At 41.6% G+C, this 117996-nt stretch overlaps 1 protein-coding gene across 1 annotated transcript; it reads left to right on the plus strand.

Moving 5' to 3' along the window:
* The first annotated feature begins 892 nt into the window (after positions 1-892).
* On the plus strand, positions 893-100110 carry lamc3 (laminin, gamma 3). Its single transcript, XM_034602709.1, has 28 exons — positions 893-1510; positions 9746-10050; positions 24135-24265; positions 26356-26522; positions 38954-39142; positions 40131-40248; positions 44839-44937; positions 45786-45922; positions 46766-46885; positions 56670-56868; positions 65860-65963; positions 68541-68768; positions 80590-80778; positions 81056-81301; positions 82588-82741; positions 82832-82974; positions 83151-83329; positions 86127-86307; positions 87646-87878; positions 89447-89523; positions 89867-90001; positions 94466-94685; positions 95165-95311; positions 96570-96672; positions 97159-97361; positions 98061-98201; positions 98301-98400; positions 98951-100110. The coding sequence occupies exons 1-28, from the start codon at positions 1123-1125 to the stop codon at positions 99211-99213; spliced, it is 4899 nt and encodes a 1632-aa protein (XP_034458600.1). The 5' UTR covers positions 893-1122; the 3' UTR covers positions 99214-100110.
* The last annotated feature ends 17886 nt before the right edge of the window (positions 100111-117996 follow it).

A 117996-nucleotide genomic window follows, 5' to 3' on the forward strand; every position in this document is an offset into this window, starting at 1 on the left:
GTGTGAAAATATGATTCTAACAAAAAAGTCAGTTTTGCTGAGACCCAAATCCACTTTGACTTACAATTATTTGTCATAGTCATTTATAAATATGTCAACATGTATTCAATAAAAACATAAGTGCAATACCCAGGCACACTTCCACTTTTAAATATTCATTAGTCTCCTATGTATTGGTTGTGTATGAATTGGTTTGTGTCTTTTGTCAGAGTTTAAAATAGTTTTTTCAGAAGTAGCACTTCAAATTACATTGTACTGCCGTCTTTTGTAACACGACTTCAAAGGCTTTCTATTCTAATCTATTCAATATGCCACCTTTAAATCATTGATAGGTATAATCAAACACATAAAACCACAAGCACTCTGCGAGAATTAAAGAGCCAAGCAGACCTTTTCTAAATAAATGGTCCCTTTAGGTCAAAAACCCTCCCTATAGATGACATCTCTTTCTGTTATTATCCTGCTGAACTATTCTACCTCTCATCTCCACTGGGAATCACCACAGTCAGCATCTACCTGAATGTCCCACTGTGGGGCCAACTGCCAAGTACATTTACCACCATATCCATGATATTCTGTGAATAGTGTTCTTATAAACTGCGAAGGCAGGTGCTTTGGCATTCGCTACCTGAATGCCCCAGAGGTGTAACGGCCTGACGACTGCATAGTTTAAAAGGTGTTAAACTGTGTTACACTGTGTGTTTCTCCTCGTCAAATGAGATTACTTCACCCACGTCTGCTTTACATCCAAAGCTGGTGCGGTGCTTGGGTTGACCAGCAGGTGGAGAAGTTTTGGAGTTTTTTTCATTTTTTTGGGACCCTCCAAACCAACCAACCCCCGCCCCTCCCAGTCCCGCCTCTGTCTCATGTCATGCTGCTCCTGGTGAGTTCCTGCACCAACTTCATTCCAGTGCACATAGGGAGAACACATGTTGGACACTTAACAAGAGGCAGGACGTGCAGGCAGAGTAGAGGAACAAAGCTCTCTGCAGACTGGACTTATTCTCTCTGTCGTTGGAGTATTTCTATCAAATCTGGGCCTTTATGTCTCCACATCTCTGTGTCAAAGTGCGTGAGAGTGTCTGTGTGAAGTGTGAATGGGATTTTTAAGTGTTCACAGACATGGATACATCCTCTGCTGCGAGACCTCTTCTCCCGGCCCTCCTGCTCTCCCTTCACCTACACTGCCACCTCCTTGTCTGGGCCGCAATGGACTCCTGCTACGATGAGGACGGCCTGCCCAGCCGCTGCCTGCCCAAGTTCGAGAACGTCGCCTTCAATCACACCGTGGAGGCGTCCAACGTGTGCGGCTCCCCACCTGAGGACTACTGCATGCAGACCGGCTCGACGCGCTCCTGCCACCGCTGCGACGCATCGGACCCGGAGCTGAGCCACAACTCCAGCCTCCTGACGGACTTCCACAGGAACGAGGAGCCTACGTGGTGGCAGAGCCAGTCCATGTTCTATGGGATCCAGCACCCACATTCTGTCAACCTCACCCTCCACCTGGGTAAGAGCATCCCTCGCTTGGTCTGACCCCCCCCCCCCCCAGAAACCTCAACTTGCACTTTAGATCGATGTGTATCTCGCACTAATATGTTTTTGCTCAGGGTTCCATGGTGGTTTCTTTATATAATATAACATATAATGTCCTGCTTTATTTCAAAGTGCCTGGGAGCGTTTGATGTGCACATCACTTTCTGTGTCCAGGAATAGAATATTAATGTCGACTCAAAGCAAACGGTTTCCAAGGTAGCTGCATTTGAGTGTCATCAGTTTTTCATTTTTATTTGCCGTGTGTCGGACTTCATTGTTTCATGCACTGCAGGAGTATTGATGGGGAAACCTTTAATACAAAGCAGATGTCCTTAACAACACATTATGGGTATTATTCAATCGCAGCTCTGAGCTGTCTTCATAAAAGAAAAAAGAAAAAAGAAATCTCCCTGGCCCAGACAAGGATTATGTGTGCGTGCATAGCCACAAGGGCATGTCTGAGAATGTATATAGATTTAAAGTGGATAAAGAAGAAACACTGAGTGAAGGCCCACGTTTAATTTCATTCAGCCCAAATAGAGTATTGATGATGAAACCATCCAAATCTGTCTGGAAAATACAATTTAATCTCAAGAGGCTTTTTTAAAAGGTACGATTTGGGCCCTAACGTGACTGGAATAAAGTCACCACACAGAAACCTTTTGCGAATAGGCCGCGGCCATAAATTCAACCTATACCTCATCATTTTAGCTTGAAATCAACATCTCACATCATATCACAGTACAGATTCCACACTAATCTTTTACTACAAGCTCAATTCATTGTTCTCATTTCATGAATCATAAGGTTTTACTACATCTGCCTGAGAAAGAAACAGGAGCCGCTAAATATCTCCGGTCGTAAACAGATGATAACCTGCAGGGATTAGTCATTGCAAAGAGAAAAGAGGCTCCAACTGTTTGTCACAAATTTGGAATTCAAAAACTACAATTGCTTTTCAGGGTGGTGAATTTAATTTTTGTTTTCGTAAAGCCAGGAATTGGAAAGCAGGTCGGCTCTCACTTGAAATCATGCTCATGTTCCATTCACTTCAATGAAAGTTGTCACAGAACTTTTACACACATTACATTTCAAGCTAAATTCAGTGTTTGGAGCTTTTAAAATGTAGTCAATCATCTGTAGTTATTACAGCTCATGCCAAAGTCAATTGTAACCAAAAGAGAAAAAAGTACAGCTACAGAGAAATAGCCCTTGAAAAGCTTGAACAAGTCAAATATATGCAAGTAAAACATTTGCATCAACTCTTCCATGTTAAAGCTGTTAAGATCCGTCCATTTATCTATGCAGCTTATCCTTTAAGGGTTTCAAGGGTGGCTGTAGCCAATCACAGCTGCAGAAAAAACCTAAGCAGACACGAGCAATACAGAATACCAATAATATAAGCCGATATGAGCTTTTTACAGATATATAAGTATCGGCGTTTATGTTTGCTGATATGTGCCGATAACAAAACTTTTATTTTACTGAACAAACAATGCAGAAAAGACGCATTTACTATTATATTTTATCTGAAAAATTGTTTAGGTTCAATATATATCTATCAATGTTACTAAGTTCATGGATAAACTGTAAAATATAAAACTTAAATTACATAAAGCGTCTTACGAATTGTAGCAGTTTTGAATATATCGGCCGATATAGCAAGAATCTTTTGCTATCCAATATCGCTATCAGCATCAGCCCGCAAACATCACCCCCGTGCCGCCTGGCTCTTAAGATCACACAAGGTAAATGTTTGGATGTTTGGTTTATTTGTGGTAAAATGAGAAACCTACCAGCTCAAACACTTGAACTTCACTTGACAGCCAGTATATAACCATGCATCCCTTTTTATAACACTGCATTATTTGGATGCCAGCGCAACAACCTTAAGGATTTCCTCCTTCACCCACTCTTTTCCTTTGAGGAAATGCATTCGCCTCACTTTTTTGTGCACTGCACACATATTTGCATTTGAAGACATTGCTCATTTTTTACAAATTTTTATGAGCGCAGCCTGAGCCATTAGCATCATTATCCCATTACCATGCTGCGGAAAACTGCTGAAATAAGTAACAGAGCACATTTGTCACTTTAACTAAATTAAATTGTGGCGATTAATGTTACAAAGAATTAATACAAATCTTTCTATGAAATTACCTTTCCCACTTCCATTTATTTCCTCAGCTGTGTTTTGGTGCATATGTTTCAATGTGTGTGTGTGTGTGTTTGTAACAGAGGGTTTTATATCGACGAGGCTATTCACACCAATTTGGGGCCCTGTAATAAAACAATTGCTCTCGCCCCTCCTTTATTATCGAACTGAATTTAATTAATAGTTTTTGGAAAAAGTACATTTTAATAAATTGAATTTGTTCTCGGTCTGTATACGGAGGCCTGGAAAAAGCAATCCCCTTGCTGTTTACCCTGTCTTGTGTTTGCTTATATTCACAGAGCTCCGATCTGGTTCTGCAAGCAACACATAGGAGAATGTATGAAAACCAAGTGTGTGTGTGTGTGTGTGTGTGTGTGTGTGTGTGTGTGTGTGTGTGTGTGTGTGTGTGTGTGTGTGTCTGAGGCAGATTGTTTCCAATCAAGCAAACTCACAACACATGAACCTACACAGGCAACAAGTGCTGCTCGACTTTGTCTTTTTCAAAGATTAAAGTACAGTGATCATGTTAACGTGTGAAAATCTACTTGTTAGAGCAGAGCTAATCCATCCCAGCTGATCAGTTGATAGTGGTCTATTCACCCCGATCACTAATGCATTGATAAATTGATCTTATTTTCACCCCACCTGAACATTTTGTCAACATGGAGAACTTGTTAGCAAACACTCACCTGTGATCACTGGTGTTACGAACTACGTCACTATTCGTGTCTTCTGACAGATGTAAGTTGGAGCTGCGTGTTGCTCTGTTCAGTCTCCACCAGCTCTTGAAGGGGGACAGCTCTGTTTATGCTGCTAAACGATGCTACATGCTGCTCAACGATGCTACATGCTAAAAGCAGTGTGTTATTGTAAAAAATATCGATTATTGCCAATTTTTTTGTTGTTGTTAAGGTGGCGTGCATAAATCTTCCTACTCATGAACTTTTTTAATGATTCTGACCCTATGTGAATGCATCAGGACTCCACAGTGTGGAGGGTTTACAGGTCTGTGGGGACCAGACCATCCTTCGCAGGCCTCATTGTTCTTGTCGTCAGTAAAGATTGTTCTCCATTGCTGCTTTCACACATGCACTGAACTCGGGACATCTAACTGAAATGTTCTGGAGGGGCTGTATGTGAGAACGCAAATATCAGTTGCTCTGGACATTTTGCCGGCCCCATAGTAAAAACTCTAAGGTATCCATGTGGGAAGACTGTAGGACAATGTCCGGAGAATTCACAGTGAGCGAGTGGGAGTGTCATATAGAATACAAATATCTCAGTATGAAAGAGAAGTGCCATACACGCAGGAGATGTCGACTTGGAAAGACGACGAGATTCAAGAGCTTTGGGGCCAAGATGGGTGTTGATGTGCTGTAAACAAACTTGCATGATGATGCAGCAGAATTGAATGTTTTGCCTCCTTCATGCTCTGTGGACCCCCCCCCCGAATGCTCCAGACATTGTCCTGTTGTTGTTAACGCGTCTGACTCGGATGACCTCCTGAAAGGCAAAGTCAGGAGGATATTCTGACCCAATTGTCCAGAGTTCACATCTGAATACATTTACGACTCTGATTTTGTGTTTCTGTGTTTGTGTTTCTGTGTTTGTGTTTCATGCCACAGAATGAATCTGTGGTGATCAGCTTTTTTTTCCCTTTTAACTGACACCGGGTGCTTGCTCGTGGTGGAAATGATTGCTCATATTGTTAGATCTTAGCCTTACTCTTCAAAGCACATTCAGATAATGTGCATTATGAGTCACAGTATAATTAAACTGAACTGAATGTCCTGATGGTGGTGCAACCATTTCAACAGCTTTAGTACCTAAAACCTTTGCTCAGTACTGTACCTGTGTGTGTGTGTGTGTGTGTGTGTGTGTGTGTGTGTGTGTGTGTGTGTGTGTGTGTGTGTGTGTGTGTGTGTGTGTGTGTGTGTGTGTGTGTGAAGGCAGCTCTTGCTCAAAACTAGAAATTTTCTTGACAGGTCAGATCTCCTCCCTCCCCCTCTCAGTAGGTGGAGAGTGGGCGCTCCCCATCAAAAAGCTCTGCTTCAAAGCAACGAGAGACAGGGACAAAATGACGACAGAAGCTGGAAATGTCAGAGCTTTGAACGTTGACGGACTGTTGTGTCACGTGCTCTGGAAGCAGGAAGTGCTGCTGTCAAACGCAGAATATCGATTTCCAATAGCGACCTGATGTCTGGCAGTGTTTCTGAGGCTCTGTTGTTCATAATCTTTGGCCACAGCTCTTTTTCTCCAGGAGAAAGTTGCGAGTGGCGCCGCCGCAGAGGAGTTTTTTTCTTCTTTTTCTTGCATCGTCTGGAGGGTTTGTTGTTCTTCAGAAATACCAAACACCCACAAGTCAGTCTCACTCAGACTGAATTGACCTTTGCCCTTTTCCGCACTTCCTCCCCAGACATGTTTTTCTATTCCTCTGGATTATCCTACCTGCGCTCGGCATTCTAAAAATAAGGATGATTATGTTTTCATAACCTACGATTTTATGTAACCGAAAAACCCCTAAATGTTGTATGTGTGGCGTCTTTGTGGTCCACTCGAAAGCTCTCTGATCCATCTGGGTTGTCGGTGGGGGGGGGCATTAATGTTTTCCTTTGCCTCTCCAAACACAACAAAGTCCCTGTGAAGGGGGAGACAGGCAAATCCTGGGATGATAAACACAGCACTAGGATGCGGGGACACATATTGCAGCCAGGTCAGCGTGGGTCTGTGGAAGAGGAGAAACAAGACGGGGAGTCGGGGCTTCTTCGAGGGGAGTAAACAAAACATAATGAGGAAGAAGGAGCGAAGGGAGGGGGGGGGGAAGAAATGCAGGGTGGTTTGCTGGTGAGGAATTGGGGTCAGGGTTTTCCCACAAAGACTTGGTGAGAGATAAAACACACACACACACACACACATTCAACCAGCGCACATTGATGTCTACAGCTGGTTCTCATTGAGCGCCGTCAAAGAGAAGCAACATCCTGTCTCCGATGTAAAACAATGATAAAAGTCCTGCCACAGTCGGCGTGCCGCGCTCACAGTCCGATCACTGGTGTGCGTACGAGACACACGGCTCTTTGAGGGAGAATTCATTTTTTAAAACTTTGAGACGTTGCGAGGTTAGAGAGGATAAATCCACTCATCTGTGTATTTGCTGATCACAAAACAAAAATAATTCCCAGCTCGAAGTAAACACATTGTAAATATTGAGTCTACAGTACTTGTAGCAAGTTTATTCTAAGCCTGCCTCGGCATGGGAAGAGGAGAGCAGCTGTGTCGAGCTGACACGAGTGACTCAGAAACAGGCCAGACGCTGTTCTCCGGCAACCCCCGACTCTTAAAGTGTTCTACGTCCAAACAGTCCTTCAATTACTGTGTCTGGGCACTAACCAACGGCTTTGGATTGACATGTGAGGTCACAAAGTTCTGGCTCAGCCCTGTAAAGTCACACGAGGCTGTTTTTACTGGGTTTCCTAACTTGTCTTACATTTTTCAGTCCTCCAAGACCTCAAGCTTGGTCTCCGGGTCAAAGTGAGATGTCCAAACTGAGGGGAGAATAGTTTGCAGTGCCCGTTCTCAACATGCCTGTTAGTAACGGGCCGTTTGCTTGGCCCGTGGAAATGCTGGTTGCAGCAGTTTGATTTCCGAAAACTGTAAAAGTGACCTGCAGTAAAGACCGACTGCTGCACACAGAGCTATTCACCGGCTTCTTCAAAATTCACTGAAGCTTCCCTCAGGATGCAGAATCCTAAACTGGAGAATCAGTTGTTGAATTCATGGAATATTAGTGTTTTCCATTGATTATCTAGACTGCCATATTTGTCCCGTCAGTTTCATAATGAACCAAACATTTTTCACACTTCTCATAATAACACAAGTTGGAGACTTCAGCTCTATTTGCTGCGTTACTTGTCACATGCTCTCTCGCGTTGTTGCTATAGCGAGCTACTGCGTGTTAGCACAATGGCCCATAAAGTCTGTACCATCCACACAGACAGTCAGACCTCATATTCTTAGCTGCAGTTGTGGCATGCAATGCAGTTCTGAACTCACCTTTCACTCTTTAGTTTGTGTACATTGACTGGAATTTAACAAATTCTGTGAGAAATACTGAATAGTGAACAGAGCACATGTCCAAATGGATTTCTGCAATCAGTTACTTTTGCTTTGTTAAAATCTAACAGCTAAGAAACCTGTCTGCCGTGCCCATATAATCCGTATCACTCCTGAAAGACACTGGATCACGGTTCATTTACAATTGTGCATAAAGAAACATACAAATATCCTTTGCAATTAGTCTGCAGCTCATCACAGGGGGATATTCAACAAATGTTTCATCTTCTGTCTCTTTTATGTTTCTTTTGCTTCCGTCTCAGCGGGGCTGAGCTCACCTCACGCAGGGAGTAAATGAAAGCTAAATGATCTTTGGGCTCTTATAAGGGAGGATACCATTAGAGTTTGCTGCAGAGACGAGAGACAGAGTCGACCGTTTCTGACTTGGCAGGGGGAAAGCAACAGATGTCATTACGGCTGTACCCGAGGATGTCATCCCTGCATGGAAATGCACAGTGACTGAGACTTAGTATCTAATGATGTAGAGAGAAATCCCCAAGAGTGCAGCGAAGAAGACGCCTGTTAGGAGAGTTTCTGCATGTTACCTCTGACTCTGGTCTCAATATGGCTTCAGTTCGTGTCTGCTCACTTAATCCCCTCCTCGAGTTGCACAACACTTGGCAAATTCAGAATGCGTGTGTTTGCGCTCGGGAAGTGTAACTGCGAGTGGGGGAGGAAGAATATGTCAATGTTCTTTCAAAACCAAAATAGGGACTCTCACATTTGGAAGCATTTTAAAGACAAAAAAAAACAAACACATCCCATTAATTCAAGTCCTCTGACTGTGAAATATGCAAAAATGCATTTCCCCTCTCATTTAAATTAAAATGTACCTGGACAATCCTGTCTAGAATTACAATTACATTAAAACTCAGCAAAGGAATTGTAATTTAATGACTGGGTTACTATTCACTTAGATTGTCAATTCCCTTCATTTGGTTGTTAATAAATCTATTCATTCATTCAAAAAATACATAATCCAGCCAATAATGACAATTCCTGCAAAATATAGTTGTTGCATTTAAGTTGTACAGAAATATCATTTTCATGACACAGGGTCGACCTGAGAGACACGTGCCTCCACCTTAAAAAAGTACTTTGCAGATTTTTTCTTCTGTTACAATGCAACACCAATTACAGAGCAACGCAGTCTGATCTGCTGAATCCCTTATCACAGGCCCAAATGGAAATCCGGGTATATCTCCTCATTTGGTCGAGATCCCTCCAAACGAACGGACCCATTTTGAAAGTGAAACCAATTTTCCCCTTTTCACAGATTAAAGTCAAATCACCATTTTAAGGGGGAAATGCAGATCTATGAAACAGTCTTGCTTCTCTTCTTCTAAGATTCTCCTTGTGCCTGTGAACTGCCAACACCTGAGCTGTATCATTCAGTCAAGGACATATTCAACCCTCCTGGCTGTCAGCATTTTGCATTTTTGAATAACCAATTTTCTGTTGATCACATCGGCTGCTTTCGTATCACACCTCAAATGTTGCATCAGGCCGTGTCCCAACGATTCGGCGCTTTTTCCCTTTGGGATTTTGCACTCATTGGCCTTTTATATGTTCCCGCTAATATAAGACAAAGTACTTTTTTGTTTCTTTCCCTTTGACCTATGTTTCACTTCTGTGGTTCATTATGATCTGGATAATAAGAAAATAATCCTGGGGATTCTGCGACTCCTACAGGAATGACATTATTTTACCCTGCTCCGAGGCATGGGAAATTAAGCCTGTCCCCCATTGTTTTCCTTGGTTCTATAATGCAATTATGTCTGTTTTTTTTCCCCGTTTGCTCCAGGGCCTTAAACTATCACCCTACAGAATTAGTCTCTTACATAACCAGCCTTGATCTAACTGGAGACTACAATGAATGTATTTTATACAGTTATTCTTTCGGCGACTCCATTCAAATCTTATCGTGTGTGTTCTCCACAGGCAAGTCCTTTGAGATAACCTACTTGCGATTGAAATTCTACACCAGTCGGCCGGAGAGCTTCGCCATCTACAAGCGCACGGAGGAGAACGGGCCCTGGCTGCCTTACCAATACTACAGCGGATCCTGTGCGAAGACCTACCGGAAGGACGCCAAGGGCTTCATTCGCCCAGGAGATGACGAGAGGACCGCTTTATGCACGGACGAGTTCAGCGACATCTCCCCGCTCAGTGGAGGAAACGTGGCTTTCTCCACCCTGGAGGGACGACCCAGCGCGTACAACTTTGACCAAAGCGTGGTGTTACAGGTGAGGCAGCATCTTCCTATGTATTTGAGAAAACATGATTTTCTTTCCACATATATTAATCAACACCACTCCATTGATTTTGCAGAAAGAACTAACTTACAATCTGTCGTACAAATTGAAAATATAATTGCTTAAAATAAAGACATATATAGATAGAACCTGGACAAAAATAACTTCTTTTGTTTGTGTTATAATTCAAACTCTCTCTGTGTTTTCCCCTCAACTTGTGGGTGAATGTGTCTCAGTTTGACATGTGTGAACAAGTTTTATCTAAAGGAATAGTTATTATTAATCTCTAGACTTAGGGGCTGATCTCGTCACAAACATTAATTGCACATTATTTCACTGCTGTATAACCTAAGGTAATAACTGCCTATAATGCTCCTGGTCAAAAAGCTTGCGTGTGGCTCATGGAACCCCCCCTCCTCTCCACTCCCCAGCATTTTGACACAAACAAACATAATGTTGCCGCACAGATATGCATGCCTCTGAGCCTTTTTTTCAAGGCGGCTGAATCTAATGTTATGTTTAGCTCTGATTAACATTGATGAAGTCTTGAGAGGGCTGTGCCGAATTAATGGCAGCCTCTCGAGGGCGAGTCTGGGAGGGACGGGCGCAGTAAAGCAAGACTAAAAATGTAAATAAAGCCCTTAATGCAGCCACTCCTTTTCCTTTGACAGGGCTCTGAGTGTGCATGCATGCATTTGTCCACGGATGTGCTCCTCATCTGCTGAAAAATCTTTGGCGACTCCTTATTAATTATTGAGCATCGCACTGCCCTGTGTGTGTGTGTGTGTTTGTGTGTGTATATATACAGTATCTGCCATGAGGGAAAAATATGTATTTCCAGGTTGCCTCATTGCTTGCAGCGACTTGTAATGGACCAAATGTACAGTAAATGGAACCTTGTCGTGACAAATTAAATAAGTGAGGGTATTAGAGCAGGGATCCCACAGATCCATCCACTGCAGGAAGATACATCATGTTGCTGAATGAATTAATCATAAGAAATATCCCCATTTCTGAGCAGAAGAAACGTGTGCATATCTTTGCAGAAATAGCGGATCAGGATATAAATTTATGATCGTGCAAAGGGACGTCTGGTTTCCTCTGGTTTTCAGTCTCAAGCCAAAATATATACCAATCATTTGGCCATTGCTGATGTCGCATTTTCTTAGGATCTGCCAAAGCTGTAGGAGAATGATTGTGTGTTAATTCTACTAATTTGTTTTGCCAAGTATAATGAGTGGAAAATGTAGTGGCAATCAGGGCTATGTTTGGAGTTTCCGTACCACACAAACCCTGCAGTGGTTAGGGTAATATGGTGCTCATACAAAGCACAGGGCTGTAACACAAGAGATTATATAATATATAGGTACAACATAATCAATCAAAAATGCCGTCAATCACAGATGAGCTAAAGGCAATAATAATACAAGTCTGTGACCCCACATAAATGACCCCTGCATGGAGTGACCTGATGAACAAACCTCATTCAGAATTGTATCCATCATTTCATAGTCGCGCAACTTCCTCCACCACAGGATGTGGGCAACCAGCAACAACAAAAACTCCTACATTACATCTTTTACAGTAATCTCCCATTATATCAGAGGGAGGTTTGTGTTGTGTTGATCCGTCCACAGTCATGCCCGAGTCCTGCCATGAGCTAAACGCTCCTTAAGACAATAATAATGATAACACCTTCCTCTAGCTGACCTTTCTCCTCACATGTATTGTAGAGGTATGTCTGGAAATGCAAGAGTGCCACCTCTATAAGGGAAGCTGTCCTCCTCCACATCATTAAATACGAAGCGTAAGGATGTCTTTTGGAGGATGTGTGGAGGATTTGCAGTGCAAGCCTGCATAACCGTAACCAGCTCCCAGCCCTATAGGAAAAAAAGACATCTTTCTTCACTATAAGAATGAGGGAATTTTTTGGAGAATGTTCATCGCTCAGCCTCCCAGTGTATTTCCTGTTTATTGAATAAGACTGTTATAAATCAATTTAAAGACAATTTGTGTATAGAAAACGCATAATACCGATATTTCTCCTCCCCAGCTCTCTCCTGAAACTGGTCTGTGAAACACGTCGTGTCTCAAATCTCTGAAAAAGAGAAACTGCTGAAGCCTGACTCTAGCAGAGAATTGGCTTTTTTGTTCACCAACGCTGCTGCTTTCCAGTAATGTTTCATCCGTTCCCCCAAAAATATATTTAATTTGTAAATAAAAGCAGCTATATTTAGGTAAGATTAAAAAACGTGAAGTTATATTATAATAAATGGAGGTTAAATCTTCAAACATTTACTTTATATTTGTAGGCATAAAGCGTATATCAGCTGATTCTAACCGCTTGTAAAAGATGAGGATATATTGTGACACCCTCATCATGTTATTCACACTATTAAAGCTCCTTTTAATTATTGTTTTAAAGGGTAAACAGTGTGATGCAGCTGACAAGTCCTTGAGGCTACATATGGTATCTCTGTCTGCACAAATGCCTTAACCCCTCCCACCCTTACACACACACACACACATGCCTGGTGTGCCGGATGTTGTCTCGTCATAACCCCCCCCCACACACACACACACACACACACACACCTCTCACTCACCAGGCACGGCGCTGAGAGTGGGTGACATATCTTCAACCTCCGACAGAGTAGAACGAGGCAGCCATCCTCAAGAGCGATCCCATTTTTAAACAGGGGAAGGATGGAGGGAAGACAGAAGTGGTGAAGCCACATCAGCTCTCAAGCATATGCTAAGCCGCGCTGAGCAGCAGGATAAAGACATTTCCTCCTCGTCTCTGCTATACGCGCGGTCCCCGTGCATCTGCAGCATGTGAAAATAGAAATAAAGTGCACTATTGGATTAGCTTCAGCGCCGCTATGGGCTGGGCACATTGTGTGGCAGGCTGCTGTCAGTAAGACGACATGCAGCCGCATGAAAGAGGAATCTGCGCGCTGGACTGGATTTGCCTCCTGAGCTTCAAGTCCAGAGATTCTGCTCTATCTGTCTTGCAAGGACAACAAAGAGAGTGAATTAAAATAAGTGTGAATTAAAGGGAAAAAAATATATATTTCTGTGGCTTAGCAATAGCCACTCACACACACACACACTCTCTGAAAGTTTCCACTTGGATCTTCTCTCATCCACCCCATTATTCCCTGATTCATCCCTTTTCTTCCTGCTCAGTGTGTATTACTTTGCTTCACCTCCTGCTCTGCTAGTTCTACATTTTACTTTTTGCTTGAGAGCAGTTTTAAAGTGCTTACAGGAAAAAGTTCTAACTGCGGAGCTTTTCTCCCGTTTAGAGATTATTAAACTGTTCTTTTCTGATTAATCCCTTCACACTCGCCCTCTGCCACTGTGCCACTCCGTCCCCTCTATCTCTCTGTTATATAAATGTGGAATCTGGCAGGCTGGGACAATGGCAAGCAGAAGTCTCGGGTTTGTCACGACGTACTGGATCGACCCCTGGTTCTGCTGGAGTTTTGCGAAGTGAGCAGTGTTTTGTAGTCGGAAACACATGCTCCCTGGGTTTACAGAGCAGTTTTTTTCTCACTACAGAAAGATTATGTGGGATTAAGGAATTAAGGAAATTTTGTTAGGGGAGGCATGGCGAGAAGCAGGTTGAGTCAATAGCGTGATAAGAAGAAGAGCAGACTTCAGGGTGGACACTTGCCTTAATCTCTAATGACATGGATCCTCTTGCAAATCATGGAAGGAAAAAAACCCGAAAAAAGATATTGTTTGAGCAAAATTAACCTTAACTTGAGGTTTAACCAAAGTTATCTCACTGCTTATATTCACTTGTCTTGTTGATTTGAGCCACAAGAGAAGGCTATTTTTAGTTGTATGCGTCTTGATCTGTTAATTAAACGGTGTTATCTAAAAATCCATTCCGTGTTAAGTGAATTCGTACAAAAAAAGCACCTCGTTGATGTGTGAACATGCCATGAAACGATCATGACACTGATTTAGTGTCTATTTTTAACCACGCAGTCGTTCTGCAGATGGCAAATGTCGTCACACTGTTGCCACCACTTTGGAATATGTCATCAACAATTGGAGAGACATCCAGACATTCATGGTTCACACAGGATGCAGCCAAAGACTTTTAGTAATCTGCACTTGACATTTTTAATTTAAAATATGTAAACACCTGATCAATAAATAAGCCCTGTTTAAAATGAAAAATGGGCCTTGGAGGGATACACTCTGAGCCATTAAATAAACCCGGATTTGTATTTGGATCAATACCAAGTAGTACACACTCATCAGTCCATTAAATATGCCCGGTTTTTTGTGAAAGAAAGTGATCAATAGCTTTACATAGCTGCACCAAAATTTATTGGTTCTTCCTTGACCCATGTCCCATCCACCAAGTACTAAGGAAATAGATTTAGTAGTTTCTTTCTGAGTGAAAGGGCAATTAAAACATATCCTCCTTGGTGGAAGTAAAAGAAAAAAGTTTTAAATAAATGCCTTCAAACATTTTTGTGCAAAGCGGCCTCATGAGTGGTGGCATCCTCCCATGCTGAATGTCCAGATATCGTCCAGCTCAATCGGCAGATCTTTCGATTTTAAACATCCCTAAATACCCAGGAATATTGTAACGTCTCACAAAGTCTGTCTATGGACGTGTGACTGGCCTTAGTTACATTAAAAGCAGGCTACTAATGGCGCTCCTGGCTGTATTTCAGTATGCTTTGGATGTCATCGACCCAGTGATTATGAAGCTGCGGGGATCAATATAAGCCAAGAATACATAGATTGGGCTGCAAATCTCTCAACAGACCTGCCAAACACCCTCTCTCCCTCACTCCACCGCTCCCTCTCAGCCTTCCTCTTAAACAACGAGATGAGAAGGCCCATAATTGACTGTGATCTGTTCTCCCATTAGAATAAAAAGGTGGATCAATTTCACCATTTCTTTCGATTCATTAAATCTCTCATCCCCCTTCTGTTTGTAAGGGCGATGGGGCAGCTGGGTATCGCGCACAAAGACAAACACACATGAGCCATTCTCCTGATGCAAAAGCAGTGCGAGTAGAATGCAAAAGAACATTATTCTTTTCTCTTTTTTTTCTCCCACATAGTGAATCATAAAAATAATGTTGAGGCATACTCCCGCTTGAGCTGCAAATACTACAACAACAAGAGGAAAACAGGAAACTCAATACAAAGGGGCGGGGATGGGAGTAGTCAAAAATATCATTCCCACAACAGCACTACTTATTGAATATAAGATGAAAGGTGTAAAACAGATGGAGGAGAGGGGGAAAGGGAGGGAAGAACATGATGAGCTATTTGTTTTAGACAGTAAATGCACCGTACACAAATCCAAAAAGGCACTTTCCCTTTGTACTGTAAATGATGAATAGTTTTACTTTGTTTTACCAGGATAATCCCATAGAAACGCTAATTTTCAAGGAATCCTCCCGGGTAAATACTATATATGCCAAATAATAAGACATGTTAATCTTATTAATGATTAACATTGATGATTTACATGTTCTGTTGTCCAGATCTTAATTTCTATGGGAAATCCTGGTGACTAGGGTTGGGTATCATTTGGGGTTTTGTTCAGATACCAGTACTAAATCGATACTTAATAAATGGTGCTTTCCAGACCTTTTTTTGCCAATGTGTGACCATTAGTGCTGGTGGTAGAAGCCCCCCCCCCTGCACGGTTCCGTCTATCCAGGTGTGGGAGGCAGTTTGATGCAGTGATCTGTAAAGGACACTGTCTGTGAACTTTGTCAGGGTTTGTACACTGTGGCTTATCTTCAGACGAGAATCTCTGTTGATCACTCACTGAACCTGGTCTAACTCTTAGGAAGGTGGAGGGGATTGTATACAGGCAGGATGAGGATGTGGAGGGGGACTTTCCTGTGAACCTTTACTGTATTGCATCCAAACCTGCAACTACATGTTTAATGACCATGGTCTTATCTAGCTTCCACTGTTGGCAAGGATCAGACCTGAGCATGTAAACAAGAAGCCCACAGATGTTAATCCCATGACGAATTGTTGAGGCTTCTCTGGTGCTTCAAAGTTCCTAAAAAGTTAAAAGAGCATATATAAAGTCTGGTTTTTGAGGTTTAGACATTTCATTAACTACAAACCTGCAGTGTCCACATCCTGTGCTTGCACTTGCTGACATCTGTCTGTCATTTTTGCTGAGTAGTAGAGAACGGTATCAGCAGCATACATATGGAGTCTGTACTTTGTCAGCTGTGTTGGAGGGTCACTTAATGCAAAGTATATGCAGATCTGGAAGGGTTCAAGCACAAGTCCCTGTGGCATGTTGTGGCTGCAGTGGCTCAAGGTAAAACTGAACAAACTGACTTCTTTCTTGTACAAGGAATTCAAAACCTTTCAATGTAAGACACAGGCAAAGCTGAGCTATTGTAGCTTCCTGATTTTGTGCTCTATCCGACGTCAGGTAATGATGCAGAAGTGAATTCCTTTCTCTTTGAGGCTGATTTAATGTCTTAAATAATTTAAGCACCAAAAGCCTTTGTGTGAAATGTGTTTTTTGAATAACATAACTCCAAGAAAAGACATCATGATACTTTAATCATGTCTCAGTCTCAAAAGAGCTTTGTGAATCCCATTCTGTTCGTCCACATATCAAATGCACATCTGCTGTCATCTCGAGATGGGTCTGGCAATTTTGCTAAATAGCACTTTGGCAGCACTCACACTCCCTGAAGAAGTCAGTCATCTTCACATACCTCTTCATTAAGCCAAACCTCGTCTGTATGAATATGATTATATCGCAATATGCATTTGATATTGTCTGACTGGGAGGTTTTTGTATGGCTTATATGGGATGAGGGTAATAAATGGAGCACACGTGTCACATTTTATCACCTTTATGACTTTTCTACTTTCAGTGCGCCACACGCCTCACGATGGCCACATGACACGTGCTCATACATTGCCATTGTTACGAGCTGACCTTTTCTCATGTGGAACTGAGGTAAAGGAGCTGGAGAACTCTAATACCCCGCAGTAAGAGGACTTGGATTGAACTCTTTTCATTCCTCAGAAAGCAAACCTACGAGAGCTCTCGCACAATGGCGGAGAAGCCGAAACATTTTCAGTGAAGTAACAGTGATCAGGGATGCTCCTCTATGAAAACACATCAATAAAACAGGCTTTAATCTCTGAATTTGAGAAAAAAAACATTGCTGAGCCGGAATGTGTTTTTCATAAAGTTGATGTAATCAGAGTAAACACCCCAAGCTCTTTCTCCTGGTTGTTTTTTTCCTTTCAATTGTCTGTAATAATATTACATTTCTATGAGCACTGATCCAGCTAATGCAGTAAAACCAAGCCTGGAGGTACATACGAGGCTGTAGCCGAACATATTTAGACTATCTGACTGTCGGTGTGGGTTTTATTTTGACCTGTTTAGAGGACCATAGACAAGGAAGGCATTTTAAATTCAACATCAGCACCAATGAATAGTTTTGATGTCTAGTTGCACATACAGTACATTATGTAAAAAAAATGCCCCTCCTCTAAGAAACACATGTTTTCAAATTGCTTTAGTGACAGATAATAATGCGGACGGATCACAGAAGGAATATTTTATCCTCTGAATTCACATTTCAGTTGGCTTTTCCTTGCTGGGAGGCAAAGATTGGGCATTTGTGTCAGGGGTTAAAAGCCTACTCTTTACATACAGATTGTCAACAGAGCATAAAATGATCCCTGTTCCCTCTCTGTGGCATGTCAGTGTGCCATTTCCTCTGCATATGGCTCATACCGAGCTATGCATATTTCATGAGGCTTAAAACAGGAATTGCATCCTGCCTGTTTTATTAGCATTTTAATCCCTTTGCAGATTTGCCGCTTGTGCCTCAGTCGGAGGAGTGCGTCGTTTCAATATAGAGACTTCACGCGCATGATCCGCTGCTTTTAAAATATATCTCCTTGTCATTTTGAGAGGTCAAAGCAAAATTGCGCTGAAAAAAGACAAAAAAAAGACAACGGGTGACACTTAAATCTGCAGGTGAGTCTGTCTGTCATGTGTGCTGTAAATCATCTGCACAAAGGGGTCTGTGTTACACTAGTAATCTTATGTGTCGTGTTTTCATTGGTAAATGATTTGATTTGGAATAAACAATCTCGTAAGGTGGCATTTAGATGTTCTCACCGAAGTAATGGCTTACTTCAAAGGGAGGTCTGTTGTCAAGTTTGTAAAGCTTTCTCTCTTTTTTTTTTTCAATAATCAGGAAGGAGATGAAAGCTGCTGTATGAATTCAAATTTAATTTGCTCAGCCATCCATTAAAACAGTTTGTCTGTCTCCCCTGCCACCAGTCCATCCTCTCCCTCCCTCCCTCTCTCTTTCACACACACTCTCTCTCTCTCTCTCTCTCTCTCTCTCTAGAAATCTGTGTGGCAAATTGGAGCTCCAGCATTGAATGACAATGAGTAAAAGGGGGGAAAATATATATTGAGGGCACAGTGAACTTAAGCAATTATATTAAAAAGTTATTAACTTTGGAATGAGGCACATGGCTCTCTTTCCTGTCACCGCCCGCAGCCAGGGGCTTCAGAGTTCAGGAAAACACAGTGAGACGGAGAGGGGAGAGGGGAAGGAGCCAGGCAGGGGGAGCGAGAGACAAGATAGATTTTAAAGGTGAGGGTGAAGGTTTACAACGGCCCGGAGCAGAGGTGACCTCTAAAACACCGTTTGAGTCCTCCAAAACGTTGCTGCGCGCGAGGTGACGTATACGTGTGAAGCTGCCAATTTGCTCGTGAGACCGTTCTTGTCTTCGGCGAAGGACTGGCTCACTGCCACCCTCAACGCCTCAGCCTATACCTAAGTCAGCATCATTGTAGGATTGTGAGCCCAAATTCCAAGGGAGCGAGAATCAAAGTTAATTAAGCTTTTGCTGCGGTTTGCACAAATAATAAGTAATGGGCTGACTACTAATTAACCCTAAGAAACTGCTTCCTTTCAGTGGAGTAAGTGATATTTGGAACTATGTCTGCTTTTCCTTACACAATTAGCACTGCTCTCCCAAGCATAACTAATAACTCTTCCATACGATAATGGTCTCATACTCTTATGATAAATGGAAGAGAGTATTTCCTTTAATGGCGTGGACGAATCCTGAAATGCTAACAATGCATTTAAATCATTTCATCATCTATGAGTGTGTTAAGGCATGAAAGCTGAGCCGTTGGAAACAATAGCGATGCACCACCAGCGTCCAGAATGTCCCCTCATTAGTACAGAGGCGTGAAACGCATGCATTTACACTGTGATCATCACTATATGCTAATCATTTATTTAATAATTTAACAAAAGGGCAGGTCATGTCCACTATGCCCTTTACTTGTTATAAATTGGTGCAATAAGTTGAGGCTTGATCACATTTCCGAAATGGAATAAAGGAAGTTTGTCTAGCTAAGCAAAAGACCTAAGAGCACATAAAAGCAACAATTAATAAAAAAGAGGAGCGGTACACAGATTCACTAATTGTTACACAAATGAAAATGTTTTCATTAGTGGATCTAATCCAACACTTTAATAAATATGACCTTAAAAGAGTAGAGACACAGTTCTCTTGTTGTAAATTGTTTGTCCCAGAGTCTGTCTGTCATCAAAACCAGAAAGGCACCTTTGTGAATACCAACGATTTGCATAAAGCCATTCCACTTGGACAGTCCAAAAATTGACAGTGTTGACTTTTGGCATATTCGACTTTCTTCTTTATTTGTTTTTTCAAAGGCTATGTCTGCTTGTATTTCTTAACCACTAGCTAGCAGCGAGGCTCTTGAGACATCAATGTCATTCTGTCAATCCATTATTTTGGCCCCGACTAAAATCTCCCTACAACTTTTGGGTCAATTACTGTGAAATTTATTCAGACAAGAGTCTTATTGATCTTTGTGATCACTTGACTTTTGGTTTCGGCTCAAGGTGAAACGTCTCAACATGTACTCAATTGGTTGCCAAGAATCTTGTTGCAGACTTTTGTCTCCCACTTACACCAAGGACCAAGGCGATTCTGAGTTTTCATCGAGTGCTGTCATCATCTGGTCATGGTTTAGGACCAACTCAGATGGCAACAATAGGTTTTATACGCTGCTATACATTGAATCCAAATTATTTCAGTTTAATTCGATTTTATTTGTAAAGCACCAAACCACAACATACATTCATCTTAAGGAACTTTACATAGTTAGGTTGAAACCAATAGTTCTCATAATCAGCAAGTGTTTAGTGACAGTAGAGAAAAAAAAACAGGAACTTCCTCTTTAACAGGAATTAACCTGAAACAGAACGAGACTCAGGGTGGGCGGCCATCTGCCTCTGGTTGGGTTAGAAGGACAGAAATGGGGGAGAGAGGGAGAAAATGGGGGGGTCAGGATGTTTGAATTTAGCCCAAAGCGCTGCTGTGCAAGTACAACCTCAAAGAGGTTGGCTGTTTAACTAAACAGAAAGGATTCCAGCATCAATTATGTCTTGTTAACATTCAATGTGTTGTCGGTCGACCCTCTATTCACACAGGAGCCGTACCTCATCATACTTTCACCACAGCGTTTTAGTCTTTAGTTAGCTCCTCTTTGCGCTTTAGGGGCAAACTTTAGTCATGAATAATATCTATTACTTGACATAGACAAAATTGAACATGCTTTAACTGGGTACTACACAATTTATACTGTATAAAACCAGTCCACATCACTGTCCTCTTCCCCATTGTCTTCCACAATATGGATGTGGCAGAGGTTAAAAATGTAGCAAGCTAGCATTTGCGTAAGGTGATGTAGGAAATACAAAGGCCTAAGATAATGATGAGGCTTTTGGGAATATTATTATTTTCCTTATATGTACTACTGAATTACAAAGACGAAGTCTCAAGCAAACACGTCACATCTCAAAGTTTTTAGACAATTCAGAGGTGCGAGGTTGTGAATACTACACTCAGAGGGCGTTCATATGGACTCTATTTGTGGACACAATAAACAAAACCCCTTTGAAGGCAGCGATTATTCTCATCTCACTGAATTTCAGGAGAGATATATTAGATGTAGAAATGTCGAAGTATGGATAGTGAGCATTTTGCTGTTGAGTAATTTCTTGTGCTTTCTCTTTCTTTGTTCTGACCACTTTCCTCACCGGGAAGCTAAAGCATAATTTGTTTTTCAATTTTGTCAAACTTGCTGCCCCTCATTTTTACTTTGCTTCACATCTCAAACTGCACAGCCCCTCTCATAAACCATGGGAGAAACTCTTGTCATGTCCAGGTAGCGTAACACAAAATGAAGAATGAGCATCTGTTTTCCCTGGCAACAGCAGTGCATCAGGGTCCTTCACTGTTGTCCAAACCCCATTAGCCAGTGGAGCCATGTCAAGCAGGGGCAAAGTCGATAAGCAAGAGCCGGAACAACAGCGCGCCAGCCAACTGCACTCAATTCTGCAACACTGTAGTTACGGTTACCACAAAATAGCAGCTCTATAGCTTTGAATGGGCTGCCAAGGCACACGACTGTCTGGAAATCCTGAAGTGCACTTCAGCCAGAGGGAGAGCGTAAGGCTGGCAAAGGGAGAGAGAAGAAAATAAAGATGAGGTAAAGTGAAGGGGCAATTTCAAGAAAAAAAAAGGTGGGATGGCTTACAGCAGCAAAACTGGCAAAGTTTTTGTTGAAAGATAGACACAAGTTTACCTTGTAAAAGAAAAACATCTTATCTCCAAACAAAGACCTAGGACATGTTCAATTTAGAAATGTTTTGCACCATTTTGCCACAGTTTCCAGGTTTAATAACACTGCTTGCTTGCAACGGTGACCAACAGGCTTCAAGGTACGTTTTCTTTCATTCAGTGGCTATGATCCATTCAGCAGCGACATGTACATGTATATAAGTGCTGCCATATTTAAAAGACCGTGCACACAATGGATTCTAATGTTCTGTACAAGTGTGGCAGCCACTGCTTGGAAGGTATTTAATATAATAAGCTAATAGTTATTTAATCTTAACTTATTTTATATATTTCCACATTCTCATCTTATTTGAAGCATTTCAACATTGTAATGCAGGCCTTGTCTATATAATTACCATGTGCTATGTGTTGCAACACTTATTTAAATGCATGTCTTCTACCAACCTTGTGTATCACGACAGCGTCCTCAACTGCTTGTTGAGGACTGTTTACAATTAAATAGACATTTTGCCACATTTTCATCAGGTCTGAACGCAGCCCTACTTATTTATATTTTCCATTTTTAAAAATTCTTCCTATAACCTCTTACGAAAAGTATAACCTGCAGGTGGCACCGAATTCCAGTAGCCTTTCTGCCACCGTCCATGTGAGGGTTAACCTAATCAGGAAGACATGCGTAACAGATTGACACCAGATGTTCCAATAAGGGGCTGTGACCTCTTGATGCCACAGCAGTATATCTCTTGCAGGCACACAGACCACACAGGTGGTCTGAATCCCAAGAACCTCTCGTTGGAAAAGGGAAGGAAAGAAGGCCCCAAGAAGCACCTCTTTTCAAGATAACTCCGCTCTAAACTTTACTGCACTGCTGCTAAAGCTATTTTAAGCAGTGAGAGATCATGGTGGGTACCTATGAAGAGAGCCTCAGAGGGCTCAGCGGTGTCATCTTTTTCTTGCGACCGACCAATTAAGCCATATGCCTTACTTGCTGAATAAAGGGTAAAACCGAATTATTTTACACGGTTGTCGTTGTGACACAAATGAATGAAAATGTCATTACATTTGATCCGTGGTCCCCAGGGACCATACAGATTATGATAGGGCATTTGAGTATATCAGTTATTTCCGTGCTTTTTGGTCTATTAACAATAAATACTGTGAATTCAACTGGTTTTCGATGCACTTCATATTTTCTAGACAGCCACCGTTTTCTGTTCCATTCTCTGCTGTATAGAAATCAATGTACAGAGATGGATAATCTATGAAAGTTTCTTGGTGTTTTTTAATTGCATAAGTCCATGGATGCATGGATTCCGTGGTCTAGAGCTAAGCCTTGATATAGTGTGCAATAAGTGTAACACTTTCCAAAAGATGACAATGTTTATATATGGATTGGCTAATATAGGCAAAAGCCAGTCCTACCTGACAGGTGTTATATGATAGGCTTAAGCACTACCACAGACAAAGTGTGGCTCCTGAGAAAAAACATGAATGAATGAACTCATCACACATGTTTTTAGTCTGAGGCCCATCCGCTTAGATCGCCTTCTCTCCCCATTGCCACACTTCAAAGGCACCTCTGGGAGACGCTTCAAAACGTACAGCATTACACGCTTTTTCAGACCTGCCACAGAGTCCCAAGCCAGCCAAGAATCTGACAGAAAGTTTCTCTCCAGCTATTTGTTTTAAAGTTGCTTCACAGGTAAGAGATTCCTCATGTCATTTTCTCCCTTTACCTGGCCTCACTTTTATCTTCCACCCACTACTGCACTTCCCGTTTGCTTTTCCTCCGTTTGCGTTATCCCTCTTTACTTTCTTCTCCCACTCTTCATCCAGTCTTTACCTTTTGCAGTGGGTTCAAACAGGAGCTTGAATCATCTCGGGCAAGGGAGCTTTGCCAAGTGCTATCCATTATACTGAAGTAATGTGTTGTCTTTTTTCTCATGTTTGTTTTTCATATTTTGGCTTTTGTCTCCATTTATCCCTTCTTCTTTCTCCCGTTTTCCTGACATCAACTCCATTTACCACACCACACTCATTATCCCACCATTACATCTGCTCGCTCTCCTGCCATTACACCATAACCCCTGTCTCCTTTCCTTGATCCACCAACTCTCCATTCCAAATTATTATTTTCTTCCCTCAGCCAACGTCTCTCACACAAATCCTTTGGATCTCTGGTCTCTTTTCTCTAACGCCCAGCTTCTGTTCTTCTCGTTCCTTCTTACCGTCTGCGTCCTTGTGTCTCCAAGAGTGGCACTAGCCGATACACTGCCCCCCTCTGGTTCGCTTTCATTCCATTTTTTTTTTTTTAAGTGGACAACATCAAAAGGTGTTTCTAACATCCCTCTCACCCTCTTGGTCCTTTCTCTTTTATTTTTTCCCAGGAATGGGTGACCGCCACTGACCTGCTCATCTCTTTGGACAGGATTAACACCTTTGGAGACGAGTTCTTCAAGGACGCTAAAGTGTTACGCTCATACTTCTATGCCATCTCCGATTTCTCTGTGGGGGGCAGGTAAGAGACACTTAACAATGTGCCCTCTATGCAAAGTCATTACGCTTTATCAGCGACCTTACTGAAACTTTCAAAATGGGTCATTTAAGAGCTTAATCTTGAGACATGTCCAATGAAAGTAAGGTTTGACCAAAGACCTCAAAAGCTTTGTTGTGTCCATGTGTACTTTTTATGTTATGGTGGGTTTTTTTCTTCTGGCTTTTATGGTTTCCGATCTCAACCAGAATGCATAACCATGTTTTATCTATGTTGGGCAGATATGCTTACGAGGAAACACAACTGCTGTCCAGCATTTCCTATTTTAAATTTAGCTAAACTAAACCCCAAATCCTAGGGACATTTATAACAGTGCATGGGAGGCAGGGTGACTTTTTCATCCAGTTTTTAATACCTGTCTTTTCCCGATACATTCAGGACCTTTTTTTTTTGTCATTGTTACATTTGCTAAATATCATTCTCAGGAAAAATTGCAATTCCTTCAAAACATATTTGATAGTGTAAATTAGCTGTTAACAAATTTCTTAGAAGGAAAGCTGTTTTCAAAAAAGATCAAAAAACAACTTGCCCCCTGTCAGGTTGCCATCAGGGAGGGTAAACCAAGATAGTTCTCCACCCTCCTTCCAGTTCTTTTAGTTTATAACTCAAAGTAATGAGAGAGGACGTGGCGCCAAGGACCCGGCTGCACCTCAGTACTGCAGAAAGAAGTGGACGATTAAATAGTTGAGATGAAGCCTTCAGAAAGAATATAAACGTGATCTGACACCTGTCATAAACAGTTAGGATCACGGCAGCAGCATGACAAATTACCCATCAATGTCACAACACCTGGGGGAGAGACCCTCATGACAACATGTTAGCTTTGTGCCACTGCTTTCTGTACGTGTACACACGCCTTTACACCTCAGTGCTACACCTCAGCGATTCGACCTGTCCTACACACAGATGATGTGATTTTTTACAGAATATCAATGGAAGGACAACCAAAGTTGGACTTCTATAAAAATATGTTGTTGTGGTGACCATCCACATATATGGAAAGATGCAGTATGTGAGGACTCAGCATATTGCTCATCGCTTTTTTGCACAGCACATATGTTGCCTGTACAGTTCAGGTCACCTCCCTCATAACAAATTCAGTTAGAATTATGACTGAGCAGCTCAAGTCTGCTCCAGCAGAGAGATGTGATCTGTGGATCCTGAGCTACAAGGCTGTTGTCATCTCGACGAGCACAGAAATAAGTGGGTCTGAGCCTCAGGCGAGCGTACGTCTGGATCCCGGACAGCTGGCTAAATTTGACAGAACCTGCCACTCAGTGTCCCCGTCCCCTTTCACCGTCACTCGTCAACAACAACTCTGCAATGAAACGGTACACACAGTGCAGCATAGATGCCACTGTGGCTCAGGGGACATTATGGGCTTTCTATTAGCGGATACTTTGTATCTTGTTGTGTAATTACATGTATACAATTGAAAATATTAAAACATACATTAATGGGGTGGCAGCTCTACCGGGTGAGGTATATGCCGCCCCATGAGGCTGTACACCTCTGCAGCGGCCCGGGTTCGATTCCAGCCTGCAGCCCTTTGCTGCATGTCATCACCCATTCTCTCTGCCCCCCTTTCCCCACCAGAACTCTCTCTCTTTGTCCTATCAAATAAAGCCCATAAAAACTCCTTAAAAAAAACATGCACTTATATGGAGATGAGTGTACACAAAAGATATATTTATGTAAATATGATATATTTAATGCCCAGACTGAGCTGCTTTACATGCCCGTTGTGGTATTTTATTGCACTGGCTGCACAAATAAATAGTGCAGTGGTCAAAGAGGAGTGAAAACCCCACCTCATCTCAGGCCATGTTTGTGCCCATGAAGGATAATAGAAAGTGACAACTTACAGTGGAAATACCTTTTTACTTCACCCTCTCCTCAGCCATCTACTCCATTCTCTGTGTGTATAAGTTGAATCAGCAAAGGGAGAGAGAGAAGTGTGTGTGTGTGTGTGTGTGTGTGTGTGTGTGTGTGTGCGTGTGTGTGGGAAACTACTCGCAGCCTTTACATAACTATCTGTCTACGTTTCCCTTAAGATGTAAGTGCAACGGTCACGCCAGCGAGTGCGTTGATGGGGAACATGGTGGCCTGGTCTGTTCCTGCCAGCATCACACAGTGGGAGCCGACTGCCAGAGATGTCACCCCTTTTACCAGGACAGACCCTGGGCCAGGGCCACTGGGGACTCCGCCAACGAGTGTCTGAGTGAGTAGCCTGTTTCTGGGCCGCTGTCACAAACCCCATCGGGTGCAGCCGTCTGCAAAATCCTCAGGGCAGTGTTAAATTCAAGTGTCAAGCTCTAGTCAGGCTCTCAAAGGTCCACCAAAAAAAAATCTGTTCACCACCTCCCATCAGTCTCCAGTCTATGTTGAAATTTTGATTTCCTCACGTGCAGCTTTTATATTTGCTGCATGAGTGAGGAGATACTGCCTCACCAAAGTGATGGAGTGCAGTCTGTTCGGCAGCCAATTGTTTATTAAAGCTGAACCTTATTGATTCACATTTTTCTGCGAATTGAATTGTGTTTTATTATGTTGAACTCAGCATCACACAGCATTTAACTATTTGTCCGCCATCAAATCTTAGTAATTAGTAAACATTGCTTTATTGTAAAGCCTATATGAATATGCAGGCAAGTATTGGTAATGACGGCTCCTTGGATGATGTGTGTTAGTTTAAATGTTTGTATAAATAAGCTTTATCTGGTCTGCCTCATCACGCTGCACTTGCATGCTGTCGAGGAGTAATTGTAATTGGCTGAGGGATAAAAACCATAAAAGGAGAGTGGCTCACTTCTTTTTTTCAGGAATTCTGTTAAGTAGCAAGCTTGTTTTAATTACTCTTACTCTTGGTTCCAAGCAGATGGCATCTTAAATAGAGTACAGCACCCGACTCAATTAATAGAGTATATTAATAAATAAACATACGCCCGTATAAAAGAGACAGAATGTGAAAGCATAAAAACGAATGCTCAGTGTAATTGCAAATCTCTATCTGGCTATTTGGCACAAAATTATTTTTGCCTGCACCAAACTGTAATATTTCTGTCTTAGGCACCAGAGCAGCAATTACAATATTCCCTCTGTGTTCAGCCAGAACAAAGACATTTTTAATTTTGTCAGCAAATCTGCATCAGGGAAGTTAATTTCATGAAATATAGCTCAGTGGTAATGTACACAGTTAAATAAATAAAAACCCTGTATGTGTTTGTAAATATGTTAAACATAAAAACACCGACAGCGTATACCTCCACCAAAGCTAATGCCCTATCTCGCCATGTCAAAGCAATGTTTCCCATTAATTATCTAGACTGTGGCCGCCCACCATATTATAATTTGTCCTTCCACAGTTTCATAACTAACCAAGTAATGTTTGAACTTCTCATAATAACAAAAGAGTTCTCTTACTTGCTGCTTTTAATAGCTGTGTGCACGATATTTGCTGTGTTCTCACTCGCACTATTAAATCCGTAAAGTTGTTACCATTCATGCAGACGGTCAGCCCTCATAATTTGAGCTGCAGTTGTGCACATACGGGCCAATGAGATTCAATGCAGTTCCCTCTCTCAGGCGACAACAAATATAGACTCCCAGTCACTTCCATTCAGTGCGAGTGAGAGGGACAAGTTAAACATTCACTTCCTTTGTTGGTGAGCTTCACAGCCTCAACCAATAGCAATGACATTTGTGTGGGTGACCCCGCTTGGCTGTAGTTTTCATACAGAGCAAAGATTGAGAGCTTGATATTTGCTGTGTTGAACCAGGCTGTATTTTATAATGTGGGACATGAAAATTATAAACATAACCTCCTTGTCAGAGGGTCGGAAGTAGTTTTTGTGTTTCGAACAAAATAATAGTAGTAATGGTTTATTACACAGTCTATGCCAGTTATGGCTGGTTAGACCACACAAAGTGTGTTGATTGGTTTTACTCTAACACTAGGATCTCCTTCATCTGTTAATATAAAATACTTAAAAGTAACTTGCCTTATATGTAACAGAATAAAGATTATAAATAAGTTCAGCATTACAAAACATGATGAGGAAAAATAGGTTTCTGTGTTGGAATACAGTTTCTAAATATTACAAATTGGCTTTGTTTCGTTGTCTAAAATCTTGGTACATATATTTTGCACGGACCAAATGACTTTTATAACTTGTTTCCACATTATGTATCAAGTCTTCTGCTGCTATGTTTTTGTACCATAAAGAAAACACGTACACACACAGTTATTTTGTTACTAAAATGTGAAACAAGGTCAAGATGGTCTCGCTCCTCTACTTGCTAGTTATGGGAGCGATGTCTTCATGCTAACGAATACAGGCCGAGCTGTCAGAGGTCTCTGCTTTGAAACATCTGTGGGCTTGAGGGGGATGAGACATTAGTTGCACCAGAAATCTAAGACGGTTGAGCAGCAGCAGCATTTCCAGTGTGAGACGTTTGCTTCGGCCGTGTGAAACTTTAGACTCCCCTGCAATAAGGTAATGTGGATAAGTTGCATTTTCAGAACGTATAAATAAGCCCTAATGGAATAAAAAGAACATGATCTCTGGCTCTGCAGGAACTGAGGATTTTATATTTAGTGCAGCCATTAATGAACTCACGTTTTTTTTTAATTGCTGATATATTTGGACTGGGGACACTATACTTCTGGATACCATATAGATTACAGGCAGATACAGCACCTGGCTCAGCAGTCAGTTCTGACCTGTAAAAATCCGGGAGCCATAGAAAATAAACAGGGAACCAAGCGGGTCTCGTGTTTCACATATTTTGTGTATTTAATTAAACTGGTCCGTAACCCAAGAAAATACTGTAGTTGTATTTGCAATATGGATATGCTAATCTTCTTTCTCATGTTCACACTATGCTGCCAGTTTGTGGAAGATTAAAAATGCATAAATTTAAATAAATCAAACAAAGAAATACATTGTTACACAATGAGCACACACCTTTACTTGATTTGTTTTAATTCAGGCAATTAAAGTTGTTCACACCTGCCACGTTTCACCATGTGGGTGAGCATACTTATTTTTCCAGTCGTGCCTGCGTTCACCGTGGAACGTTTCGTTTGTAGCAAGTAATTTGCATTCATTTAGTTGCACATTGTCAACAAGTTAACACCTCCTACTCTTTTCTTCTTCATATGCAGGGCTCCATCTAATCTCAAACATCAAGAGGTGTGTGATTAGGACTTGTGCAACAAGACTGTTACAACATATGTCTGTTTCTTTTCTCGTAGCATGACCTTTTGGTATTTGTATGGCTGTGTAAGAACACTGTTATTAACACAGTGTTGAAGGGAAAATGAGTTTGACTGTGATGTTACTTAGTGCCATGTTATTTCAAAGTACATGGTCAGCATACAGAGACCTGACAGACTTTCATATTGACGTCGGAATGGCTGCGTAAAAATGAGACTTCACTTGCACTTGGCTGCAACACACACATTGTGTTGTATTCATTACCTCCACTAAGAAGGTTAAATCTTCCCTGTCTGTTCGTTTGTCGGTCGCTTAGTTTTTTTGTCAGCAAGATTACACTTAAACAAGTGAATTGATTACCAAGCATGCCGTAGGGGTCAGGGAAGAACCCATTACATTTTGGTGCGAATCCAGGATCTTTCTTTAACATTGTGAGATTGGGCATTTTTCAACATTTCCATCATTCCCTCAGGGGATAATTTACGAAACGTGATGGAAAAAAATTGGATATCTAGGAAGAAACTGTTGAGGGGAGTGTTGGGCCTTGGCAGAGGTACACTGTACACTGTACACTCTACTGAGTATTAGTACGCACAGTTTCAGCTCACATACTTTTCTGTTTGCCCTTCATCGGGTATACTGCACATATTTAGACATGGTTTAAGACAGTTAAAAATCAATAGTGTCTATTGGGTTTGTAGTGTACTTTATGAATATTTTTCGGTGTGTATTAGTACGTATTTCCCATATTTGCCCTCTCCCGTCTCTTTTTCGCTTCCTTCATCCCTATCGCTGTTCGATGTTGAGCTTTAGGTCTCTTAATGGCCAAAGAAATTCTGAAAAGTCATGCTGCCGTGTCTCTCACTGTCCAGCTGCCCCCTATATCCATCGCCCCTCTCCACTTGCATCACAGTTAGTTTTGTGGTTCTGTCAATTAGTAACAAGACTTTCATTGTGAATTATACAACCTGCCAAAGTGGTTTGAGTGAGAAATGTAGTCTTTGGACAATGTGAGGTTGGCTGTGTCCTCCTGTTTCCAGTCTTTCTTATAAACCGTTCTAACCAGGTGCTGACTGTAGCTGTATATTTAGCTGACGGATATGAAAGGGATATCATTATTTTCAACTAACCTCCTGCAAGAAGCGTTTTATCCATAATGTGGAACTTTTCCCTGACGAAATGGGCATGTCAAGTTAATCGCATACATTTACATCCTCAAGTATGTGTGTGTGGGTGTGTGTGTATATAACACATTATTCTTTCACATAAAAAAAACCAGAAATTGCAATGCATGCATTAAAGAAGCATGAAAGAAGGTTATATAAGATTTGTGTATATAATTGTTGTGAGGTTCTTTCACTTGATCAGAGTACAGCAACGACGATTGACGACACTCCAACAGCAGAAGCTGACAGGGACATTAAAGTTATGTATATGTGCACTCATGCAAATAAGCAGCAGTAATTGAATTCACTAATTCACAAACAGATCGCCGCCAATTATTGAAGCACAAAGGAGACATTTTGAAAGGTGCAGGTAAGACAAACCACATGCAGTGCAATTATACTGGCTATTTGTGATGACTGCTGTCACTGCTGATAGAAGCCGACAACTTCCAACAAATCTGCCAAGAATGTCAAGTGTCTCTCTCTCAAGCAAACACAGTTCTCCTTTAGCGGGGAGAATAAACCGCAACAGACTCGTGACCTTTGGAGGATTACGAAACCATGAAACCCAACAATTAGAAAATAATTAAGATAAAGCCTGAACTTTAGAAAATATAAACAAAGTGGTATACCCTCAATAAATAACGTATTATCGAGGCTGCTGTGGCTCAGGAGGTAGAGCGGGTTGTCGGCTCCTGGCTCCTTGGGCCCAAATACCCCTGTGTGTGTGCGTGTGCGTGTGTGTGTGTGCGTGTGCGTGTGCGTGTGCGTGTGTGTTGGATAAATACTCCATATGTAGAACAAGTACTGAATATGACCTGTAGTGCAAAACCCTTTGTGTGGTCATTAAGACTGGAGAAGCACTATAGATAAATATGGTCCATTTACCACTTATTTTCTTGCATTGGTGTCTTTATCTCTTTATCTGTGAGTCTTTTTTGTCACGCTCTTCTGGCTCTGCTCTAACTGCAAGGATTTTGAAAGTTACTGCTCAAATTTTCTCTTTCACAAAATGAACTTGCATGCAGCACCGCGTGACAACCGTTCAGCCTCAAAAGACTAATTTCAATACTCTGTGGTATTTGGTTTTTATCTCCATCTCTGCAGTATGTATTTGGAAATTTATATCTGTCCGCAACTGATATGAATCAAGCATCCATGTCCTCTACTCGGGGAGAAATAATAGTGCTGTTTTATAGGTGAAAGACAACATACATCAAGCAGAGCGTCTGAATCGGCAGTGAACAATCACGGCAGCTCACACATGTTGAAGTAACCCCACTGGTGTGACCCGTGATGGAGTGTGTCGGTTTAATGTTTTCTGTCCTTCCATATGCTGTGACTCAGTACCGACCTACTTTAAAGATACAGCAAGGTTCCATCATATTATATTACTAAACGCCATCTGACAGCCACACTGACAGATGGCGGTCCTTCCTTCCCCTTTTTTTCTTTCCCCAGATTATAAAGAAACATCACGTTCAAATGTTCTGACCTTTAAAAACAGGCACGGGTTGATTGCTATCATTTGTAATTGAAGAAGTAAATACTAGGCAGACTGTTTCAAAAGCAAAAACGTGGAGAAGCTGTGACAATCTTGTGTGATTATTACAAGTACGTTCGCTATTGTTAATGTGTGAACAGCAGTAGCAGGTGGTAAATAGAAGCCTTGGGGGGCCTTGTACTTGAGGTCACGTGAATGTTTCGGTGTTTTTATTTGTAATTTCACGATCATTTGAAGTTGTTTGTCTAAATTTGAGATTGGAATGCTGATTTTTATTTCTTGCTTTATGGTCCTACAATAGTTGTGGTGAAATATATGCAAAGGTTTGTGCAGTTTGCCTGGTGCGTGTGTGTTTGTGTGTGTAATGGGATGTCATTCTCCTCAAGATTCCCCCCCTCCGAGACTGAAATCATTTACAGCCTGAGCAGGTCCCCGCAGGTCTTCAGGATTTCCGCTGTTTGTTTGACGCTGTCGTCGGCTTAGCCCGAGGCTTTTCCAGTAGGTAGACACTTTAAACCCTTTTTTTGCCGCTGATTTAAGTTTGAAGGCTGCAGCTGTAAGTGGGAGACTGTGATCATTTTCTCAGATAGGAATATGATACTGTAGATAAACCCCAATATTTATAATCTAAGCCTCCTGAAAGTAGTAGATATAGAAGTAGATTTAAGCCAAAAAATCTACTGTATTATCTTGTATTTTTTATTTTCTTTGTGTTTGCTCTGTGGACTCTACTGTATTAAGCAATTTAGGACAAAACAAAAACATATGGTCCTCAGAACCCATAGATTTCATCGGGCAAAAGTGCACTCATAAGAAACTGTCAATACATTTGTCATCTTATACATCATCTGAACTGTTTATACTTATATACTGGTCATATATGGGGGCTGAAGCTAATCGCAGCTGACATTGGAGAGACAGGGTCCAGCCTGGACAGGTCACCAGCTGATCACAACAGAGGCAAATAACCATTCACTGTCACATACACACTGTGGCGCCCTATTTAAAACATGATTAATTGTTCATTTATTGTTATTCATTAAAGGGGAAAACTACTTAAGTATTTTAGTCAAATAATTCTGAAAATTATTTAAAGAATGTAAAGAAATAATGGTTTTGACGTTATGTGAAAGTCGTGAGTAGATATTGAACAAATTGACCTATTTATTGTGTTGTTCAGCGATATCTCCTGAAGTCAGAATGCTAATAACCTAGCACTACCCCATCATTAAGAAACAGGCCCTGTCTACATGTACAGGCTAAATTCAGATTAAATTTAGCTTTTTCTTTGCCTTTAATCCTCGTTTTAGGTCGCTAAAATCTGAGCTTTACCAAAACTCTGTTCAGGGTAAAAATGTTCATAAACAGTTTATATTGTTTTTGTGTTGACAGGAAAAACTGAGTGTCAATGTAGTCAGTCTACCCAGATCGCTTATTACTTTCTTTCAGGCTATTGTTTGGCCATCAAAACAAAAATCACATTAAAATGCTCCACATAGACTTTCGTCTTCCACTTTGATTATGTAAACATACTGTATGAGTAAATGACTTTGATACTCCCACAAACCTGTAAAATGGCAATGGAGACTGTATATGTAAACATGTAATGCTGCCAATATGGAAAAGCTTAAAACATTAAAGAGTAGAAAAATATGTAAAATTACATGCCCCAGTTTTTATATATCACTGTAGACATATTTCTTTGAGATATCATAACATGAATTATGAGAATTTTACAGAATTAAAAAAAATTTAACTTTGCAAATGCTGTTTTTGCAAGTCCTCTTAACAAAAGTGATATCTTAACCAAAATAGCAGATAAATGTGTGAGGTAGGTAGAGAATTGTCTTTAGCTCTCCACTAAAGGCCGTGTAGGTTTATACGCAGCATAGTCTCTTACAGAATGGTTCTTATCACTGCTGACGTTCTATCCTCCTGGCTGGTGTGACATCTCATTCATCTGGCAAATTAGATGTAAAAGTGAGAAATCATTGGGCCTGCAGGGGTTGAATTTTCGGTTTGCAGTGTGTTCCGCAACAGTACTGAGACACTTTTCATGTGAAGGGAAAAGACAACAAGCAGATTGGGTTGCATCACCTTTAACGGGTAGACGTAGGTTTTGTACTGAGGTCTGCTTGCTTCCTTGTGGAAACTAGTACAGCTTAAGTGGAAACTACTGATGCTACGCCGAGGTCTGCCTGCCGAGGACAGTGAAAACTTTATGGATTCTCTGAGGGTCCACCAGCTCACTGACGCAACAAGATTTCTCCCTGTGCTCCCAATGGCCAGTCCGACTATGGCCGATGAGAAAAAGAGAGAAAAAGTGAGCTGTCTGTGGTTCAGTATTTCTTGAAATCGACCTTATTTTGACTTTATTTAGCTTTAAATTCTCATGATTTTGTGTCATCTATTCTGGCCTCTAAGTTGTGTGCTATTGTGTCGATATATAGTTTTATAGTAAAGGAGGAGGAGGAGGAGGAGAGGAAGAAGAAGAACTCCAACTCCAAGCAGGTTCATACCACAGTGATGTTCTGCTGCTGTTCCATGTGAAAACAGCTTTACACAGTTTGCAGCTGCAGTCTCTGAAGGAATGTAAAGTATTCCCACACTTGAGAAAGATTTGTCTCCGCTCGGTCGAGAGCGATGTCTGCCTCTGCCTTTTTTCAAATGTTTACTCCAGAGAGGAGACGCCGTCGTGACATGAGCTAAACAAGGCACGGGATTGGCTGGTTTCCTGACCCCACCTCAGAAGATGTTGCCTTAGATAGAATATAATCGATTTAATCGATTAGTCGTCGCAGCCCTAGTGTCAATGCACATGCGTCCTGGGCTACATTGAAGGACAGCTGACTCAGCTGAGGTCTCCTGACCTACCACAGTTTTATAATTAACCAAAAATATTTGTACACTTCCCAGTGTTCCCTACATTGATTTATTTGTGTCGGCCTGGTGCAATATTTACATTGACAGCCACGTATGGATTTCAAATGGGTAGAATCCTATTTCGTTGTATAGCTGTGCACAGCACGTCGATTTGCTCAGCTCCTCATTGCCCCTCTCTCCCCCCCTCTCTCTCTGTTTCTCACACAAACATACACATTGTCAGTTGGATGTGGTAGGGACACATCTCTAATGCCAGCTGTGAACTGACGTTAGTAGAGCTGTCAAACTTGTGATCACATCACTCTGATACATGTTAATACCAAGTATGAACAGAGCTTGTCTGACGAAGCCTCAAGCAGCAATGCGAGGGAAACGTCGGCACCTAAATGGGCACGATAATGAAATGAAATGTCCTTAGAAGCCCTCAGCAAAAGTCTTAAGTGCTACAGGACCGACCTCTAGAGAGAGGTCCGTGCCACTTGCTGAGAGTCCATCCCTTTTCCTGCCGGAAGTTTTTCTCTAGCAGAGTTATACACTTAAAGTTAGGTTGGTCAGAATCTGTAGCGAAGGTTGATTTAAATATTTTAAGATGGATCCTGACCTTGATCTTCTCTCTTGTCTGTCACAGGATAATACATTTTTGACTATTCATACGATAGTGTTGTGACAGGTTATCATCCTTAACACCTACCCTGCCTCCTACATTACGAATTACCTCCACCAAAGAGGTTATATTTTGTTTATTGATTTGTTTGTATGTTTGTATCCGGAGATTATTCAAAAACAATGAATTGGATTCCTACGAAACCCTGTGTGAGGATGCAGTGTGGGTCAGCCATTCAATTTTGGTGCAGATCTGAATAAGGAGGTGTTTCCTGGATTATTTTTTTTCTTAACTTTCTTTAAAATTGCAAGATACAGTGTTTTTCAACATGTATGTATAATGCATGTATCTTAAATGTAGTTTAAGAAGACTGTTGGGCCTTGGTGGAGCTTTACCGAGTGTTTTTCTAGTTTATTTGCTTAATACTTGATAAACAGCAGCACCGTTTTGAGAGGAGGAAGTGTCGCCTTCTTGTAATACACAGAAGGTCACAGGGATGTGGTTGGAGTGGATAGAAGACGTAAAGTGCAAAAACAAACCTGAAAACTACAGTTCATCACCCACGTAACATTTAGAGGTATTTGTATTATATACCTTTATATTTCTTTGTGCTTCAGGCTTTACATCACGTTTTCCGACTACTTCTGAGAGCAGTTTTCTGCTCCTTGAAAAAGAAAACCTTCGCTGCATTATTCTGGCGATGAGGTTAGCTATACCTATGTGGTCCTGGGGTAACAGTTGGAACAGCTGATTTCGCAGTGGGAGGTGAGAGGGTATTAAATCGGCTTTTAATCAGATTTGTCCAGCTCCAGACTGACGTCACTGTGTCGCCCTGTAAAGATCCGGCGTCAGTCGTCCTATAGTCTGAAGCTAAGTCTGCCTCCTTAATTGCATGGAGCTCTCCACAGTGGCAGTGACGCACACGCTGTGTGGTCTCCAGAACAGGATTGATGGAAGCAGCATGTGGAAGTGATGGTTGTGTGTGGGCAGACCAATAAAGATGGTGAAGATGGCCAAACACGGGCGACGTAAAGCTGTGCAGTGTAGTGGTCTTTGTGTTAAACCTGTTCAAAAGCAATGAAACATGCTTATGATAATGTGTGTAATGCTTTAGTGTATTTTTGTTGAAGTACGGAGGTTGATACAGCTAATTTGATGTAAAGATCAAAATCTGGTATATATAATATTTTAATAAAATACGCACATTAAAAATACATATAAAACATATTTTAGATTGTTTTTTTTTATTACACAAAATCAAATCATATAAATAAAATACAAATAGTGAAAATAAGAATAAAAGCTTAGCGTGATCAGGAACCATATTTTTTAGTTTGTCCTAAAGCTAATAATAATAAATAATCTTCATATCTATAGCTATACAGTTACATACAAGGTGCTTCAACGTGGCATAGGATGATAAACCACCATACAAAAGTAAACTACATTTCTCCACTTCAATTCTTAAACCGATTAAATAAAATATAATTGTCGAGAATGGCGTCAGACTATCACACATTCCCCCAGAATCTATAGCAACGTACATTCCAGAATCACATTTTGAGAGATGTTGGCGGAGTCGACATGAATTTCTACCACTGAAGTGAATTCAACAGAGGCTCGGGCACTTGTTGGCAGCGCTGCTACCTGGCTAACAGCTAGCCTGACCGTCAGTGGCAGCACAACCATAGCTGCTATGATAAAGATATGAGCGGACGGGAGCTGGAAAGTAGAGTGGGCTGCTGGTATTTGTGCACTAGTTGCCTGCCAGTGCCAATCAGACCTGAGTCGTGCTGCTGCGCCTTTCTATGTGGGGTGTCAGGTTTGTCAGATTCGGTTGCCCCATGGGCAGAGGGATTGCAGATGCGATAACACGGGATTCAGCATTTGTCAAATGATGCGTGTTGTGTTCCAAACCCGACTCAGAGCAGAGCAGAGGCTGGCTCCTACAGCACCTTCTCACTTTATTCATCAGACCTACAATTTCAGGACGTATCCTTTAAGCTGCACCGATCCATATTTTTATATTAACAATAGGATGTAATGGTGTGTAATGTGTCAGGAGTTGCCTGAACCCACACAAATCTGCTGTTCTCCTCATCTCTACTGAGCTGTTTTGCATCTTTTAGCTCATGGGTTACAGCTATTATCAGTGAAAAGGGCTCTGAAAAGACAAGTTGCTTGAAAAAAATAATTCTAATTCGTTTTCACCTGTTGAAAAAGTAAGTCCATTACGGCATAAAAATAATTTATTACACAATTTGTTACACTTCTTTCTTTAATCACACATAAAATCCCAATGAATCATGAGCCAAATCTGTCACATTCTCTATTTAGCACATGTACAAAGAGTAACTAGCAATCAGCTCAGGGGTTGTAGAGGGTTGATGGTTCGATCCCCAGCTCTTGTAGTCAAAGTGTCCTTGGGTAAAATACTGAATCCTAAATTGCAGGCAGTGAGTAATAGATTGAAAATAGATTTGTAATGAATGGCTGAGTGTGGCTTGTGATCTAAAGCACTTTGAGTGGTCAATAAGATGGTTGGCAAATAAGTAGGCAAATGTTTGCCAACATGCTGGCCATAAAGGGTGTCCAATTATAATGGATGCATGTTTTAGACTTTGTAAACTCTTGTTTAATTAGAATTCAATTCTGAGCAAACTTGGTCAAAGTCAAGTGAAACCCAGAACTCGTATTTTATCTCTTTCAAGTTCTTCACTAATCCCAAGTTTGTAGATTTAGTTTTTGAAGCGACTAGTGATACTTAGTCATCGTTCAAATCAGGTGAGCCTGCTCAGACTCCTTATTAACAGGGAAGAAATAATAATTTACCGATGCCAGCTTGATTCATAATAAAATGGGCAATTTCACCTAAATCCCCCCTCAGGGTAACTGGTAAACTGAGGAGGGATTTGATGTGAGGGGTATGAGAGCTGGGACGGTGTGTTATCAGCTGAGTAATTTGCTCTTGTATAAACATGAATTACTGTTATCTAAGTGCCCCCTGACAGCCGATTGGCTCCTCATTAGGCCTGTGTGAAATGGGATTAGCAACGAGCCTCTAAATTATGATCCAATCCCAGAACACATAATCTCTCACACATATGCCCTCCCCTTGTCTCTCCCCTTTTGTCTATTTCGGGTCTTTCTACCTTGCTGCCTCCTCGCTGCCTGCTTCTTCCCCCTGTGGCTGCTCTTTCCGCGTCCTTCGCGTCTCTCCTCACTTGACTCCTTTGCTCTCGCTCCTCTCTTGCTTGTCCTTTCCCTCGCACGCAGCGTGCAACTGCAGCGGGAGATCAGAGCGGTGTGTGTTTGACATGGAGCAGTACCGCAGCACCGGCAGTGGGGGGCGATGTGCGAGCTGCAGAGACAACACCGACGGGCCCCATTGCGAGCGCTGCAGAGAGAACCACCACAGGGGATCCTCTCCAGAGCCCTGCCTTCCCTGCGACTGTGATATCGACGGTAAGCTGCAGGAACAAAAGACGTAATTGTTTCAAATAACAATGAGAGAACCCCCAATTATAATCCACGCCAACATCATTACTCACTACTGTTTTGTGTATTTTTTTCCTGGGATGAGTAAAATAATTATGGTTAAACTGGGATGCTGTGTGGGCACAATAAGGCGCCATAAATGAGATTTAGCTACAGGCAAAAAGGACAGAAAGGATTAATCATTGCAACCTTTATAGCCAAATGCTCATTAAAAACATTACTTTCATATTTAGCCCAACTCGTGGACGACTCAACCACCAAACCTTGCCTCAGAGTAGAATCCTTTCTAATTCATAATTTATGCAATCTCCTCTCATGTCTCGCTCATCCCATCAGATTTATCTCTTTAGCTTCCCAAAAAAGGACCATTAAAGAAATCCATGGCTCGACTCGGCCCCGCTGTTGTAAATTGATCCAGTCGAGTCACTGAGCGTTATCAGCGGAGAGGCCCGGTGTTCGTTAAACACAGTCTAATTTTAGGCGAAGGGGACATTAAATGTTTGTGCCCCTAATTACGCCGTCCTCGGGGTGAAGAGGGGAGAACCAGCGGGAGAGACAGAACAAATGCATTAGTTCTGGTTTCCTCTGTGTTTTTCCTGAATAGTGTAAGGTGTTTGCACGGTGCCGTTGGGGTCCATTATATTGATCAAAGGTTAAAGCGGACTCCACGCGGCTTCACTTTTCTCTCATGTTAGCGACTGTATGGTTGCAAGGTTGTATTCAGATCTCCCAAGCTCATCTCTGTGGTTTCTGAAAAAGGAATCCAATAACAGCTTTTCAGTTATCCCTGCCATGACAAATTATTAATGAATATATCGATCCATTTTATGTCAGATGGATTCTGAAGTTTTAAAATTGTTCTTCATTGCCCTCTTTTCCCCTTTGACCCCTTTCCATTCTCTTTTCTTTTTTTTTTAAATTTCTTCTTGCACTATTCATCGGCTGTCCCCTTCAGGCTCAGTGAGTCTGCAGTGTGATGTAGAAGGAAGGTGTGCGTGTCGAGTCGGCGTGACAGGGGAGAAGTGTGACACGTGTCGGGCCGGCTTTCACTCGCTCGGTCCTGGTGGCTGCAGGTGAGCAACACACATAGTCGTAAACACAGATTGCACGCACATGCTGACACACATGACACGTTTAAAAGAGGCAAATGCAATGAGAGGGAACTGAAGATGTTGCAAAGAACTAAGCTTTTAAAAGGAAGACAGGGATAATACGAACACAAAGAAAAAGGATCTGAGGAAAGAGCAGACGGACTTTGTTCAATAAATCCCCCCCCCTCGCTTGAATTTATCAAACTACAAGGCAGCTGTACACAGGAGGACTCTCATTTCTCTAAGTGACACCACTGTGAATTCGCGACCCTCTTATCATTGTGTAGCAAAATACTGTATCAAACTATTCCCACTGCCCAGACTGGTCTATTTTTCCACACGCCCAACATGAACTAAGGGGTAAATTAAATTTTCAACTTAAAGATTTAAGCGAACATTTAAATCTAACTCAGAACACATTTTATTCATTCAGTCATTTAATCTTTAAAATGCTGATATATATAATTGTACTCTGCCTCTTCTGGTCTGTGTGCAAATATTCGCTGAGTTCTTAAATCAATATCAACTCCTCACTACAGTAACGCTGCTTACAGACATGCACCGAACTCGAGAATAAATACATTTCTCCGGAGGGGCTGTAAAGGAAAATGCCATTGTCCGAGTCAGTTGCTGTGGACATTCTCCAGAGGTTTTTCTGCCTGCCCCCTGGTAAAAAACTCTGGATAATGTCCCAATGATTCCATATGAGAAAACAGCAGACGCAAAAATGAAAACGACAAAAGTGATCTACAAATATTTAAGGATGAAAAGGTGGCACGACGCACGGAGAAGACACTGTAGAAGATGTCAACTTGGAAAGACAATTAGATCCCAGAGCTTTCGGTGATAAGAGCTGATGCTGTTGATGTGCTGTAAACAAAAAACACGTGATCCCCTTCGCAGAACGTACACGTTATGTCCTGCCTCTGGCGTGCTGTGTTGTTTTTTTCCACTTTGTGAGACAACACAGTTCATCACAGCTCCACATTGTTACACAAATACATTTGTCTGAATTTCATGAAGCAAACTTGATATACGTCATTATTTCTCTTATTTCGGTAGCAATCTACAAATAAACGATCATATTCATTCTGTGCAAATATTATATAAGTATAAAGCTAAATATGAATTTCCCAGCATGGATCAATGTCTATGTGTAATATGAGAGGTTTGGCTTGTAGTGTTAAACCCACAGAGATTTAACATCTGACTCTGCAGTCCCCCTTCAAACAGCCTGAGTCTTTCATCTGATTGTGTTGTCTTTATGGCCCCGCGGCTTTATTGTGTTGGTCCGGTCTCTCTGCTCTCATTACACCCTACAGGTAACAGGCAGGCAGATAAAAGTCAGCTGCTAGCTGGCAAACGTTGTGGAGCCCTTTAGCGCGTAAGGAGCCAGATACTTGCCTCAGGAGTTGGTTGAAAACGAAACAGAGCTACAAAGAGGATGAATATTGTCACCAAATCCTTTTTTATGTATGGTGGGTTTGTAAATATATCAACTTAATTTTGCTATTTCTTTATATATATGTATATATATATATTTTTTAAAATTATATTGCGACTATAGAGCCAAAAACTGGTTATTTGAGCGTTAAGAAATAATACCTAAATATCTTATCCAATGTCCAAAACAAACCAATGTTTTCTATATACATATGTTTTGCATTGTTGAGATTTAGTAAACCAGCCCCCCCCCCCCCTCCCCCTCTTTATGACTTTAAGACAAAGACCGGCCTGCTGCTGTCTGATTACAAATACACCACAACCCCCGACCTTTGCTGTGAATTCTCCTCTGCTGCACATGTTCAGTGTTTTGGTTGGTCACCCAGCCGTCTTGACCAACAGGAGAGGAAGATCTGGCGTTTGAAGATCCCTTAGAACCAAGCCAGAGACCGATGCGGTTTACTCCATCTGTTGTCATGGTGACTGGATCCCGCCTCGCCGACTTCAGAAACTTAACGGAACAGCTTTAAAGGGATAATTCACAGAAAAATATAATGTCCCCATTATCCACTCACCACTATGCCGATGGATTACGTCTGAAGAAACGGTCGCGATTGACGTCAATTGTATTAGATTCGACCTCAACGCTGTTTTCCCCCCGAGACTCCAGAAGTGTTTTGTGGACTCAAAACACTTCACCCACCCTTCCATCGGCATAGCGGTGAGTGGATAATGAGCGAATTTTCATTTCATGGTTACAACAGGCAATCAAATATAGCACGGAATATGCATGTGAGGTGAGGTGGTCAGAATAAATCAAAGTTAAAAGCCAGAAACAACAAATGGTAATCACAGAGGCATGAAACACTCAAGTGGGGCCTTAGACGAGAGAAAAGAGGTAAGTGACAGCAGAATAAAACAGGAAATATCACACAAATGGAAAACAGGACATGACAGTGTGTTGTCAATAAATGCTAATTATTCATGGAAAGTAGTTTTTTTTTTCCTCGCAGAGACAAACTAATCACTAGCATCAAGTGGCCAGATTGATGGCTGATTGTAAATGTTCTCCATTAGGCGAGCTGGCACCCTGGATAAGAACAAAACAGTGCATCGTTTGGGATGCTGTTTTTTTTTCTGTATTTGTGCTTCTCTCTGATTTTAATCGTTTCATTACGCTAAGCTCAGGCGGTTAAATTCCTTGCGAGATAAGCAAAGTCGCTTTCATTCCTAAGACATGAGAGTGTTCTACACACACAAACACTCAGTTTGGGTGATTTTCTACGTCCATTGTTGCAGCTTGCATATGCAGTGACCTGCCGCATACATTTGGAGGATGAAAAGCACATTCTAACTTTCTGACCTGAGAGCTCTTTCGCTAAGTATGTGCACATACGATCCTATCTTTAAATGCCCATTATAGTGCATATATGTGTGTGTGAGAAGTATGATGCAGTATTTGTATTCCTATACCATCCCAGCTCTCCCTGACCCCCTGCACCCGCTGAGGGAATGCTAAGTTGTGACGGTGTTGAATCGCATATCAATGACTGTTTGGTGATAATATTATTTCTACCAGCACCTAACTGTGGACACTGTGACAACAGGCGGTGGGCTGACAGACAAACAGACATTCAGCTTTCGCTTTGAAGATCTGCGATAAACGGTCTTGATATTTATTCTCGTGACTTTAAACCCACTGTAATAAATATTTATACATGAATCTAATCACTGCGTGCAACGTGAAAGGGTTCGCTCATGGTGGTGAACCGCAGACGATTACCAGTCTCTGCCGCTTCCCTCAGCTCATCTGGGCTTTTTAGCGTCTCTCTAATTGTTGTGATTTTACAGCTCCTGAGGTTCACTCTCACGGCTCTCATCAATGTTGTTCCAGCTGCAACAGGGTCCCTCTTTCAGCTCTAAAATCTTATTGTACACTTCCTATCCAGCCCCAACAGACTGACAATGTGAGTGGCCTGCTTGTCAACACAGTGGAACATTAAGAGACTAAAGAAGGTTAAGATAAAAAGCCAGATACGTTTCTCAGGAGCTGGTGGAGACCAAATCCGATCTAAAATGAGAGTAAACATTTGACCTGAATTTGCCGAGTTGCCAAAAACACACGCATGGCGACGCTGCTCCATATCTGATGGATGTGTGAGGAAACGATAGCTAACATGTCGGCATAAGAGGTGAGAATATGTCGGTGTTTTGTTTACACTTCATTTCCGCTCTTCACACATGGCCAAAAACATCAATAGTGCAATCCTCAGTGAGGCTCAAGAAAAAGGCAGCTTTATTGAAAATCTTTACGGAATAACATCCTACTTTTAGCCCTTTTTTAGATATCACAAGGTTGGCAATCACAAGATTATAAATACATAGTTTAATTTTAGATTTGAGCCTTGAATTTACTCATAATTATTCTCGCAATACACACATGTATGCATGCACACATGCAACACACATGCACACACCTTTCTTTCATTCATGCAGCAACATCAGGCTGTTGAGTTGTGAATTACTCAGACCAGTGGAGCAGAAACAAGCAGAGACAGCTTGCCCTGGGATAATTGAATTATTTGTAATAGCGCCTCATTAAAAATAGATCCTGTGTTACATTTCCAAACAAAAGTAATCAATCAATGAAGGTGATCAAACCCAGTTTGACACGATCCAAGACACAGCTGACCCGTACACCTACTCACTTGCTTTTATCAAGGTTGTTGGCACAGCCTTTAAATTTGGTATGATGGATTGTGTGCTACCAAGCATTTCAGCGTTGATGATTTGTTCCACGAACACTTGTTGTGCTTTATGAACGAGCGCAGCCATGGCAAAAAGCATGTGTACAGGGTCGGCTAGTCACCGGGGTCGCCCCGGGTTTGAGCCTCAGAACAAGTATCCTTGTTGTTGAAGTGCTCTTGAGCAAGACACCCTACTGGTTGCAGAGAAATGCTTTGTAGCAAGCAAATTGAGAATATACTTATGGAAATCGGTGAAGTCAACACATCAAAATGTACTTGTCTTCAACATTCTTGGTTCCTGTTTGTCAACCGCCCATATACAAATGTCTGTAAAGTGTCTTGGATAGAAATCTGCCATCTTCACATCCCCTTTTGTCTGCAGGCCGTGTGAGTGTAACCCCACTGGGACTGTGGACGTCTGCTCTCCTCTGGATGGACGTTGTCACTGCAAGTCCAACGTGGAGGGGCAGAGCTGTGACAGGTGTGTTATAAGCTTTTTGCTTGCATGACGCATGACGCGTGGTTACCTAGGCAACTGTTGAATTCCTGCAGCACAGAAGAATGTTAGTCATTCACTGGTTTATGAACATAATATTAATTATTAATATTAATGGCTGTTCAACATATTGATATATATATATATATATATATATATAAATATAGCATCTACATTACATTACAAATCAATAGTAATGTAATTATATAAATAAACTAAATTACAGCAGATGGGTCGGCACATCAGATTTGCAGGAGAATACTTTACAAAAAAGCTTTGGTAAAAATGTGGTTTTGGGGCTATCTGTCATTTGGACTCCTCGAATATGACAGTTACAATATGTCAGCAGCCGGGTCTCTGCTTCTCCCTGTGTGTTTATATCTTGCTCCTCTGGGATACAAGATAAACTCACTGGGACATTAGCAATGCACACAGCCCCAGGTCTGCAACTATTGAATAATTCTGTGCTCCCTGTTTGTTGACTTTTTTTTTTCCTGATTTCATGGCTCGTTGGGCAGGCCCCTCTCCTGTGTAATGTGACTTGTGTATTTCCTGATTTTTAGCAGTGTTCCTCTCCCACCCATGTACCGGTTAGCGACTGTGGGTCAGAGGTCAGGGTCTGTGCGGCAGAGCTCCATTTGGCTCTTTTTTCCTTATTACTGCTCTGGGGACCAGCCTCCACTGCTGCTGCAGTGAGAACAACTTAAAGAGATTAGTAAGAATAACATTACACCGAGGGTGTGGTTTATAGCTGCACCGAGGAGAGTGTGCAGCATTAGCGTGTTAATAACATTTTATGCATTAGGTGTGTATATGTGTGTGTGTGTCCACAGATGCAAGCCAGGCTTTTTCAACCTACAACAAGAAAACCCAGCGGGCTGCCAGCCTTGTTTCTGCTTTGGCCACTCGCTGGCCTGCACGTCGTCCAGTCACTTTGCTGCTGTCAACATCACTTCTGACTTTATGGAAGGTATTCTCTCAAGCTGCAGCCATTAATAAGGTTCTCTAATTAACAAGATTATCCGTTGAAGTCAATCAGACCAGTAATATTATCTCTGAATCCTCATCCTCTTCATTTTCCTTAACTAAAATGTATTTTGCTGCGCTAAATCAGGGATAATTACAACCAATAACAACACTACCAGGACATTTGGAGAGCACATGCCTCAGCTTAGGGTAATTCCCTATCTCGCCATATCAAAAATGGTCTAGACTATGGCAGCCCAAAATGTTTTAATCTGCCGTGCCACAGTTTCGTAATGAACCAACCGACAAAAATGTTTTGCACTTCTTATAATAACATAAGAGAACTCTAACTTGGTGGTTTGCTCCAATTGCTGAATTGAATAGCTGTGTGCAATGCTATTGCCCCAAAGTTGTTCCCATCCATGCAGACAGTCAGACAGCATAGTTTCAGCTGCAGTTGCAATACAGTTCTCTCTCAATCGAGAATTTCTCTTTCACCCTTTAGTCTGTTTATCTCCCATCTGGAATCGTTTTACATGAAAGGGACGTTAATGTGCTTGCTTCCCCTCTATCGGCACTGGTTGAATGAATACTGTGGGAAACGCTGCAGAGAAATTGAAACTAAATTCTTGGATCTGCCATATGTATTCAGAGCCACTTCAAAATGTAATGGGTTCTTTCCTGATTTATACTGCATCCTTCCACAATGTTCATTGCTAATCCATCCAATAGTTATTCCTATTAACTAGCAAAAGGAACAAAACTAAAACATAAAACATCCTGATCTTCTCTGAGGCAGAGGAGAATAGGATGTTCGTGTTTTGAAATGTCTACTATGACTCTCCAGATCAAGATGGCTGGTTGGGAGAGTTCTCTCTGGGACAAGAGTACCCCCTGCTGTGGAAGGAAGGAGAAGTCTACCTGCTGCCTCTTAGCGAGGAAGACATCGGTTTCTACAAAGCTCCTGGTGAGTCACAATGGAGAATACAAGACATTTAAATTCACACACGAGGACAGATAGTCACCTCAGGTTGGGTCAACCGAGGTGAGGGTGTGTGAGTGAGTGTGTGTTTTCCAGGGTTAGTTAATAATAAATCTTTCTCTTGTTGCACCCATGGCAAATGTGGGAATTATATTAGTGTTAGTGGAGCATCTGTAATACCCATAGCTTGTTCCTGTTGTTCCTTAGTGAGATTAATCAGGTTCTTTGGCAGTGGGTCATACGGCGGTTATTCTGACACCATTCCTTCCAAGCCCTTATCAGAGCCATTAGAAGATAAGGGAATAAGTTGGCCCAGCTACAGGACTTAGGGCTCATTTCTATCAGCTGCCCCAGCAGCTAAAGGCCTGATGGAATTGGATGTCTCGGCCATGCTGGAGAGGCAACAAAGGGAAAATTGGCTTGGTCTCCTCTTGTCTCTGCTAAGTCGGTTCTAGACATCAACTCACAGCCCCTCCAGGCCCGGAGTTGTCCATAGCCCGAAGCGAAAGAGGAGCAATCCCATTAACTCCACATCTTGGAGGTTTAATGCCCAAAACGCACAATCACAGAGAACGACTCCATTTGGAGACATCTTCTTTTTTTCTGTCTTTTTTTTTTTAGAACGATGAAATGCTCGCAGCTGAAAGATGTGACAAACCCTGGTGGTCAGGCATAAATTATAAAAACATCATTCTAAATGCATCCGCTGTGAATGTGCAAGTGTGACTGTTTTATTTTTGTGCGGTGTTTGTATACACGAGGCACAAGTAAGTCCATAATGAGTACTTGCATCCTCCCCCATATATATGTGTAATTAGAAATGCACATAGCTAATAGTGTTTTTTAAAGTCGCTTTCTTCTTCACTCAGTCCACAGTGACGTCTCTGTAGGCCACACAGATTAGTGGCCCAACTGGCCAAGAACAGCTTTGTGGCAGCCTGCTTATCTACTTCGCCCAGTGCTTGTTTATGTTGTTTTCTCCACGTAATAAAAGCACAAATCTATTGCCTTGCCATCCCTATTAATGATCTCATTTTCTCTCGCCTTTCTTTTTTCGTAGCGGTGCATGTGTATAGTTACTTTAAAGATTAGACCAGAGCGGCACAGGCTTTTGGAAGTAGCTCTGGAATTCTCTCTCTCACTCAGCCGCTGCCTCTGCTCTTTTTCACTTTTGATTTGCGCTGAAATCCCTTCACTGTGTGTCTTCAACAAAGTAAGAGATAATTCTGAGTGACAAGTCAATGTCAAACATCACACAAGCTGCAATTTCTGTGATTCCTGTGAACGTACAGTATTTGTCACCATAGTTTTTCTCGGGCTTAAGCTGCCACACAGGAGACAGGATTCAATCTGGATGATTTTTTTTCTTTTTTTTATTGAACTGATGAAGCATTAGAGAGAAGTGTTTGGGATCTGAGTGGCTCACCTGGCTTCAGAGATATTAGTTGGTCCTTGGAAAAGGACAAGACATCACAGATTCTCAACTGTGTTTGACAAGGAGTTGATGGACCAGACAGAGAGAGGGCCAGACAGCATGAAAAAAAAGAGAGGGACAAAGAATTCAACTCAAGAACACCGTGCCAACACAGTATTTGTGCCAGGACATCAGAATTGTGCCCTCCTTTTCGTTACATGAAGTAATTCAATCTACATACTAATTCCTGAAATCCCACCAGATAATGGATCACTTGATTATTTTATCTCTCCAGATCTGACTCACACAGACATTCACGGATGTCGCGGGTGTGGCTCTCAATCATTGAAACCACATTCATGGAATCCCTTCCTATCTAACAATTTTTATACAAAATAAAAGCACATGATTTTGTCGCTGCAAAGCTTTATACCAAGTGGAGTTATTGAGCTTTTATTTTAGAGAGTTGTGAACTTTGGTCTGAAGATTGTGTCAATTGCTTAACATACTTTTGAAATAGCCGACAAGGAATGTATAAAAAAAAATAACACCAGTTTAGTAAATAATTCAAACTTTTATGTAAACCACACATGTGATCAGTATAAATAAAGCAAACATTGACTTTAAAGTCTGTGCCAAAAACACAATCTGATTGATCATAGGTCACATTAACAATTTCAGAGAGAACAACAACTGCAACTGCAACTAGCATCACCACAGGCCAGGCAGGTTTAGAACAGGCACTGCACAAGGTACTTTACATTTTTAGTAATCCTTCCCTCTATTTTCCCTACAACACTACTGATAGTACATATCTGGCGGTAGCTGTGATGCTTGAGTTGACTCTTAACTCCATGTTGACCAGTGAGTTGGACTGGGTTCACGCCAGTTTTCTAGAACCTACTCTGGGTTTTGTGCAGGGAGGGTAAAAAAGTGACTTATAATGAGCCTGTCTTGTCCTGGCTCATCAGTTACTCTTTCATCAATTAGTCCAATATAGATTTTCCAATAGATGTTTGGTGTAATGTCACTGGATTGCATTTAGCTGCCATGGTTACATAATTCAAGGTCATGTAACTTAAAATGGCCCCCGCTTGCAGGCCTGTGTATTGTGAGGACTATTACTTTAATGTACAGGCATAAAAAGAAAACAGGGAGAGAGAGGGAAGATGGAAACTAAACTGGATGAAATATAATTGTAGAATTAGAAATGTCATAATTATGGTCAAAGCGTCTTGCAGCGGGGGTGTAGTCTGTTGGGTTGAGGTTGTAGATTAAGGCATATTTATGCGGTTCAGGTGGTGTGGGCTGGCTCTCATAATGGATGAGGTGGTTGGGGGTCATAAAAAACATTGAGCTTCTTATCGCTAGTACATAGTTATGTGTGGATGTGTATGTGTGTGTGCACTTAGGAACACTCCTCCTCTGAAACATGTGCATCACCACTTGTCTCCTTCCTGATCCTAGACATCTGCTTGATAGTTGACACTGGCTGAGTTCAAGCCCCTCCAGTGACTCAACAGGCTGAACACTTGAGCGCAGCTGCCAGGAACTATCATAGACAAACATGAAGTACCTCCCTAAACAGTTGCTTTGACCTGCCTCCAGCAACTGTGGTCACCCCTTGAATCTGCTGGACAGTAACCGGGGCTCTCTTGGCCGAGCAGTGCTTCATGCTGAAGGGGACATCATCTAACATAAGTCCTTGCAGCCATCTGTTGAGAAGCTTGCAGCATTGATCCTTTTTCGTATCTGCAGCACAGGCCAACCTGCCTTGCCCGGAGCAGCAGGGAGGCTGAATTATACCAAAAAAAAAAGAGGTTAGAAGAGAAAAGGAGGGAGAGATAGACAGAATTTTAATGAGATCACTCTCTAGTAGAAGGCAAGAGAGCAGCATATGGCTGCTCTTGTGTTCAGCTGAGGAGTGGAAGGGAGAAAGAAGAGCAAAGATCCGTGAGAGCAGCTCCAGGCGACCTGTCACTCCGATTCAAGCGGCAATTGTAGCTTCACACAACCTGAACGCTACCTGCACCCGGGTCTGCGTGTAATCCAGTCTGGAGGCCTTGTCATCTGGAAGAATAAGCAAAACAGAAAGGCGCTGCGGCAAAGCGAAATCAAAGAACTGAGCCGAGACATAGAAATAGCGAGGTAGGGAAGAGAGTAAAATTAGGAAAAGTGGAGTACAAAGCATCACCTGACTTGGAAAATTACTTATTAATATTATTAATTGGTCCCCTACACCCACTGCATTGATATTATTGTCATTATAAGAACTAATCCGACGGTGCTATAGTGCTACGTACAACTCCCCTCTGCTTCTCCCCTTTCTCCACTTTTTATTGTCCTTTTAACGCAGCTGGTAAAAGCAGATAACCCTGAGCATGGGTCTGTCGGAGGTTGGAGGGAGTTTTCTTTTCTCTCCTCTGTCACTGTTGGGTTTCCCTCTATCATACTGTAAGGTCTCAACCTGCTCTGGAAACTACCTTGAGATAGTATGTGATTTGACTCAGTACAAATGGAACTGAATTGAGTTGCAAATGAAGATTGATTTGAATCGAGTGCTTGAGTGCAGCTCGTGTGGGAGAGAAAGGAGTTCGGTATGAGTGAGGGGTGATGTGTCATCCCAGCACATTTTAAATTAAAAATGTTGGTACCCATTCCGAATGGCCGCACTCACTGGTGAATAGCCTGTGACACTACCTCCCCAACGTATCGCCAAGATCTTTCTGTCTTCTACGTTTTTTGCTTTGGCCGTATCCAATAAATAATTTGGGCAAAGTCCAACTGCAATCCTCATTCAACATGTTGTACTCAAATTCAAACACTGTCAGAAAAGTGTTAGGTGTTGTTGGACAATCTGACAAGCAATTTCATTAAAGGTACGAGGTTGCTGATCAGATTCGGTGGAAACCCTTTGCGACAACCATTGGGGACAAGCCTTTCCATTTTGACCAGCGCTATCTTGATTTGACAGAAACCTGAAGTGACCTCAAGACCCCGTTTGTCCATTTCTACACACAGTCTATGGTTAAGACCAACAAATAGCATTCTTTTTTCAAGTTCAGACCACAGAATTAGCACCTTGTATTTTAATGCAGTTCTATTTTTGATCTAAACACTTAAATGAAAATAGCAGTACGACTACTTCATTTACATTTGTGCCGAACCTCTTTCGTGCTTGTTGGATAAGAACCCTCAGAGCCGAGACGAGACCAGTCTGCTGTGTCGTTCTCTGCTTCCACTCGACCCCGGGTTCACTCTTCTCCACACTCCAATTTGTTCCCTGTTACTTCAACTAAAGAACAGAAATATGTAATCGCCAGTTTCACAGCTGTATTGAATGTGCATGTGTGTCAGCCTGCATTAGCAGTTCCCTTGAATATAAATAAAAACGATCTTCCTTTTATGTAATCATGTTTTGGGTCACCCATAATGCGACTGCAGGCAGTGTAGTTTAGTATTGGACTCTGTGTCCTGACAGTACTGGCCATGTTTAAAAGTTTGAAGTTTGTCCGTCCAGCCTTTCTCTCCAGATTGTCTGCATGGTGGTCGATGTTAGAGCCTCAGTGGGACTCAGTGTTTGTGCAAGGCGGCAGTGATTTAATTGAAACGGAGTTGATTTAATTTGTTTGGAGGAAAGTCTAAGCCCCCTGATTGATCGTGAGCTCCTCCGCCATTCCCCCAAAGTTATTCGGGCATCTATCACTTGTTGTGATGGTGGCTTTATGTGTTCCTGGCAGAATGTCAACGGCAGCACAGTCAGTGGACTTCACATCATTCTGACAGACTCATATAGACAAAATGGAAAAAGAGTGGCGCAGGCTGAAGTTGTGCTTTATTTCCATTCTGTTTTTTTCAATATGTTGACTCAAATATATGCAGCTTTTATTTGGAGGAGCACAGGGCTGTAATACTTAATTTCTATTGTCGAATAATCTGCCGATAATTTCTTTAGATCCCATGCCTATGTTGACATCTTAAAACAGCTTGTTTTGTCCCCAAGGATATAAAACCGACAACCAACATCAAATCCTCATACTGGAGACGCTGAAACCAGACAATGTTTTCTGTTTTGACAAAAAAATATAACTTTAACATATTTGAAAATACCAAACTCATACGAGGGGGATGAGCACTGCAAGCTTGGCTCTATCAAAAGCTATTAAATCCACCTACCAGCACCTCCAAAGCTAACAAATAAATATATATTCTGTTAGGAACTTAACCTGTATAAAAGCCAAAGTATAGAAATGATGCCAATATATCTTTCCGTAGCCAAATGATGTAGCACTACTGGCTTACTTTACTGATGAGTCAAGAGGGCATGCCTGCATGTAGGTTACAGCATAGGTTGCAGCGTAGGTTAGGGCATAGGTGACGGCATAGGTGACGGCATAGGTGACGGCGTAGGCTCTCCATTGATCCTACTCAGAAATAAATTTCAAATGATTCTAATTTTTGCAAGAGAGGCAAATATGCGTATTTTAGTGAATGTATATGATAGTTCACATTTAAAAATGATGGTAGCTCAATTAGTTGACAAATGGTCCAGCAGTGCGTTGAATGTTACAAAGTGAAATTGAATCTCTGCATTATGATTGGAGAACAAAATATACAGTGTTCTCACATATACGGAGCTTGTACTCTGTGGTATTTAGAGAAGGCTAAACTTTTTAATTCCCTCCTATTTGTCATGTGAGATAAAATAATGAATATAAATCCGTGGCAATAAACGGACATTTTGATCACTTACACATGAATAATCCTTTCATTGTGTTTTCATCGTGATTCATTGCTTTGGAGAGGCGCCCGCCAGTGGGGCCGTTCTTGGATGGTCTATTAAGGTTGTGAGTAATTATTGCTTTGGTGCCTCTATCATCAGAGGCAGAGGGAGAATACCCAGGATGCCACACTGACCCCAGCAGAGTAATGGCCGGCAGGGTATACCTGAAACATAACCACTCACAATTGTAAGGGTGCACTTTATGGGAGAATGTTAGCTTAGTCACACAATAGCATTACTGGGCTCATTACCCACCGTTATGCAAGGAATGTGTGGTGTATATTTCCGATTAATCATTTCAAAAGTAATATTCGTTGACTTTTATTTTCTGTGGACATGAGTTCTTACATTACTCACTATTACAGTGCGTCACTGCTCAAATATAGGTAATTGCTCACAAAAAAAAAAAAAGGTGGCTCCGCTGAGACTGTTCTCATTTATAAAGTTAATGCAACAATGATCATCTAGGGGCAGATGCTATTCTACATCAGAGTGCATCTTAAAGAGCGTGTGTGTGTGTGTGTGTGTGTGTGTGTGTGTGTGTGTGTGTGTGTGTGTGTGTGTGTGTGTGTGTGTGTGTGTGTGTGTGTGTGCGTGCGAGTGTGCGAATGACTGACTGGAGTGGCCACATTTTATTTAATGGCAAATAAACAGCAGAGGGACAAGAGTACGGAGATGATGTCCAGGTTTTACAAAAAGGTTGCAAAAGGGTACTGCATGGAGCTTGGAAACTGACAAAAGGCAATTAGATCAGATGCGTTAAAAATATAAGCAATAAAAAAATCTGTTAGATAAATAAGAACAAAATATTCATCTTAATGTCACTCCTTTATATCGAGCTTTGTTTATGTTATTTTTTATCAAATAAATAAAACCCTATTTCACGATGTAATTCATCTATTTGTTTTTCCAGTGCTCAAATGTCTGTTTATTAGTTTTTCCATTTTTTAAGATTTTGGTGGACATTAACACAATTAACAATTTTCCATTTTATTTCTTGAACACACTGATCTCTTGCCACTATCCAGAAATTAAGCCAAAATATCCAGGGTATAAACACTGCCATCTTGCACATTTGGAGCCACTGATACATGCCTTCGACCAATCGTGAGCCAGTCAATCATGACATTTCTCCCCATTTTTATAGCATCAAAGAACTAAGTTAAACCAAACTAACCACTTGGACATACATCAGTTTGAGAAGAAGTACCCTAAATGACAGAAACCCTCCTTGAAAAAAAATGTATATGATGTGTGCTTTGACTTTTTAGTTTTGGTCCATGTCCCATCCCCTGACATGGAGGAGGCAGGATTTATAACCTATACTGCAGCCAGGCACCAGGTGGTGATTGAGACGCTTTGGCTTCACTTTTCACATCGTCCATCTTAATGTAAAGTCTGTGGTTAAGCTAGTTATCCAGCTGCACCTTTCTTTATATAACTACATCAACCAGTGCAGCTAATGTTAATCATCTTCTGTAGCAGTCGTGAAATAAACACATTGTTTATCTCCGATCACCACATCCTATTGAGTCATTTATGTTTGGGTGTAAATTGGTCCTGGTTAGAGTGGTGGTGTCAGACTCAGAGCACGTATTGATCACTCATCTCATTTAGAACTCTCGCCCTCTATTGGTTGTTTTTCCACTGTTTAAGATGTTTAGATAGGAAAGGGCTCATTTAAAGCGTTCCTGTCTGTGAGTGAATTGAATCCGTGTTTCTCTTCCTGATTTATTTATATATTTTATTCCTTGTCATCAATATGTATCGATTCTGAAATTTCCCTGAGAAACTGTTTCGTCCTCACCAGTGATGATTGGTTGCTGACGAACCACTTCCCTGCATCTGATTGGCTGTAATTATCTATTGCTATTGATTCTCAAGTCGCATTGACATGAATGATGTCTTATTGGACTAAGAATAGAAAGTGCTATTGATTCGGCGTGTAATTGAAGCATTTCCCCTTTCAGCTCAAATACTGATCCCACAGCCCAATGATAAATAACTTTCTCGCTCTTCAATCATTTGTGTTCTCCCCACAGTGAAATTGAAATGGTTTAAAAGCTGTGATGAAAGCAGGATGTGTCGTTTCATGTTGTAAAAATGAAGCTGAAACAGCTGGTGTTTGACTCGCAGCTTAATAGAAAGGAAATGGACACAGTATGTGTCACTTCTCATTTAGAAAAAAGCTTTTAAGTCACTGCAGCTGCGAAAGCAGATGAATGATACAGTGGGAATACTAATTAAACAATATGATGTATATATAATGTATAATAAGCACATTAAGTGATTGGTGGAGAAAATGGGATTATGTACTGGACTGTGAAATTCATGAAATGATGAAAGAAAGACTTCATTGAAATACTAATTTAATTGCATTTTAATTTAAAAAGTAACAACTCGTAACTTTAACACATCACTGAGTAATACATTACCAAGAGCAGCCAACAAGCTCAATTCAGTTTCATAACCCTGGGTCCTCACAACAGCGGTGCAGGTCAAATAGAAAGAGCAGAGAGGATAAGAGGGGGCTGATGGTTGAGCAGATATTAGACGATCAGATGACAGTTTGAATTGCTCCGAATGGCGCAGGAGGCCGCTCGCCAAGCAAAAATCACCCTCCCGGCCCCCAGAGGAGCTCAGGATGAACTTCACAAGCAATTACACTCCAAAACAAGGTGGCAACCAAGCATGCACCCTGTCAGTTTCTGCACCCTCACTCACTCACCCAGAGCTGGCAGCCAGCGAAGTCATTATAGTTCTAATCTGTTCACTTTTTTCAGAGCACAATTGATGCCCCCTGCAATAATGTTGTCCCATGTTTTCACACTGAGGGCGGCTGAGACTTCTGTGTCTTTTTTTTTTTTTTTTTGAAAAGTACAACTTGTGATTTTCCTTTTCGGGGGGGTTGGGAACAGGGAGCATGTGTGGGTGGGGGGAATCTTTGAAGTCCTGTTAATGTGCTGTAATGAGGCAGAGATGAGTGGGTGGGTAATTACACTTAGACTCTAGCAGTGCTCCGTGTGAATTCAAGAAACGCATACAGAGAGAGTGGAAGAGAAAGAAGCAGGGAGAATATTTCTAAATTCTAATTTCTGAATAAATACTAATTCAGCTTCAACCCCAACACACTTGCATACATACAGTTCCACTGGACTGTTATCAGGCCATTAAATAGGCGTTATATCACATATGTGTCCAGTACATAGGAGCTAGAAGGAGCCAAACCTTCTTTATTTCATCGAGCCAAAGTTGTTGGAGCGTAGTCTGCAAATGTGACTGCCAGCAACTAGAAATTGAATCTACGAGATAATCTAACAATATTGTTTTGAGGAATGTAGTATGGGAAATCACGACGAAATATTACGGCCATATTGGAAAAAAAATGATCAGTATAATTTCTTTTTATAATTAAAAAAAAGAATGTCACAATATCACAAGAAGGAAGTCGTAATTTAAAAGAATGTCCTAATAATACAAGAATAAAGTCGTACTTTCATTTTTTTATTTGGCTGATGTTGAGTTGGTTCAGACTTCAGCAATAATCTGACCCCACCCCTTCTCCCCATTAGAGAAATTCCTGGGTCGCCATGATCACAGCTACGGTCAGCTCCTCTCCATCACCTTCACCTCCGAGACCCCCGAGCTGCTCCCCGACCACGTCGCCCTCTACCTCCAAGGCTCCGGAATCGACCTGTCCGCCGACCTCTCACCGCAACCAGTGCTCCACCACAACCCCGGCCTCTCCCCGTGGCACTCCTTCGTCGTCAGGTACGAGGATGCAGGCATGCGGCTGTCAGTTTGTGAGTCTGTGCACATGTTTTTCTTTCTTTCTTTTCTTCCTTCTATCTTAGTTTTTTTTTCCCACCGTTGAACTTGAGTCTCCCTGGAAAATACCAAAGTCTTTGCCTGAATCCGTGCATAACAATAGATGTTGTGATGTTTGTTTTTTTTCCCTGCATCTGACTCTCCCCATTGCCTGACTCGCTCCTTTGCTACAATATATGTCGAGCCTCGCAGAGTAACACTGTCCTGGATACCCATGTAGCGACTGCGGCTCACCCACACTGACTGTGCTGTCATGGTCCCTGCACGATGTCAGGACATGAATGTAGTGATGAGCCAGCTCCCCCGTGCGCTGGCTGTCATGTAGGTCTGGCAGGTACAGAGCTGCAGCATTACATTTCCATTTTTGCACTTTATACGTTTAGCAGATCGACTCGACCCGGAGTGACATGAAATGTGTGCTGCGGTGGAAAGTCGCAAGTCGGGAGCAACAATCAAATTTACACTCATCAGAGAAATTCATCGTGGACCCAAAATGATCATGGTAAACAAAAACAGGTCCACAAGTAAAGTGAGTGCAGAGAGGAGGACATTGGTTTCGTTCTGCAGCAAATGAAGCTCATTACAGTCTGATATTCTGACTCAAGTGAGGACGACGATCCACTATTGGACTCCAGGGGGCAGAAGAGGGGGGGGGGTCCTGCTGGAACGGAGATCATGTCGGAGCAGGGAAAGGAGAGCTAAGTGGATTATGGAAACAGCACGCAGAGCACATAGATGCAGTCAATATGTGGAGGCCATGGCCTGGAGGTACAGTATGTGGGTAGTGGGTGCTAATATGCCAAAACCAGGGTTTCTTACTGGAAACAAGCAGCTCCAGCAGTGAAATGAAAAATATGGAAATCAATGAGAAAACTGGGCTGCTGAGGGAGGCAAAGGCAAAGTAGAGTACAAAATGATATTGCACCAAAATGCTCACATGAAGATCAAGCATGTAAATTAATACAAATGCATCCTTTTGACATGGATTTTTATGTCGCTGCATCGGAGACAGCCAGCAGGGGAAGAAATCATTTTTTCGGGTTGTTTGTCCGCTCGTCCCATTCTTGTGAACAAATTATCTCATGGAAACCTCCAGGGAACGTCTTCAAATTTGAAACAAATGTTCAGTTTGACCTCAAAGATGAACTGAGTTTAATTTGGACATACAACCTCAGGGCAAGTATATAGTTCTACTTTGGCTTTAAATGTATTGTGTTATGTGAAGCACTGTGTAACATGGGTTTTGAACATTTGTTCTAGAAACAAAGATTATTTTTAATTATATTACTATTAATACTCTGGACAACTCGCAGAGCATACAGCTTGGAATTGAATGCGCACATATATGAAGAGAAAAGTGTGAAATCACAGTACTGTTGTTATCATTAGAAGATTAAAAGTTGTAGAGGTTTGTTGGTGATGTATTTCCTCATGAGAATGTGTGTGTGTGTGTGTGTGTGTGTGTGTGTGTGTGTGTGTGTGTGTGTGTGTGTGTGTGTGTGATGTACCCCGCATGCATATGGCTTGGACCACTGAAGCCTGCAGGTTTTGGCTCAGCGATTTTCTTACTTAATGGCACAGTTAAGTTTGAATTAAAATTTTTGTTCATATTTTTTTTTTATCCACAAATTTATGAGTTGAAACATCTTTGACCTTCAACAGCACTTTGCTGTTAAGAGCTGTAGCTTTCAAATGTCAAAGTGGGTATAATGGATTATGATAAAGCCTCCCACACCTGCTATAGAAGCACACTCACATTCATACACCTCCAAATATACAGACAAATATAAACTCATAGAGCGATTTCATCTGAATGCAGATTTTGTATTTTTTCACCATTACTTTATCTGAAATACATATTATTTTTATTATTACATATTATTATTTCGACTTTGCAGGTAGGTATGCTGCAGTTTTTAAATATAATTTAAGGATAAGTGCACCTCTGTGAATACTGCAGCAATCAGAGGCTGGATATTGTAATAAAGATAGCAGCAATCAAACTCAAGCTGCGGCACAGCTCCTGTCACACAGAGCTGATGGTGTTTGCATTAGCCTCCGCTGGCAGTCTGCTCCTTGTTTGCTCCCTGTCTGCTGTTAGATTGTATTAAGTTGTACACGTGTCAGTTGTAATAGTATGTTTGTGTTGTAGATGGTTGATTAGCATCTCTATTTGGAAAATGAAACCAAAGCACTGATGGTCTCGAGACTCCCAGTATTTAATTTTTTACTGCGCCATGTCCCTGAGTTTATTTATGCTACTTTCTAAACAAGTGTATTTTCTTTTATCCGAGCTAATGCAAGATTCAGTTGAGTTAAAAAATAGATGTATTATTTTATACTTTCTCTTTGAGGAATACTCACGTGTCCTTATGTACTTTATACCGAAAAAGACTGTAATTTCCCTCCTGTCCTCACTGATAATGAATTCCACAGTCCTCTTTTTGTTTAATAATTCATTCTAATAGTTAAGATACATATAAAACACATAATGATGCCTCAGCTGTGTGCATTTGACACATTCATTTAAGTGGGTTTAGTGCAAAACTCCCTCCTTCTGAGCCATTCTGAGTTATAGTCATAATAACACAAGAAAATGTCAAACAAAAAATGATGTAACTTTTAAAGACACCTGCTTGATTTCCCTGTCTGAGACTGTTAAAGCCTCACATGAGCCCTAGCCTGACTTTAAATATGCATGAGAGTATGAGGGTAACAGACCCAGAAAAGATGTGCGTGTATCCTCGAGCTGTTGTGTCAGGCTTAGTGACAATATCAGCCTTGTCCTTCCTGAAAGCAGCGCTACCTTCAGGCCCATGCTAAGGTCATGTAGATAGCTAGATTCCCTTTATTGTCATTGCACGTACGACAAGATTATAGCTCGGCGAAGAAAAAGAGAATCGACTTAGCGAGGAGAGACATCCACTGAAAGAAAAAAAGACAAATTCCTATGAATATATAAGTATCCCCATAAGAAATTCCTGTAAATAAAAAAAGACAAAGACATAGGCAATTAACTTATCCTTGAAAATACAATTTATTTATATTTGAAAATGTGTCGCTATAACATTTTAACTAATCTAATTCCCCGCACCCCTGCTGCATTTTGCCAGTCAGGTGTACCAAGCACGTGCCGGAAACTGGGCAAGTAGAAACGCAGGGTCACCAACAATCAGGGGCTCAAAGTAAAGTAAAGAGAATGAGAAAATGAAGTGAGCAGAGAGGTGATGGTCCAAGTTCTGGCCAAGAGGTGAGGAGATGATAGCTAACATGCCGAAAGGCCACAGTCTCCTCTGACCTGATCATTCTGTGTTCTCAGGCCAGTCCAATTTATTGTTAATAATGACCCCCCCCCCCCAGCTATTCGATTGTGCCACCGCCACTTTCTCTGCTGGAAATCCGCCAGCGGGTCTTTCATCTCGCATCAGACCTCCAGTGGTTCTCCTGAAAGACTCCTGCAGACATTCCTTTTTTCCCCCTCCATGGTTAAGTGGGCAATCCGGAGGCGTGACTCGCTGGAGGAGGCAGTCTGAGTTTGAAGAGGTGAACCCCGGTGTGACAGTCTGTGGGGAAGCGGCAGTGTAATCAGTCGCTTCGTTGTAGAGAGATCTCAATAAGCTTGTCAACCTTGGGGAGTGGGATCAGCTGGCCCAGTCTCCACATTGAATATTCTTGTTCTCTTCTCCTGGTTGGCATGGCGTCTTGTAGCCAGTAATCCGTCTCATCCCACTCAGCACCTCCTTCATACTGTTTTGTTGTAATTTGTCTATAATTTATTTCTATCTTAAATTCTCCTTTCCAGCGCCTGCTGAACAACTTAACTTCGTCCCTGTAGCCAGCCCTGGAAGCCCTCTTCTTTCCTAAGAAGGGATTTAATTTGTCTTTGTTTTTCCAGGGTTTGTTTAGAGCGAACCAAGGGAAAGAGCAAATGGTTTAATGTAATTTAAGGCCTCCCGTGGAAATTGACATGTTGCGCACAGGGAATATCTCAATTGTCTTCTCTGTGTGCTTCACAAAGTATGTTCCAGTCCATTAGCTGAAAACTTAACCATAGAGCCTCCACACAATTCTGGGATCACACTCTTTTACTGAGTGATAACAACGAGCAGCAGGCTGTTGACTGCTGCTGAAAGGGATCTATAAAGGCAGAGATACGATAAGAAAATGATAAGTTGAAGAAAATGTAGGTTTTTAGCATCGTAAGTGAGTTGTAGTCTGCGATGAAAGGAGCCGCACTAATCCAGATGAAGCAGAATCCTCAGCGAGGAAACGTCTGATTTGATAAAAGAAGAAACCTACAGGATCGGCTTGTGATTGCATCGAAGGCTCTACAGAGCAGTTGCTTGTCTGGAATCGTTCTATGATTGTTGGCAGTTTTGGGCAGGAGTCGATATACTCGTGCTGTTTTCTGTGGTCGTGGAAAATTAACTTGACAAAGGACAGTTCAGTCTTGTAGAAACTTGGTATTCCCCAACGTCAGGTGTTGGGAAAGATCCATAAGATCCAGGTGCTGTCCGGACAGCCAGCTGAATACTTTCTTACTCTTTTAAGTCTCCATCACTTTTAAAAACCTGATAATCTTTTATTAGATGAATGATTTTAGTCATCGGTCTTCTAGATCCTACATTATCAGAGAAAAGGTCTGAGCAAACAACCAGGCCTCATCCTTTTTCCACCCAAGGGCATCAGTGAGGCACTGATTTTAACATAAAACTGCTGTATGAAATGTTAATTGATGTCAATTATTGGGTCGGTTTTAATTATTGGGTGTTTTTGATCAGGAGAGGAGGACAAAGTGGATAATTCAGCTCTCTGTAAAAACCTCATGAACCATGATCACTGAAGAAGTCCCAACCTAAAAACAAGCTGAGCTAACGTTAGCTCGGCCAAGCAGCCGAATGGCATCAGAGAAACATTGGTTTTTAAAGTTAAACTTTTTCTATCACTATTAGTAATAGTAATAATAATAATAATAATAATAATAATTGTATAATAATAATAATTTAGTATGATTTATTGATAACGGTTTCTTGGATGCGCCATTAGCTTCCTTCTTTGCGTCAGGCTCTTGCTAACTTGAGCCTGGTTATTTTTGACTCCAGAAGAGGGCACCCTCTTAACCCGAAGCCCTGACCTTGAACCGAAAAAATGGGACACAGCTTGTCTCCTTCTGTCCCCTCTAATACTTCCATGGCGCACTCTGGTGTCTGCGCTCCCGTAATGAGTTCTCCCCCTCAGCACAAAGAGCACAGGCTAAAGGGGCTCTGTGGTTCCCTCTGAGAAACCCAGTGGAGCTTGGGGGGGAGACAGAAACTGTCATGAAGTGTTCCTCTCTGGAGAAGTTCTCTACAGATCTCATTACAGTCCTCAAGTACATGCACGTATGCTCTGTCTTTCTCTCGTACTCCTTTGGTCTCTTCCTGCTTTTTTTTATCACACACACACACACACACATTGTTGCAAGTTTAAGCGGATCTGGCAGAGTGATTTCCAACAGGCAGGTGCAACATGTGCTTCAAATATAATCCTGTTTAGGAAAAGGGAATAAGTGTTTCATTAACGGCATTTGAAAGCACGATTAAACATAGACACACAAACACTCCAGAGTTGCTTTTACTAGCATCCATAGCTGGTAAATATGGAGCGTTACAGAATCTGATGAGGAAGAAAATATGTTATAGCGTGGGGGATTCATGCAGCAGGGATTGATGAGAGGAGGAGGTGAACGGCTTTTGTAAGGTAGCATCCATTCTCCGATGTTCCCTCAGTTCGCTGTGTGTTTCCTTGGAACCCGTAGGCGGGGAGGTTTTATTGCCCTTCTCCTGGCTGCGTGTGCACGTCTCCAGCTCGGAAGCTGTAATATTTATGCCACAAGGCGCCCCTCAGATGCTCAGCCACTTTGTACAATCGACTGATAAATGTTCTACATGCAGTGATTCACCGGCGATCAGCTGTCCACTTTTCAAACGGCCAAAAGAAGTGTTTCAGAAAACTGCTCGAATGAAATGGGAGCGGGCCAATTCACAGCAGTCAGGAGAGCGGTAGTATTGTAGAGCGGGCATTTTCTCCATCTGGCACTGAGCTCATTTCTGTCATCTTTCAAAAATTCACTGACTTTGATCATAGATCAGGGCCGGTTAAATATATTGAAGAGAAAACAGACGTCGCTGCCAAAATGAAATGCTTGCTATAGGTGACAGAGCCAGGAGAAACATCAAATTACCATATGCTTTATTATAGGATTTATTTCTAATGTTGTAGCCCTTCCAGACCCAGACCAAAAACTCAGTCCTTGTGCTGCTTGTATTTACAATACCTCAGGGTTGTTGAAGAAATTGTTTCATGTGAATAACAGCTCCTGCTTCCCATATCTAAGGATTATATACAATATAAGCAGACGTTAGAGGGGTAGTTCACCAAAACATTTAAATGCACTCAGAGTTCAGGTATCTCTTCCGGTATTTATTTTGAATCTTGTAGCTTCTACCTGCTGGAGGCAGTTCGTATTCTGAGTACAGGACATACAACCAGTGGAGGAGGAAGTACTCCAACATTTTACTTGGGTAAAAGTACAAATAAATAGACAAACATTTACTCAAGAAAAGTACTGTAAAAGTACCACATTAACTTTTCTAAAAGTACAGAATGTATCCTGCTACCAATTTTTTATATTTATTTAGTATGTATTCACATAACAATATGTATTCACATTTATATAAATCTGAATATAAAGTGTTTCTTAAAGGCAGACTGACACAATTAGACTATTACAATGCCACTATATATGTTTTATTTTCTGTAACTTATCTTTATTTTATTTCTTTAATTATCTTTCAAATCCCTGGCATGCTTTACTTACCATCCCAGTACCTTATCATTTATTTGTTTCTGTTTCCCCTGCACACTGTTTATGTCTTGCTTTCTTGCTCACCTTGCATCTTCATCTGTTCTTTTCTCTAAGGATACACACACACACACACTCTGTAAACTGTGTGTGTACGTGTGTGTGTCCAGTATTCTTTTGGGCTTTTCTCTCTTGATGATCTCCACTCATCCTCCGCAGAGCAGGCTTAATTACAGTGTGGCTCTCTGCGCTCTGCTCGGGGCTGATTAAAAGGGACAGTGACGCTCCATAGGGAAAGCATGACATGGAGTTTGTTCACTTTCATGCACACTCTGCTTATCGCTGTCTGACCAGCTCCATTACCATGGCTTTCAGGCCCAGTTTGTAATTGCCTCTCTTTATTACCATGCCTACATGTTAGGCCAGGGAACAAGGACCCGCCGCATCAATGGAGAGTCTGCATGGCATGCCAGGAATGTGCATGCGCACACGCACGTGCACTCACACATACACATGCACATTCTCATACAAACAGTGTAAATGTGAATCTGAGACAGAGGCCATTTGCAAAATAAAGCATGAAAACAAGTGTTAATGGCTGAAAACAATTGGCCTAATAAAATGGAGGCCATTGAACACTTAGACATGAAAGGCCTGACCTCAGGCTGATATGGCCGATAAACCGGAGGTTTTACATTTGATTCTTTTAGCCTATAATTGCAACACTCATGCAATATGGTTTACAGGTTACAAAAGCGGTATGGGTTCATCCCTTGCATGTCTGTACAAACCTTTATGGCTGTTATTTCCATAGTTTCAGTTTCAGTCTGAACCAATGTGGTTAACCAGTATGGCTTTCCATGGAGCCACACAAGTGCTGCATCTAGACGTTATTCACTATGTGTTATTGATGGGGTAACAATGGAGCCTGTTAAGATATAATATGTAGCTATTCTTTATTAAAATGAAAACAACAGACTAGACCTATGTTATATATTCTGATGACTTGTGTACTTGCATTATCCAAAGTGTTTCCAACAATGTTGACACCAGCAGGTCCTCCATATGGCCAGGTCTATTGGGGATTGCAAGAACCTCCCTCTCCACTGTGAATTTGAATTTCTCTTGTGGTTCAGGTGCATTAGGAGTAAATTTTTTGTGTGTATCTATGCTGTTCTTTTCACTTTGTGTTTGTGTGTCCTGAGTACCTTACTGAAAGTTTCCCATCTGGGATACTAAAGTAAACTTAAACTTCAACCACTTCCATGATCCCACGCTGCTCCACAACATCATCGAACTAAGCCTTTTGGTATTTTTTGGATTATGAAAACCCAGAGTAGTTATATATTGAATACGCCATTTAACCTCTGAATAACCTCTGAACCGCAGAGCATCTAGACCATAAATCTATACATCAGCATCTTCAGATTTGATGGCATAGCAGAAATTTAGGTATTCATAATAATTTGATATTGGTTTCCCACTTCCCCCCCCCCCCTGTTTGAAAGTGTCACCCATAATTGTGTTCCCTACATGCAGATTATATTAATATATTTTGTGCTCCTCTCCCTTGGGACCTTCAAACTATAGTGAGGGGGGGGGGGGGGGGGGGGGAACTGTAACACAACATCAGCTGTGTGGAGCTGACACAGCACCTGTCATCAAGATGGAAAGAGTGCATGACACCTGGAGTAAAACGGGCAGATGTCCGCTGCACAGTCTGGCTTTGCAGAACATCCTTCAGCAGACGGCAGAGCTCAGTGATCAAGACCTTGAATATGTGTTGAAGTCAGCACATTCATTTTTTTTTTTTTGCTTCCACTATATGGTAGTGCTTTATATAGCCTACCATAAAAAATCAACCGCATGTGTGCCAGGGCATTTTTATATCCTCCTAGTTAGTTATAGAGAGTAATTAAATAGCTCCAAAAGCCACTCCAGTTGTACATAAATCAGCCTCTCAAACAAATTTACTCTGTTGAGGTTTTTTAACATTTGGCGCCTCTGCTGTTTAATCATAGTTTAGTTGTATTTGAACGCAGAGAACAAACACACTGTAAATTCTCTGTTCCTCTCTTCTCATTTCCCAGGCTCCACGAGTCCAGATTCAAACCTGCGATGTCGGCCTTCCAGTTCCAGCATCTCCTGTACAACCTGACTGCCATCAGCATCAGCAACGCCGGAGGGAACAATTGTAAGCGTGTGTTTGTGTGTACTAGTGTGTGCACAGACGTTGCTATCGTATATAAAGATGGACGACATGGCAGCTCGCACAAAGTAAAGCCAAAGTGTGTTGATCGCTCCCTGGTGGCTGGCGGCAGCAAAGGTCATACATCCTGTCTCCTCCATGCCGGTGGATAGGGCAGTGCCCAAAATAAAAAATATTTTCTCTTCCTTTCTGGATTGAGAGAGGAAGTGGAGATGTGCCGTCCATCTATATGTACAGTACATGGTGTGGGATCTATGCATTTTTAATGCTGTTTAGGGTGACCATCACAACATTACTGTGTATGTTGTACTGCACTGAGAGTATACCTTATGTGTTGTTGTTGTTCACTGTCACATACCAAGGTGCATGGCCATTGTCAAATAACAACAGTAAATGTGCCACAGAAAATTTCAAATCCTTCACCCTGCTATCAATGGAAAACAAACGTATATTTTCATCTCCGAGCGGCACGACTTGTTAAATTTGTACCAAACATACTTTCTTAAACAAAGTCAGTGTTTGTGTTCAGGGACAAGTTCAACTGTTCCAAATATGGCTTAGCAGAAAACAGGACATTTATTCCCAGATGTTTGTAACTCCTCCTTGAACATCCTCCTCTTATTTTTATCTTGTTCCTCCTCCCTCTCCATCCGATAGTCTGCATTGTAAAGCACGGGCAGGATCTGAGCGGCATTATGGCGGATTAAGGCACCGGCAAGACAGAACAGCTGGCCAAAAATTCACCAGCTCTCTCGCTTACTTACACCCATTTTAATTAGTTGCAGGCAGTGCAGGCAGTGTGACACTCACTGGCGTGTAGCTGGCTACGTGCACTTGGGCGTGCAGAAAAAGACAGACGCAGAAGTTGGTGGAGGCACAGAAGCACAGTCATGCATATTCCATTAAACTGTTTTCCTGTAACCACCCAACCACCCACATGAAAGTGCAAACAAAGTCAAGCACACAGTTTGCACCGCATCCATTGCACATCACGGGGGGAAGCTGCCTCATCGCTGCGGGCTGCATGAGAAACTTTTAATATCAAATTCCCTTGAAGTTGACATCTCGTCTTTTCGCCTGTTTCCATCTCTTGTCCTCCTTTACTTTTTAAATTTCTCTCTTTACCGCAGTGTGACTCGTATAACAGAAACGTGTTATTTTAAATGAGAGTTGTTTTTAGTCTATAAAGACAGGCTTTTTACGGCAGTCACGGTGAGCCGTTCATTTTCTCTGCCAGAATAAATTACATTTAGAGAGTGGCCATATCGGGCGTCTAAGAGAAATCGGTGGCTTATAGACTTAATGTACAGGTTCCTAAAGAGGCCTAAAGTGTACTAATTGGTGGGGTTGCAGTCAAGGGAACTTAAACTCAACTTGTCTGACAAGGTTTCTGGGAGGAAGGATTGATCGGTAGAACTTGTCACAGTGTGACTTAAAATGAAAAGTGTTTAATTAACTGAAATCACAAATTTATCCCCCTTTTAAATGAGCTAATAGGATTCGGAGCGGTAGAGGAGAGTGAAAGGTGGAGACCGAGGCGAGTTGTGAAAAGGGAAGAGGACAGACTCGCCCACTCATTATCCTTCAGAGCTGCACACGGACCGGGTTTCATCAGCGCTGAAGGAACGGCTGGATCACGACTTGTTAGAAGTCAAGGTCCATCCTCTCCTCTGGTTCTTCCACTTTCTCGCTCTTCACTGTTTCTTTGATTGAGATTTTCCTTGTTATGCAGCTGCTCATTCACACTCTCTCCTCCGTCCATCCATCCATCAATGCATCCGTCCATCTGTCCATCTGTCCATCTGTCCATCTGTCTATCTGTCCGTCTCCCGCATTCTCTGGGGCCAAATATAAATTTGTGTTCAGTGGCTGTGGTTTAGAGAGAATAGGGTGAAAGTGATTCGGTTCAGGATGTCCTGCCCCATCACTATTCATGAGAGGAGAGAGGGATCTTGAAAACCCCCGCAGGAGCTGCACGTCTGACATACCACCACCGAATCTCCTCTGTCTCCTTTTCTTCTCGCCTTGCTTGGCCGCAGCGATTTATTAATTTGCTATATCAAAGATTACCTGGTTGGCGTGCATGCGTGTGTGCCTGTGTGCGCACGTGCTTGTGGGTGTGGGGGTGCCTACATGTGCATGTGTGAGTGAGCATTAAGTGTGCCATTTACCTGCATGTGGGTGGATGAACCTATTATTGTGTGTTTTTGTGTGTGAGTGTGTGTGTCAGACTGCAAACTGTAAACATAGGCCAGAACCTGTAATGAGACAGGGAGGGAGGGACAGCACTGCAACAAATGCTAATAACCTACTGTTTAATGAGATACACACACACACACACACACACACACACACACACACACACACACACACACACACACACTTATATACATACCCCTCATTCCAGAGAAAAGGTGCCCAAACACTTCAACAAGTCTCTGAGGTGACAATTATCAGTTGACTACTGACTTCTTTAAGTGTCCAATTTATGACTAAGCACTCTCATCTCATCTTTTCCCTTTCTCCCTTCCTTTCTCCCTTCCTTTCTCCCTTCCTCTCCAGACACATCACAGCTTGCGGGTGTATCCCTGACCTCTGCTTTAATCTCCCCTGGTCCGGCCAGCCCTCCTGCTCCATGGGTGGAATCTTGCTCCTGCCCCCCAGGTTTCGCGGGGCAGTTTTGCGAGCGGTGCGCCCCGGGATTCACGTGGGAAGTCCCCGCAAGGGAGTCTTTCTCAACATGCGTGCCGTGCAGCTGCCACCAGCACGGCACCTGCCATCCGGAGACAGGTAATAAATTCAACATTTACAGTATATTTGGCTCTTATACACAACTGTGTTCAAATAGCAAATCTGGAAAATGTCAGCAGGCATGATGACTTTGGTGTCACTTCACTGACAAACACTCAGCAGTGTTTCTGTTTCAATGACTGCTGCTGAGGTAGAAAAGTCTGAAAAGGTGAAATAATAAATCAATTTAGTAGTCATGGGCATTGTTTCAAAGAGTGTGAAAGCAGCCGTATCATGTCTGCTCTGGCTTTATCGCTGAGTGTCGGCTGAAACTTGACACATAAGGGAAAGCTTTGTTTACATTTTACAATCAGGAATGATCTAATGTTGTGTTTGTGTTTCCCAGTTCCCATCTTGTAGCATTTAAGTCTCATTACAGCTGACACATCATTAGCAGAAAGATTTATCTTCCAACAACATGTATGTGGTGAGTCACCAGTGGTGACCAAACAAACACGGAAGTCTCATGTTCGACAAAGTCTGTTGCTCGAGGTGTTAAACCCCAAACTTTACGGATTTCATAACTATCACGTCATTATGTAACCAGTGCATTATGAGAGAAGGCTATTGAGGTGGCAATATGGGAAGTGTGGGGTCCAGCATTTTAAAGTTTGACCGATACTCGGACCTAAAAGTCAGGATTTGGCAGCCTCCGCTGTACCAACTCTGACCTTTCTTTTTGTAATCCATCTCTTGCATGTCACCAACCTCATGGAAGTATAACACTGAAGTGCTGCAGGAATCATTTAAGAATAAAAGTTAATCAGTTGCATCCCTTTATGACCCAAGTTGTTAAAGAAAAGAAATAGAAAAACATTGGGTGCAAAGAATATCCTGCACGTACGCTGTATATACCCCAATCAGACTTCTTTATATTGTAGTAATACAATGGTGAATGATTGTTTTTTTAAAAACTGTGTCCCATATCTTATTGGTTGATGCATTATTACACTTTATGATACCATGATTATACATTTTTAATTTTAATTTTAATAAGCTTTAGGTTGTGTCTATAGTCCTTTAAGATGCAGAGAGACTTCTCAAAAATGGCATTTTTGAACTGTGTATGACTTTAATGTCATCGTGGCTTCTTTTTAAAATATGACATCATATGATGTGGGATCATTTTCTGATCAATATAAGTTTCAGTTACTTTCTCTTGCTTTATTATTTGCAGAAAAATCTTGGAAAATGTGTTTTTCGGACCTTGACCTTTGACCGATCAGCTCTAAAACTGAATCATCTGGAGATTCGCTCACAAGATGTAATTCCAGCAAGTTTAATAAAAATCCATCCATGCGTACGTTGTTGAGTTGTTTTGTACATACACACACAGACACACACAGACAGGGGAGAAAAAAAATACCCCGCCTCCTGCTAAGCCGGCGCACAGGGAAAAAATCATAACTTCCCATTTTACACTAAATCCCCACATAACATACTGTAGCTCGAGTAACTTTAGAGAGGTTTTCACAAAGTGATTTAAAAGGCCCACCACTTCACAAGTCACTGCTCAATGTTGCTGCTCTCGGGACTGGATATGACAACATTCTCTTATTGGTAACAGAACAATTTGCAGTAGCAACAATGGTATTGTATGACATAAAAGCGATCCAAGTTGCTAGTTGGACAATAAAGCCATTCCTCTGAAGCATCCAGCCAGAGTAACATGAGATGAGGGATCATCAGAGGTTGTTGAGACAATATTTTCTGTCACTGCGCCTGTGAGAGAGCAGAGGGAACAGAAAAGAGATGCAGGCTGTTCGACTGAAGCATTTTTCTGTCTTTCCGGAACTGACATTCAGTCATCATCGCATCAAGGGGAACATAACTCAGTCATCCCTCTGGGGCACTGGCAAGCTATCACTCAAAATGAGAACTGGATGGCTGTACTAATACAGCAATACCCTCATCTCACACAGCTAATCTTTGTAATAACCGACGAACTAGAGGAGTGAATTTAATGCACCTGACATTTTTACGGGAGATAACAACGGCATCCTTTCAGGTTCATATCCTAAACGCAACGTCAAGTAAATGACAGAAGTAAAACAACAGCTGTTGGGTGTGTAAACAACCTGGATGCAGTTATTTATATATGTGTGTATCTGTTGGTGTGTACTAGATGCAGTCTCTCGGAGTTTTCCTCTTTTTTTTCTCCACACTATCTCACTCTCGCAGCTTTAAACAAGTCTCTCCATCTCACCAAGAGCAGACAACTATCCCCTCCAAGGTCTCACCCTCCGTCTTTTATCTTTCCTCAATCTCTCTCTTCCTCTCGATCTCCCTCTCCCACCCTCCAACTTAAAGTCTCAGAGATCTGACCTAGTTAGGAGACGCCTGAAGCTTTGGCTGTGTGTGTGTGTGTTATTTTTGTGACTATGTGTGTGTTTATATGACTGTGTGTGTGTGTGTGTGTGTGTGCGTGTGCGAGTGTGTGTGCGTCTGAGGTCCGGAAGCAAGTCTGGTATCACTGCCTGCCTGCCTCCCCCCTAATTAGACTTGTTAACCGCCTCTCGGCTAATGATGTCTAATTTGCTTGCAGATTTCCTGTGTCTCTTATGTCTCTTCTCAATCTGGTTGTCTCGCTCGCTCTCACACACACACAATTCTGTCAGACTCCTCTCGTCTCCCCAGACTCCCCAGTCAGCCTCTCTTCTCCTCACTTCTTCCTCAGCTATAGGATTTGCAACTGCTCCCTTCAGTCACCTTCATTTTAGTTTTCAGCGTCCTTGACTCCCTTCTGTGCCTACTCCTCTCAAGTTTACTCTTCTTTGGATTTTCCTCCTGAGTTTCGCAGGTGTCTTCTTAATACTCAACATCCTCACAGGTGGATCCATGCTGTTTTTCCCATGCAATGTTGGATTTTTTAATTGTTTTACTATAGAACAGGATTTAGTTGCTAACCTGAACTCGTGAGAGCAGATATGAGAGGAAAACCCTGGATAGAAAGGAAGATTGAAAGTGTCAGAAGGGGCTTCATAGTTCCCGGTTGATCTGAACAAACTGTGATTGCGTTCTGAGCTGTTGGAAGAAAAGCTGCAGTATTTATTAATGAGCCTGTTAAACACCAAAGTGGCTTTGGTTTGCACTGAGCAGGTTGAGCTCAGCGGCGTGCAGCATCTTGACAGAGTTCGCACCTGACACGTCTCCGTAAACGAAAGATTATTTCTCTGACGTGCTTTTCAGGATGTTTTAAAAAATATTTATAGCGCCACACAAATGATGAATGAGCGTGAAATATGGAACACGATGAGTCATGGATCAAGAATCCCTTGTGTGCTGCGTCCTTTGGCATGAGGCTCCTGGGTTGAATAGCATTAGCTGATGATCAGCAAACGGAAGCTAGTTAAAATTAGCCTTTCCTTTTGAAATGGATGATGGCATGTCATCTTCCGCAGGCCCGCTGGCTCCTCTTTAATAAAGAATGAAGCAAACAAGCTGGCCATAAATCTATAAGTTCAGGTCAAGGGGAGCTATCAAAGTAAGCCGACGAGAGACACCCTGTTCATCAGCTGTCACCGGGAGGGCGGACGAACCTGCTGTTTCTCCTATCAGAATCCTAATTGCTGTATAATTACCGAGCGACTTGCATCATCATGCAGGGTGTGCCCGCCGACAGAAACCGGGATGGAGTTTATTCGCTGGCTGCCGAGGGAAGCCGCAGCCAATGGTGCTTCATAATCATGATTTATTAACACTCCCTGAGTCGTGTCGGTTCTATTTGCTTGTAGAGCAACACAACAGATTGGAAATGTTAATATTTGTGGTGGAACGAGCGTGTCGCGACTTCTGCTGAGCGCCGGTGCTGCTGGGATGATGAAGTCAAACATATGTCCTTTAGATACTAAGCCATGTGTGTGTTGCACAGTTTTGGACATAACTTTTGTTTCAGTGTACCAGTGTAGTGCATATGCATCCATAAAGTGTGGACACTGTGTTAATTGCATACACACCAGCCATAAAATTGGGCACAGGCCATGATTTACAAGCTCCAGGGAGAGTGTTGAGGAAGAAGAGAGATGATTGTAATGTATAGATAAAATGGAGACACTCAATTTTCTCTGCAGGCCATGCTGTGGGGGAGGGATCATTAATCAGTGAAACAAATGAAACACATGATGCTCTCTCCTGGACATTAGGCGCTCGGGCGCTGTATTAGAGCTCCTCTGTTAGCCCATTCGCCTAATGGACCTGTGTTAGTCCTCCACACTCATATCCTCGGGGGAACAAGTCCAACTGGTGCATGCTTGCAAGTCCAAAATGAATTTACCGGGAAACTCCTCAAAGTCAAATCACACAAATCCTCAACCTGTGAAAATTCAATGTGAATACAGAGGGAAGCACGTTCTTAAGTCTGAGAAATTTACTCAAGTGTTGTTGAGGGGGCTGCACTTTTTAACAGACGCGTGCAGCACCTCTGTGCCCAATTACGGCCTCACAGAGCAGCTATAGCCTGGCTGTGGACTCTTTGTCTTCTTCAATCAGTCTATGTCTCCCAACTACAAGAAAGTGCAGGACTAAATTGCAGTAGTATCTTTACTGGAATAATATCTAAAACACCTTTTTTTAGTTTTTTTAACTCTGACTTTATTCTTGTAATATTTAAGCTTTAATGTCATAAAATCATAAAATCATTCTCAAATTGTCAAGTTTTCTTTTTCCTTTAATATGAGCCTAATACACAGATACAGCGCTTGTGTAGTTATTTCGATGGTTTTCTTTTCATATTGGCTATTTTTAGACACAAGAAACTTGTTCTTTTTAGCAGCACCAGCTTAGTTCTGCAAAATATTTTCTTTGCCTAAACTCACCGAGGGAAAAATCTGAAACCTCTTCAAATCAGCGATCTCATACTGTGTGCCTAGAAACCAAGGCAGGCAGGCAGAGTGTGCACATTGTCTATCTTTCTGTTTATTTTTGTGTAGAAACGAATATGCTGGTTGTGAGCAGATAAGTAAAGCGTACTGAATAGGATCAGCAGAAGAAATTACATGGTAAGATTCATTCAAGCTGACTACATCCATCTTTTTTTTTTTTGCTCCTTCTCACTTCCTTTTCCCCCCGCTGTCGCTGCTCGTATCCCATCAGGCTGATACAGGCCAGGCATCTCGGGGCTTAGCCCGCAACAAACACAACCCACCAGAGAGATTAGCGGGTTGAATAAGCCAGCGCAGGGGCCAGCTTCACTCCGCATCAGTTTGTCTGCCTCAACTTTCTCCCATAGATTTTTGTAACTAATGACCTCTGAGGGCTGAAGATGGCATTTAAGCAGGCATGTGGGAAATACACGCCCTGGCTTCCTCTCTCTCTCATTGTAAAGCGGCCCTTTGTTGGTAAACACTGACTCACAGTATCCTCCGTTTTACCCATGCATTCTAATGAGTATTGTAATGAGCAGCATGTTTGGTCATTTCTTTATCCGCACCCTAAGTGATACAATGAGACAGGTATTCTGGGTGATGGCCTTTATTAGGCTGACTTCAATGCATTTCGCTGCAGGAGCCCCTGGTGGTCCGTTCCCCTCCGCAGACAGAGACCACGTAAGCCTCCATTTCTCATCCTCTTCCACCAGACTGCAGTGGGCGTGACATTTAGCTATACACAACCACTGTGCATTATTCAAGAAATTTGGCCCCACACAAATGTCAAAGCCAGAAACAAGCATATGCTGTTATGAAACAGAACAAGGGACACAAAGTCCTTATTTTTGTATTTGTAGAGCGGATGCACATGCGGCATCCAGGTACTTGTGGTCAGCAGAATATAGCTGACTAAAGATGAACTTCTTCATAACCACATGATATGGGCTGAAAACATGTGGTTTCATTCAAAATCAATCATACAAACCTCATAAATCTACACAAAAGGATTTTGAGAAGGAGATATGATGAAAAAATATGATTTGGTTCAATCACTTTTAGCCCAACTGATGTTTCTCTTTTATAATGTCATTGATAAGCTGAAAGGAAATTAATCAAATGATTCCCTATGTTTGGTTCAATATAAAACAAAAGCTGCACTGTAGCCTTTGATTGTTTTTCTTTTGAAATCAAAAAACATTTAATTATTGTTTTGTGCCAAATTAGCATTGTATTGTGTTTGTAAATGATATTGTGGTGTTGTCTTCTACTGTTGAAGACAATGGCGAAAGCCACTGAGACAGAGACTAAAAGAAGAGGCTAATTTAGATTTATTTTCTTTTTGTCCTTTGACCTAGTTGCTAACATTAGCATGCTTACGTGCTCGCAGGAATGCTGATGTTTAATGTTAACATGCAGGTGTAGCGATAACAATGCACCAATTGTATGAAGTTCATCCTCTGGAGAAAATGAAGGTTTCTACCATGTTTCATTGCAACACAAGCATTTCACTCAAAACACACGTAAACCTCATAGTGAAAAGTCTCCCCCTATAGTTGCTAAATGAACTGAATAAAGGTAAGTTTATCATCTTTGCATGTTGGCATCTTAATTCACGCACAAAGTACAAAGTAGCAAGTTCATCCATAGAGGAACTGAAATGTCTATACCATATTTTATGGCAACAAATACAATAGTTATCAAAATATTTAACTCCAAAACACAAATGTAATCCTCGTGGTGGCACTAAAGGAAAGTGCGGGGTATCACCAAAATCACTAGGGAACATCATCTGGGAACCATGCATGACTACAAACTTTTGTGGTTATTCATGAGACAACTGACATATTTTAACTGCTTTTTGTAGTAGATAAAAAAGTCAGGTTATCAAAAAATTCATATAGGACATCTTCAGGCCACCATGAATCCAACATGGCTGACTGATAATGCAAGCAGAAAGTCACAAGTGCAATCAAAAGTTGTGAGGGAAAGTCTCACCCTAGTTGTTAAATGAAATGAATAAAGCTATATTATTATTCAAACACAATTAATCTATGGTAATTATCTGCTTCCATGAGTTCCATGAATGCATTGACATGTGTGTACAGTACACGGGAAAAGGTTTGCATGGCTCCTCTATAGGTGACCCAGAACTTTGGCGAGTCAACATGAGCTACAGCCACTGTTGTTCGTGTTCCCCGTCCCCGACACCCGAGGGCCTTGGCCATAACAATTTGGCTGACAGCCTCTGTACACAAAACAGGAATTGATGCATTTATTTTCCACAGTCGCAGTGTGACAAAACATATTTCCCCAGTCATCCGTATTGTGCACATTATGCACGGGGGTGGACAGAATATACGGCCCCTCCTCGTTTCCTTCGACATATCCTCCCTCTCTCCTCTGCAGCAGTCCACTCGTTCAGACCCCACTGACAAGCCACATCTGCAGCTGCCGGCACTGGCAGCATATCTGTGTTGAATTAGAGAGTAACATCACCCTCAAACAGTCCTGCAGCAGATTTTCTACCCTGGAGGCTTTAGAGCGGCAGACAAAAAGTTTCTCTCTCTTTCCGTCTTGCTTCCTTCTCCCCTTCATTAGAACAGGGTGTTCACATGCATTAGTAAATAGATTCCCTCGGCCCCGGAGCTTTTTAATGTTCCAGTGGGCTAAGGAGACTAGCCTCTTGGAAAAAATATGGAGGTCTTGAAAAGCTCCTGTTTTTGACATCCTTGTTGTGATTTTGCTTACATAACCCAAATTCCGGGCTCAGTCTTGAATTATTATTATTTATTTATTTTCGAAAATCACTTCATGGCCATTTGTGCTGCGGAGCAAAGCAAAACATCGTCGGAGCAGTCACAGAAATGAGCGGTCACGTGTTGCTTTGAACTCGTGTGACTTTGTTTTCCTTGGGTATCTGGGCTTTACACGCACATCAGAGACCTCACATGTTGCCCCTCTCCTTCACAGAGACCTCCCAAGATGGTGCAGAATGACGCGCGGGTGATCTTAAGCAACTCACCTCGGTTAGAAAATAAATCTGGAGAGCTTGAGAGCGAGACCAGAAGATGGTGCGCTCTGATCCTCTCCGATACAAAAACATACTCATTTAAAATCCATTTCTCCTTTTTCTTTCTATCCCCATCTTGTGATAAGGCTATTACAGGCTTCTGCAAACAAAAGATAACCACTATCTTTGGAGGAGGTACTCAACGCGCTTGTTTGAGAGGAACACCGAATGATGGAGTACAATTACCCCCAAATAAAGAAGAAATGTGGAAAAAGAGTGGAATGCAAAAACCACCAGTCTTTTATTCAATCTGCAGTGCCTGTCCGCGCCTCTGAGGCTTTCATGGAGTGATGTATGCAATGTATTCACAGCCTCCACAAGTGGCTACCTTAATGCAGTGCATTAGTCCTGAACATGTGTGTATTGTGGAGAGCAATGAGGGGCCACAGAGGAGGACTGAAAACAAGATAACAAAATGTAAAAAACTCAGACGCTTATTTCCTATTCAGGAATATTGCTTTGCCGTCACAGAGCGCACACGCAGGGTTGAGGCTGAGAGCAGCGAGCTGAAGTGCCGAGCTCTGAAGGAGCAGGGAGTACAAGAGAGCGAGAGCAGAACAGTGGGATTGTGCGGATTTGTCAGAGAATTCAAAGCGTGCAGCGCCGCGGGGGAGTTTCACAGAAATCCCAGTTCATTAAATCTGAATGAACGGTCATTGATTCATTGATAAAAAATTATTCCACGCGGATGTTATGTAGTATAATGTGAGAATTAGCATGACAATGAGGAATACCGCCGATCCCGCCCTCGCCCAACAGTTTGTGGTGCGTGCCGTTAGCTTTTCCGAGGAGCCGGCGGAATGATAATAGTGTCAAGGAGGCCCTCGGTGGCTCCGCTGCCTCATATCATGCTCAGTCATCTTCACACCCAGTAAAGTCAGCACATTTCTGCTGCCATTAAATTTACTATGGCTCATTGGGGATTGACACTCCACACCATCAGTGTCATTGTAATGCCTTGTGAAATTCAAGTAAGATTCACTTCTTTATGCTCGGAACAATAATTATTACTAGATATTGATACTCTCCTTTATAGACTTGCTTTACATGCTTGGAAGTAATGTATTATTCACCTCACCTCAACTGAAGGACTACTGATTTTCACCCAGACGTCTATACTTCATCAGGCAATAGGATAATTGTTCCCCTAATGGCCATGTGATCAATTGATCGTTGCCGCTGTTATTCTATCTCGTACACTAGACTCACAGGTCAGAAGTTAACAGGGCTTTTGTGAGCGATGGGAAACTTTGGTTTGGAGTGACCCCCCCCCCATAACGACAGGCGAGAATTTCTTTACTCTAATATTCAGCGGTGTGGGCTGATTTTAAAATGCAGCGAAGAGCTTCTCTATGAATAACACCGTAGGCTATTAGGGAGTGTTGGGAAGTTTTAATGAGAAGTCAAAAGAAAAAAATTGCATGCCTGCGATTAATTGCATTGAGATCTTATTGGTGTGCTCTAGAAAATCGGCGCAATTATTGTTGTCAACACACGCTGGGGTCATTTGAGAAACTTGAGAAATTTTAGAAATGTTTCAAATTGGTGTAGGCTCTCTGACGTCCAGACGCTCGGTGAATACTGAAAGCAAAAAAAGAAAATCATGCAGTGCAGCAGGAATACTAAATATCTCCTTGCAGTTACACTCTGCAGCACCAATTGTTTTGTTGCAGATTAAAGTGGTGATTAAACTGTGATGAATATCTGCTCATTGTGATCTTATGATGGATTTAACTTTGTAGGAGTCAGAGCAACTGCTTTCGTCTTTGCGGTTTTCCAAGAATGTTAACGCTTATTACTTTGTGATGCTCTGTAAACTTTAGTCCTTCAGTCATAAGATTAAAATGCCACATTACATCATGTCAGTTTTTCACTCTTGCATCAACAACCAGTGAAATGAAAGTTTTGAGGGTCTATATGGCTCCAATTATCTCTGATCGTGACGTCGGAGCCAAAGCAGGTCACTGAACTGCAGCAGGAGACGGGGTTGTTTTACTCCAGATAAGTTTGAGCTATTTTACAGTCATGCTACCACTTCACTGCTGTGGGTATTTTCTCTGATTATCATGTTCTATCAGTCAGCACTGCCTGTAGCTTACTGGATTTGAAATATGGCATACTGAGGACTGAAAATCTGCTCAATAAACTGAGCTGAATTCATTGGAGATTTGGTGTGTGTGTGTGTGTGTACGTGCGCTGTGTATCAACACATGTTGGACACGAACAAATCCTTAAAAGATTGAAAATCAAGTTTTTAACCTTGTTAACTTGCCCACATGGTGTTTTTTTTATCTCATATTATGAGCAAAACTAGAATGGATCTCAGTAAAGCTCATACTGTCCCCAACAGTCCCCTTATGAAACCACCTTTAAAATCAATAGATCCAGACTTTTTATTTGGATCTGCACCAAATTGTCCGCTCATAAACATCAGTCCCCTTAAAATGTCTGAGAAATTTCTGAAATGAAAAAGTTTTAAACATCTTGCAATGTTAAAGAAAGTGAAAAGAAATCCTCGATCTCCAGAAATGCACCAAAAATTGTATAGGTCCCTCTTTGGGTCTCGCCCCACCACTTCACAAAATAGTATTTTTTACTTAATCATATTAATTTACAAACAAAGGTAGATGAAAACGTAACATTTCATTTCACCATAGCATACCTCTTATAGCCCTCGATTTGCCTTGGCACTACGAGGGGTATCAGCCAGGTGGGATAGTAGCATGCTAAGCCTTTTAGCTTTAGCTTAAGGAATTGGTGGCAATCAGGGCCAAGGTTAATCTCCCATTAGAAACACAATATTAAGTCAATCAAGAAGGAGCAAGGAGTACAGGACGGATTGCCACGAAACCACAAAAGGATCAGAATGGAGCTGGATCTTCTTTAACATTGCATATTTTGATATTTTGGTTTATTTCTCAGTGAATAATTCTTGGATCTTGGTGGAAAAAAAGGGCCGTGATATCTATGAGTTTGTGCAATTTGTTGCAACTTGATAGAATTTGAGGGGACTGCTGGGCCCTGCTGGAGGTATGTGCTCTTCTGAGTGACATTCTGTTTAGCTGTATTGAAAATGTTGTCGAGCCAAAGACTCATGTTAGATAATACTTTTCTAACATTGCAGAGATATAATACATTCTGATACATTGATTTGAAGGCGACCCCTCACCAATCCTTATCTTTTGGAGTCTGTTTTCAGTATGAACATGTATGTTTGAATTTCTCCTACCTTACTGTTTGGAGTGTTCACGAGCTATCAAAGCATAACACAGCCAGAGGTTTGTGTGCGATGAACCGACTCGGCGCTGCAGGCGAGCAGTTGAGGGGTGGGAGGAGATTGGCAGGGCTAATAAATAAAAACTCATAAATATGTAATGTTGCAGAACAGAGAGTTTTTAGTTGTTTAATCAATGCCAAGAGAAGAACTTTAAAGTCGCTCAAAAAAACCCCGGCTTGTTTTTCTTAGGCATTGGAAACAACAGTTCCTTTTTAGGACATCATAGAATTGGTAATCTCTCCTGCTTGGTGGGGGAATTGCTTTACTTCTTGAAGGTCTTTCGGACTGCAGTTGGCTCTTATATTTCCCAAAGCAATTATAGCCAGGATGAATTTAGTTGTCTTCTGCTCTCAATGGTGGGTTTGTGGGGAATGTTTTCATACCGGGTTGGGCTGTGGAGGGGAGGATTTGTTGTCGAGGAGTTGCAGTTATTGGTCAGAGACACAGCACACTCTGCTGGAGACCAGGGAAACGCCACCCACTGCAGTGTGTGTGTCAGAGAGACAATGAAGTACAGTGTGTGAACAGGTGTGTGTATGTGTGTGTGTGTGTGTGTGTGTGTGTTAATAGTGGGAGCAGGTCGTTGTTACACTCCTCTCTCTGTTTCAGGTGTGTGCGATTGCTCAGACTTCACCACCGGGACGGCCTGTGAACGCTGCCTGGACGGTTACTATGGTAACGCTTTGATTGGCACGCCTGGTGATTGTCAGCCTTGTCCTTGCCCGGACCGTACCAGCTGTGCCCAAATTGCGGAGACGGGACAGGTGGTCTGTACCAACTGTCCACCCGGACAGACAGGTGAGATGAGACGGCCGATGGTGTCAAATCAAACTCACGTGTAAATAATGAGCTTGGTTTCGAGAACAAATTGATATGAGCATTTCCACATGAGATCTTGATGCTGAAAAGTCTTCTGCTTCAAAGCAGCTCAATCGCAGGGACAGTCGTGTCAGGGTGCCACCGGAGATTCAGGCACACAGACTCTTGCTGTGACATGAGACTGACCTCCAGCAGCGCTCCGGCTCAGTCATCCATCTAATTCCTGCCCATCTCTTTCACCTTTCCCCTTGTGTAGGAATGCGCTGTCAGATGTGTGAAGACGGTTACTATGGCGATCCGCTGGGACAATCTGGGGCAGTTCGGCCATGTGTGAGATGCGACTGCAACGGCAACGCAGACTTCAACGCAGTGGGAATATGTGACCGTGTCACCGGGAGATGTCTGAAATGCCTGGGACACACAGAGGGCGAGCACTGCCAACTCTGCCAGCGGGGTTTCTACGGCGATGCCCTGAGCCAGGCAGCTGGTCAGAAGTGCAATGGTGAGTACCTGAGGAGGATCAGGGGTCAGATTGTTTAATATAATGTTTATAGTTTATTGTCAGAAATGTCGAGAGAAGACGATTTTATTTCTGTAAAACAATGTTTAAGTCTGCCTCCACTTGAAAAATGTATTTTGTTTTTCTGTTACCTGAATGCTAATCACCTGAAGAGTGAAAACTTTTTCCTCTGTGCTGAAGATGTGTGCATATGAGCTTGGTTTTGTAACTAGTTTTGTAGCTAATTCGGTTACAGTATTAAACTTGAAGTATAATGTCTGAACTCGAAGAGCACAGACACTGAGAATTGACTTTTAAGCGAAGTAGGAGACATTTTGTGTCCAGTAGTTTAACTTAAAAATGTAATTTCCATAGATTCTGGATTTTACAATTGGCGAGGAAAAGCATTTTTGTACTAGAAAATGCATTTTACTGTTGGAAATGCAGCGTGAATGCTGAGTTGATTGATGTCAGAGGAGTTGTTGGTAATCAAAAGTGGCTGGAGAAGAAAAATAATAATAAAGAAGAGGAAAACGATTATATATTATAAACAAGAACATGAAAAGTATTATTTTTTTCTATTCATTAATACGTGTATATAAAGGGGATCTTTAAGAAGTCTTGAATGCTCACTCAACGTGATGACAAGCCACCAGGAATCCTGTTAGAGCTCAGATTGCTCTGAACAGGTGAAGTCAAGTAATGGTCTGAAGAATATCCAGAACAACTTCCACTGAGGGCCTACATGGCCTCGGGTTTTAGCTTTTAAAGAGACGTAGAGTGCGGTTCATTGAAATGGACTTGACTAATCAATTGAGGAGTTCAGATTCAACAGGTGTTGCAGTCTTGAGTCATGAAAGGTTAAAGCTGAAAACGGGGCGGGCAAATGGCTGCGAGTCTAAAAGATACCGACAACGAAAGAAAAGGAAGATGTTGAAGTCATTGAGTCGGGAGATTTTTTTTAAATGAGTAAAAACTCAAATTATGTTACAAAAGGCAGACAGAACCAAAGAGTAATAGCAATTATGTGTTCAATCTTCTCATTATAATAATAATTAAGTTATGCCTGTACCAGTAACTGTTGAATACAGAATAATCTCAGGGAGGGATCAACAAGTCTATTCGGTACTGTCCTTCTTTTTCCTCCCATTTGGCCTCAAGCACTATGGAATCAAATCAATAAAAATCCTCAGGGCGACAAGTTGATTCATGGGTAAAATTTAAGATGAATAATTGAATATACTGTATGTGTGTTTTCATTTTCAAATCACTACATTTGTTTGCTCTAGCCTGCAGCTGCAACCCTGCTGGAACCTCAGGGCATGTAGATGAGTGCCACCCTCAGACAGGAGGTTGCCCGTGCCTCGCTCACGTGACCGGTCGGGATTGCAGTTATTGTGAAGTTGGCTTCTTCCATCTCCAAGCCGGTGTAGGATGTGAAAGGTGAAAACATTCATGGTGCATTATATGAAAATATATAACTCAAAAACAAAATCTGTCACTAAAAAAACAATTTTCTTGCCACTCCCTAAGGTGCAAGTGTAATCCAATTGGCTCGTCGTCCGTCGCGTGTCATCCAATCACAGGGCAGTGTATGTGTCGCACAGGAGTGGAGGGGAGATTGTGCGATTTTTGCCGCGTGGGCTTCTTTGGCTTCTCGTCTCAAGGTTGCAGAGGTACAGGACTTAACTCGAGGCACCACAACTGCACTTTGTACCATCCTCTGATCCTCTTAATACAGATCACACATGGAGGCAGTTTTAACTCTTTAAATGTGTATCTCTGCTCCCCCGCTGCTCCCCCATCTCCTTGTGGTCCCATCCTGCCTTCCTGTCCTTTGTCCTCCCCCCAGCCTGTAACTGTGACCCTATGGGCTCCATCTCCATGCAGTGTCACGGGAACGGCACCTGCCACTGTCGCCAGGGCTTTGTGGGTTACAAATGTGACCAATGTGAGTTGAACTATTTCCACAACCGAGCCACGCACCAGTGTGAGGAGTGCCCAGTTTGCTATGGCCTCGTCAAGAAACAGGTGAGTTCATAGGTGCTTGTGAATATTTTTGGATGCATATTTGTTTGAGGGCCATTACTCAGGGATCAGGAATTTTAAAATACCACTGATAGTAATCGGAAACCTACAGAAACAATATGTGAATGCAACCTTAACATATTATCACCTTTAAAGATAATATAGCAAACTTTTAAAGGAAAATATTGCCCTCCAGCAGATAAAGTTACTTTAGATATGTTATTAATTACACATTACATAGTTATTACATATTAGTAGTTAATAATAAATTACTCAACTTAATTCTTAAACAGCAAATTAGCTTTTTAGCCAATTATTTGCATGGCTCATCTTCACTTTGCTGAAGGTCTTTAAACCAGTGGTTCTTAAAGTGGGGTCTGGGGACCCCTAAGGGTCCTTGAGGGTTCCAGGGGGTCTCTGACGGTTAAGGGGTCCCTGAAGCGCGAAAGAAAACCATGTTTAAGTCATGAAGTCACGTTTAATCACGCGAGTGTTCCACACTCCAGTTCAGAAGGTGTAATGTACCTAAAAGCCGTTTGCCAACCTCCATAAAAAGAACTGAAGAAGAAGAAGAAGAAGACATTTCTGTGAGATTTCAAGTTTGTCATTATGTCTGTGGTCTCCCACGTTTTTAAAATCGGTCAAGAGTTGAAAATCCTCTTGGGTGTAAGCAGCCATAAATCTCACTCGCCTTTTAGCTCTGTATTTGATCTCCACCAACTCATGTGGGAAACGATTGTCTATATAGTCACAAATTGTGGCTTTCTCACACACAGGCTTTCTGTGTTGTTTTTTTTTGTGTTTTTTCTCTGGCCAGAAACACAGCTATTAGAGCACAGAGTGTAACAAAACCTTTATGTTGCTGGCAGGAAAACTACAAAAGTGAAAGAAAAATAAATGCTCTGTAGAGCTACCTCACACTGTAAGTGGTCATGTTAATATAACACAACACTGATCAAATAAAAGTGTTGACTGTAGCCACTGTCTACCTACTACTGAACGGTATCAAGTATATAAATGCATCACATTTTGAGCTTATTATATATTTTAGGGTCTCGGCGGAAAATTGTTCCCATCTTTATTTTTATAGAATTCCAAAATACTGAAAAATGCCTACTACTTTATTTGATGTGTCAAACAAGTACTTTTCCTTGATATTTGACTTTCAATTAACAAAAATGTTGATTAATTTCCTGTAGATCATTAAATCTAGATCATCTTACTTGATGTAAAGCCATATGAAAACACAGCTGTCACATAAAATCTGGGCAAAGTGTCATCATAGCCTCTGAAATGAAGTGGGGAAAATAAGTGTAATTTTAAATAATACATGAGTAAATGGGCTAATGCCTCTGCTTTGAATCTCTATCTTCTTCATCTTTCCTTGTGTTTATTCAGGTCTATTCATGTGCATTTGCTGCACTTATAGTTGCACATCTTCATATCAATGGTTTGCAAACCTGTATCAAGTATAGACTGTGTCTCGGTTCTCTCTATGATGAGGTGCAATGCGCTCTTGAAATAGTACATTCCCTCAGCACATCCGGCCTTTGTAGACCCTCGCAGCAGCCATATGGCTCTTTTGTATTTGTAGATTGCGAAGTAAACAGTGGATGTGCAGTGAAACAGAAAGAGACATTTGCCCTAATGATCTCCTGTGCAGCGTCTTTCTGTCCCTTTATGTTTGCTGGAACCCACGTCCCTTTGCTAAGGTGCTGCTCTCCTGGATGTGCCCTATGAGGCCATTCCAATACCACCAGCACGTCCTGTCTTCCCTCTGTACATATTCTTGTTCGAGGTAAAGTGGCCGTGTGTTCTCTCTGGACAAGCTTGTACCTGTGTGAATGCATGCTGTGATTTCCACAGTGTTAGCAATTCAGTGAACATCCCGAGCCTTGTCTGCTCCGAACACCTGCAATTACTCTCTCTGTCCTCGGTCTCCCCCCAGCTCTCCCTCGCTGCCTCTCCCACTCTCTATCTTTCCGCTCACATTTTCCTCTGGCTTACGCACAGGGAGGGGAAAGAAAAAGACTAACAAGCACAAAAAGAACAAGGTTGGAAGCGACAAGAGATGTGAGATCGATGATCAAGAAAGAGATTAAAAAAAAAACTGGAGAGAAAATAATGAAACGGATACCACACTTGTTCAAAGGCAAAAATAAATCACTGCAGGGATGGATGTGATTTGTTATAAACCATATGCTGTACCTGGTGTTGGATTGACTGGATTTAAAGATGTGAGCTCATTAACACCTTGATGCTTAGATCACTTAGCATCCTCTTGCGCGACATGCGGGACTTGAAGAAAGATTCATGTTCACAGCCACATTGACAGACTCTTTTTGTACGTCTGGACCATTTGAGTGCCCGGGTCAAGATATTGGTGCCAATCCCAGCACCTCCGTTCCATTTCGAGACCTGCACTTCCATTCTCACAGAAGTCTAATCTAGTTATCTCCTCAAATGCCTTCCTCGGGCCGCGTGCTATGCAGGGAACAGTGTGAGTGGATGCGGGTATGAAAACCGTATTCTATCCTTATCCCGTTGTTGATATTCATTTATTCATTGCTTTTGTTGAAATACTACATTTTGATGTTATGGTGTAGCAAGAATCAGAGTCCTATCTCAATCCCTGTGTCTGAATAAATAAATACAGATCGGGATGGATAGATATTTTTCTGTGGTATTTGTTGTAGCAGCCCCCGTGTGTGGGGTTGGGGCTGATTTTTCTTTTCTTTCTGTTTCACAAAATGTGTGTTCTCATTGACACCGTCAGTGATAAATCTCGGTGCTATTACAGGCAGAAAAGCTGAAGAGTCGCCTGCAGGATTTGGAGAAGCTCCTGGCTCACTTTGATTGCCGAGGTAGATTTGGGAAGCAGCACCACCTGCTGAAGTATCACCTAGCCCGGCTTTCTGAGCATGAGCACCAGCGGGAGGACTCTCTGCCCAACGCTCTGGAGGATTTCCTGGCATTTCAAGGTAACAGCAGCCACGAGCCAAGATAATTCCGCTCGCCCTGTCACTCCTTTTAATGTTTCCTATATGGTCATGACATCTGAAGAGATGCTGTTGCATTGTGAAACATGAAGCTCTCTCTCTCTCTCTCTCTCTCTCTGTCTCTCTCTCGCTCTCGCTCTCGCTCTAATGTGCCATTGTAACTATTGTGTCTCATTTTGGCTGCGAGATGATAACATGCCATATCAGTACATACAAGACCAGCAAGCATGGCTCAGAAAAATGACATGAAACCGCCCCCGGCGTTCTGCAAATGGGCTGCTGCTCTGTCCGTGTCTCCTCAGTGTGACGCCGTTACAGATACACCACAACAAAGCAATTAAATCAGGAGGCAGGCAACAATGCAAACCTCTCCCAATTACTTTAACACAATGCTGATATATCGTCATTATCTTTGGCGGGGAAGGGGCTTACAGGCTCAGCTGCACAGGCCAAATGGAGACAAATCATAACAATATAGAACAAGGCGCCATGTGACCAACTTAATCCCTATTTATATGACAGGCAGCACATCTCTAATCTCTGGTTTATTATGATTACAGTTGCAATCACAGTAACCTTTTCCCTGAGAATACCCCTCCCACATACTTATACACACACACACATGCACACACATACACAGTTACCAGCCGGGCTTCTTCTGGCCCTGGGTGGCCCACTAATGTTTTAATGAGTATGTGGGAGCGACAGGCTCACACTGTGGACACACTCACAGCCGCACGCATTTATCTCTCGCTCTTTAAAAGGAGTGCAGTGCCTGTTTTAAACCTGCCTGTCTAGAAGTGACCTGCAGTAATTGTTTATTCAAACTGTATCAATACTTGTGATGTAGTGTGTGTCCAAATCGCACTAAATTCAACACTGCACCTCGTTTAACAACAGACGTGCCAAATGTGAAGCTGAAACGATGACCAGTTCTCAAGATGCGCAGTCCACACACAGACAGACAGATATTCCTGGAATGATTAGATCAATACAAAGTCAGAGAGAAGCAACAAGCATCCACACATGTACTTATTGTCCTCAGCTCTAAATTGACAATGTGGCTAGTTAGAAACAGCTCAGAATACAAAGTGAGACTGTGACAAATCGTCAACATCTGGACAGAATTTCATTATGGTTTGGATTTTTTTTTTTTTACGTCCGCAGACAGAGAGATATGGACAAGAGTCTGATTTCATACATCAGCTCAGAGAATACAGTTTACCAGCTACAAAGAGATGGAGGGAGAATATTCTTGGTGAAATAATGTGCCAAGGTCTGAATATGGTTTTATTTGCTTTGTGCTCTTTGTTCTCGCAGAAGCTCGGGAGGCCTTCGTAAAGCAATTTTCCTCGCTGGAAGGTTCTACGGGCACACTCTTAGCCCAGCTGCATGGCATTACAACCACTTTGAACTGCAGCATCAGCATGACAGAGGAAGCGGGGAAGGATGAAGGGAGCAGCGCTGTGTGTCAGACCTTCACAGACACTGTGCTCATGATCAGAATATCTCAGAAACAGCTAAAGCAGGCAATAGTGGACCTGGACAGCATGGTAGGCGAATCAAACACACCTCATCCTCAGCCTTGTGTTCATTGTGCACATAGGTAGCAGGTATTCTGGGTAATATCACAGAATGCTCAAGGGCGGCTATGATGTAATTGTTCCCCTGTTCTAAAAGCATGCCGTTATTGTATGTAACGTGATTGATTTCTTGTCTGTATTATGAGAAGCTGCGGTTTACTACCCATGGTGAAACTCCTTCGTATGGATCCATAAAGATCCCCCAAAGCAACACAATATTTCCTCCCTCGCACCACCTCCCTCCCTCCCTCCCTCCCTCCCTCCTCGTGAGTGGCAAACTCAAACCGATGCGTTTGACGGACGCTAAAATTAACAACTTGTTCTTCACCCACCGTGAGGCTTTTCACTGTCTCTCCTCGACGCTCGCAGGAATCTATTATGGTTACCGCTGCCGTGTTATTTAGCATTGGGGAGATGAGAGGACTTGTTCTGCCAGTATATACGATGGCTCTCTTTTTCTGATTGCGTGTGTGTGTGTGTGTGTGCAGGAATACCTCTGTAGCCCTTATCACTTGGTTAAGCCTGAAGCAGCTGCAATTTAATTCCATATTATTTAGCAGGGGGAAAAATGCCACTGTGTCAATTGTTGATTTAGTTTTCCCATTTTTATTTGCATTTTCTCAAATTAAATGTCACTCGGGGGAGGATTCTGCATTCGACTGTGCACACATTACATTTATCAGGACTAAAACTTCAGGGGATTTATTTTGCGGGAGGGTTTTTCCCCATATACCCCTCCTTTGAACCGTCCTGATTACATATATTTAAGTGGAGAGGCTCATTGTTTGTGGAGAGGTTTATTGTTTGTTAGCAAACCTCCACACTGACAGTCTGAGGCAGACACCACGACTGCTTCTCTGGACTGCCCCCAGATTCTTCTAACAGCTTTCACATGGATGCAAAATTCTACAACAGTGTATTGGGGCCAGTTAGATGGAGAAGAAATTGAAGAAACTTGTAAATTTACAAGGATAAAGTCATCATTTTAAGCTACGTGTCATTTTAGAAGGGGAATATATAATCAGAAGATCAGCCTGTCGCCTGCGTTAAAATGAGGAATGTGAAGCATTTAGTTACTTACAAATAGCAAAATACTGTATAATATCTTTTATCTGTAAATATCTTTTGGGTCTTCAGCACAACATTATCCAAAAAGAAAAAGAAACAACCACAGGCTTGGAGGAAAGGAAATAAATAGGAGGAAATGTGTTGTTAAGTGCTCGACAGTGAGATAATCGTTGGTTACATCTGGGTGATATTCAAAGGAGTTTCATAGTTTCTCAAGAAACAATGAGATTGGTTCCAGATTTTGGATTCAGAAGGAGTGGAATGTTGGCAAGAACCCGTTCTCCTTAGTTCCTTCACATTCCGATAATATATACATTTTTTATACCTTCTTTTGATAACTGATAGTTAACATGATTGAATTAAACATGTCAGAACAGTTTGACGTCTCTTCAAGGCCAGATCTTTGTTTGTTTCTTCATTCCTGAGACCTACTCACGATGTCGCCCTCTCCGTCTCTGTCTTTCTCACAGATCATTCCTTTTGACTTTGCGTCAGGACCTAACAAATGGAACATAATGGTCAATGACTCACAGGTCCTAATGAAAAGGTGAGTTCCGAGAATGGACTTTCAGTGGCCGATTATCAGCAGAGACCACTGGAGCAATCTGTGGAACTTTGTCTCTCCTGGCTTCTCTCCGTCCTTTAGCCTGTCACTTACATTGTGGTTAGGCCACTGTGAATCGATGCCCTCAGCTGCTCAGAGTATGCGGGGCTATTATGTGGTAGTTACAGAAATCTGAACTGTAGAGCCAGCGATGGGAAGTCATTGATGCCGAAATCCATTTCATCTCTCCTAAGGCAGTTGGAATGGTCTGTTATTTCTACGCTCCTCTCACCCCCCCCCCCCCCCTCTTTTCTTTTTGTCCTCCTCTTTTTCCCGTACCGTGAAGACACAAAGAAACAGCTGACCACATCGAGGCCGTTGCCCGCAGGGCCGTAGGAGCCTCACAGCAAACCCTCGCCTTCCTGATGGATCTACTGCAGGACAACTCCACCGAGGAGTACATCAGGAACCTAACAGAGCGGTGAGCACAACACAGCCAACCCAAACACACGCCCACGCGACAAACACAAGCAGAAAGAATGTCTCCTGTTCTCATAAAGCATCCCTCGTTGAGAAATCCCAACAAGTCGCATGACTCCCCGGATTATTGTGCTTTTTGCGGCATATTTCAAACAAAGTGCACCTATCCCTGTATTACAGCTCAAGGTCTCCTCAGCAGCCTTTTTAAAGCGGAGTTTAGGAGTAAGACATTTAGCCACAGGGGGACGGCTCCTCTCCACTGTAAGCCTATTGCTTTCTTGGATTTGCCGCGCGCTCGCTGCATCTCCTAGCGTGTGATTGCTCTGAGGATTATCCTGAATGCTAGACAGAATGATGCAAAAAGCCCTCCGGTGGCCATGATGAGAGCAAGAGGCGAGGAACTCAAAATTGATTACCCACTTCTAACAGTCGTCAGCCGGGGCGCGGTACAGTTCTGTTAATCTCCGGAGCACTGCTGTACGACGGCGCACGCATGTGTTTGTGTCACTTTGTAGGATGTGAATTGAGCACTTCATGCACAGATAGGCAGCATAAAAATTGCATTTCCCACACTTATGTACCCGTGTTGCAGATCAAATGGGTTTTACAGACAGGACGGCCATCCAATCAGAGAAAATGACAACAATATTCAAAACCTAACAATAGAGTTTTTTTTTTTTTTTTTTTACAAAGCCTCAAATAAGACCAATAACAGGAGTTGAGACTTGTTTCTTTTAACACTAACTTAGAATAACCAATTTTTTATATATTCTTTTTATTATATATATTTTATTACAGTCAATCTCTATGTTTATATATTTAGTAGCAGCAGAAGCAGTATGACATCATACCACATTTCAGTGATGGAAACTAATCAAGTACATTTACTTGGGTACTTTTCGTTAGAGACATTCACACACTAGAGTAATTTCAAGTTTCTTCTACTTTATACATCAACACCAATCAATTTCCCAACAAATTATTAGTTAGTTCCCACTCCGCTACATTTATTTAGCAGTGATAATCACAAGATACCTTTTCAGATTTTACATTAAAATCTAATGATAAGCTTGAGAAATCAAATCTATTCTTAAAGAGTGACAGTTTTACCATCGCCTCTCTTCTGCGTGTTGTACAAAGTACTTCTGGAGTACAGGAGTCTATGGAGACTGAGTGACCCAAGTGTAGTTTCAACAATAAATTGAATGCATCACTATTAACTAACAATGTCATATACAACAATTTATCAGTCACTTTTGCACATTTAGCAGCTGATACTGTACTTTTACTTATGAAGAACTTTGGATAAAGGTATTTTACTTGCAATGAATTATTTTTACTTTTTGCTTGCACTGTTATAAAAGCCTCTTCTACAGTTTCTACACACGTTAGCTTGGTTCCTTTTCATCCATGGGCACTCTTTACCTGACCATAACCAGTACTTTTAGTTGTCCATACTTAACCAGACCTCTACCGTGTGGTTTAGTTTGAAAGATAATCATAATAAACAGGTGTAATATATAACATGCCTGTTATATATGTGTGGGTAAAGTTTCAAGCGCAATAAAACCATGAGTTTCGTGGCCCTTGAGAAATGTATGATGCTGAAGTGAAATGTATACTGTCATTTCTGGGGATCTGCTCTGCTGAGGGATAACAGATTGTTTATAATTACACCTGTAGATGTGATAAAGATGACACTTCTACTGCACTTTGCCTCACACCTTTCATGAGTTCATAATTGGTGTGAGGCTGAAGCAAAGTATCTCAATCTTCTCTTCCAAAATTATTAAATCAAACGATCAGAGGACATCATGATATTAATACAAACATATATACAGGACTGTCTCAGAAAATTAGAATATTGTGATAAAGTTCTTTATTTTCTGTAATGCAATTAAAAAAACAAAAATGTCATGCATTCTGGATTCATTACAAATCAACTGAAATATTGCAAGCCTTTTATTCTTTTAATATTGCTGATTATGGCTTACAGCTTAAAAAAACTCAAATATCCTATCTCTAAATATTAGAATATCATGAAAAAGTATACTAGTAGGGTATTCAACTAATCACTTGAATCGTCTAATTAACTCGAAACACCTGCAAGGGTTTCCTGAGCCTTGAAAAACACTCAGCTTGGTTCAGTAAACTAAATCACAAGTATGGGGAAGACTGCTGATCTGACTGCTGTCCAGAGGACCATCATTGACACCCTCCATCAGGAGGGTAAGACACAAAAAGAAATTTCTCAAAGAGCAAGCTGTTCACAGAGTGCAGTTTCAAAGCACATCCACAAAAAGTCTGTTGGAAGGGGGAAATGTGGCAGGAAACGCTGCACAACCAAGAGAGATGACCGCAGCCTTAACAGCATTGTGAAGAAGGGTCGCTTCCAGAATTTGGGGGAGCTTCAAAGACAGTGGACTGAAGCTGGAGTCCAGGTATCAAAAGCCACTGTTCACAGACGTGTCCGGGAAATGGGCTACAATAGCCGTATTCCCATGGTCAAGCCACTTCTGAACTCAAGACAACGGAAGAAGCGTCTGACTTGGGCTATGGAAAAGAAGCACTGGACAGTTGCAGAGTGGTCCAAAGTCCTCTTTTCAGACGAAAGCAAGTGTTGTATTTCATTTGGAAGTCAAGGCGCCAGAGTCTGGAGAAAGGCTGGAGAGGAGCAAAATCCAAGTTGCTTGAAATCCAGTGTGAAGTTCCCACAGTCAGTGATGGTTTGGGGAGCCATGTCAGCTGCTGGTGTTGGTCCACTGTGTTTCATCAAGTCCAGAGTAAATGCAGCTGTGTACCAAGAGATTTTAGAGCACTACATGCTTCCGTCTGCTGAAAAGCTCTATGGAGATGAGGATTTCATTTTCCAGCATGATCTGGCACCTGCCCACAGTGCCAAAACCACCAGTAACTGGTGTACTGACCATGGCATTACTGTCCTCGATTGGCCTGCCAATTCCCCTGACCTGAACCCCATAGAGAATTTGTGGGGTATTATGAAGAAGAAGCTGAAAGACACCAGACCCAACAATGCAAATGAGCTAAAGGCCGCTATTGAAGCATCCTGGGCATCCATAAACCCTAAGCAATGCCACAGGCTGATTGCCTCCATGCCACGCCGCATTGATGCAGTAATCCGTGCAAAAGGATTCCCAACCAAGTACTGAGTGCATTAATGGACATTTTCAAATGTTTGATTTTGTTTTGCTGTTATAAATCTTTTTTTTACTTGGTCTGAGGAAATATTCTAATTTTTTGAGATAGGATTTTTGAGTTTTCTTAAGCTGTAAGCCATAATCAGCAATATTAAAAGAATAAAAGGCTTGCAATATTTCAGTTGATTTGTAATGAATCCAGAATGCATGACATTTTTGTTTTTTTAATTACATTACAGAAAATAAAGAACTTTATCACAATATTCAAATTTTCTGAGACAGTCCTGTATATATAAAAGTGGCCATTACATTATATGTTTGTCTACTCTGACGCTTAATTTTCTGTAATCTGCTCTATGTTGGTTTATTAAAAGTAAAACATTGATCGGCTGCAACTTTAAACTTAGTTAAGATCAGATCTCAAAGACCAAATTGTGTGAGAGAGAGAGACACAAAGAGAGAGAGATAAGGAAATAATTTGAAAGAAAAAAAACATTGAAGAGTAATATGTGCTGGTCAATACAACGTTTTTGCCAGTGGTCATACATAAAGTATGTGTAAGAAAATATTTGTATTATTTTATGATTATATAATGGGTTCATATGAACCAGCAGCGAGCCAGAGGACATCAGATGAGAAGGCTGTCCTTCAAATGTGGCCTCATAGCTAAGAGGATGTGGTCTGAGTGAGTGAGTCTCAGATGCGTCATCAATGAGTCTTGGGTGCGTTCATACCAGTAACTTAGCAGTACTGAACATGTGTTTGGATCATGTGAGACGGATGTTATCACCAGGTCTGAACAGAGCGTTGCACTTTGTCAGCGTATGTTCCAAACTTTGCTTAGCTCAATCGGTGCTGGCTTGTTGAATATGCCACATACAAACTGCAGAACGTACAGCGAAGCCACTTTTTCTAGTGACAACATCCTCCAATCACACATTAGAAAAGCAACCTCTGTAAGTGCATTTAAAGAAAGCTGGTCTAAACTTTCAATTATGGTCCTGATTTTAATTAATTCCAACCCTATCTGTTCTTTTTGTTGTAATCGTAACAGTGCTGTTAATTCCACCACCTGTGTTTTTGCCTGTGTCCTCTTCTTTTTCAGCTATATGAGATTGTATTGTTTAATTATCCTTCATTGTCTAAATATGTTCTGTCTTTAAGCATCTGTTCTTCTGGTTTTAACTACCTAAGGAGCAAGGAGCTTTCTATGAAAGGAGCTAAATGAACAAAAGGTTAATAACATTATTATTACTAGTGTATATTTCTTCATTTTCTTTGCTTTCTCTTATCATCTTTAACCTCAGAATAACACAAATGCAGCAGCAGAAGGAGAATCTGACAGCACAGGTGAACGCTACTGTTGCCCAACAGCTGTCCCTGGAGAAGGAAGCTGCCGGTATAAAGCTTGCCCTGGGTAACATCACATCATCCTTACATCAGCTGGCTCTGACAGATGCCAGCCCATCGCCAGAGCCTGACCAAACACAGCTCAACCAAACGCATCCCACCAACCACACAACACAGGTCAGTGTGGAAAGCACCTGCAGTGCGCAAATGAGATTTGAACCATTATCTTGTCACATTATCCATCAATGAGTGAATCATTTAGTCTAATTAAAGCCGCACGCTTTATATAAGAAACCGCTTCCCTGTCATTTAACGAGACTCATGCAGGGATAAAAGAGTCTCTTGATTTTTGAAGAGTGGGCAGTTAACTCTGCCTAATTTTTTTCTTGATTTAACATTTGGCAAGTGAGCCTTCAGAGGGGGACACTGAGTAGGCACACAAGAGAAGATTCTGGCAGGATCCGCTGCTCATGGGGTACATACTGTTCCTAGGAGTCCGATTAACCAGCGCGGCATCTCTGAGCAGACAAAACACTGAAGCTAATGTGCCCGTTGTGAATGTCAGTGTAAATGTTTCTTCAGATGTGAGGGTGGAAGCAAAATGAGGCTGTTTTCAACCAAAGCATTGAGTCTGTATATCCCTGCTTCCTGTTTAGGGGGTTGAGGACTTGATTAAAAAGACAAAAGAGCTGGAGCAGCAAATTCAGACCAAAGATGATCTCATCAGTAAAATCAAAGACGGGCTGGAGCCTTTGAAAGAGACGGTCAGTGTGAACCTGGAGAGCGAGGATGACATCAGTGAGGTGAGTACAGCAAGATATGTTTGCTGTGTATTGAATTATCTTTTAAATGCTCTTTGGAAAGGGAATGGAAAGGGTTTTATTACCGGATGGATTGCTGTGAATGTTTGTACAATTATTTTTGGTCGACTGACTTTGGTGATCCTCAGACAGTATCTCTACTGCCACCAGCAGGTTGCTGTTTGTTTTGTTTTTATCAAATGTCACATTATCAACAGCCAGTGAACAGTTGAGTTTTACATGACCATGTATGGAATGTCCATACAGAGACAGAGCATCTTTGTGGGTGATGAGAGGCATCCCCCCCACCTCCTGATTTAAAACGTTTTCACAAATAAATTAAAATTGTCTGAACCAAGGTTCACGTTGTTTACATTTGATTTGGTTAGTTTTGTTTTCACATTGCAATTTAGGGAGTGGATTAAAGACTTCTCAATGACATACAGTATGTACGTCATGTGGGATGCATCCACTTTGATTTCGTTTGTAGACGGGTGTGCGCCTGACATTGACGTGTTGTCAGTTCAGTTGGTCTTTCCGTTTGAAATTAAGATATGGATGAACTGGTTCATATCATTATTTTGGTTGCTGCTGTAATTTTATTATGGTATTACTAAAAGTGTCACCAACTTCAGGAGCAGAACTTCACACTAGTCTAAATGTGCCAAATGATGTTGTCTACTTCAGTCTCAACTTCCTGCAATTGGTCCCAAAGACAGAAATATCCCCAAAAAGAAGTTCTGAAAAATGATCCAAAACCATGGTTCATTTGATACGGACCAAGACCACCTCTTTAGTCCAGACGTAATTTTGGTCTGTTGGCCCGGAACACGTCACCTTTCACACCTGTTAGTTTGGTTCGGACTAAACTGAAAAGTCCCAAGGGCCAGACCAAACAAGGTAGGTGTGAAAGCGCACTGAAACTGCTCCTATCTGGACGATGTTATTGCCCCCTCTCTTTACAAAAAACTATAAAAAATGTAATTTATTAAAAAAGCTGTTTTGAAAAACATGATCGGGTCAAAATTGTAATTTGTACAGTTATACCTGACCTTAGTCTCTAGATAGCATTGGGAGCATGTTAGTACACTAACGTTTAGCTCAAACTACTGCTATGCCCAAGTACCCTTCAGTCTCATAGCGCGACTAGCATGACGTCAGAATTCTTGATCATTTGCTATCCCTACTTCAGTTTACACCACAGTAGGTATGTTGTAATAAGCTTTGAATACAGTTGGCTCCTATGTGTCTATTTCTGAAGCTTCGGGCTCGCGCTCAAGGTGCAAAGGTCTTGGCTTTGTCGTCCGTGGTGGCCGGGAAGGAGGTGGAATCAGAAGCCATTTCCCTTCACAGAGAAGTAGAAAGTGAGTCTCTATCTAGCTCATCTGTCCTTCTCACTATTGCTTTTGTTGAGCGTCCAAATGTAAATGTCAAGTACTGAGACTGAAAACAAACAGGGCCGCAGATTCAAGTATCACTATAATGAATGTGTCATCCCCACTGTGATGTTTTGACCTGCTCCACATGAATGCAGCTGCAGCTTATGTGAAGAATGTAATGGAGTGACAGGGAATTCAAGCATTAACTTCCTGAGTTAAACGTTGGCTGTTTATGAAACATGAAGAAAATCTGAAGTAGTTTTGTCTGCTCACACTTTCATTGAAATAATACTAGAGATCATACAATAGAATAAGTATATGTTGGATAATGAAAATATGAAATACATTCTGCATAAAATTCAGCAAGTAGACTTCACAATGATCCATCAATCTATTAAATGTTTTTTTATCTAATACATCTCTGAATCTGTATTAATTCCACCATTTGCGTTCTTCTCAATCTCAACTCAGACATGGTGAGGGAGTGGCCCCATCGGCAGGCCCAGACCAAGGCTGCAATGAAGAAGAAGAGACCCCTGGAGGAAAAGGTCCTGGCTGATGTCAGGAAAAGGGTCTCGCAGATCAAGGAGATGATAAAACCAGCTCTGGAAAACTCCAGCCTCTCCAGCAACATCACACAGGAGGCAAAACAAACAGCACAGGATGCAGCAAAGGCACGAGAGTTTTTTTTTATATTAGTCATGCTAATAGTGGCTTTGGGCGTGGCATGGCTGGTCACTTTGGTTCAGGCTGAAATACCTCACCAATTATTGGAATTGTGGCAATTAAATTTATTTCTGATATCCATGGTTTCACCACTGTGAGGTTTATGTTAGACTGGTTGTCATGAAACGTTTGCATTTATGGTCCCCAGAAGATGAATCCTAATCACCTGATCTTTTCATGCAACGCCACTTGCAGGTCACATTTATACACATATTCAATTAGGTCATCAATGTCCCTGCAGGATGAATTATTTGAGTTTAACATTGGTAATTCCTTCATTTTTAATCCAACGCCATCATCAGGTCAATCATGTCAGTCTTAACTGTACTTTGTTGTTTTAGTGCTAATTAGCAAATTTTAGCACTTAAAACAAAGTATATATTGTAAATTAATAATATTATAAATAGTAGCATGCTGCCACACTAACTATGGAGATGAACATGCTCAATACTAAACTTGCTAAACAGTAGCATTGTAGGATTGTCATTGAGCATGTTAGCAGCATGAAATGACATTACATTAGCATTACCATTTAGCTAAAATTGTGCAGCCTGACAGAGCTGCTAGCATCAGAATAGACTCTTTTCCCCTTAAGTAAGTTTACTGTCAATAGTCACCTAAATTATTCCTTTTTTCTTTGTGTTCAGGAATCCAAGGCCGTTTTGACCAAGGCCAAACACACCAGGACTGCATCCGCTCACCTTAGCTCCCATATTGACTCTGCTTTACAACAGCTGGCCGAACAGGAGATGCTAACTGGCATAGCGAAGTCCCAAATCCCCTCAGAGGTACTGAACACAGACACATGATTCATCTTTGAGTATTGATCTGTACTTCCTGTGTGCGGCTTAATGCACAGTGTCTATGTTATGTCTTCTTACTCCTAGTCCGAGGTGTCCCTGACCAACATGAGGGACGACATGGAAGCAGCCAAGCTCAAGTTGGAGGCCTACTCTGTCACACTAACTGACCTAATCAGTAAAATTGGTAAGTCACTCTCTCATAGAAGATTTCCACTGTGGCCACCTTTTGGTTCTCATGTGTCTATAAACCCATTAATCTTCATTATACCTTAAATGTCAGATCACTAAAGAGTTCTGTGCTTTTTAATGCCTCATTTAACATAGAAATATTTCCCAGATTTTGTATCCCCACGGTAGAGCAAGAATAACTGCAGTTCATGGCGCCCAGGAGCATTTTCTTTGTGGGTAAATTTAAGTGTAATAAAATAATTTAGCTGTGTATTTAGCTTATTATTATCTGACCTCTTCATTCAGACACATTTCTTGTATAAAATATTATACAGTTTGTAGAATTAACTGGCGAGACCAGGTTCTGGCACAGATTTATGGTCAATATGTTATTATCAGACACCAAGAATAATGATGAATCATTTTAATCAGGCAGAATGACCCACTGGTTGTATCATTGATCATGTATCATGTATCATTGATGTAGGATCGCCAATTACAATCTGAAAAACAAACTCTTGAAGCCTGTGTCTTCCATCTGTCCTCTCTCTTGCATGACGAACCAGATGCGAACGTGCCGCTGGAACGCTTCGACCGGATCCTGAACGAGACGGCGCGTCGCCTGAGCATGCTCCGCGGAAGCGTAGAGAGCCCGACGCTGGGCTCTAAGATCCAGAAGCTGCAGTCGGCTGCTAAGGAGCAGCAGAGCCGGCTGTCCCTCATTGAACAGGACTTACAGGAGATCAGGGAGGAGAGAGACAGTCTCAGGGATATTACTTTAAACTTGCCTCAGTCCTGCCCCCAGGCCTCAGGAGCCGGCAAAGGGTAGGTGCTGAGGATGATGGGGGGATTTAGTTATTGATAAGACGGCTGAACATCCGAAAAGTCTGGGAGGATTTTGTTAATAAAAGGATCTGTGGTCATTTTTTTATACAGCTTCAAATAAGTCAATGATATCCTTTTATATTCTTCCCTCTTTCCACCTTTTGCCCAAAGGTACAATTACTATCACTGCCATCCACACACACAGACACACACTTATACCGAAAGCTACAGACATCTACACGGTCACTTATGATTTATACCGAGTGTTCCTTCTCCTTTTTCTCTCACTCTTTGCACAAACAACATCCAAACTTTAATTTCACCATCAATAATAACCCGCCGCTCCGAACTGCTGGAGTGCACTGTCAAGTTTAAAATAATGCTGATTTTCCTTTGCGGGGGTAAAAGGTGTGTCTGAGTGCTCCTCCAGACTGACACGTTCATTTACACTTGAGCTCTTTTTCATCAGCGTGGCTTAATTAACAATTAGTCCTATTGGCCTCTGTGGGGTTCGGGTCAGGCTTCAACAGCACACTACCCGTGTTCAGGAGTCGTACTTACTTACTTACAGTGCCTACCTCTCTGTTTTTATCGTTCCTCCATGTTTCTGCCTCTGTCAAAAGCTCAAACATCCCCTGTCTGTGGGTCACGTTTGGTCACGATGACGAGACTTGTGAAATGGTAACAGACTGAAATTATGTAAGAGAGATACTTTTCGGTTCTTACAAAAGCTGAATTACTGATAAGGAATCAGAATAGGAACTACCAGTTACACATCGACATCTAATTGTAATCATTATAAACCTTTTCAAAGTAAAGTGTACTTGAGAGGGCTACTTGCATACCAAAATGTAATTTGTTATGGAAAGTGTTGTACGATAATGAAGGAACATTTAACTGATAAAAAAAAGCATTAAATTGTAGATCTTGGTTCCAGGAAGTCTCAGAAAACAAACAATAAAAGAAGTATTCAATGCTTGGAACACCTGCCTGTTGTTTGTGAATTTTGCTTTAGTGAAGCTGAAGTTGGGATTTACATCTATTAGCACTCATCTCACAGAATGGTAAAGAACATTAATGTGCTATGTGCTGCGACACTGAAGTAGCCAAGATTTCTTAAAGAACATGTTGGAAAGATTTTTTTTTCCTTTCATCCACCCATAGACTACGAAGATGGACGACACGTCTCCACACCCTCCCACTACCCAAAAATGAAGCCAAAGTTTCTTGCACAGTTGAAGCCAGAGTCTGCACAGCATAGCGCTGGGGGGGGATTGAATCACAATAGCGAGGTCCCACTGATACACATGCTCGACCAATCATGAGTCAGACTCAGCTGTCAAACATGATGTTTCACCCCTGTTTTTATATCAAACCTACCAGAAAAATAGCACTTGCACAAACATCAGTGACAAAATGACAGAAACCATTTTTGAGAAAAATGATATAATGTATACTTTGACTTTTATTTTGGTCTGTGTCCCATCTGCTAACATGGAGGAAGCTGGTCTCTTTTGTAGAGCTGTCATGTCGTTTAATTGAATCTGAAGCGACAGCGAGCTGACTGTTAGCTTAGCATAGCATAGAGACATGGAAAAATGGAGCAGTTTTCTGTTTAACATTATATCTCAGCAAAGTTAGCAACAACGTGTGAATTTTCCCACCTTTAAAGGTGCTGGTGGGTGAAAGTTTTTAGCTTTGGTTAACTTTAACTGACAACTGTGAGAGTGTTATTGATCTTCTCATTCTACTGTTAGCAAGAAAGCAAAGAAGTGTATTTGCCAAAATGTCAAACTGTTCCTGTAACACCACTGAGCAGTTAAATCATGAAGTCAATATGCTCTTTCAGTAATGTGCTGTGTTTACTGTTGAGTAAATTGCAATGGCCCAAAGTTTAAGTACTTTAAACGCAACAGAACGCTGTACCAGATATTGGCTCACCCACTGATTGTCAAGCTTCACTCAGATTTAATATTTTAAAAAACAATTTACCTTTGCAAACACCAGCAATTAAATAAAATCTGCTCGTCCCGTGATGTGACGACTTCATGCAGATGAACCTGATGTCGCACGAGGTCAAAGAAACAGATGTGGCTCTGTTGAACCCTCCGCTGAGATAATCTATGTAACTCTGATTTCAGCAAAAGCCGCAATTACAAATGTCCGCCAGTATTCTGGCAGCGATGGCGTAGGGGCGGACATCCATGGAAATCCATCATGTGGATGAATGCAGCTGGAGGTTTTATAGGACTTAAAGAGACGTCATTTTCTGTCAGTTTAGCGGCAGCGTTGAGACGAGTTTCATTACCGTTAGAAAATGAAATCAGAATTCATGACTGTTGAGAGCATAAGGACGAGCAGAAGAGAGTGGCGCACAGTTCTTTAAAGTCTTTACAATATCCATGCTTCATATTGGAGTGAATATAGCAGCGTTATTTGTCAAGTTGTAATACTTATTTCTGAATCAATATCGAACAATTAGAGAGCATAAAATGTGAAGTAATGTATTGTTTAACATCAGATGTGATATTACCTAGATTTGTGATAACTTGTTACCCAGTGTAGCAAAACCACAGCACGAGCTCACAACAGGAGTAATAATGGAGTCATCACCTGCTCTCATCCACATTAAAAGCAGCCGGGGGGGGGGCTAATTACAATGTTGTCTGCATGAAATAATGGGCACCAACAGTTTAATGTAGACCAACAGTGGGTATTTACTGAGGATGGTTGTCATTTCCCAGTTTTCCCCTTTACTCAGACGTCAGCGTTGAGTGGATGCAACATCTGCTCGACTGCAAACGATCTTTGCTTTTGATTTTCAGGCCGCATCATCAACAGCATCAACATAACAGGGTTTCTGGAGGGTCTAAATAATCTGTAATGTAATAATCTGAATTCTAGGCCTGGAATAGTTTAAATACTTTCACATGTTAAATGCTAGGGTAAGGGCTAGTTAGTTCCATCAAAATAAAAGGAATCCTCCGGGTCTTCAAATTCGTCAGATGTCGGTAGATTATAGAGACTTCAGTTTTTTGTTTGTGCAGCCAACAAACATGAAGAGCATCGGGTGGGGTTAAACTTGAAACACACGAACTCTGCATTAATTAATTTTAAGCATAATAATTTAAGCTGTGCTGGTGTCGTACATGGGAATTGCAGTGGGAGTTGTTTTTTTTTTGTCAGACACAATGTTTTCACCACATCTGCTATGTGCAGCTCTCACTCAGTAATAAAGGTGTGGGGCCGGGGGGGGGGGGTCAACCAAAGAACTGTCTGAAGCAATTATTTGTCACAGAGAATCACTGTCATTCGACTTTAAAGGTTCGAGAAGAAAGATGGCAGCGTGAGAGGAGCGCTCACTTCCCTGTGATCACACCGTTTTTCCCGATCAGCTTGACTCCCTCGATCCGTCTTGCACCAGAAATGTGTTGTTTTCCGCGTGACTCCCTGCTAATTCCAAACCCTTCAGCTTGTCTTCTTTAATGAGCACAGTTTTATTGTAAACTGCAGCGATTTCTATTGTACTGTCACTGCTGAAGATGTGATTTGTGAATGTGCAAACAGTAAGTAATGTGCAGGGATTCAGTTGCTAAAAAGTGAAACATCGAATAAAAAACTTTTTTCTAGGCAATTGGGTAATGTTTAGTTCATGGGAAAGGGTTAGAGCAGACGGGTGCTCCCCCAGGAGGTAAGATGTCACAGAGGAGCAGAGGTGGAACCACCAGAGGAGTAGGGGACCCACCTGATGACCCCGATGAGGGATTACCCCACCACCAACCGAGACATCAAGTGAGTGCTATCAAGTGATGGAGAGTAACTCATCTTTCACCTTTCTTCTTTAATAAGCAAAGTGTTATTACCCTGTTCTAAACACCAGAAAAGATTTTAGTATCAATGCAGAAGATGTGAAATTCTGATATTTTCATGACGCAAGATTTTAGTTGGTGACATTGATGTTTTGTTTTCTCAAATTTCAATATGCCTGAAAACTAAATCTATGTTGAAATAAGTGAAGGTAAAGAATGGGTAGCTCCTTGTGAAATGAATTGTGTACCTTTACATATATGTGAAGGATAAGGTTTTTCTTTGTCACTATTAATTTTATACATTGTTAAGTAACTGACAATGTACATATATATAATTTCTATAAAGCATATTTCCCATGTCTTGTTTTTTCTGGGACAAAGGCTTCTGTTTGGTTTTTGATTATTGGCCTGAATGACCCCTCACCACCCTTCCTCTGTTTCTTCCATCAACCTCCTGTTTTACTAGTTTCGGACAAAGGACATTTTCTGATAATAGATGTATAATTTATAACAATTCATTTTGCAACTGATAGTTTGCTGAGCCCATTTAGAAGTGAAGTCAAACCCAATATTTGAGTTAGTCCATAATTTTACAGATCAGAGAATCTCCTGCTGTGTTGCTCATGTGTGAAAGACAAACTCCGAGGAAAGATCAACAAGCTTCTCTTTTAACTTTACAAATGAAAAAGCCTTTTAGGATGAGGAGCAACTTGGCAAACACAGCTCTATCCACTAACCTCTTACCCTTCAAATAACTATTAGATCCGCTTTGACATCTACCTTCACATTCACCTCTTGGAATGTACTGGACACACATTCCTTTAAGAAAAACACATCAATGTCAAATTAGCTGCTTGAAAACCCACGGAAAGCCAATAAACCCACAAAAAAGCAGCACGGAGCGCAGATGGCTGACATGGTCAGAGCAGGCAACACGAGTGCAAATCCTGAACATCAAAGATAGTTACTGACACCCTCCCTACTGCGCCTCTCACCCCACTTCACAGCCAGTCGTCAAATGAGTTCAGGAAAGGGAACACCCCCCACCCCCTCCCTACACCACCCCTGAGAAAACAAAAAAAAACATTCTCACTTTTTCCAGCTCAAACCCTTTCTTTGCCCCGCGCGCTGTCAGAAAAAAAATACAACCCGAGAGCTGCCGTCTTCCTCATCTCTTCTGTTTGCTTTTGGTATCGAGCGAGGGGGCCAGGGCGCGCTGCAAGTACGGTGTGCAGAAGAAACGGGCTCATGACGGGGGGGAGGGGGATAAATGTCAGTTGACTCATAAATATGTCAGAGACCACCGATTCAAACAAACCCTGCGCAGACGACTGCAGAGGGATATGCAAATATACACTTTTCATTTATCATTATGGTGTAGATATGGTGTTTCTGATTCCCGCAGCTCCTTTTCCTGTTTGTGAGTCTGTTCTGTCTCATTACTGAAAAAGCTACGATCTCTCTCTCTCTCTCTCTCTCTCTCTCTCTCAGCATCACACACCTACGTTATTATCACCTATCTGCTGGGCCTGTCAAAAGGATTCTATACATGTTTCTATCAGCACACGGTTATAGATTCTATAAGGCTTAAATAACTTTGGTACAGAGTGGTTCCTGTATAGAATATTGCATATTTGGTTTGTTTTACAGTAGTAGCATTTAAAGACAAATTAAATGTTGTTCAATTATAAGGCTGAACAATCCTACACATGTACGTTCTTATCGTAGAAGAGTAGTAGAAGTCCTAACAGTCTGCCTATGAAACCACATTTAAATTCACTAGATCCAGTTAGTGTAATATGTGTTATCTTATAGTTCTGGTTTTCAGATTTGTAACATTGACGTTGAAAAAGAATGTGTACATCTGCACTTCTTAATATATGTGTGAGTGGTGGAGGCAGCACAAAGCACTTCCACTCAGGCCCCCCCCCCCAAATATCCAGCAGCAGCCTCGGTTACTATGAATATGTATAATTCAGTTTATATAAGTTGTCACGGAGAAGTCAGACCGAGGACAGAGTGATAATCTGCTGTCGGCATTGCAACAGGTGGAGTCATTCGACATAAACCCATAAAGAAAAACGGTTTTGTTGCATGATGAAATAATTGTAACCTCATTTATAATCACACCTTACGCCTCAAGTCCTGTTGCATTTCCCACTGAGGAAGATAAACCCTGGGTCCCGTTGGGAAATCTTAAGCTCCGACAGAAAACAAATTAACTATGAAATCTATGGTTTTGCTGAATGCTGATGTGTCTCTTCACTGCAGCGAATATGCTAAAAATAGCTGGTGAATGAATCAGGATATTAAAGACGGTTGATTGATGGGGAAGATGACTAATAATTTGCCTTGCGTGACACAGTTGATGCACTTCAGCCTGTTGCTAAATGATATCTTGTGCACTTGCAGGCAAGAAAGTAAACACACAACTCTGACTCAACATTACCCTGAGAAATCCACATAGCAGTAATCATAACTTATAGTTATTATTTATATCCAGCAGGCACATTGATATTAATGTGTTGGCCCAATATTTACTTTTCTTATCTTAGAGACTAATGAACACAATTAATTGAAAAAACTAATTCGATGTAACAAATTGTTTTTATTTATTATGTTATTGAACATCTGGTTCATTTAAGTACCTGTTTTTCATTTTAATTCCTGCTATTAAAACTCCCCAGATAAATTATATCATTGTGGGCTTAATTTTTATTCTACTAATTTTCTTACAGTAAATACCTTTTTAGTACTTCAAATATTTTTTTTTAATTAACATTAAGAGTACACTGTGAAATATTGATTCTGAATGTGCTACACATTGTCGTGTTTTCCAAAAGCAATCCCTTTTTTAATACAACGTCTTTCACTTATGTGTGATTAAACATGTTGTGTTAACATTTGTACACCCACAGAGCTTGAAAATGGTTTAGAGCCTGGCAAAGCATGCTGCATATGTACACTGGTGCCATACCACGTAGTGATTACCATGTAGGAAGTTGTGTTTTCTTTGCTTTTTGTCTGGAGGATCACGCGATTTTGTTTAAACTTATGGAAGGGTGAAGTATGAACCAAAGAGGACCCCAGCAGATTCGGGTAAGGTTGTAGATACAGGTATATTCTTCGCTTTCTTTAACATTGTAAAGTTGTTTTTGACATTTTTGTTAATAATTTCTTAAGAAATAATGCAGAGGTCCTGATGAATAAAACCAGGAATACTTTTGGGCCTTGGCGGATGTGCCAGTCTACTTTTCAAAATACATTTAGTTAGTCAGTGAGTTGAGTTCTATTTGTTCGTTCCTCATTCAGGAGACTTGAGGTCTCATTTGACAGGGCTAACAAAAACCAACCTCTGTGCTTGTCATTCAAAAGTAAAATGTCCTGAAAGTATCGTTCTTGTTTCATTTAATAACTACAGCTGTGTGTTGTCAGGAAATGATAAGAAAGGTTTTTTCTTTTGGAGAATGAAACTCAGCGTAGGCGTGTATAAAATGAACTCTGTCCTAAAATGAGGTGATGTGGCTGCTGCTGCTCAGGTGGTGGACAAAGAGAAACATCAGAAGTTCCCTGCTGGAACAGAAAATGATCTGAAAACGACCACGCATTTCCATGTGTCAAGATTGGCCAGAACAGTCAGACACAATGAAGTGGCGCAATAACCAGAGTCCACAGTCTTCAGCGAGTCATGAGACGCCATGGGGAGAGGGTATGACTCAGTGCTGTACTTCAGGCCCAAATCTTTTCCAAATAAAGCTTATAGGGCTCTGGAGCCGTGCAGAACATTTGGGCTCTGACTTAGAAAAGAGATCTAAAGAAAGAGAAATAGAGATGAAAGACTGGAACTTTTGAGGAAACGGAGTGATTTTTCTTTTCTTTACCTTTTAAGCTCTGTATATTTTACTGGGTCATAAAGTTCCCCGCCACCTCAAGACTATCTCAGCGAGCCATCCCAGGGACAGGTGTGCAATGCAAAATATGATGGAGCGACATTCGGTTTCCGAGTCCCCAAATAATATCTCCATCACGCTTCGCAAATTGGCGATGATAGAGTCGGCTCATAAACGTATAACTTCTGGAGGTTCCTGCTGAAAGAGAGAGAGAGAGAGAGAGAGAGAGAGAGAGAGAGAGAAGCCTGAGACGGAGACAGGAGGAATGGAAACTGAAGCCGGGTTATTTTTCTCCCAGACAGGTAAGTGCAGTTTACATTATCTAGCGCTTATTGCCATCAGGGGAACTTGTACAGCCTCAATAACTCGACTTGGAGAAAAAAACCGCCCGCGTGGAGCCGTGGAGGCCCGCGCCACACAGCCAATATATATGTTTGTAGCAGTGCTTCATTGTGATGGAGGACGCTTTGCACGCTGCCTTCTTTATTTGATTCTGGAAATACTTTTATCATTTACTACATGAAGGGAGAAATAGAAATAATCTTCCATCACCTGTATTTATGTTATTCACGAGGCTGCAAAGTAATGTAATCATTCAATTTAAGCGATTTTGTGTAGCGGAACGTTGCTTTGAGTTATGAGTTAAGTTTTTCGCTCAGTTATACGTGATCTAGCTGTTGAATCCACCCTCCCTCCATCCTTTTAGTCGCAATGGTCAGGCTGGCCTACTCAGTGTGTGCAGTTAGGGGGGGGCAGTCGTTTTCACACATGACCTGCGGTTAAAATCCGGAGAATTGGCTGCAGAGTTTGCCTTTCACACATGCACAACACAGCGGGAGGTTTTCCTGCACAGACGCGTTCACAACAGCATCAAATCCTTTGTATTATTCAGGCGAGAGGTGGAGCAGCCGGGTGCAGCAGACAGAGGCAGGAAGCGACATATCAACCCCAGCTGCCGAGATAACGTGATCATGATTACAGCACCATGACATCGTCGTCGCCTCTTATCACCACGAACTCGCCTGACATCTTCTTCAGTGTCTTCTACGTGTGTGTAATCGCTTTTTACGTCAGGGAGATATTTGTTTTCTTTTAGTTTAGTTTTTTTCATTTTTGCGTACATTTCCGACATTTGTGTTCAAACATGCACCTCCTCCAGAGAGAATTCGGAGGATCTGCATTCAAGGCATATCTGAAACAAAGCATGTCCAGGCTCCTGGGATGTCTAGAATACCCTGGTGGGCTACGTCAGCTGACCAAGCTTGAATAAAGGGTAGGAATGGATGGATATTTACACTCTTCTCTACTTAAGGTGGAACTCACATGTTCATCTGTGGTCTTTCTATGTGGAGTTTGCATGTTGTCAATGTGGAAAACTTTTACTTCCTTGTATCAACCATGCAGACACTTCGGCCCTGTGGTCCCCCCCCCCCCCCGCCACCCTCACAGTGTTACAGATAATGGATGGATGGATGGAACCATAGGGTTCACACTATGTGAACTTGGTCACAGCAGGAAGCTTTGTTCAGAGAAAAAGCTCTAAAAACCTTTAAAAAAGCACCAAATCACAGACAGACATAATCATTAACATAGTGGAGCTAAAGACCCAGAGCTGGTGGAAACCAAAGTAGATTTTAACTGAGAGAAAATATTGGACTAGATGCACAATTTAAATACTAATCAGTGTTGCATTCGCCGCTGCATATAAATCCAGGTTTACAATTATAACAATTTAGCAAATTAAGTTAGTCTCAGTGTAAATACAGTTCTCCAGAAGGTCTACAAAATAAAGCAATGAATGTACCTGCAATATGTGAGCTGAATTCTTTGTGTCTTTCATTACACAGTGGAAATAAGGTCCTCTAATGCTTTGAATTGGGAATAATCTCAGCTCCCTGCCGTGAACCCGACACGCCTCTGTCTCCAGCTGCTTGAGGACGCCAGGGAAACTGACGAAAAAGATACACGCGAGGTGAACAGAGTGTTACACCCACTTCAAACACCACTTCTCGCTAATCCCCTCCCTGCTCTCAGCCTTCTCACGGTGAGAGTGCACCGCTGACACCTGGACACAGACACTACGCCGGCTCATCCAGGCTTTCCTGGATACAGACTGAGGAGGAGCAGGAGACTGCAGAGGGAGACGAACATTTACTCAGAGGGGGAAAAAAAGAAGGAGACAAGTCGCTGTCTGTATTTTTGCACAGAATAATTTCATTTTCCACCAATACGAGAGCTTAACAGGACCTACTGTCTGCTGCCTGCTGTCATCACCTTTTCAATATCTTCTACTAAATATCCAGCCTCGCTCATCACCAGCTGTAAAAGGTCTATTCGAAAGCACAATCATGGGGAATGATGCAAATGCCGCAACTGTAATTTCTCCATTTCTCTGTTGTCAAGATAAAACCTTGGATTCTTTGTTTTTTTTTATTCTTATTTAGGTTTGCAAGACAAGACACTGACAGAACAACACAAGGGGGACAAGAGCAAAGAATACAGGCCAGTTAACAGGATGAAATCGCAAAGCTGTGTGTGTGTGTGTGTGTGTGTGTGTGTGTGTGTGTGTGTGTGTGTGTGTGCGTGCGTGCGTGTGCGTGATGATTACTTTTAATGATAATCATAATCTAACCACTATGATAATAATGTTTTACCAACAATAACCACATCAGTACAACAATAATCTTACAAAATAATCGTATTAATAATCTTGGAGAGAAAATACAGAATACATAAAAAAAGATATGATAATGTGGGAAGGAAGGACGGTGCATTAATACTTACTTGAATTCTTCTAAATGCGTTAGTTTATAGGCCAGTCTGTGAACATGGAGGCATTGGGTAATTATTATTTGCACTTTACAGGAAAAAAAAATTAAAATGAGCAAGGAGAAGTATCAGAAAATGTTCTAATTGTTTTGTATCATGTAAATAAATAGCAATAGCATTAGATGGTGAAACCCAAGTGAATGTGCAGGCACTTCTAACACTACGCTACATTAAATATTTATCCGGCCAGTGTTTGATGCTCACAACCACTGACATGCTTGATCTGGAGCTGAGATTTTGCTCCCCCCCACCCACCCCCCTCTATGAATCCCTGGAAAATATATTTACTTGTAAATGAACAGAGGTCTGTGTCTCCTCCGCTCCAGAGAATCTATCACCACACAACCTCAAAAGATCTCCTCAGGTCACCTGCAGACAACCGAGGAAGATCCTCGCTGCGTTGAAGTTACTGTTGGATGCTTAGAGCGGTGGGCTGCTGCTGCTGCTGCTGCTGCTGCTGCTGCTGCTGCTGCTGCTGCTTCATCTGCTTCATCTGCTTCATCTGCTTCATCTTTAGGTCAAAGTCCATATTTACTGTAATCCACTGACTATTATCAAGTGAAATGGTTGAATAGATAAAAGGTATTTCTGAGGAATGATGGTGTTTGACATTAGAGCTCAGTGTTTCTTTGGACGAGAGCACAATTACCTCCCTGCTGTTTCTACTCCTACAACTTTCTACAACTTTCAGCTGCATCCTGCCATGATGTTTGCGCCGTGAGTTGATTGAAAACACTCCTGGAGACGTTTTTAATGTTTCAGGCCTGCTGACTTGTTTTTAAATAAGAATCTTATAAAGAAGAATCTCCATAAATATGAACTGGATGGCTACCTACAGGATATAATGCTGAAACACAGAGGCAAAAGCTACATGTGCGTGTAAAGCATAGACTGCATGTAAAGTCTCCTCTTCCTCCCATTATCCAGATGTGAAACCAAAATGTTCTGGATCCTCGAGGCCCCTCAAAGGTTCAGATTATTGTCTTTCTGCGGGCTGAATATCCAGATCCTGGTAGAACAGGAGGACAACGTCACTAAGGCTAAAAAAGGTTCATAAAGAATGAACAGATTTAAGAGGGATGATAGCTGGAGCTCAGACTTTGCTTTGTGATCTTGGTACGGTGACATTTTCAAGTGCACACATGTACACAGACATAATCTTCCGAAAGAACTGCAATAAAAAAACTACATTCAAGGTTTGACTGCCATTGTCAACTTTTCCTTTTTAATGCGTTTTTCAGTCATTGTCAAACTGCACCTCTCATGAGACTTGATGAATAAACTCAGACAAGGTCGGCGTGGCTGTTACTCACGCGGGTGACAGCTCACTCAGGACTGGAACATTACAATGGTAACATTAGCGAAGAGTGAAAAATCAAGGTCACAAATTCGACAAATGCTTGGATCTGAGCATGAATCAAAGATAATGTGTCAACAGTGGTGAAGATTTTGCTCCAACAATATGTCCAATCAGTGGTGTTGTGCAGAGTATACGCGGGTTTATGGTGTTTACTTATTTTTCACACATAGCGTACACCCACTTGCAAATCACATCTGATGCAAATCATTGATTTTTTTTCCTACGATAGCGAAAGCATGACCGCTCTGATTGGCTAGTACTCGTTGCCTTTGTTGGTTTGTTTAGGTTTGAGGAGTGTTGATTGGTCAGTTAGGACAGTTATAATATCAGAGTAAGCCAATCAGAGGCAGAGTAGGGCAGGTCATACCTCTTTGTCTTCCTGAGAGAAAATATCACCTGCCCGTCACTTGACCTCCTGGTTGACGGAAATATAGTAATATATGTAATATTTGCAAACTGTATTATTTATACAGTAATTTTTGCAAACTGCCACTTGACAAATAATGTTCATTATATAACGATGGCACACTCTGGCCCGTACTATTTCTTACAAATCAGCGGTTCCAGGTGACAGTTAACAAAAGAAACTACTGGCCCTCAGATTACTTGCAAGATGAGACAATAATTGTTAAATTTTCCTATGTGGAAGGACTAAGGTATATGTTTTATTCAATGTCTATTATCATGTAGTTTGTCATCATGAGTCGTCCTACATATTACTGTTTATAACACGTGACATTTATGCTTTGCTGGACGGGCTCCTTAAAAAAAAATCGGTGGCATAGATTCAAAGCAAACCCATTTCTCCAGGCACCACTACACCGCTGTGTCCGATCACGCCACAGGGGTCACCAGCCTCAGTCAGAGCACCGTTCGCCACCCCGGCTCCAAAAATGGCCCCTGGTGTGTTTATTCTGGGCACAGTCCTCTTAAATAACTCCTTATCTGATACCAGCTCACCTCAGGTGTCCCTAACAGGAGCTCCTGTTCCCGAAAACACTGCTCCCAGGGTCACACACACACACACATACACACACACACCACCTCCACCACAATAAGGTTGCAATTCAAGAAGCGTCTGGACAAAAACAAAAAAACAGTTTATTCACTGGCGATGGAGAAGGGGATCACAACTCTGACCTCGGTTTAAGGCATCGGCCGCAGTAAAACAAACTTTGCAGGAGAGCGTGGGGATGCGCAGGGGGCCGAGGCACAAAGTCAAACTCTCCGTCTGCAGGTTAATCTTCAGGTTTGACAATCACCTCCAGTCACAGGCTCTCAGAAGCCACCGAAAGATTGCGCACGTAAGCAGATAAAAGGGAAGATTCTTCCAGGAGGGCGGCTGATATCACTCTGCTGGATTGGTCCCGTCGTACAAAAAGACGTCGGGTCCAGCTGCTGCCTTATCGCACCACTCCTCATCCGTCCATATGTTCCTAAAAGTGTCTGAATCGCTAGTAGTCACCTTGTAATGATCAAATATTCAGTGATGTGTGTGGAAGCATGTGGGAAATTAAATTAAATTAACACATAAATTATGTTGAACCAGAATAAACAGTTTGTATTTTGTTGCTGACATATTGAGGTTTTCAGGACTGTTCCGCTTTTTGCTTTCATTGCCTTTACCTGGACGAACATTAACAAAATGAATGTGATGGATCGAGAGGTTAATTAATAACGGCACAATTGCCAGCTCAGTTTAATAAGTGATAAAAACATCATTAGCAATATTTTAATTATTTCCATGCTTCGACTATGCAAAATGATTATATGATGATGAGGGATATAAAGTGATCTATTCTATTATTGTTAACACTAATAACTTTTTAAGCAGTGCATCAGTCATTGTGTCATAGTTAATTTAGAACAAATTAAGTACATTTTCTGTGTTATTTCATGTCATCAATGTACATTATAATTGTAATTATTTAACATGATATTAAGTTAATTAGCCTAGTTATCTGCTTTGTGTAATTAAAGTCAATCAAACCAGTCATTTTTGATAGCACGAGTTAATATGAGAGCGTTACCCTGAAGTTTAACAGGCGTTTAGGAAGTAGTATTAATAATTTAAAGGTCCTGTGTGTAGCATTTGGTGACACCTAGAGGTAAAGTTGTACATTGCATCTGATTCCTTACGTTAAAAAATGCGAAACGTCATCTGTAGAGCCAGTATTTGGTTTGTCCCTTCCGGGGCCACTGTAGAAACATGGAGGTGCAACATGGAGGACGTAGTGGAGCTGTGTGTTAAAGATGAAGGGCTCATTTTAAGGTAATGAAAACAAAACAACTCTCATTTCCGTTTGATTATCAACTAATAAAAACATACATATGAATATTATATTAAATTCCTGCCGATAAATCCCGCTCATTGATACACACAGGACCTTTAAGGACCAACATGTGAAGTTTCCACATCTTACTTCAACACTAAGTCCTCCAGCAGATGAGCTGTGGAACATAAATACAGCCAGATTATCTCGGAGAACCTTAAAGTGCAGTCGAAACTAATCTTTCTGCTACACAGGTTCAGTGGGAGGAAGATTATTATCGCGGAGGGTTTTTTTTGCCACAGTGTCATAGGCTCCATGTGGATTTCCGTGTATATGATTTAGGGCAGAATTTAAAGTGTACCCCCCTGACATTCATCTCAGCAGCTCAGCATGAAACTTAGCAAACTAAGTTGCTCCCTCCATGAAGTATATGTGCTTAGCAGACGACTCGCTGACTCCCGCAGATTTAGCTGGCCTTTACGCTCCTTATGAATAACTCGGGATGCTAATTCCACTGTCTCTCCACCTCCCCTGTATTCAGCATCCAGCCTATGTAACTGCACATTCATCTACCGGGCTGCCACTGTAGACCTGTGTGATAGATAAGGGACTGGAGCTTGGATGTTTAAGTTTGCATCGATATGTTTTTTTCCCGCATAGAAACAGGTTTGAATTGCTCATCTTTATTCCTCTGTGTTATCATGATTCCTATTTTACCGTAATGTCGGCGTCTATTGCAATATTTTTGGTGTCTCATTTCCTTTACATTTGAAACAAATCACTGCAGGGGAGCGCGAACACGGCCCCACTTTTACACGGGCAACAGCAGTGTGAATCAATGCTGCCCTCATGTGGTGTGTTTGAGCATCGATATACCAGCGGTCCCCTTATGAAACCACTTTTAAATTCACTGTACCCAGATTTCTCTATCACGATCTACACCAAACAGCAAACACTCATAAATATCAGTCCCCTAAATTTGTCTGATTTTCTGTCATCAAGATCCATGAGTTATTCTCTGGGAAATCAATGAATATGTTGAAAAACAATATCATTAAACTGTCCTAAAAGAATAAAAGACTAAAAGATGCTAAACATGTGTCAGAAATTCAAGCATGATCACCCGTCACAATAAGGTTAAATCAGGGAATGTGGTCGGATGAAAGTACGTTTTAAGCTTTACTAATGTAATACTTACTAATGTAAAACCCACTCTAAATTTCACACACTCAGAAATCAAAACACCTTATCTCACGTTATTAAAGAAAATGAAAAAGGAAGTCTTGCGTCCGCTATCTCATCCAGATCTTCACCAATATTGAATGGAACAAAAAAACTCTGTTTTAAATTGCTTCCATCTGCCAATGCATCCCCAAGACTTGATATATGTGGTTTGGTGGTTTACTTTATTTATGCTCTATATATAATACAAATATATATTTATAAAGTAATACATAATAATGATAACATATAATAATCAACGAAATAGCCCTGTTTCCTTGGTTTTTGTGTCATGCACGTGCTGGACACTGTCCTCATTCTGCTCTCTGCCGCCCTGCTAATGTCTCCCCTCATCAGAACTCAGTGAAACGCACACTATCCCTCCCTCTTGTTCCCCGTCTCACTTTCTCCACCACATTCCCTCTAGATTCACACTGAAACCTTTTCCTCACCTCAGCTCCCCGAAGCCATTCATCCCTCTTCACTGTCTTCTACCCTGAGAAGAAGTTTGACACCCTCCGAGGATGCAATTACCCTTTGACCCTTGACCCAATTCACGGGCAGCCTAAATTTCTCCAATCCGTGGAATTCTGCATTAACATTTCTGTCGCCTGAAAGCTCATTTCCGTCTTCATCATACGTGCCGCCTGCCCTCCTCACCCTCCCCCCTCCTCCACCTTGCGGTCAGATCAACGAGTCAGATCGTCCTGAACATCAATTTGCAGATTTTTTTTTGTTTCACCTTGTACTTCTTTTGGAACATTTGAAGACACAAATACACTTTCTCATTACTCCTCGTGCTAACGCCTGTCGGAGCCAGTCCCTCCGATCCGTCTCTCCTCACTGCTTGAGCTCTTTGATTCTCCTCGGCTCTCGCACTCAGTCACCTTTGACTCCTTCAACCACCAGATGTTCGCTGTTGACCCCGGGGATCTCAGGGGACGTTCAACATAAACAACAACCGGGGCCATGTGAACTGAAAGTCACCAATGATGGAGCATGTCTCACTCTGTGAAGTCCTAATAAGTCCTCCAGCGAGGAGGGTATGTCCCCCCCCCCTGTTAGTCTGTTAGTTTGCAGGATTATGTAAAAAACTACTGGACGGATTAGGACAAAACTTCTTGGAAGGATGTGGCATAGGACACAGAAGAACTCAGATAATGTTGGTGCAGATCTGGATCTGGGATTTTTTTTTATCTCAGATCACTTTATTTACATTGCGAGATTATGTTCGTGTTTTTTTTTTTATTAACATTTTCCCTAATTTCTCAGGATCCAGGTTTAATATCCAACTCCTTGTATTCTCTTGTTGGAGTCTGGAGTTTGAATTATACTGCATGGGTCTTGTTTTCAGATGTTACAGCAACTGTTTGTTTGGATAATTCCACACCATTTGCACATCACTGGCAGATCAGTGGTTATTACTGTCACCTCAAGACAAGAATCACTGTTTCCTGGATCCTGATAAAACAAATTTAGCACATCAACTGGACTGATATCTATGAGCGTGTGCAATTTGGTGCAGCTTGATAGGATTTAAGGGGACTGTTGGGGGTATGTGCTCTACTCTACTTCTGTGTTTTCTTATAGTCAACAAATCTGGTGCAAAAACCACAAAGCACTTTCTCTTGGTATTTACTTAGCTGTGCTGTTGGCGGCACTCGCTCAACCTGACTGCAATTGCTCCAACTGAGAATGTAAATCTTTCAAATTTGCTTACATACATACTGTTAGATTTAAATGCAAATGTAAAGATGCAAAACTATAATGTTGAACACGGAAAATACTACTGTAATTATACAAAACGTTAGCATATTAAACCGTAGCGTTTTCGTAAGCATGTCGCAAATTGATCCCACATTCAAATTCTACATAGAAAGTGCTACACTAATCTCCATATTAAACAGATTTAGCCGTTATACATGAAAATGACGTTTGAATCGCAGTTCCCTATCGAGCGTAACAATGAGAAAATAAAATGTCTCCGGCCTCAATTTCTTTGAGCTATTTTTTTTCTAGGACCTCTCTGAAGCTGTCACAGCAGCGGCAGCAAATTGTCGGAAATGTTTCCAGCTGTGAGCAGCTCCTACATTTCCTTTGTGAGCTGAATTGTGGGAGATTATTGTCCATCAACAGCGCACTCAGAAAACAGGTCGCATGTAGCCTCTGTACTATCTGCACTTATTTTGTCACTTTTTCCAGTGACATACAAAATCTGATTAGTGTTGTTTCAATAGAGGACACGGTTTAAATGGTTGGACAACAATGGAGGTCATTAGACAGAGGAGTGAGCCGTGTGTTTTAAGGCTTTGTTCGACACAGTAAGTGCTTTTTAGTAACGTCCATATACTGTTGTTAAAAAGAATGAGATGTTTCCTCTTTTTCAGTTATTTACCTCTTGAATCTTTTTGCAGACTGGAACATGATGTTTATGAAGCTTTTTTTAGGTTTATTGTAATGATGATAAAGTTTGACAGAAGTTGTGCTTTACTTTGGATTAATACATGAAGCTTTTGAACCAGATTTACAAAAACTTGATGAGAATTAACATTACTGTAACAGCCTATCACCTGTGTTTGGTATTTCAAATGTATCTAAAGGGGACATATCCTGAAAATGTCCCTTTTCACTGTGTTTGAACATATATTTGAATCTATTTGTTGGCTAACAATGCAAAAAAAATCTTACTATCAGAGCAGCTCCAGTTGTTTTAGGGGCTGCCATACGTCTGGGAGCTCGTGGAATTGCCCTGTCACCTTAAGATTGACTTGTTGACTGGTTGGTTTTACTTGTAGATCTCAAACAGCCTTAAATAGCTGAAATATTCCATTCAATTTGAATTCTGTCCAACTGAAGTGTTGTTTTTTTCTTATCTAAGGTGGAAAGTCTCATAACCATCTATAAATAAAGGTATAGAGAGAGTTTGAATTACTTGTTCGCCGCTAGCTTTTCCAAACATTTAGTCCTGAAAGTTGTCGCAGGTTCAACTGCTGGAGATTCCTAAACCTCATCAACAAATAACTCAGATACATGTGTTGGTTCTCACTGAGATCAATATTGTTCTTTCCAGAGAGCAAAGTATGAGCAGGATACCATGGAGATGCTTGCGTGACAAGTCCGCGTGTCGGCAACATGTACTATAAAATATTTAAATGCATCCGCAGGCAGCGCATTTCTAATCATCACCGGAAACATGACACAAGTGGAAAACGACTGGGCGGGCCACATATTTTAATTTGAAAGTGCTTCGCTGTCTGTTTTATTTCATATCAGTGTCGACTAAGCAGGTCATAATTTATTTAAAGCCAAGCATCCCAACGATCTGACACTGAATTAACAAATGTAAAAAAAACTCCCAGAGTGGAGTCTCACTATATAATGTGATGCAGTCGGGTGTTGCTGTTG

Source organism: Hippoglossus hippoglossus, chromosome 12 (assembly GCF_009819705.1).
Source record: "Hippoglossus hippoglossus isolate fHipHip1 chromosome 12, fHipHip1.pri, whole genome shotgun sequence".
NCBI classification, from domain to species: domain Eukaryota; kingdom Metazoa; phylum Chordata; class Actinopteri; order Pleuronectiformes; family Pleuronectidae; genus Hippoglossus; species Hippoglossus hippoglossus.

Excerpts from the sequence above, each read along its gene's own strand:
- lamc3 (XM_034602709.1), top strand. The coding sequence starts at position 1,123 with ATGGATACATCCTCTGCTGCGAGACCTCTTCTCCCGGCCCTCCTGCTC. Across the intron at positions 90,002-94,465 it reads ATCAGGAACCTAACAGAGCG|AATAACACAAATGCAGCAGC; the intron begins GTGAGCACAACA and ends CTTTAACCTCAG. Across the intron at positions 98,202-98,300 it reads AGTCCCAAATCCCCTCAGAG|TCCGAGGTGTCCCTGACCAA; the intron begins GTACTGAACACA and ends TCTTACTCCTAG.